The following is a 137,922-nucleotide window of genomic DNA, read 5'->3' as shown; positions in this document are numbered from 1 at the left end:
GTGATAAAGTGAGCTGTAAATTGCGATGAATCCAGCTGCCGCTGAACTTCAATACAAGGTAGCCAACTGATGAGCAGTCAGGCTTCAGTCTCCATTGCTACCTGTTCATGTTTCTATAGTAGAATCAATGTTGCATCACTTTAAAGTCTGGTTTTCATCCTTGATTTGTGTTGTTGGCTTTGTTTTCACACATAAATACTAAGAGAAAGATCATGCATGTCCTCATTAGGATAGGGATTTGTATTGGTAGCCTGTAGCCTGGCTGTACAGGCTGTAGCCTGTAGGTGAAATGGAAGAAGGTTGCCTGACTGGTTTGATGAATAACGTTTTCTTTGACATGACATGATGGGTACATGTGCATCGCTTAACTGAAAAATACCTGACACCTGGATGCACTATGGGAAAAGGTAAGTTGGTGAAAGTAATGTACTGTTTTGGCAAATGAAACACAGTTTCATGGAAACAGTATTCCCCGATGGTCTCTTTCAGTAGGATAATGTGCCGTGCTACAAAGTAAAAATGGTTGAGGAATGATTGAGTAATGCATATGTATATATATATATATATGTGTGTGTGTGTGCCGATGTGCCGGACAAACAAGTCTGATCTATTGAGTCCCCGTCTCACAACTTACAGGACTTGATCTGTTAACATATTGGTGCTATTTACAACAGCACATCTTCCGGTGTCTAGGGGAGTCCATGCAGGCCTGTTTTGGCAGAAAAGGGGAACCAACACAATACTAGGCAGGTGGTATTATGCCTGATCTGTGTAAACTTAAAGTAAAGCCAGTCATCCTGCTGTTTTGCATGAAATGTTTTTCAAGAAACTGACTTATTATTCTATTTTTCTACAATTGGACCAACATCAACATGGGTGATTTTAACATTCATGTAGATGCTAAAAATGACAGCCTCAACATCACATTTAATCTGTTATTAGACTCAATTGGCTTCTCTCAAAATGTAAAAGAACCCACCCACCACTTTAATCACACTCTAGATCTTGTTTTAACATATGGAATAGAAACTGAACATTTAACAGTGTTTCCTGAAAACCCTCTGCTGTCTGATCATTTCCTGATAACATTTACATTTACAATAATTGATTACACAGCAGTGGAGAGTAGACTTTATCAAAGTAGATGTCTTTCTGAAAGTGCTGTAACTAAGTTTAAGAATATAATCCACCCACTGTTATCATCTTCAATGCCCTGTACCAACATAGAGCAGAGCAGCTACCTGAACGCTACTCCAACAGAGGTTGATTATCTTGTTAAAAATTTTACCTCCTCACTACGTACGACTCTGGATACTGTAGCTCCTGTGAAAACTAAGGTCTCAAATCCGAAGTACCTGACTCCGTGGTATAATTCTCAAACACGTAGCCTAAAGCAGATAACTCGTAAGCTGGAGAGGAAATGGCGTGTCACAAATTTAGAGGATCATCATTTAGCCTGGAGAAATAGTTTGCTGCTTTATAAGAAAGCCCTCCGCAAAGCCAGAACATCTTACTATTCATCACTGATTGAATAAAATAAGAACAACCCCAGGTTTCTCTTCCAAGACTGTAGCCAGGCTGACAAAAGTCAGAGCTCTTTTGAGCCAACAATCCCTTTAACGTTAACTAGTAATGACTTCATGAACTTCTTCACAAATAAAATTCTTATCATTAGAGAAAAATTACCAATAATCATCCCACAGATGTAATATTATCTACAGCTACTTTTAGTACCATTGATGTTAAGTTAGACTCTTTTTCCAATTGATCTTTCTGAGTTAACTTCAATAATTAATTCCTCCAAACCATCAACGTGTCTTTTAGACCCCATTCCTACAAAACTGCTCAAAGAAGTCCTGCCATTAATGAATTCATCAATCTTAAATATGATCAACCTATCTCTAATAATCGGCTATGTACCACAGGCCTTCAAGGTGGCTGTAGTTAAACCTTTACTTAAAAAGCCATCTCTAGACCCAGCTGTCTTAGCTAATTCTAGGCCAATCTCCAACCTTCCTTTCATATCAAAAATCCTTGAAAGAGTAGTAGTCAAACAGCTAACAGATCATCTGCAGAGGAATGGCTTATTTGAAGAGTTTCAGTCAGGTTTCAGAGCTCATCACAGCACAGAAACAGCTTTAGTGAAGGTTACAAATGATCTTCTTATGGCCTCTGACAGTGGACTCATCTCTGTGCTTGTCCTGCTAGACCTCAGTGCTGCATTTGATACTGTTGACCATAATATCCTATTAGAGCGATTAGAACATGCTGTAGGTATTACAGGTACTGCACTGCAGTGGTTTGTATCATATCTATCTAATAGACTCCAATTTGTACATGTAAATGGAGAGTCCTCTTCACCCACTAAGGTCAATTATGGTGTTCCACAGGGTTCAGTGCTAGGACCAATTCTATTTACATTATACATGCTTCCCCTAGGCAGCATCATTAGAAGACATAGCATAAATTTTCACTGCTATGCAGATGACACGCAGCTCTATCTGTCCATGAAGCCAGGTAACACACACCGATTAGTTAAACTGCAGGAATGTCTTAAAGACATAAAGACCTGGATGGCCGCTAACTTTCTGCTTCTTAATTTAGATAAAACTGAGGTTATTGTACTCGGCCCTGAAAATCTTAGAAATATGGTATCTAACCAGATTCTTAATCTGGATGGCATTACCTTAGCCTCCAGTAACACTGTGAGGAACCTTGGAGTAATTTTTGACCGGGACATGTCCTTCAACGCACATATTAAACAAATATGTAAGACTGCTTTCTTCCATTTGCGCAACATCTCTAAAATTAGAAATATCCTGTCTCAGAGTGATGCTGAAAAACTAGTTCATGCATTTATTACTTCCAGGCTGGACTACTGTAATTCATTATTATCAGGATGTCCTAAAAACTCTCTGAAAAGTCTTCAGCTAATCCAAAATGCTGCAGCAAGAGTCCTGACAGGGACTAGAAAGAGAGAGCATATTTCTCCTGTTTTGGCTTCCCTTCATTGGCTTCCTGTTAAATCCAGAATTGAATTCAAAATCCTGCTCCTCACATACAAGGTCTTAAATAATCAGGTTCCATCTTATCTTAATGACCTTGTAGTACCATATCACCCTATTAGAGCACTTCGCTCTCGCTCTGCAGGCCTACTTGCTGTCCCTAGAGTATTTAAAAGTAGAATGGGAGGGAGAGCCTTCAGTTTTCAGGCCCCTCTTCTGTGGAACCAGCTTCCAGTTTGGATTCGGGAGACAGACACTATCTCTACTTTCAAGATTAGGCTTTAAACTTTCCTTTTTGCTAAAGCATATAGTTAGGGCTGGACCAGGTGACCCTGAATCCTCCCTTAGTTATGCTGCAGGCTGCCAGGGATTCCCATGATGCATTGAGTTTTTCCTTTCCAGTCACCTTTCTCACTCACTATGTGTTAATAGACCTCTCTGCACTGAATCATATCTGTTATTAACCTCTGTCTCTCTTCCACAGCATGTCTTTCATCCTGTTTTCCTTCTTTCACCCCAACCGGTCGCAGCAGATGGCCGCCCCTCCCTGAGTCTGGTTCTGCCGGAGGTTTCTTCCTGTTAAAAGGGAGTTTTTCCTTCCCACTGTCGCCAAAGTGCTTGCTCATAGGGGTCATATGATTGTTGGGTTTTTCTCTGTATTTATTATTGTGCGATCTATTGTACAATATAAAGCGCCTTGAGGCGACTTTTGTTGTGATTTGGCACTATATAAATAAAATTGAATTGAATTGAATAAATTGAATCAACTCTCTCTGTCAGAAAACCATGTTGTCTGAGCTGCTGACAACATTATACAGTGATTTGTGAAAGATCACCTTTGCATTATGACTATTCCTTTTTTAATGTTATTAACGTCCTGTTGCAAGCACAGATAACCTGCCCTCAAGGGAAATTATGCCTTTGATATTGATACATTATAACTCCCTAATCTGTGTGTTTGTGTCTGTGTGCGTGTGGGTGAACGCCCATGTATGCCCAGTCAAGATTTTGACTTTATCTTTCCTGCCGCCTGCTGTGATGTTGCCACATACTGACCAAATGAGGCAGGCAGACTCATTTCTTTACAGCCTGTCACAACACTGAGAGCCCCAGGGATCATACCTGATGTGGGAGCACAGAGAAGGAAGCAGGTAAGTAGTTTCATGAAAACTAGATTATATCTGTCAGATTTTGTTTTGCATGGTGGTTTCTAAGTGGAAAATGGCAATTACAGTCGCAGTTTGTGCACCTTATCACACTGCAATTACAGCCTTTTCTCTAAAGCCATTTCATAAATAACACTGTCCGGGAAATAAAGTCTGTTTGCAGAAGTGATGCTGGTGGGATAGCTTTCTGATCTGCTGTGGCTGTGTGAAAAACAAGGTGATTATTTTGGAGGAGAGTGGCATGAAAGTCAGTAAAATACCAATTTGAAGGTCACAACCTTTCGTTGATCTGAGCAGATGGACTGGTTTGTGATCTGAACCTTTCACTTGTTGGGTCAATGAGTGTGAGTGATGCTGTGCAGCACATCCAAACAAGGGGAATTCAAAGACATGAAAACTGTGTCACATGAAAACAAGGGGAACAAGTGAATTCCATTATGTCTTTAGACATTCCAACCTTATAGGAATTCTATGGACAGATGCTAACCCCTACAGACTGCAAGATTTTTTTAATCCACTTAGCAAAATGCAAGACATACGTATTGCATTAAAACCACTAAAATAATATTAAATAATGAATTTAATGAATTACCTCACAATAAAAGAAATAAACAGATGATGAATATGTATGGTTAATGTATTTAAACTCTGGCTGCCAACTTAAACTCTACATCTTATATGGCAACACTATCCTAAAGAAAGGGGGGGGGGGGGGGTGCATATTGACATAATACTTAAACCACTATAAGGCTTATTAAACAACTTAGATTTTTTAGGTCTATGTTTATTATTAAAATTCATGCATTTTAACAAATTAACCCCTCCATAAACATAAGCATAAAAATACACTGTGACTTCTTTTTAGCGTTCTTTGTAGAAAAACACAAACATTACAATAACCTGTTTACCTACGTATACCTATTTTTACATGCAGCCCCATGTCATTATGCTAACAGCTCTGATGTGGCTGCAGTTAGTATTATGCTCGTTATTAGCTAATCTTTAGCCAATGTTAACCAGAAAAAAATACATCATAAATGTGTAAATTTACTGAAAACATTCTGGTAGCGTACTGCCCAGACTGTCCCATATTTAGAAAAAGTTCTTTTGCTGATTGATGAAAAAATTCTGAAGTAACAACTTCTGTCATTGAATTGTGTATTACTTTACTACTCTGATGTAGTATGAATCACTATGGAGGAGACCTTTATCATTAGGAAAAGTTGTAAAACTAATAAAGAAGAGTTAATCCAAAAATGTATGCCCTCCTTCATATTTTCCAAACTCGTCCAGACGGCTGGATTGGAGTCTTCGCTGGGCCGATTCTGCCCTACGGACCTTCTGTTTGACACCCCTGCCTTACATCTAAATCACTAGTAGAAGAAGAGCATTATGGAAAACTTATTTCAAAATTAATTTTGAATAAAGTGTGTTTTTAGTTATACTAAAGTAAAGAGGACACAATGAGAAAATTTTAATAAATTATCATAAAAGTAGAAAAGTTAAAGTTTATCATCTGCCTGCAGCCTCTCTCTCATCAAGAGTTCATGCTGCTGTGTGTGCCTCAGTCTGCAGCTCTTTATACCGTCAGCTGTGCTCTTCAGGCCCGAAGCCTGTCTGATTCTGCTGTCAGACCAGCTGCTCGGCACAGCCAGAAACCTACCCAGTTCTCCATGTGTCCGTAATCTGCTCTGTTACGGCTCAATAATCCTGCAGTCTGCTAGCCACTACATGAATGGTAATAGGTGGTTAATGTGGCTATTGGTTAACTGATAACAGTTAAATAGCTAATGTTAACGTGTACACTGGCCAGGTAAACATTTATGATACCAGTTTAAAACTTAAATGTTGTTGAAACAGGAACTTTACTGACCTCTTTAAGTCCCTCCTAAAGTGTTGTTCAACTACTTAGTTACTTGTAAGTAACTGAGTAGCTATAGGTACCAGCCAGAAGCTGTGTACCTACTGTGTTTTTTGACAGCCAATCTAATGTATTAAACATCAGTCTTGAGTTTATAAGTTGTTTATCAAATTGGTGTGACTGATCTGACTGACAGGTTTGCTCTTACTTAAGATTATTTTTAGGTCTATGATGTGTTGGTGAATTTATTTTAGCCAAAAATAAGTGTAAGGTATATAGGTGCTGCTTTCTACAAAAGCAACTAGCAATATGTATGTGTGTGTGTGTGTGTGTGTGTGTGTGTGTGTGTGTGTGTGTGTGTGTATGTATGTATGTACGAAATTATTTTTAAATTTGAAAATTAATTTGTGTGTGAACTGGGCAAAACACAGTTAAAAAAAAAAAGAGTATTTCTGACTGGGTCACCTTATTTTTGACAGTGGAAAACTCAGCTGTGTGCAGGAATGGCAGAAAAAGAATGCAGGAGAGACAGATGTGATATTTTCAACAGAAAAAAAGTGAAACATGTACAGTGGCTTGCAAAAGTATTCGCCCCCCTTGAACTTTTCCACATTTTGTCACATTACAGCCACAAACATGAATCAATTTTATTGGAATTCCACTTGAAAGACCAATACAAAGTGGTGTACACGTGAGAAGTGGAACGAAAATCATACATGATTCCAAACATTTTTTACAAATAAATAACAGAAAAGTGGGGTGTGCCTAATTATTCAGCCCCCTTTGGTCTGAGTGCAGTCAGTTGCCCATAGACATTGCCTGATGAGTGCTAATGACTAAATAGAGTGCACCTGTGTGTAATCTAATGTCAGTACAAATACCGCTGCTCTGTGATGGCCTCAGAGGTTGTCTAAGAGAATATTGGGAGCAACAACACCATGAAGTCCAAAGAACACACCAGACAGGTCAGGGATAAAGTTATTGAGAAATTTAAAGCAGGCTTAGCCTACAAAAAGATTTCCCAAGCCTTGAACATCCCACGGAGCACTGTTCAAGCCATCATTCAGAAATGGAAGGAGTATGGCACAACTGTAAACCTACCAAGACAAGGCCGTCCATCTAAACTCACAGGCCGAACAAGGAGAGCGCTGATCAGAAATGCAGCCAAGAGGCCCATGGTGACTCTGGACGAGCTGCAGCTCAGGTGGGGAAATCTGTCCATAGGACAACTATTAGTCATGCACTGCACAAAGTTGGCCTTTTTGGAAAAGTGGCAAGAAGAAAGCCATTGTTAACAGAAAACCATAAGAAGTCCCTTTTGCAGTTTGCCACAAGCCATGTGGGGGACACAGCAAACATGTGGAAGAAGGTGCTCTGGTCAGATGAGACCAAAATGGAACTTTTTGGCCAAAATGCAAAATGCTATGTGTGGCGGAAAACTAACACTGCACATCACTCTGAACACACCATCCCCACTGTCAAATATGGTGGTGGCAGCATCAAGCTCTGGGGGTGCTTCTCTTCAGCAGGGACAGGGAAGCTGGTCAGAGTTGATGGGAAGATGGATGGAGCCAAATACAGGGCAATCTTGGAAGAAAACCTCTTGGAGTCTGCAAAAGACTTGAGACTGGGGTGGAGGTTCACCTTCCAGCAGGACAACGACCCTAAACATAAAGCCAGGGCAACAATGGAATGGTTTAAAACAGAACATATCCATGTGTTAGAATGGCCCAGGCAAAGTCCAGATCTAAACCAATCGAGAATCTGTGGCAAGATCTGAAAACTGCTGTTCACAAGCGCTGTCCATCTAATCTGACTGAGCTGGAGCTGTTTTGCGAAGAAGAATGGGCAAGGATTTCAGTCTGTAGATGTGCAAAGCTGGTAGAGACATACCCTAAAAGACTTGCAGCTGTAATTGTAGCAAAAGGTGGTTCTACAAAGTATTGACTCAAAGGGCTGAATAATTACGCACACCCCACTTTTCAGTTATTTATTTGTAAAAAATGTTTGCAATCATGTATGATTTTCATTCCACTTCTCACGTGTACACCACTTTGTATTGGTCTTTCACCTGGAATTCCAATAAAATTGATTCATGTTTGTGGCTGTAATGTGACAAAATGTGGAAAAGTTCAAGGGGGCCGAATACTTTTGCAAGCCACTGTAATTATAGGTCTAAGGTTAAAAAGTCTTATGATTTAATTCAATTATAGCTGTTCGGCTTATAATTGTGGAGCACCAAAGGGGCGAAATGAAATAAATAAATAATTACATAATTACTTACATTTGTCATTAATTTATCAAAATATGAAATAATTTAATAATAATTTAATAATAATATTTTAAGTTTTAAGTCCTGTAATATAATAATAATTTAATTCAGCACATCATGGCAGTCATTGATTCACTTCAAAATATACTGTCAACACATTAAAGTTGACTAAAACAACAAACTTTGAACATTAATATCAGTTGGATTGCTTTGCTCAGTAATAAATAAAACACTGAAATAAACCAAACATCAGAGTTTGGTAGTCTCTCACTAAATCAGTCTGTGATTTATTCCATATTTATGTTGGAAGTGAGAAATCTTAGTGCGTGTTTGTCTCTAATGCATGCTTTTGTTTATTTTTGAAGGGTTATTTTGTGCATTCGGGCTAAAGATTGTGCATTTATATACGCTAGATAACCTCATCTGCTGCCTTGCAGAGGATGGATAGCCATACTCTCCTGATTGCAATTCATGTAAGCAGACACTCTTTTCTTAATTCTTTTTTCTTCACTGTTTAGACACGACAATAAAGTCACATTCAAGGTTGCAGTAAATAGTAATGATCTGTTGAATTACAGCAATCAGGGCAACAAACTGAGGCCAATAAAACCTCAGAACTGCCCCTCTCCACTGATAGAGTCAGCCCAGTGGATCTCATTTCAGCCTATACAATTATATGCTGTGACAGCCTTGATAAAACTTTTAATTGCATCCCTCTGACAAATTGACTTTGGGCAAAAAGTCAGATGGTATCAGAGATTTTCACTGCAGTCTCCAGTAGATAATCCTTTGTAAATTTGATCTACAGACTCCAAATAGCAAGCAGCACACACAAAGGAGGAGATTTACCCTCCCATTTGCTTTAAGCTCATTACTTATACCTATCTATATGGTATTGAGAGCACTCCAGATACTGTAGCTGGTAAACATATTTCCCATTTGCTATTGCATGTTTTATGATATTTTGTAATTCAGTTCAATTTCAATTTTATTTATATAGCGCCAAATCACAACACCAGTTGCCTCAAGGCACTTTATATTGTAAGCTAGACCCTACAATAATACATACAGAGACAAACCCAACAATCATATGACCCCCTATGAGCAAGCACTTTGCCAACAGCGGGAAGGAAAAACCCCCTTTTAACAGGAAAAAACTTCCGGCAGAACCGGGCTCAGGGAAGGGCGGCCATCTGCTGTGGGAGAGAGCCAGAGATTAAAAACGAGTATGATTCAGTGCAGAGTCTATTAACACACAGTGAGTGAGAAAGATGATTGAAGAAGAAATACTCAGTGCATCATGGGAATCCCCCAGCAGCCTAAACCTATTGCAGCATAACTAAGGGAGGATTCAGGGTCACCTGATCCAGCCCTAACTATATGCTTTAGCGAAAAGGAAAGTTTGAGGCCTAATCTTAAAAGTGAATCCAAACTGGAAGGTGGTTCCATAGAAGAGGGGCCTGAAAATTGAAGTGCCTCCCATTCTACTTTTAAATACTCTTTTTAGTTTTTACTTGCATATCATTATGAAACCATAATTTTAAAATATCACCTAATGAATGAAAATTCAATTCATTAGAATTCATCTACAGTATGAACAGTACATAGTCTGTCGAAACAAAGGTACAAAGACACTGTAAAGAGCTTTACATAGTCAAAGCTAACAACACTAGTAAAGTAAAAATACACTGTAATAAAAGTGATGTAAACCAATGATTGTGTCTTGTGAAGTCACATAAAATAACTGAACTGAATGATCTAAAATGACAAAAGCTATAAATCTAAGAAGTATCTGAGTGAATGGTAGAGCAGTATATAAAATTACAGTTTATCCAATTAAAGGGAATGGCTCATATTGTTACTGGAAATGTCCTCCCACTATCCAGTTAAAAATAGAGTGATGTTCTCATTTAAAAGGTTCTGACAAGCTGCTGTGACAGTTTATGTCAAATTATGCTCTCAAATTACCAGCATTGAACAGAGCTGTTCAGTTAATCAGTGAGCTGACTGTCTGTTATTAAGCTGAATGTAAAATATAATGCAATGTTCCAGTGGTTCTGAAGATTACATTACTTTGCTATCTAAGATTAATTACTGTATGTTTAAAAGTTTATATTGTGACTGTGGCTAAAATTAAACCTTTACAGTTTGCACTAAGTTTGCAATAAACACTGACACCAAAGGATATAAAATATAGATATAGCCATGCAGTCACAGATTAGTTCCTGGACTCTACATTTGAAACCTCAACCTTGTGATTTTGATTGTTGATATTATTCCTTTTGTTATTTTGAGTCAGAAGAGACTGTTTTAAGACCAGCAAATAGTAAATCTAGTTAGTATATTAGATCCACAGCTACCTGTTAAAAAGTCTCCAATAACACTGAAAAAAATACTACACATTTACTTACCAGGTGTGGAGTATTTGGACATAAACAAAAGAAAAGCACTGTTATTAGAATCCCATTCATTTTGTAATTGAACCACTGTGATTCAAGCCTGCTTGTGGAAAGTTTTGCTTCACTAACACTCAAATTTAATTTCTTTTGCCTTTCACTACCTTTCAAAACATATTTTTGGGGAAAATATATGTATATATAAACAAAACATATAACCATCGTGACTGCTAACCAGCAAAAACAATTAAGTGACCTATAGGACATAGGGTTTATGTGTTTGTGACATAACTGGTGATCCTACTCCAAGGCAAGTATTTCTTGACTTGTAAAAACGAAGAAAAAGTATCTAAATATGTGCTACTTTGTAAACTGTTACACTCAACATAAGCTGACTTAGTTAAGAGGTACAGGTGTTCATTAATAGCCACATTTTAAGAACCACAGTAGTAAAGGTAAACACTTAGCAAAGGTCAGTGTAACGCATTTGTGTGTGTTATGCCTATCACTGTGCTGTGTTCTGGGATATAAATAAGAGGCAGGAGACAGCACTGGATCTTTGGGCTCTTTACTGTAAATTACTGCAACATCTGCAATATATAGAAACACACAACCATGAGCTGTGTGTGTTGTGTCAACAAAATACCGCAGCAATTTCTTTCACCTGCCGCTAGCGACCAAGCTAACTTAGCATGCTAGCGTTACAGCTGTATTCTCGGGCTAAAACTCATTAAAAACTTCAGTTAGCAAACTCAGCCCTCTACAAGACTCACACCGAACGAGTCAGATATTAAATAGACCGAAACGTGGCAGTTCAGTCATTCAAATTACAAATTCAAATTCAAATTACAACTTATGGCCTTAGAAGTTTTTTATTAGCAACGTGACAGTGACTTACCTCCGGCCATGCTGGAAGGAGATGTGACCGGGGCACACATGCAGCACGTCTTCAGCAAGTACAGTGAGAGGTGGCTACAGATGCCAAAGAGCTGGAAAAACTCAGATTTATCTAGTGAGCTATTGCTCTGGTCATCAAGGATAACATAAATTTTGACTCAGCACTCTCGTTGTCCCTTTGGAAAAACTCGCACCAGGCAGGTTTTAGCACAAGATTGTTCAAGGAGACCATCTCCACAGACAGTGGAGCACTTTGAGATTACCTCTGGTGTGGAGTTGTTCCACTGGTCTGTATCTGACATTGATGTAGGAGGCGACACTTCTGGTAGTGTAGTCTCCTGATGAAGAGCAGTGCAGTGCTTGTCACTCCCGCATTCATTGCATTGTGACATTCCCTGGCAACATGAGTAACTGAGCAGCACCTAGTCTGTGGCGTCTGTGGTCCTTTAATAACTTCATGCATTCCATGATTGATTGATTGATTGATTTTTATTGATTAGCATACAGAATACAAAATAAAGATTACCAAAAAGCAAAAAAATCATGAGACAAGGCTAATCAAAGGGTATTGGCTGAAGCATTTGCTTATTATGCCAACCCTTTTAACAAAAAATCTTTTGCATGCAGCTCCTGTACACAGGGCTCAAGCAAAGAATAAAAGAAAGCAAAGCAAAACAAACAAACAAAAAAATTTTTCCACCTTAGATAATTACATCAAAGCAAAACAATCAAGAGTTTCAGAATTACTATTTTTGCTCTTTTCATTCTTGATTAATATATTTTTCTAATATTCTATTTTTAAACATGTTTTTAAACAAGGAAAATGAACTACACCTTTTTAAATCATTGTCATAACTATTCCACAGGTTAACTCCTCTAACAGAAACACATCTTTGCTTTATGTTTGTCCTTATCTTGTTTGTTTTAAAGACATCTGTTCCCCTTAAGTCATATTGACTCTCTGACTTTAAACAGCTTCTGAATACTGCAGCAAAGCAAGTTATTTTGTGCTTTATACATTATCTGTGCCATTTTATATTCGACTAAATCATAAAATTTTAGGGTATTCAGATTAATAAACAAAATGTTAGTTGGTTCTATATAGTTTGATTGATTTATAATTCTTATAGCTCTTTTTTGTAACTTGAAAATAGGAAGAGTATTTGTTTTATATGCATTACCCCATATCTCCAGACAATAAGTCATATATGGAAGCAACAGAGAACAATAAAGTGTGTATAATGATTTTTTGTTCAGGACATGCTTTGTTTTGTAGAGAATAGCAATGGTTTTTGACATTTTTGTTGTCACATGATTTATATGAGACTTCCAGCTCAGCTTATCATCAATTAGCACTCCAAGAAATTTATTTTCGAACACTCTTTCAATTTCAATTCCATTAACCCTGATTTTAGATACATTTTTCATTTGTCTAGTGCCAAAAATAATCAGTTTTGTTTTCTTTATATTTAATGATAACTTATTTACATCAAACCAGTTTTTTAATATATTTAACTCCTTTTCCACTGTAGTCAGAAGCTGTTCTAGGTCTTTACCCGAGCAATACAGAGTGGTATCATCAGCAAACAATACACATTTTAACAGTTTGGAAACACTACATATGTCATTTATATATAATATGAATAATTTAGGGCCCAGCACAGAGCCCTGAGGAACACCACAAGTTACCTTCAACTGATTAGATTTTACATTATTGATTTCAACATATTGATATCTGTCATCCAGGTAACTTTTCATCCACTTATATGCTATCCCTCTTATGCCATATCTCTCTAGTTTATTCATTAATATAGAATGATCAATTGTATCAAACGCCTTTTTAAGTCTATAAAAACACCAACGGTATATTCCTTATTATCTATTGCATTAGATATCCCTTCTACAAGTTCCATCACTGCCATCGAAGTGGACCTTTTCACTCTAAAGCCATATTGGTTATCACTTAGGGAGATTATGCTTTCTATATATTTATCAAGTCTATTAACAAATAACTTTTCTAAAATTTTTGAGAACTGTGGGAGTAGTGATATTGGCCTGTAATTGGTAAACTGACATCTCTCTCCTCCTGTTTTTATGGATTGGAATAACTTTTGCTATTTTCATTTGTGAGGGAAACACACCAGTTCGAAAGGACAGATTACAAATGTATGCGAAAGGTTGCACTATATATTCTATAATACTCTTAACTAACATCATGTCAATACCAAAACAGTCAGTGGACTTTTTATTTTTGAATGTCTTCACAATGTTAATTATTTCTCTATGAGTTACAGCACCAATAAACATGGAGGACACATTCTGAGTAATATGTTTATTTAGGTCATTATTATTTCTTGACTCTGGAATGAGTAGTTTTGTTTTAAAGGCAATAAATTTTTCCAGAGGATGGGGTTTGTTGTGAAGTGGACAGTACTTAGCAAGATCATTTGCACCTCTCCCACCCATTTCTTCTCTATATCCAGAGTTTGAATTAGCTACTGTGGACACATTTGTCTTTCGAACAGCTATGGCAGTTCTCCCACCACCATGATTTACCATGGGTTTTTCATTGCGATTACAACAATGACTGAAAACGACTCAAAACAAAACTGGGATTGTTTCTAGCCTTGGCCTCACTATTGACAAAATTCACAAAAAAGGCAAATGAGGCAAAGCATACCCTATACGGTTCTTTATACCTTGAGCAGAGAGCCATTTCTCTTGTAGGTTCACCGGCAGCTTTTCAACAATGGGGTTAATGCCTCTCAGAGTATCCAAGTAACTAAGACCTGGTAAATAACCATCTTCCTTGGCTGCCAAAAGCTCCATCAGTAGGTCATTCAGTTCCCTTAGTTTTATGTTTTCTTTCAATGTGAGGCGAGGCAAGCCGTCCAGCTGCTTAAAGAGAGCACACTCTATCACTTCTGGGGTTGCATAACATTCTTGAAGTCTCGGCCATGACAACTGAAGTGCAGCTTTATGATATGAGTGATATGAGCAGCACGGATCCTTTTTACATGTTCCGATGATTCCCTACCAAGCCATTTTACTAGTACATCTAACTCTTCACTGGCTGTCAGCTCCAAGTCCTGAATGGCACTAAGGAAGGATGCTAAGCTAAGCTCTATAGGCCTCTGGCTGATCATCAAATTTAGTGAGAGTTTTTAGTGGTTTTTAGTGGTTTTAGTGGTTACCCTGTGTGCCAGATACTTTGCAAAGTCTAACATGCCTGTAGATGGAGTCTGTATGCTGATCCTTTGAGTAGGATCTGAATGCCTCTAGGGTAGACTGCATTCTGAAGATACCTTAAAAAAGTAGTGAGGACACAATGCGGTTAACTGAGGCAAGAATGGCTGCAGTCCTGCAATTGGCTCACTTAGCTTGAGTAACCTGGTTTTGTGGGTGAAGTGTGATATTCTACACTAGATTCTGGGGGTTCTTTTTTTGTTGACAGCGATGCTTTCCTAACATAGACAGGACTCAGTGTGTCTTGAGAATCTATGGCAGGTTTGAAACTGATCTGCGCTTGATCTTCATCTTCCTCGGTTGTTGTCTGATGAACAAGTGTGAGATGTCGCTCCTGTTACTGTGTATATCATCACATTCTATGGCTGCTGCTGCTTCTTAAACCTAAGCCTTAGCAACAGCAACGGCAGCTGCTTTTTCAAGCTCCAATGCTTCCAGATCTGCCTCAAGTGTAGCTTTTTCCAAATTGATAGCTCTGGCTTTTGAAGTGGCACTGGCTACTGAATGCTTCGAGGAAGGCATGTGCTTGGAGCTGAATACTGTCGTCCATTTCAGCGTCCATAACTGTGCTGGAGAATCCCTCTAAAAAAAATGGCTTTTCACTGTACTGTTCTCTCTATGTGTTGAACTCCCTGAGCGTGATAAGAAGGATTTATTTATTTTGAGACAAAAAAGATAAAATGAATAATTTTGTGGCTTTAAATTCACAGATATCATCCACACTATATGATTATGAGCAATGTTAATTTAAGCTTGAGTTCATCTCATCTCATCTCATCTCAGTTTTCATGTTTTCATTTCTTGACAATAGTACACCAGGTATCATTTTTATTTATGTGGTGCTATTCATAACAATCATCTCACGGAGCCTAAGATTAAGATTTCTTAAGATTTTTTTATTTATACATGTGTGTATATATATATTTATATATATTTAGGCTGTTAATATTAGTAATATTTTTACTGTGAGTGACTTATCTTCTGCTTGTCAAACACATTTCATTGCAATGCTGACCCTGTGCTAACTTGCATATGTCAAATAAAACTGACACTGAAACTGAACTGAACTGAGCCTTTAACTGTAGACCCTACATTATTAGAGAGAGAAGCTCAGTTATCAGACAGTCCTCTACAGCAGTGGTCCCCAACCTTTTTTTACGCCACCGACCGGTTTATGTCCAACAATATTTTCACGGACTGGCCTTTAAGGTGGCGTGGATAAATACAACAAAATAAAACCAGTACCAGTACCAAAAAAATAAGATTTATTCATAACACATGGGAAAAGACCCAGGGAAACCAAGTTAACGATAAAAACTGAAAAAAAAACAACCCTGAAAACGATACATTTCACACCCGAGCTTCAACTCTTGCAGCCCAGTACCAAATGACTTGGTCCGTGGCCCGTGGTTGGGGACAAACACTTGGTGATGATGGAATGAAGAATTCCTTTATGAAAGGAAAAGGGCCTCCAGCAGATCAATTGGTCAGGGAAGGGCAGCCACTTTTCTGGAAAAAAATTCTAAGGATGTTAATTAGAAAAAAAATTTCTTACCAGTGATGACTGCGGAGATGAAAATCTGATGGAATTTTACTTTGGAAAAGAAAGACTTTAAATACAGTTTTGGATTGGTGGGGCCAATGGAGAGAAGCTAATATGGGAGAAATATGATCTAGTTTCTCTCTAGCCAATAGTTTCATAGAATAACCTCATAATAGGGAATCACAATACTCCAGCCTTGAAGTAAGAAATGAATGGACTAAATTGTAAACATCAGTCTGAGACAGGATGTTCCCAATACTGAGAAGACTGAAAGAAGCAAGTCCTAGTTATTTATTTGATGCAAGTTAAAAGACATATTCTGATAGAAAGTTATTTTATACCAAAGTAGTATGAAATATCCGAAATAGTACCCCAAATTAACTTTTATTTTAATAGGGGTGTTTTTAGCTTTTATTTGATTTTTGATAATGTCAGACGACATGGTACTTACAAAGTGCCTTGTTAATTTATTTACTGGAGTGGGTTTTCTCAGTGCTACTTCTTGTGTTTGTTCTTCTGCTATGCAGTCTTTGCCAAATGACTGAATAAATTAAAAACAGCTGTTAAATAAAAAATTATTAAAATTACTGCAGTAGTTCTCAAAAGCATGAAATTTACTTTGTTACATAAAAAGTAGATTTATGCAGAGGCTAACACTTAGAGATGATATATACACCCGACACTGTATTTAATAGATGCTGATCATCTCAGCTACAAAGCCAAGCTACTGCAGTATTGCAGCCATGGGAAAAAACAATAGAGCCATCTCAGTGGCTGTACAGCTACCCTGAAACTGACTGATCAAATCCCATCAATGAGTTACTGCTACACACACACACACACACACACACACACACACAGACCATATAAACACCCTGTGGGCAGAAACAGTGACATTATCTCCTCTACCAACCACCCTACATCAGTACTGACCTCTACAGATTCCCTGGGGGAGAGTTCTGCCATAGTTGTCATTGATCTTCCAACACACACCATGCATTCGACTGCAGGTTAGGGGAGGGAATTTGTAATCAATACAGTGCAGTTTCTGTGGCACACTGAAATCAAAGGTAATAATGTCCTGGAAATCAACAGACCTTTTCAAACATCAAATGGTTGAAGTGGCAGCTTTCTTGAGAAGTTAATATGACATTTTGTGTTGTTCACACAAACTTTATTAATCTGGATGAGAGAGAGAGAGAGAACATTTTGTAAAAATATTATCACAATAATCAATAACATCAATAGATTAGAGATTAGAGATTAGATTAGATGAAACTTTATTAATCCCTCGGGTGGGTTCCTCCGGGAAATTCGGTTTCCAATTGTCACGATCGGGGGTAGCGCGCGAATTAAACACAGCAATTCGGCGTGCCCGTGTGGCGTGCTGGCTAGACCCAAACGCGGTGCAGGCTAGCGATGGGTTGGAGCAGGCACGCGGTTACTCTACTAACGATCGGCGCACAAAGCACTGCTTCGGAACCGACGTTACAGAGGGAGAGCGAACTGAGCCGGGATGAGTGGGAGAGTCAAGAGAGAAAACACTCACGGTTGCTGAAGCAGGCGGAGACTGACGTCGGCGAGGGTTCGGAGCTCCTGACATGAAGAGATCGATGTCTGAGCGGAGAACAGGTGGGTGGTGTCTCTCTTTTAAGCCCGACCCGGTGATCAGCTGATCACCGCCTGACACCAATAGCACAGCACCGACAGAAGTTACAGAATGTGAGCAGAAATATACCAAATATACACATATAAATACAGAGACACATATAAATACAGAGTATACAAAAGGGATAAATAGAATAAATAGGAATAAGAATACAAGGGAATTGCACATTTCAAGTATTGTGAGTCTATTGCACCGTTGGATATTAACAAGAAGTATTGCACAGTGAAAAGGCACTACAGCTTAGTTGTTCCCCCCTCTTTTGTCCTCCTGTTTCCCCTCCCTCTCCCCTCCAGAGAGGAGTTAAACAGTTTGATGGCATGTGGGACAGAGTTTTTAAGTCTGTTGGTTCTTGACTTTGGGAGAAGCAACCTGTCACTGAACAGACTCCTCTGGTTGTTTATGGCCGGGTGCAGAGGATGCCCAGCATTGTCCATAATGTCCAGCAGGTTATTTAGTGTCCTTTTCTCTGCCACTGTCACCAGTGTCCAGCTTCATGCCGACCACAGAGCCAGCCTTCCTGATCACTTTTCCCAGCCTGGATGAGTCCTTCTTTGCTGTGCTGCTCCTCCAGCACACCACAGCATAGAACAGTACTCCAGCAACCAGCAACCACCGACTGGTAAAACATCCTCAGGAGCTTCCTGCAGATGTTAAAAGACCTCAGCCTCCTGAGGAAATACAGTCTGCTCTGGCCTTTTTTATACAGGTGCTGAGTGTTGCATGACCAGTCCAGTTTTTGTTGTCCCAATAGCAATGTCCCATATTTTGATCAGCACCATGGAAGGAAAGACCAGCCAAAGGTTGGAAAAATGGATACATTTTTTAAGCTCAAACTGAAAATTTAAAACATTTTCTTCAACTAGGCTACCACAAGCCCACAACAGATTTAGCTTTGTTAAAGTAACTGTAATGTCTATAACAACAGAAGTCCGCTAACCACTGACTACACATGTCACTGTACAAAAACACGTACACTCATTTAGCAAATTCCTCATTTAACAGTCATTTCTAGTGGACCAGCTATATTATACACAGACATTAAAGTATGAGCTCATATAACACATACTGTTCAGAGGACTTACTTTCTTTTAATAATTTCTTTCAAGTGTGTTTTTACGAGAGTAGAATGGTTTTATAGCATATACATCCTTAATGACTTCAAAAACAAAAATTGGTCCACTAGTTTGAATTTATTTAGGATTTTCTCTAATCCACAAACATTATTACTATATTAGAATGTTTTAATTAATTATATCGTAGGTTGCCAACGTTCTGCTTTGCTTAAATTTGCACAAATTTGTGGCAGGTTCTGTGTAATAAGCAGGAATTTAATAACATGGTAACTGATTAAAAACAAGCATCAGGAAGTCTGGAATGAAATGGAAACACTTATGCAACATGCTAAACCACCTGTTTCAAAAATATTAATTTCTTAATATTTAAAATGAAATGCTAAAAATGTACTAAATGTGTTAAACATTTATCATAAAGGAAGTTTGAAAATAACTACATGGTTTTTTTTTATTATCATGGATCACAATATTAAATATAACAATTTATTATATAGGTCTATTTAAAATCGTTTTTGAAAACTTTAAACGAATAATGCATATAAATACATTAGATTTGCATGGGAGTGTAGAGGACCCTTTTTCACAGCATATATCTGGATGACCATGCATAATATGGTAAAAATATTTCAGGTAGGAAAAAAACACACTGAGGCGACTGTTGTGATTTGGCACCGTATAAATAAAATTGAATTGAATTGAATTATGAGGCTGCATAGCTGAAGACCAGTCAGATTGCCTATGATGACCCCAGCCAAAAGTGCCAACATTGCGGACTTGAGCACCAGAACTGGACCACGAGAAATCAGAGAATGTAGCCTGGTCTGATTCAATTCGTTTACATTATGTGGATGGCCATATACATGTGCACCATTTACCTGGCACCAGGATACCCTATAGGTAAAAGGCAACCCTCCAGAGACAGTGCAGTGCTTTTGGCAATGTTCCGCTGGGAAACCTTGGGTTCTGCCATCTGTATGTGAGTGTTACTTTGACAAGTGCCAACTACCTAAGCAATGTTGCAGACCATGTACAATGTATATCCTTTTATGGAAAGGGTGTTCCCTGATGACTGTGGTCTCTTTCAGTAAGATAATGTGCCATGCCACAAACATGGTTTGAGGAGGACAACAAATTTTAAGTATTGACTTGGCCTCCAAATTCTCCAGATCTCAATCCAATCAAGCATCTGTGGAATGTGCTGATCATGTCCCATCCATGGAGGCCCCAGTTTGGAACTAGAGGACTTAAATGACCTGCTGCTATCATCTTAGAGTCAAATGCTAGTGGAATCCATGCTTTCATGGGTCTGGGCTGTTCTTGCAGCAAAAAGGGAACAAATGCAAAATTAGGCAGATGGTTATTTTTGCCTTATTGGTGAATATACCTATAAGTTATATAGTTTTTATATACCTATATAGTTTTTGTGTTTTTCCTGAATTATGTACTTGAACTTGAAGTTGTAATTGTAATTGACACCAAATCTAAGCACCAACAAACTCTTAAATAGTTGCCAGTTGTTGGACCCAGGTCAGATTTACTACTTTTTCTTTTCAAATATTTATCTATTGCTATTATGCGCTGCGTCATCTCACAGGATGACTAGTATGCAATTTCTTCTTCGTCTTCTTCCATTTTACTGGCAACCCATTTAATTAGAGCAGGAAGTTGTACTGCCCTCTAATGGAAGAGAATGTAATTTTTCTGCCCGTTAGTTACGCCGATTGCTTAGAGCTGGGATAGAGAACTCCAGGCCTCGAGAGCCGGTGTCCTGCAGGTTTTAGATGTGTCCCTGATCCAACACAGCTGATTTAAATGGCTAAATTACCTCCTCAACATGTCTTGAAGTTCTCCAGAGGCCTGGTAATGAACTAATCATTTGATTCAGGTGTGTTGACCCAGGGTGAGATCTAAAACCTGCAGGACACCGGCTCTCGAGGCCTGCAGTTTCGTACCCCTGGCTTAGAGTACTAATCAGGTGGAACCAGATGATCTTCCACGTCACACCTGATCATTTCTCACGGCACACCTATGTGCCTCGGCACAGTGGGTGGGAAACACTGCTTTAAAGAATAAACTGCCATTCTTCCAAAAGGTTATTGCTCTTTAAGATCTGAGATCTAGCTGATAAAAAGTACTCATATTGCACTCCTTCACTGCACCTGAAGCAATATGCGCAGAAGATCCATGACTTAATACAAACAGTGGACACGCTAGACATGGAACTGGAGGACTGAGGAACAAGTTGCTACATTTGCCAAAAAGCGTAGTGGGTTTTATTTGTAAACTCAACATCTGATGTAACAAAGAAGTTAAATACAACAGTAAGGTGTCATTTTTAGGTATGGTGAGGGGACGATAGCAAATGGGGTCACAGCAGGTGTCTTAGTGGAGGATAGTCATCCTATCAGCCATTCCCTAGGTCCCATGAAAATGCAAAAGTTTAGAGAATGTTTCAAGAATAATATCTACCCCGCTTCATGTGTCATACAGTTACACATTCTCATCAACTGCTGGCTGAAGTGTTGTCATATATCAATCTATCATATTGTTTGTCAAGCCCTCGGTATTTCAGACTACCGACTCCAAGGAGTCTGAAAAATCCTGAGCTTTTGTGTCTGCAGTTCATCTGCCAGCTCAATTTGAACCAGTTAGGGCCTTTTGGTCATAGACAGACAGAACAACAGGTCACTCAGGAATGGTCACATGAAATAACACATACATGAAAGCAATTGAACTCAGGTTTTTACACCCACCAAAACTTACAACAGAAGTTTTTGCATATTAGTAATATAAGGATCAACATTTCCTTTTTCAAATCAGAAAAGACCATAAAACATCACTGAACTAGATTAATATTTTGGCTTGTTTAAAATACTCAAGTACTTTACTTAATTATTCACCCAAAATGGGATTTGTTACCCTACGTGTTGCATTACTTTTTTGTTACTCCATAAATTCACCTGAAACACATTGTCATGTAATGACCAATTAAATGGTCAACACAGTAAAAGTGGAAATTGAGACTATGCTACAATCCCGAGTGCTCATCATTCCCTTTGTTACCTGTTGTTCAGGGCAGATTTAAACAGAATAAAAATGTTGGGAAAAGAACAGAATATAATGTAATAGAAAAGAGTCATGCTTTGGTGCTAAGCCCCTCACACCTCGTTCAGTGTCAGGTCAGCTTTAGGGTTGCCCCCTAACTGTCATCCTTCGTCCAGATTCACAGCCAAAAACCTACTTTCTTGCATCGTCTCCCAGCTCCTTAACAGCTTTCCTCAGGTTTGCAACTATTGCTCCAGCACCACCAGTAGCTGGACAATTGTTTTGTCGACAAAACCCCTGACACCCAACTTCCTCAGGGTAAAGTACAAAATCCTTACAATAAGGGAGAAGGTGGAGATTTTTTCAATGTCCCTTTAGATTTAAACATATCTTAATTGTCCAATAGAAAATTATAATCTTTCTTAACATCTCTGCAGATTGAATAGCTGTGGCAATACATAATGCCACAGCTGTGTATTAGCTGCATAATGCAATAACTGTATGGATTAATTTTTCTTTAGCTTTGGATATACAGACTTGACTGCTCTTGGTAGATCACATTATGTCCTAAACATAATGCACTATGAAAGGTGGACAGTACGGTAGTATTGGCACTCCTCAGTATAAGGCCTCAGCTTGAACAGAGCACAGAGTGCTGAGAATAGCCAAAGGTTATTTAGATCTTATTATAATGAACAAGAGTGATCAGCTAGCACAGAAGCACAGTGACTCATAACATTTCTGGGATTTCTAATCAGCATTATTATAATGAAAACTTTTTAGGAACACTCCAAAGCGAAAGCCCCCAAGTGCAGACACACATCAGTATGGATGGCAGCATGCCAGAGCAGTGGACATGTCACTGGTGGAAGGATCTGTATCTCGTTTTTAACATGTGCCACTTAAACAGCTATCTTTAGTTTGCATGAACCCTAATTAATCTTTGATGAAATCAACGGCACACCAATTTATCAAGGTTAAGAAAAACAATTGTTATCTGGGGAGCTTCTTTGAACTGATACTAGAAGTGCAGTCTGAATCCCACCAGTACGTATTGTAATTTCCTGCCCTGCTAAAGAGACATGCTCATTTTTCATGTCTGTGACATGCTTTTTTGTAGGGTAAACTTTTCTATATCTCGGCAGCCATCATGTCTCGAATGAATGGGCAACTGATGGCTGAGCTATTATGACTGTAGAGCTAAGCACAATTGTTGATTTATTTTTAATGAGTTTTCCAATTATGCAAGCAATAATACTCATTAGAAGTTACCCTTGAGAGTCAGCTCTGGAGCAGGCCAGCACTGTGCAACTTCTGCTTTCAGCTGCAGGATAGTGAGACTCCTGGGCCACACTTTGAAATGGGGAGTCCTAACTCAAAAAAATTGATTGAGGTGCAGACGAAAGTACTTTATGTTCTACTATTAGCGTGGCAGCGTCTTCCTTTGTATTGAAAGAAAAGTTCAGTGTTGCTTCACACAACCAGTTCTTTTAACGTTTTAATGAAAAAATAGGACAGTTTGTGTGTTTGTGTCAGTCAAAGACAGTTCCAGACAGGAACATTAATCACTGACTGTGAACAGACAGAGATCAATGCGGAAGGGTTTGTGTCCAGCCCCTGCTGGGAACAGTTCTCCGTCAAGACTCCTGGGGTGACAGGCTATAAATCAGGATTTGTTTGCTGTTGGGGGAATCCCCAAAACATACAAACATACAAACTCTAATCATGGCTTGATTTTACTTTCACTGGTATACTCTATAGGCCATGGTTATCATTAACCTTTAACATCTATCCAGTCACCAGTAATTCATCTAAGGTTAAGGGTATCAGGGGGTTGGCTCAGGGGGTTGGGAAGCGCACCTGTAACCGGAAGGTCACCGGTTCGATCCCCGGCCTTTCTGTCCTGGTCGTTGTGTCCTTGGGCAAGACACTTTACCCTACCGCCTACTGGTGTTGGCCAGAGGGGCCGATGGCGTGATATGGTAGCCTCGCCTCTGTCAGTCTGCCCCAGGGCAGCTGTGGCTACAACCAGTGTATGAATGTGAGCGTGAATGAATAATGGCATTGTAAAGCGCTTTGGGTGCCTTGAAAAGCGCTATATAAATCCAATCCATTATTATTATTATTATTATTTTAAATACTCCAGGAACAACAAGTAGGCCTGCAGTGCGAGAGCGAAGTACTCTAATAGGGTATGGTACTATGTAATATGGTACTACAAGGTCATTAAGATAAGATGGGGCCTGATTATTTAAGACCTTGTAAGTGAGGAGCAGGATTTTGAATTCAATTCTGGATTTAACAGGAAGCCAATGAAGGAAGCCAAACAGGAGAAATATGTCTCTCTTTCTAGTCCCTGTCAGGACTCTTGCTGCAGCATTTTGGATTAGCTGAAGGCTTTTCAGAGAGTTTTTAGGACATCCTGATAATAATGAATTACAGTAGTCCAGCCTGGAAGCAGGGGCGATTTTAGCCCATTTTGGGGGGTGCTTCAGCACCCCCAAAATGAATCAAAGCACCCCCAAAGATTCCTTAGTTTTTTGACAATATTTGCTGTTTTTGTGACACACTACTAAAAATATAAAAAGCATACAGTACTTGGTTGAGACGTAACATTTCAACAACAAAAGTATAGATAAGCCCCTCCCAAAATGGTTTGTTCCAGCTCGCCTCCCCTACTCTGAGACGCAGCGGAGCGGAGGTGTAAGTGACTGGCTGAAAACAGGACATATTAGCTACATTTAACCTTCAGTTACTCTTTATATACTTAGGTTGGAGTCAGACCATGTTTCTTTTTAGCTGAAAAACATTCCACCCACGTAACCTGCAGTGTTGAAAACTTGTTTTCCGACCATGTTTGCTACCCTACAATCCATCCTACTCTGTAGTAAAATCAGCACATTTGACCGTCCTGTTGCTCCCTTTGAAATGTATATAGCCTATTTAAAATCTAAAACTTAAAATTGTCCGTAGCTTCTGTTGTTACCACTGTCCTGTTTTTGTAAATGGATACTAACTAGCTAACTGACTGCATGCCCATTAACCTTATAACTCCTGTTGTGTGGTGTGTGTGTGTGTGTGTTTGTGTACAGAGAGACAGCCAGGTTCATAATGGATATAAGTTTTTTGGAAGAGAAAAAAGGTGCAACATTCAGGTAAAAGTGTAAGATCAAATGATCCGTCAATAAAGGATAATGTTGGATCAGTGTTTCAATATTTATATCTTTTATTAGATGTTCATGTGGTTTGGTTATTTGCCTTTTGGTTGAAAGTACACTGAGAGAGGACTTTTCATTAGTGATCTTAATAGTATTTTTTTCATATTAATGTACTTTTTTCATCTAATTGAATCCAATCTATTTGTGTGTGATTGTCAGTCCAAAGAAGGAGAGAGGAAAGAGGGAACGTGAGGAGAAAGTACAAGGTCAGGAAGAAGCAGGTAAGGAAACAGACAGGGAACAGTGACAGGCAAAACAGAAACTGTTAAACTGACAAAGAGAAAAAACCTGATTTTACTCACACAATCAGGAAGTTGCGTTCTCCCTATATTAAAGCTGCTATACAGAATCTGCAAAACAAACTGGGTTGAAACATTTTTGACCCTCTTTAACAACATTCCAACATAACATTATCATTGATTGAGGAGATTAAAATTAATGATATATTTTTATGTGGTTCAGCCACAACTCTACTAAAACCTCAGCCAGTAATAGGTAGGCCAACTTATGAACCGTCCAGTTGTCTATATGACTGCCGCGGTACATGCACCACATTTGCGCACTATCAGAAAGTGCCAAACAGAGCCCTGGTGGAGTGAGGAGCTGTAAAGAGAAGCAGAGTGCTCTGTTTATATTCTAAAAATGTTTTAATAAACATAAACATTAAAAGTGAATCTCTGTCCAAAAAATGCACTCAGTTTACTTTTTACTCACTATGAGCATCATTCATTATTCTCCCCCAGTAATTAAGGTTAGGATATGTATTTTTTTTATTCCAATCCATTCTTCTTTTGCAGCATTTAAATAAACTTTATCAGATTTGATGATTTTGTTACAGACTTTTCAAAAAAGTGTTTTGTTTTTCTTTCACAGATGTGGGATTAAATTGTGTTAAAATGTACAAAACATTGATGTCATGTTTTGAGACGAGGACCCAGGCACAGAGAGACTTGATGAATTTAAGAATCTTATGATTTAATAAAGAAATTTGCAGACTTGCACAGAGATGGTAAAATTATGATGACTGATAATGGAGCGAAGACAACAGAGCGAGCGAGGACAGGAAGGAACAGGGGTTTAAATGCACCAAGGAGACAGTCATAGAGAACTCGGGAGAACTGGAGACATTTAAGGATGCAGGGACTGACAGAGACGGGGAAGAATAGAATAGAATAGAATAGAATAGAATAATCCTTTAATAGTCCCACAAGTGGAAATTTGGTTGTAACAGCAGCCAAAAAGACACATATACAAACAAACAGTACACAGGACACAGAACAGAAACATACACAATTTTTCCTACATATTTACATTAACCCTTGTATTATGTTGAAAAAAAATCACATTGATTATGTTGCGGGTCAAAATGACCCGCACTGTGTAAATCCACTCAGAATTGTCAAAAAATTGCAATAAAACAATAGCAACTTTATTTTCCATTAGAAAAACATTTAGAACACAGACATACAACACAGTTTGAATTACCATAACTCTTTTTAAGAACAATTTAGTAAAAGTTTTCCCTTCTTTACAAACACATTTCTTTTTAACTTGCCCGATTTTTTCAGTTTTTCAGTGTTCAACATTTTCAATTTTGTCCACATGATGGACAGAATGTAACTGTGTGCTTTCTGCAGATGTACTTTTTGCATTTCTCACAAACAGTGCTTGTTTTAATGTCTTCTCGTGAGGGACAGACCTGGCATCTTTTCCGTTTCTTTATACCTGGTTCCACTGAATCCACTGCAGATTAGTTGGATGGTGCACACTTGACCTTTTCAATGACAGCTGCTGCTGCTGGGGATCAAGCTGGTCTGACTCGCATCTGGATCTTGGGAGTGACAAGACTTTTTCCCAGTTCTTCCAATGTTGGTTGATTTCAGTCCACAGGACATAGGCATTGTAAGCAGACACATCCAAAATATTGTAGAAAATTACCAAGGGCCAACGAGCTGTCTTGCGCTGGCAGCTGTATGTCGCTGTGACTTTGTCAAGATTGTCTACTCCTCCTTTGGTGGAGTTGTAGTCTAGGATCATTTGTGGTTTTTTGTCATTTCTTGTGCTCAGAGATGCATCTGTGTGCATTGTGCTCATGACAAGAACATTCTTGTTTTTCTTTGGGCAGTATGAAACAACTGTTGCTTTCTCAGTGAAAACAAATAATGAGGAATGCAGAGATCTTCCTGCATCTTCAAAATTTCACTGGGAAGTTCTGGCTTATTTCTTCTGATTGTTCCCAACATAGTCAGCTTTCTCTTCTGAAGTTCCTCTCCAAGCCAGTAGGATGTAAAGAAATTGTCACAGGTGATGTTATGCCCTTGCAGCCCTTCACTCATCTGCAGCACCACACGCATCCCCTGATTCTTCTCAGATGCTCCTCCAGGTAGCTTTCCAGTGTATACTTGCATATTCCATGCATAGCTAGATTTTGCATCACAGGCTGCCCATATTTTGATGCCATACTTGGCCGGCTTGTTGGGCATATACTGTCGGAAAGGACAGCGACCCTGAATGGGACAAGGCGCTCATCAACAGTAACGTGGGGACCAGGGTTGTACAACAAAGGTAGAATTTCCACCCATTTATCCCATACATCTCTGATTGCAGCAAGTTTGTCTCTTTCACGTCGACCAGCTCTGGTTTCACGGTTATCAAATCTGATCACACGAGATATCTTGAGAAATGTCTCCAAAGACATTGTTGCTCGAAAGATTGGCCTTCCATTCTCTTCATTCCATAGACTTGCCGTTGCTTCTCCCTTGGACCTGTATACTCCAGCTAATATCAGAATTCCAATATAAGCATGCAAGTCAGTCTGATCCAGTGGCTTCCACTTCTCTTGAAATACACGTCTCCCTTCCAGGTTAGTCATGTCCAGTATGATCCTTTCTATTGGAGGGGATATGAAGAGTTGAAATGCTGATTGAATATCATCAACTCGTGTGATGGCAAATCTTGTAGGACCAGGAGTCATTTTGATGACATTAGAAGATGACAGCCTGAGGCTGTGGGCCTCCACACCCTCTAGCAGACCGTTACATGGGAAAACCTTTTGTATACAAGCGCGTTGATCCACACAGGTGTGCACACGGGTGTTCACTGTTCGTAGACATAAACTACACCTTTCTTAGCTGCTACTTCAAAGCACATTGTGCGCTGTCTGTCCTGCGTGCTGCACAACAACTTTCAATATTTAGTATTTACTGCTGTTCACACTCAGCTAGATTAACGTGATGGTGTTGTGTTTAGTATGTTGCTTTGTTTTTGTTTGGGTTTTTTGCTTGTCTTCTCTTTTTTCTCTCAACAGGTGATCCAGGAGATTTTTTTTTTTTTTTTCTCTTTGTCTTTATAAGTGCCCTTTCTCACTGTCCCTTTTCCCTTCTGTTTTTCTTTTCCTTCCTCTCTTTCTTTCTCCCTTTCCTATCCCCCAGTCATGTCTGTCCCATCTGTAACAACTGAAAATAAAATAAATAATAACAACAAAGTTTGATCAAATGGACCAATACGGCAATGCCATGATGATCCATTTGGCAAAATAAATCCATTTGGTATCCTTGTTGGTCTTCAGACAACAATTCTGACGGCTTAAGAACCAAATGGGACAGACAAAAAAAAAAAAGAAAAAAAAAAAAAAAGAAGATGACAGCCTGCCTTGACTTCGGTGTGGTGATAATGACCATTTTATATTACCATCTTTAGATGTCCATGTCTCCTCTGTGGATGATGATTGCTGCATTCCTTGGTTTTCATTTGATGTAGAGATGGCGGCACACTCCTCCTCAGAATCCTCCTCCTCATCTGAAAATTGGCAGTCTGGATCATCAATAACATTGTCCTCGGCCTCTGAAAGATCCTCAGTCTCTGAAACATCTTCTTCTTCATCACTATCCCAGTTCAAAAGCAGTGATAAAGCTTCTTCAGTCGTCAACCTCCTGGAGCTCATTTTTGGTGTGTTGAAATGACATGAGAACAGTGACAAGAATAGGGGAGAGAAAGTTTCTTGCATACACACCTGGGTCTGAATGTATATTCAGAAGCAGTCAAAACAAAGTACATCAAAGGGAAATGTTTATTTTGGATCTGAACAACTCTTTACTTACATAAAAGTGTGCGGGTCAAAATGACCCGCAACATCATCTTTGTATACAAACACTGCAGAGACATTCCAGGACACATCAAAGTGTCCATATTTTACACACCAGTTCATGACCCCAGATAAGGAAAAGTCATAAAGTTTCATGAAGAAAAAGAAAGGATGACCAGTACTTTGGTCAACACAAAAACTGGAATGGGTCAAATTGACCCAAGAAGGTTAAGGACAATGGTTACTATATACAGAGAGTACTGTACAGTTATTAAAGAAGAAGTCTCATCGTGACGTGTAAAGTTTATTTTGCCTGGCTGTGCAGCTCTCTGGGTGCTCAGCACCCCCAAAGCTCTGATCCTAGAATCGCCCCTGCCTGGAAGTAATAAATGCATGAACTAGTTTTTCAGCATCACTCTGAGACAGGATATTTCTAATTTTAGAGATGTTGCGCAAATGGAAGAAAGCAGTCTTACATATTTGTTTAATATGTGCGTTGAGGGACATGTCCTGGTCAAAAATGACTCCATGGTTCCTCACAGCATTACTGGAGGCCAAGGTAATGCCATCCAGAGTAAGAATCTGGTTAGATACCATATTTCTAAGATTTTCAGGGCCGAGTACAATAACCTCAGTTTTATCTGAATTAAGAAGCAGAAAGTTAGCGGCCATCCAGGTCTTTATGTGTCAAAGGAAAACCTGGAACGAGAGCAAGAAACACAAACTCAGTTTATTTCGTGTACACGGGCGAAGCTTACTGCGTGGCAAGACACAAGCAAGTCGCGCAGAGCCTCAGTCCGTTCTTTATTTTATAGCAGAGAATAGATTACACAGCATCTCTAGGTGGAGCATATGTAATAGAAAAACATCTCTAGATATGGTTATCGCATGAGTGGCCGTTATCCATAAGACAAGAGGAACTAGTATCTTTTGTCATATCAGCTTCAGGTTGGAACTGTCTCTGCCTGAGCGTGTGTGACTTTGTAACTTCTGTTCCTTAATCTGTACGTTGCAGGCACATCATGTTCTCACAAGAAATTATACTTAAGCAAAATAAAGGTTATCAAAGTAAGTAAATGTAAAAATCTTTTAACATTATGTCTTTAAGACATTCCTGCAGTTTAACTAATTGGTGTGTGTTACCTGGCTTCATGGATAGATAGAGCTGGGTGTCATCTGCATAGCAGTGAAAATTTATGCTATGTCTTCTAATGATGCTGCCTAGAGGAAGCATGTATAATGTAAACAGAATTGGTCCTAGCACCGAACCCTGTGGAACACCATAATTGACCTTAGTGTGTGAAAAGGACTCTTCATTTACATGTACAAATTGGAGTCTGACAGGGGATTTCTTTAAATCACCCTCCCGTTCTTTGTTCAGCTGAGACACCTGAGTTAGAAAACACAAACACTGCAGATTTTCTTTAACTCGCGAGGGCAGCCATGGAACGCAGGATCTGCGTCTCATCTCTGTCTGCGTTTTTTATTTATACAGTGTGTGTGTGTGTGTGTGTGTGTGTGTGTGTGTGTGTGTGTGTGTGTGTGTGTGTGTGTGTCTGTGTGTGTGTGGGTAACAACGTCACTCAGAGCAGCGGGTTTTTCCCTTCTCTACTCGTAAAAGAGCTGAGGTTTCACTTCTCTATATCTAAATGTTCTCTGAAGACAGGAAGCGGTTAGTAGCTGCACACAAGTTACTAGGTGAAAAGTCACGTAGACATGTGCTTAATGATAAATTATAGAATACATTTCATGGAGCTGATCACATATATGTTCAGTAATCTTTTAACAGAGTCTATTAGATAGATATGATACAAACCACTGCAGCGCAGTACCTGTAATACCTACAGCATGTTCTAATCGCTCTAATAGGATATTATGGTCAACAGTATCGAACGCTGCACTAAGGTCTAGCAGGACAAGCACAGAGATGAGTCCACTGTCAGAGGCCATAAGAAGATCATTTGTAACCTTCACTAAAGCCGTTTCTGTGCTGTGATGAGCTCTGAAACCTGACTGAAACTCTTCAAATAAGCCATTCCTCTGCAGATGATCTGTTAGCTGTTTGACAACTACTCTTTCAAAGATTTTTGATATGAAAGGAAGGTTGGAGATTGGCCTATAATTAGCTAAGACTGCTGGGTCTAGAGATGGCTTTTTAAGTAAAGGTTTAACTACAGCCAGCTTGAAGGCCTGTGGTACATAGCTGATTATTAGAGATAGGTTGATCATATTTAAGATTGATGAATTCATTAATGGCAGGACTTCTTTGAGCAGTTTTGTAGGAATGGGGTCTAAAAGACACGTTGATGGTTTGGAGGAAGTAATTATTGAAGTTAACTCAGAAAGATCAATTGGAGAAAAAGAGTCTAACTTAACATCAATGGTACTAAAAGTAGCTGTAGATAATATTACATCTGTGGGATGATTATTGGTAATTTTTTCTCTAATGATAAGAATTTTATTTGTGAAGAAGTTCATGAAGTCATTACTAGTTAACGTTAAAGGGATTGTTGGCTCAGTAGAGCTCTGACTTTTTGTCAGCCTGGCTACAGTGCGGAAGAGAAACCTGGGGTTGATCTTGTTTTCTTCAATCAGTGACGAATAGCAAGATGTTCTGGCTTTGCGGAGGGCTTTCTTATAAAGCAGCAAACTATTTCTCCAGGCTAAATGATGATCCTCTAAATTTGTGACACGCCATTTCCTCTCCAGCTTACGAGTTATCTGCTTTAGGCTACGTGTTTGAGAATTATACCACGGAGTCAGGTACTTCTGAATTGAGACCTTAGTTTTCACAGGAGCTACACTATCCAGCGTTATACGTAGTGAGGAGGTAAAATTATTAACAAGATAATCAACCTCTGTTGGGGTAGCGTTCAGATAGCTCCTCTGCTCTATGTTGGTACAGGGCATTGAAGATGATAACAGTGGGTGGATTATATTCTTAAACTTAGTTACAGCACTTTCAGAAAGACATCTACTTTGATAAAGTCTACTCCCCACTGCTGTGTAATCAATCATTGTAAATGTAAATGTTATCAGGAAATGATCAGACAGCAGAGGGTTTTCAGGAAACACTGTTAAATGTTCAGTTTCTATTCCATATGTTAAAACAAGATCTAGAGTGTGATTAAAGTGGTGGGTGGGTTCTTTTACATTTTGACAGAAGCCTATTGAGTCTAATAACAGATTAAATGCCATATTAAGGCTGTCATTTTTAGCATCTACATGGATGTTAAAATCACACACAATAATTATTTTATCTGAGCTGAGCACTAAATCAGATAAAAAGTCTGAGAAATCAGAGAGAAACTCTGTGTAAGGCCCAGGTGGACAATAGATGATAACAAGTAAGACTGGTTTCTGAGTTTTACAGCTGGGGTGGACAAGGTTAAGCATCAGGCTTTCAAATGAGTTAAAAGTCTGTCTTGGTCTTTCGTTAATTAACACCAACGCTAATACCAATGCTAACACCAACGCTCGGCGCGGCAACAACAACAACAACACAAAAAGGCGCTCTCTCACCTGGAAACACACAGTCGCAGAGAGAGCGTCACCTGTAACCATGGCAACAGAACATAACTATCAGAACAAACCCCGAACAGCCCTGGCCCGCTACATAGCCCCCACCTAAGGGGTCAGTCGTCCCCGACAACCCCATTACCCCCCACACAGTCCTGCAAATGTCCAGGTGTCTTCTTCTGGCGCACCGGCGGATCTCGACCGGCGGGGGAAAAGTCACTCGTATCAGAACATGGGGTGCCACCAGCATACCCTGCCCTGGCGTCTGCTGGAGCGAGCGGTCGGTACAGTGAGAGCCTGTCCTGGTGCAACACCACCATGCGCCCTGGGCCCAGCATGCGTATACGATACACCACTTCTGTTAGCCGCTCCACGACCTCCGCCGGCCCTTGCCAGTGACTGCAGAGTTTGGGGGACACTCCTCTCTTGCGAACCAGGCAGTACACCCAAACCTTGTCGCCAGGCACGAACCCCCCGCCCCCGGCACTTGGCGTCGTAGGCTCTTTTCTGTCGTACTCCGGCGCTGGCCTGGGCCTGGCGGGTGTAGTCATGAACCACCTGACCTGCAGCCGCTCCCTCAGCCTCCTGTAGTAGTCCATCTCTGGGCCACCGTCAATCTCCGGCTCGGGGGGGGGACCCGAACACCAGATCCACAGGTGTCCGGAGCTCCCGCCCAAATATCAAAGTGCATTGGCTGGACTCCTGAACTGCAGTCCGATACGACCAAAGGACCAGGGGCAGATGTCGGTCCCAATCCCGCTGGTGGCGGCTGGTGAGAATGGCAAGCTGGGTGGCCAGCGTGCGGTTAAAGCGCTCGACCAAGCCGTCGCTTTGCGGGTGGAGCGGTGTGGTTCTCGTCTTCTCCACCCCCAGCCGCCAACAGATCTCCCCGAAGACCTTCGATTCGAAGTTACGCCCCTGGTCACTGAGGAGCTCAGCCAGGACCCCAAAACGGGTGAACATCTCCTCCACCAGCCTCTCCACCATCGTCGTCGCACTCTGGTCCGGCACAGCGTAGGCCTCCGGCCACTTTGTGAAATAGTCCATAGCCACCAACACATTCCTGACTCCATAACGGGGAAAGGCCCTAGGACGTCCACTCCCACTTGCTCCATCGGGGCCCCCACCAGGGCCCCCACCAGGTACTGCTGAAGGGGGGCAGTGGAGCGTTGAGTTGGGCCCTTCTGTGCCGTGCAGGTGTCACAGCAATGCACGTGAAGTTCCACATCCCGTCGACAGCCAGGCCAGTAGAACCGTCCCCTGAGACGGCGGAGAGTTTTGGCATTCCCATAGTGGCCGGCCCCCACCGAGCCGTGGACAAGCTCAAGCACCTGCGACCGCAGCGACCGAGGCACCAACAGCTGCAGGAGATCTCTGCCCTGACCGGGGGCCCGCCATCTCCGGTACAGGAGGTGGTCGTGGGTCTCCAGGTTGTTGTACTGGGAGTAGTAGGCCTTCACTTCGGGCTCCTGTCCCGACACCCCCGTCCAGTCTGGGCGTTGTGCCGCCTCCAGCCAGGCCCCCACCTGAACCAACGTAGCTCCTGCTTCAGCTGCTGCGTTGTCAATGGGAGCCATCCCCCTCCGCTGGCTGTGGCCTGAGCAGTAGCCACCCCCAGCGCCTCCTGGACCCGCTCCTCCTGTCGCAGGCAGTAGCAGCACTCGACGGCCATGCAGGGCCATCTGGAGAGGGCATCAGCATTGCCATGCTGTCGACCCGCCCGATGCTGGATCTCGAAGTTGTAGCCCTGAAGGACCTCCAGCCAGCGGTCCACCTGACCTTCTGGGTGTTTGATGTTCAGGAGCCAAGTCAGAGATGCATGGTCAGTGTGCAGGAGAAACCGGCAGCCATACAGGTATGGCCGGAAGTGCCGCACCGCTAGCACTACGGCCAGTAGCTCCCGCCGGGTCACGCAGTAGTTCCAGTAGAGCAGTAGAGCATGGCTGAAGTATGCCACCACTCGTTCTCCGGCCTCGTCCTGCTGGGAAAGGACCGCCCCGGCTCCTACATTGCTAGCGTCAGTGTCCACAATGAAAGGTTGCCGGGCGTCGGGGTAGGCCAGGACTGGGGCTCTGCTGAGGGCCTCCTTCAGCTGTGCAAAAGCCGCAGCGCAGGCATCCCCCCAGCCAAATGGCTGGCCCTTGTCAGTCAGGCGGTGGAGGGGGCTGGCTATCATCGCGAACCCCTTGATGAACCAACGGTAGTAGGAAGCTAGGCCCAGGAAGCTCCGCAGTTCTTTGACGTTCGAGGGAGTCGGCCAGTCCTGGACCGCAGCCAACTTTTGCGGGGTCAGTGGCGATACCTTGAGCGCTGATCACATGGCCCAAGAACGTGGTCTCTCTCGCCAACAGCCGGCATTTCGCAGGGTTGAGCCACAGCCCAGCTCGTCAGATGGCACTGAAGACCTCGCTCAGGTGAGACAGTGCACTGTCGAAGTCGCCACCGTGCACCAACAGGTCATCCAGGTACACAACAAAGCGGCTACAAGGGATGTTCATGAGCACCCTCTCCATCAGCCTCTCAAACGTCGCTGGCGCATTGCAGAGCCCAAATGGCATGACTCTGAACTGCCACAGCCCCTGTCCAATGGTGAATGCAGTCTTAGGCCTTGCTTCGGGGGCTAGCTCCACCTGCCAGTAACCGCTGCGTAGGTCGAGGGAGCTGAACCAGCTGGAGCCGGTAACGTAATCGAGGGCCTCGTCGATCCGTGGAAGCGGGTACGAGTCCTTCTTGGTGACTGCATTGAGATGGCGAAAGTCCACGCAGAACCTCGGGCTGCCATCCTTCTTTCCCACCAGGACCACGGGTGCCGCCCATGGGCTGTTGGACGGCTCGATCACCCCAGCTGCAGCCATCTCATGGATCTTTTCCTCCGCCACCTGCCATTTTGAGAGGGGCAGCCGGTGTGGGTGCAGAGGTATGGATTGAGCAGAGCCGGTGTCGATGGTGTGCTGGACCAGCCCCGTCTGCCTGCAGTCTTTGTCACTGGCGGCAAAGATGTCCACATTCTCATCCAGGAGGCACCTCAACCGCTGGCGCTGGTCAATGTTGAGACCTACGCTGCTGCGCTGCCACAGGTCACCAACAGCCTCGGTTGTCTCGGTCGAGGGAGATTTGTCGGGCTGAGAGGCTGGGGCTGAGGTGAGTAGAGATGACCCGGAGCCACCGGCACCCGAAACCTGCTGAGCGGCAGCTGCCCGACACCTGTCTCGTCTGGCTTTGGTCTCCTACGCTCCCTGCTTTTGACCGCACTGGAGGGCAAGAGTCTGTGCCAAGAGTGATAGCCAGCTTTGCGGTGTCGACGCAGGCCCCCCAGCGGGTCAGCAGATCAAGGCCGATGATGCACTGGTCTTGAATGTCAGCAAGCCAGAAGTCGTGCACCAGCTCCAGATCCTTCACTCGGATCTGCAACGGTTTCTTCCCCCGCATATCAGTTCTCTCCCCCGTCACTGTCATCAGCTGGGTGTCGGTGGGCGACCAACCCTTCACCAGTGGCCCGGATGTTCCAGGGAGCACGCCAGGTCGTATTAGGGAAATGGTTGACCCCGTGTCCACCAGGGCCCGGCATGGCTGGTTCTCAACACAGCAGCTCAGGTAGAGTCCCTTGAGGTGCCCAACTCGGCCCACCACCATGCATCGTCCTTGGAGGGGGACAGGAAGCTGGAGCGGTGGTCCCCTCGCTACACCGCTCCCACCCCTGAGGCTGCGTAGTTCTGGCCTTTGGGGCAGGTGCTGGGCAGTCACGCGCCACGTGGCCAGGCTCATCGCACCGGTAGCAGCGGTTGGTCAATCGACGAGGACGCCTCTGGGGCACTGAGGGCTGCAGCTGGCATCTCTCCGCGACCTCCCCCTCCCCATCGCAGTCTGTGGCTCTGATTTGGGGGTAGCTTGGGGGGGGCACCTGCTGGTTAGGTCGCGAGGTGAGCACCACCTCAGCCCTTTCAGCCTCAAGGAGCGCCTCACGGAGAGTTTGAGGCATGGCCAGGCGGACGTGTTGGCGTAGTCGCTCTGGAAAAAGTCCTCGCAGAAAAGCATGCAGGCTAAGCTCCTCACGGGCTGCTGCTGGGAACTCCGGGTAGCCACGATGAGCATACAGCAACAGGTCCGCTGCAAAGGTGCCCAGGCTCTCCCCCGGCCAACGGCTCCGGTTGGTCAGTTGCTCTCTGCTCTGATCAGTGGAGTGCCGCTGCCCGAATCGCCTCTCGAGTGCCGCGGTGAGGGCCTGGAGCTCATGCTGCTCTGCCGGGGCTAGGTCAAGGAGTATCTGCAGTGCATCTCCCTCCAATGCTAGCGCTAGGTGTGTAGCAGCCTCCTCGTTGCTCCAGCCACTATGCCTTGCGGCCAGCCGGACTTGTGAGAGGTAGGGCTCTAGCGGGGTTAGCCCGTTGTATTTCGGTACCTTAGCTGGCGTTGTAGGCATAACTGCTCGCGGTTGGGGGCTCGGTGTGTCGGTCAACAGAGGCAGCCCATGAAGCATTGCCCTAGCGTCTGTCGCGACGGGCCGTCGCCGCGGTGCGCTCGCGCCGTCGGGACCCATCGGAGGACTTACATGGCCACTCGCTTCCTCTCTTCAATCGCCAGCTTCCCAAGCAGCGAAAGCTCTCCTCGACAGCTTGCTCCAGCCTCCGAATGTCTCTCTCCATTACGGCGAGGGTGAGCAATCCCACTTCTGACACCAATGTGGCGGGCTCAGACAAAGAGGAGACAGAGGTTTCGTTTGGTCTTGCTTCCCGCGAGCTAGCCAGGGAGCACAGCCGTTTATTAGTATTCACCCCAAGAGCACACACACAGCTAACACCAACGCTCAGCGCGGCAACAACAACAACAACACAAAAAGGCGCTCTCACACCCGGAAACACACAGTCGCAGAGAGAGCGTCACCTGTAACCATGGCAACAGAACATAACTGTCAGAACAAACCCCGAACAGCCCTGGCCCGCTACAATAAATTTGTCCATATTTCTAGAAATGAGAGCTGCTCCATCCAAAGTGGGATGGATGCCGTCTCTCCTAACAAGACAAGGTTTCCTCCAGAAGGTTTGCCAATTATCTATGAAGCCCACATCATTTCTGGGACACCACTCAGACAGCCAGCAATTTAAGGAGAACATGCGGCTAAACATGTCACTCCTGGTCTGATTGGGGAGGGGACCAGAGAAAACTACAGAGTCCGACATTGTTTTGGCAAAGTTACACACCGATTCAATATTGATTTTAGTGACCTCCGATTGGCGTAACCGGGTGTCATTACTGCTGACGTGAATTATGATTTTACTGTATTTATGTTTACCCTTAGCCAGCAGTTTTAAATTTCCCTCAATGTTGCCTGCTCTGGCCCCTGGAAGACAATTGATTATGGTTGCCGGTGTCTCTAGCTTCACATGTCTGAGAACAGAATTACCAATTACCAGAGTTTGACCCCCGGCGGTGTGTGTGCCGAGTGGGGAAAAACGGTTAGACACATGAAGAGGTTGGTGGTGTACCTGGGGCTTCTGTTTAGGACTATGCCTCCTCCTCACCGTCACCCAGCCGCCCTCTTTCCCCAGCTGCTTGGGGTCTGCCGGGAACAGCTAGCGGGCCCACGCTATCTTCGGCTGCACCAGCTACAGGGGCCTGGCTAGCTATGGGTGAATGAAGGGTGCGGCCGAGTCTCCAATTCAGTAATCCTGGCCTCCAGAACTGCAAATATGCTACATTTGTTACAGGTATCATTACTGCTAAAGGAGGCCGAGGAGTAGCTAAACATCTGACACAATGAGCAGGAAAGTGCAGGAGGGACAGGTGAAGTAGCCATGGTGCTAACGAGTCGGCTACAAGCTAAGCTAAGCTAGCAAAACAGTACAGAGACAGTGAGTGAATACTTTGGCTATAAATTAGGTAGTGAGTACACAGAAAGTGTGCTTCGAATGAAGCACGTGAAGATTATACTATGAAAAAAGAATGTATTTAAAAGTTTTTAATTAAATTGCTAAGCAGATAAGCTACTCAGAAACACCACTGTGTTTGAGCAGGAACAGGAAGTGATACTCTACCGCAGAGCGAGCGAACTTGGCAACTTGAAGTTGCCAAGTTCACTAAAATGTCCTAATGGCCAACTTTGTATGTCCTTTGGTGGGACATTGTCTTTTTCAGTGCAGCTGCACAGTAAAACTAAAAAACACAGATATTAATTAACAGTTTGTGAAAACATGTTTTTTTTTCTTTAACTGACTCCATGAGATCACTGTCGAGAATCCATCTGTTGTTATATAAGTAGATTGATGCAGATCACAGTTACACACAAGACACAGATGTAGCTGCAATGTGATTAAAGCTGACAGAAAATATTTTTGACCTGAGGCTACACTTTCGACCTACCTCGTTTGATTAATTCTTTTGACTCTAGTGGAGGAGAGATGACTGTCATCAGGATCATACTGATGAAGAGGGGAGCTACTATTTTCAGCTGTATCTTATTGAATCTGTTGGATGAACACACATGGAAGGCCTGCAAAGGATGCGGTCTAGGGAGAAATGCAAATACGCAGATGTACAGGAAGAAACATAGTGTGAGATGAACATGTACATGTCGGCTCATGCACAATCAGACTAATAACACAGCAGAAACACACTGAGCTTTAATTTCCATGTAATTGGATATAGGCCTCTCCTGCAGATTAAGTTTACAATAATTAGTCTTTTCATGTGGAGGGAACACAGCCAGTGTCACTACATTGCATTATTAAGCCTCATTGTTTACCCATGTTAATAAGCCTAAGGACAAGCACAATAAACACCCCAATATATTCTCCATTATCTCTCTCACTCTCTGTCACACACACACACACACACGCACACGCACACGCACACACACACAAAGGCTAGGTGTTATTAGGAAAAATCTGCAGTTTCCTCTCACAGCACAGATATGTGGTATGTGTGGAGGGATTAAAATGGCTGTTGTCAAAGAATTAAAAGGTCGACAATAGCAGCTGGTTTTCTTCAGGTCAGAGCTGTTTTCTGTCATTGAAAGTGTTAAGATAAGCTTGTGGCTATTACAACCCAGGACTGCATCTAGCCTGTCTGACCACCTTATCTCCTTCTGCTATAATAACCCAGCTACACCATCAGGCTGGACATGGATAAGGGTGTCAGTGTACAAGCGTGTGTGTATGTGTGTGTTAGGATTTAACCGAGACATGTGGCTCTTTTTTTTCTACTACTAACAAATGTGATTTCAACCATGTCAACCTTGTTTGTAGGGGCAGTTTAACATGCAGAATTTAACATGATATGACCTGTGATTTAGATTCATAGATGCCCGTTAGGTTAGTTTGATGCCAGCAATATGTCTGTGAAGGTTCTCAGTCATCCAGGTCATCGTAAGGAGCTTGTAAAGAAAAGTGTCTGGACTTCTTTAGGTTTCTTGAAGACGTTTCACCTCTCATTCAAGAAACTTCTTCAGTTCTAAGAGCAATTGATGAAGAGTCCCAGTTTTTTAATCCCTATTGGAAGTGTCCCTTATTCAAAACATTTAAATAATTATTTAACAGCATATTTAATTAATTCATTTTGTCATTCCTGGCCCTCCACAGTATGTCTTTGAAAGACAAGAGTTTTTATCCATACTGTTTAAACACAGTCTTGGAGAATTAGATGGTGCCAGAGGAATGGAGAGGATACTGGTACCAATTTCTAAGAAAAAAGGTAATGTACACAACTATAGTAACTACAGAGGGATACATTTAATGAGCCATACCATGGGGATATGGAGAAGAGTTGATGAAGCTAGGTTAAGAGAGGTGATGATCAGTGAGCAGCAGCATGGCTTCATGCAGCAAAAGAGCACTACAGATGCGATGTTTGCTTCAAGAGTGTTGATGGTGAAGTATAGAAAAAGTCTAAATGAGTTGCATTGCATCTTTATGGACCTAGAGAATGCATATGCTGATGAGCTAAAGAAATATGGTACTGCATGAGGAAATCACGAGTGGTGTAGAATAATACTGATAACAGTAACAATGACAGTAATATAAATTATGAGTTTAAAAAATTGTTTTGAAAAACAGGGACAAAGTTATAAGTTATGACTGGATAACTTTTTTTTAATTTTGTCTCTACACTGTCACAGTGGATTTTAAATCAAACAATCAAGTTCAGAATTTTAGCTTTATTTCAAGGCTTTAACAAAACTATTGCTTTATAGCCATTTTTTATACATAACTCGTATGTATACAGGTGCTGGTCGTATAATTAGAATATCATCAAAAAATTGATTTATTTCACTAATTCCATTCAAAAAGTGAAAGTTGTATAATGTATACATTCATTCCACACAGACAAGTGTGGAATGAATGTGTTTTATTTCTTTTAATTATAACTGACAACTAATGAAAACCCCACATTCAGTATCTCAGAAAATTAGAATATTACTTAAGACCAATACAAAGAAAGGATTTTCAGAAATCTTAGCCAACTGAAAAGTATGAGCATGTACAGCACTCAATACTTAGTTGGGGCTCCTTTTGCCTGAATTACGGCAGCAATGCGGCGTGGCATGGATTCGATCAGTCTGTGGCACTGCTCAGGTGTTATGAGAGCCCAGGTTGCTCTCATAGTGGCCTTTGTCGGGAGTGCTGGAATATTATGCTGCTATTTTTTATAATCAGTATTATCATTCCATTAATTATTCATAGTGATATTGCATTCAAATGTTCAAATATACTGGTATTATATCAGTCTTTATTACAGGGGCAGTTATAACCACTTTAAACTGTTGAGTTGAATTTATAATCTTAAATGTTTGTATGCAGATGGCATGGTGAAAGAAAAGGCCCCACGTAGAGTAACTCAGTGCCAAAATGAGACAGGAAACACTTCTGCAAGGCATGCTTCTGCAGAAGTGAAACCGAAAGCAGAGTCTGAGTGTAAGCCAAGAGCAGGGTGTTTTATTGTGCATTAATATCTCTGATTAAGCTTTAAGTAGTTGTATTAGATTGAAACATTTGTTTTATATATTTTATATATCAGTCAAGATTATTGCACACATACACACACACATAGTTTCAGTACATGCTGGCCTTCTGTCTGGTGGAAAGGTTACGAGGTTTAGCCGATGAAGTGAAGGGTGAAACAAAGGGCAGCAGAAGCTGACACATACATACACACATATTAGATAGACTCATTTATATAGGTAAGAGTTTAATTATGTTTTGCTTGCGACTGCAAAGTTGGGGTGCGTACGTGTTAGTCTGTTCCAGGAAGTACACCAGATGTCCCAGAGATAAGCGACAGCGAAGACGAGCTGAGGGGAAGCACCGAGCCGAAGACAATGTTCTTTGTTAAAAACTGTGTTCAAAGTCAACAGAACATTTGTGGTTTTGGAGTGACGTATGCTGTATTGAGACTGCCAACCCTATAAAGCCTTTGTCTGACTATTGTAAAGTAGTTCAACACTGCACAGTGGTTGGACTCACACATGTGTAATTCATTAAAATGTCGTCTAATTGCACCCGGCTGGATCTGTGGTTATTTTTGGATTCCTCCTCAATATCTGAACCTTAACACCTTCAGCTCTTCTGCATTGTTGGGTCTGGCATATCGCATCTTCCTTTTCACAATACCCCACAGATTTTCTATGGGGTTAAGGTCAGGTGAGTTTGCTAGCCAATTAAGAACAGGGATACCATGGTCCTTAAACCAGGTACTGGTAGCTTTGGCACTGTGTGCAGGTGCCAAGTCCTGTTGGAAAATGAAATCTGCTCTAAAACGTCCTGGTATACAGCTGTGTTGACCTTAGACCTCAGAAACAGTGGAGCAACACCAGTAGATGACATGGCACCCCAAACCATCATTGACTGTGGATACTTTACACTGGACCTCATGCAATGTGGATTCTCTTTCTCCAGACTCTACAACCCTAATTTCCAAAGGAAATGCAGAATTTACTTTCATCAGAGAACACAACTTTGGACCACTCAGCAGCAGTCCAGTCCTTTGTCTTTAGCCCAGGCGAGAAGCTTCTGACGCTGTCTGTTGTTCAAGAATGGTTTGACACAAGGAATGCGACAGCCAATGTTCCCTCTAATTTTTCACGTGTCTGAGCGAACACACAAACTCCCTGAGCGATCCCTTGGACCACTGTGAGCGACATCAGACGTGTGCACTGTGGTCGCGCCGATATCTAATCCATCCAAGTTACATGGTTTATTAAAATAATCAAATTACAGCATTTACATTTATGTTAGACTACTTTTAATTAACTGCTTTAGCCCACTTACAATGAAAATGTAAAAAATCCTGTTCATGACCTGTGTAGTATGTTAACACTATTGGAAGTAAAAATAACTTGAACTCCAATTTTGAAAACACAACTTTCTTTCTTTTTAAAAAAAGCTCTGACTTGTATTATGAGCCTGTGGTCTGGGAGAGAGTAAATAATGACCAATGCTGGGCAATTAATTATATAGTTACAAAAAAGTAACTCAGTTTGGCAAACAACAAAGATTTTTGCAGCTATTTTTTTTAAATGCAGCCAAGGCATTTTTAAATAAACATTTCAAACTATTTACAGAACAATCAGCTGTTCTACATCAAATCTGATGCCACACAAATTATTTGTGCCACTCCAAAAAATAATTTCTGTCCACTATGAGATAAAGGAGAACAACAGCCTGATACCTGCAGGCCTGACAACAGGAGATGTATCACTCCTGTAACACCTGTAACATTCAGTACTCGCCTCATTGTTCTGACACACAACAAAACTACACTACACACTAACTACACACTAACTACACAAGATTTGCACTAAACGTGGCAAATCTCTCACATATCAAAGCACCGCCGTCACTCCTAAAACTTCCCCCCGTTTCTTAACAACTAGATGCCACGTTGCCATATCATTTTTTGATTGGTCGACATGGTACTTTTTTGGACGAATAGGAAAGGGAGAGGGGGGTGGAGTTTGTTTTTGCTCACAGGCGGAGAGCGCTTTCGAGCCTTTTTTCTTATAAAACGCCGTTTTTACCGTTTCTTCCCGCAGTAAATATAAACAACGATAGTATTCAGGAAGAAAACCAAACATTGCAGATATTTTTTTATCACAACTCTGGTTTTACGTGGCCTATCAACACAATTTAAAAACTGGTATAAAGTCCACACATTTTCTGTCAATTGTTCCGTCTGTCCTGCTCACATCTCCAATGGTTCTACACGTTGTCATTAACGTGGCTTCACTCCACATCAGCCACGCCGCTTTGCCAGCTAAAAAACCGGTGTCAGCACATAAGGACGCTGTCATAGCCTGTCAACGACGTTGATTAGCTGCGTATATACGAATGTGAATCGCATTATTGGCTGGACTTTGGGATAAGGTGGCGTCGTTCTAATACAATATGGGAGCAGCCAGTCACTCACTGACTAACACTGCAAAACAGAATTGTTAAAGTATTAATTTTAATTTCAATTCAGGTTAATTTTTTTTGTGCGCATCACAGATTTTCTGTGCGCAGAGACCGTGCCAGCAGTGCGCAATTGCGCACGTGCGCAGCTTAGAGGGAACATTGGCGACAGCTGAAACCCATGTCTTGCATACTTCTGTGCGTAGGGGTTCTTGAAGCACTGACTCCAGCTGCAGTCCACTCTTTGTGAATCGCCTCCACATTTTTGAATGGGTTTTTGAAAGGGTGATCTTTTATTTGGTAGTTGTTATCTAGAACAGATATTTAATATCTTTGATATTTTTAATAGCCAAGTCAGTCACCTGATCTCAGCCCAACAGACCATGCTGTTCACTTATTAGACACAAATCGGAAAGCTGAAATAAAGCACTTAATAAATAATGTACTTTAATTGTGTATTGATTTTGCCTCTGTTGATGTACAGAGGTAAAATGACAAAAATTGTATTTGAAAACAACAAACAAACTTATGGTCCCAACTTTATCAATTGGTTGGGTTTAAAATGTATGAATGGTTTCCCCTGATGAATAGCAATATCATAATTCACAGAACAGGTTTTGGGCTTGGCCCTTTGGATTTTATGACCCCAACAGCATTTTCTGTAGCACAACTGAGGCCATGTCCACACTAATACGTTTTCGTTTGAAAACGAATCTTTTTCTCTCCGTTTTGGCCTTCCATCCACACTGAGAAGGCGTTTTCGGTCAAGGAAAACGCAGCATTTTCAAAAAACGCTCTCCAAATCAGATACATTTGAACACGCCGTTTTCGCGTCGCAATGTGGACAGCAAACCCAGAGCCTTTTTGAAAACAATGACACATTTTAGTCATGTGATATAGTCATGTGACCAGTTAAACTAAGATAGCAGAGGGCATTATACAGCAGTTGTTTTGTTTGTTCTCAATTTTGACAGCCTATTAAAGATTAATATCAGTCTGTACATGCTCCAGATAGCTTTTCTTCAAATTCTTTAATTCTCACTCGCTTTTGCAACTTTGTACTTTTGTGTTAATCGCAGCAACAACTCCACCTCATTGTTAGTCCATTTAAAAAACTCAGTGCTTTTCCTCAACATTTTGCCGCGACGTTTCAAAGAGCCGGAAAGTAAATAAACGGCAGACAGAAATTAGGCAGGTCGAATCATCTTGCATTTCATGCATGCGCAGTACTGGATCGTAAGCGTTTTCGGCTGTTTCAATGTAGACGCACAATTCTGTGAAAACAACTGAAAACAATAGTGTGGACGCGGAGCGTTTTCAGATGAAAACGCCGTTTTCAAATTTATCCGGGCTAGTGTAGACGTAACCTGAGGGGATAAGAAGCACTGGTAAGAGTGTGAACAACTGCAAAAGAGGGTTATTTTAACAGGCTATTGAAGGCTGCGGCCTCCAGGAGTACTAGTTGGGCTGTAACTTTTAGTTTTGCAAATGAGAGTAAGAGGACAACATATGCGAGCATGTGTCTGTGTTTTGCTGTAGTGTTTGTGCAAAGTTTTCCTCTGCTTGAGTTTCCATTAGAAGTCCCGTGTAATCGGTTTGCAGCTGGCGTTGCTCATAACTGCAGAACATGGGGCTTATAAAGTGGAAGCTGCAAAAACAGATGTCCTCATGAATTAGTGAGGCACCCATGAAAAATTAACAGACGACCTAGGACATAAAGCCAGGGGGCTTATGCTCATTTAATTCTCCCTTCAACATGCAATATGCTGCCTCCAGTCATTGTTTTCACTCTGTCCATGTCCAGCTGCAGCAGGCCTGTTTTTAGATGTGATAAATTAATAGTGACGGAAACATGTCTGTCAAGTAAAAAACAACATAGACTCTGGAATAACAGCCTCTATCAAGCTCACTGCTGAAAAGTGGTTTTGCTAGTACATATGGTATACACTGCAGTATCGCCTCATGCAATACATTAAACCTTGACACTGCCGACTCTGTCTCAGGCAGTTTGGGACACTTGCTCAGGAAGCTCTGGGTGGTTGGTTGGCTCAGGACTCCCTGATTCAGTGGGCTTGGGAGGCACTGGCTGCTGCACAGGACCCACTGGATCTCAGGGCTACAAGTGACCTAATGGCTGTTGTGTCAGGCAGCACAGGCAAAATCGGGGGTTAGGTAAGGCTCAGTGGCCAGAACTAGCTCACCAAAGGGGCCTATCGGGGCCTATTGGTTACTTTGAAAAATGGAAAAAATTTGCGAATTTTAGACTTTACTGGCTTTTTGTCACTTTACAACCTTCTTGGTAATGAAGATCTAAAAGATGAATGTATCAAGAATTAAATGATAGAAACTGCTTTCTTATTGTTGCAGTAAATAACATTATGTTAGCATATAAAATTAGTAAATAACATTGTGTTTCACTATTTAAAATATTAAAATTCAGTCCAAGTAATGAATTACAAGTACTTTTGGTGTACTTTGGGTTTTACAGATTTACTTCTAAAAGTTTAAGCCCAAAGAGCCATGCTAATATTTTTTTTAAATTACTAAAACAGCATTTATTCATAATGGAGAACAAAAGAAAAGCAACTACAGTGTTTTTTGTCTTTAATAGGCTATGGACAAAATGTTTACTGGCCATGGAGTATTGGGCCATGGATTGACAATTACAGTCAGGAAAAAAATTATGTGAGCCCCAGCTCACATAATCCCCAATAAATTAATTCACATTTTAATGAATGAAATAAGCACGATTTCTGGCTCTCAGGGGTATTTTATACAGGTATCAAGCTGACATTGGAAGCCTCCTAAACTCGTTACCTGTATAAAAGACCGCTGTCCATAGAAGTAATCAATCTATCCAGATGCCAAACTCTGGATAGATTTATAGACTCTATTAATCCCACAAAATGATCAAAAAGAAAAAATTAATTAGAAGTATATTAGAAGAATAGATAAAGAACACAGTGGCTGTAACAATCTACCACTCAAGGAGCTGCTCAAGGCCTCCACAGTCTCATGCAGGGGTTGAGAGGTGTTGTTCATAACGGACATCCTTAAGATCCTCCTCTACCCACCCTCTTTATCAGTAAATTAAGCCGTTTCCATCCCGCACCAGCAGACAACTGCATAAAAGATTGCAGAAGTCATCACCATGTCAAAAAAGGTCCTCTGTAATGTCCTGCACACCCCCAAAGACCTCAGCATGCCCAGCAGATGAAGATGACTTTGGCCCTTCTTCTACAGAGCATGAATGTTTTCTGACCAGTCCAGTTTACTGTTAAGGTAAATAACCAGGAATTTGTACCTGTCCACGACTTTGGATGTTCACCTGTGTGATGGGTATTCATTTTATCCAGATGTCAACCACCATCTCCCACTTCTTACTGTTGTTGACGTGCAGGGGGTTGACTTCACACCAGAAGAGGAAGTCAGTGATGATTTTCCTATACCTGAAATCTTTCCCCTCAGATACAAGTCCAACAATGGCTGTATAATCAGAGAACTTCTGGAGGTGATAGTGAGGTTGAATCGGGAGTCTGATGTTTGTAAAGAGGAGGGTAAAGAAGAACGGAGAGAGCTCCTGTTTACACAATCAGACTTCTGGCTTTCCAACACACTTTTAGTCTGGCTCCAGGAATTCTCTCTAATTCGGTGGTGCTACTGGTTAAAAAGCTCTAGATTGAAGTCAACCTACCATGTCACCATTAGGGTGTTCGATGTACTCTAAGTGAGTTTGTGTTTTTCAACAAAAAACTGAACAAAGCACTTATTAAAGGTTAAAGGTTTGACAAACACTGATTAAACTTGATCCCCACCAAGCTTACGGAGTCTGCCACTCCCATCCTTCACTTAAAGGATTAAAGCTATTGACAAGAATCAGGCTTTATTCATGGTTCTTTGTAACATTGAATGTAACATTTTTTAATTTTAATTGCTTTTAAGGGACACTTTAGCTTGGTCTTTGATTCTCCAATGTGATAATTTACCAGTATAATAATCAGTTTAAGTGTTGAATTTGGTGCTTATTCTTTTATTGGATTAAGTTTTGCTTCTATACTACTTCCTTTTCTTTTTTGCTATTTGTTAAAAACAAACAAATGAAAATTGAAATGGAGTCTTTTGTCCCTAAAAAAAGATTTTCAAAGTTTTCAAATAAAGCCTTTTTTCACACTCTTGTTACATTTCAGTTATTTATTGTAGTAATATAAGTAAGTAATTACTTAAGCGAAACAAGAATAAACACAATAACCTTCTACTTAATCTCCTAATGCAGTTGGCTTTTATCATCTATCCAGTTTAGTGTAATTAGATGCACTTTCTGATTATAACACAGCAAACAACTTGCTTTCAATAAACAATGTATTCAAAAGTCTAAAACAACACAGCAGAATATACAAAGCATATACTTTGTTAGTTTTTCTGTGGTTGTTGTGTGTCCTTGGCAAATGCCCATTCAGAGGATTAACATCTGTGCTGGCATTTTCATATAAAAGCAGGTATTATAATAAACGAAAGAAACACAAATACCTTCTGTGAATGCATTTATGTGCAATTTCTAAAAAAAAAAAAAAAAAATCAAAATCATTTTTGAAAAGTAGGCACCTTAATTTCACTGTAGTTATTTACCATCATTTTTAGGGCTATAACAAAAACAAGATGTCCACATAATTTTTTTCCCATTGAGTCAGATGTGATCAGAGCCGATATTTTCCATGTTTCTGTTGAAACAAGGGAGGTAGGTAGGTCAGCTCTGTGTGATACCTCATGCTCGCTTTTGGTGTAATGACACACTTAAAAAACCCCAACAGATTTTCAGAATTTGCTTTTCCAGGACTGTATGCCTGGCTGCCAGCTGGCTGGAAGTATAATTTCAGTTTGACAGAGGAGACAAACTGACACTCTGAGTGAAAGAAAACAATGTTGTAGATTTTCTAGGGACAAAGACAAACTGATGTTAGCAAGTGACTCCCTGCTGTGCAAACTGCTGAATACATTTTAGTTAGAATGTATTTACAGTGTTATTTACAAATGAATCTATTACTGTGGGACGGTCCCGGCAGTTCGCTTCTCCCATCATTCAAATGCTTTTTTTTCTTTTGTGTGTGCTTTCTTTTTTTTCTCTTTTGTTTATTGTGTGCTTTCAGTTTAGGAAAATAGTTTAGTTAAATTTACCACCAAAACAAGTTTTGCCTTATCTCTGTTTGTTTATTATGATTAGCATTTCAGTTTAGGAAAATAGTTTAGTTAAATTTACCACCAAAACAAGTGAGAACAAATCAAATAAAAAGCTGAACAGAAACCGAAACCTCAGGTTCCTCTGAGGTCCTTGTAATGATAAAAGAAAAAATTTACTAAAAGAGTTCCTGCGTCACTCTGGCTACTGTGGTGTATTTAACCAGGATCATCTGACTCATATCCAGTCCAAGGCCTCCCATCCCAAATTGGTGTGATTGCGCCTGAGGGTGGTGAACAAGGATGAAGATGGACTTGCACCATAAACCAAATGAAAAAATGTAATTAGCTAAACAGCTGGAAGGGACCAGTCTTTTTTATCTTGAATGATAGGATGTGGAGAGTGTGCACGCACGACAGTCTGAGATCATTTGTTAATCATCAGTTAAGCTGAAGGTGATGGCGCCTTCATTTCCACCACTGCTTATTGCTGCACAGAGATGGCTGCAGACTGTATATTTAAATTACCACTGATTTGTCATGCTCTATAACATAGTGTTTTCCCAAGCGATTCAGCATCTGAAAGTGAACAGATTTAACATACATAATACTTTGTTAATTTGATTTTTGTGTCACATGTTAAAACACATGTATAGATTGGTTCCGATCCGATCTCATGCCTGTGAACGCGTAACATACCGATGATTTGTCACAGTGGCCTGTATGTTACGGGTTGGGATGAGAACATGTTGTTAGATTACATTGCAGCGGACACCTACAAACTATGCGTGAACAGAAGAGTTACATGCATCAAAAAATAAAGAGTTTTTTGTGCAGTAAGTTAGTAAATTCATTTACGAATTCATTTTGTAATCTCTTCATTTATTTTGACATTACTATAGTCATTTATTATTTAAGAATGAAATATAAAAAAATCTCAATAAAAACCTAATTTCAAAAAACATTTTTGAATTTCAAATTTTAAAAAAGTATTTTCAATATCTTTTCTAAAATACACTTCAACAAAAAAAATAAGTAAATGGATTCAAAAATCAAAGATTTATCAAATCCATTTCCTTACTGCATTCCTTTTTCTTGTTAGCTCACAGATTAGCTATAATATTATCAAATTTATTAGCTTTGAGATTAACCGTTAGCTATCCCATGTAGCATTTCTATGACTGCATGCAGTCCCGCTTTTTTAAGATCTAGCTAGCTACCATTTTTGGGGTTAGAGTATTGGTAAAACTGCCCATAGGTTTGAATGTGAGTGTGGAGTAAATGATGAAATATTCAAATTTTATCTTGAGGAACATTGTTCTGAAAATGTTCCTGTTTTTTTTTTCTTTTGTGTTTTTTACACAGCATCCCAGTTTTTTTTTATTTGACTTCTGACCTCAAAGCATTCTGTCCTTTAACAATAAGGCTATTTAGAAACAATGGCAGCTGCATATCCTATACCTTTTGAGAGTACATTTAAAATACAAGTGTTTTTAAGAATTTTTGTGGTATTTCCAATGAACATGTTGGCAGTGTTGAATGGTTCACAGAGCACTTAATGCCCTTTTGGAAAACCCATTTAGCAGAAGTATCGTACTGCCTGTGTGAACGTTCAGGTTGGCAAACTCTGCAGCTGCTGGTCATCAGCATCCTGCTCTTCCTCCTCCATCATCAGTGATTGCGGAAACCTGTCAGCCAGTTGAAGAGATCACTGGAATGTTATCAGAGTGTCAGTCCATTAATGCCCATTGTTTGGTCTTTGTAGGCTGGAACACTAGCAGAGGCTAATGCCTGTTGATAGTCTAATTAACAACGTGGGGTTAATGTGTCTGAATGTATACTAATGATGTTACAGGCCACTTCTTCCTCACACTAAATACCTACACCACTGAAAGCAATTCAGCCAAAAACTGAGTCTCTGAAGTGAAGGAAATCAAAGTGAAGTCATTGCAGTTCAAACAGTTATTACACCATAAGTCAGAAGTTCACAGGCAGTAAGAGAATATGTGGGCGTGCTTGACACAACTGTCATCACAGACATTACTGTTTCTAACAAAGCACTGGAAAATCTCTAAAGGTCAAACTGCCTTCATTTCACTGCAGAGTCCAACATTAATAGTTGGTGAAAAGATGATCAGTGTGTCAAATAAAAAGCTGAGATGACATAATTTAATCATGATTCAAGATTATCTGAAAGCTGCATGGGAGTACTAACATGAGAGTATTGATGTAAAGTGTTTTGTGTTTTGTTACACAGTTTAAATTATTTGAAAATTGTATTTTGAAACACAGATGCAGGTGAGTGCAAAGGTTGTTGTTTCTGGGCGGGATTCATCACGTGTTCCCGTCCTTGACTGTGCACACCTGTCTTGAAGTGCCACCTGTTCTTGATCACCTGGTTGACGAAGACATTACTTAAGGCAGTGGCTGAAGCTCAATCTTCAGTGAAGTGTTGGACTGAAGCAGTTAGTAAAAGGATGGCATCATCTCTGTTGTGTCTGTGTTGACGACCTGACCCTGTTTCTTTGTGCACAGGTTTTTGGAATCCTGTGTGGTGAGTCTGATCCCGAGTTGGTGATTGTGAGCACTGTACATACTGGACACGTTGGACTCCCTTTCCCTTGGTGCACCACACTCTTCTGTTGCAGAGGCAGTTCCTTTCTCTTTTCCCACCTCTGCTGCCAGCGCACCTGGACTCACCTGTTGGTAATCAATATAAAGCACCTTGAGGCACCTGCTGTAGTGATCTTGGGCTACGTCCACACGTACCCGGGTATTTTTGAAAACGCAGATTTTTCTATGTGTTTGCACCTTTCCTCCACACGTAAACGGCGTTTTCGGTCACTGAAAATGGAGATTTCTAAAAACGCCTGCCAGGGTGGATATTTTCGAAAACTCCGTTTTTGCATTTAGGTGTGGACGAGAAAAACGGAGAAAACGCAGCGTCAAAGTTGTGCGCCTTTTTTGACGTCACACTGTGCGCCACGTTATTGTTTCGGTGAAATGAATTTCTACAATACTGTTACTCTCTTGTACTCTCTGCAGTGTTTAAATGCTTACATATACACTCACAGTTACTGTCCCTCCACACATACGACTCGGTTCTGCTTCTATGCCCCATCTTTGTTTACTATTTCCCACCGAGGCTTCTAGACTTCTGATTGGCCAACATTTCTACACGGTTAGGAATATATCGCCACCTGTTGCTTTGGCATGTTCCTAGCAGCGTTTTCCTTCATTTCTGTGTTTACGTGTGGATGGGATTATTTTTTTAAACGAAAACGGAAAATCTCCATTTTCAAAAATACCCGTTTTATTTATAGCCTTACACTATAAATAAAACTAGTTGAAAATAAATACACTTAAATGTTTGTGTTAATAGTCCGTAAATGCTTTCAACTTGCCAGGAACTGCAGATGAAAATTACCCTGTATGGCTAAATCTGTATAATGAATGATGTGCTTTGTGCCTTTTTAAATAAACATTGTTCATTGTGTATTCCTTGTACCCTTCATGTACCTTAATAGTATTGAAGTTTTATAAAACCTGGATTTATGGGGAAAGTACTGAGTTAAAGGCAGATGTACCTAATAAAGTGTCTGTTAAGGGTATTTATATATATTTTTATTACTCTAAAGTGTATGTCTATCAAGGACAAATTCACATCTCAGGATTCGACTGCATTGCAAGATTTCAGTGCCTAACTTGAATAAAGTATCTCTGTATGCACTGAGCAGCAAAGTAAGTGATTTGGAATGACGGCAACTCAGCCATGAACAGGTATGCCACGTAAAATCACAGGAGGTCAGCAGATGCTGGGACACATAGTGTGCAGAGTGAATGGCTAGAATTCAATCTTATTTATATAGTGTGAAGTGTGTGTGTTTAATCTTACTTCTTGGGGCTTAAAACACCAGCACTAACACGTCACACAGAGAAATGCCAATTCTGCAAGAGGGAATGTTTGGTATCTAACATGAGGAGAATGATGCAGTGCAGCTTGCGTTTTCTGCCTGAACTAGCTCACAGCGTTCAGTCCATGTCTTAAGGTAAGTATGAGCAGGAATGTGTATATGGACACATACAGAGGAACTAAGTGATTAACAAAATGCAAGGATAATATGATATCACATGCTAAACTTAGAGGAACTCTCCGAAAACACTATAGAAATTAGAAATGACGTGACACTAAATGGCCAGTTATTCTGGATTGCATATATGTTGTTCATTGTGTCCTTCCTACATTCTAAGCTGCACATTCGCTGCACTATACACTTTATAAGACATGACAGCACACCACAGGAGTTCAGGAACACACCCATCTTGACTCCCCATGCAAACACAAAGCCTCTGCAAATTTTGTGTTACAGCAGCCATAAAATGATATGTCACTGCAATAATCATGACCACAGCCACAGTTATGTTGCCCCAATGCTGCAGTCATGATCACAGCTACAGCATGTTTTAATCTGTCTCAGTCATCCGAGTAACAAGCTTCACTTGGTAGAGTAGCTACATATAGAATAACAATGCTGTGAAAAAGTGTTCGCCCCCGTCCAGGTTTATAGTTTTTTACATATTTGTCACCGTTTGTTTCACATCATCAAGCAAATTTTAATATTAGACAAAGATAACCCAAGTGAATACAAAATGAATAGCATTTTTTTTATTGTATTATACCAGCATTCTACATATGATCTAATATTACACATTGTATAAATAACAGCATTGATGTGGCACTTATGCACCCCCATACCATCAGAGATGTAGGCTTAAGTTACTACTGAGAGCAAGCTGGATGGTCCCTCTCCTTTTTAGTCAGAGGATATGCCTGAGGGTCAATCAGTATTGACTTTCAGCCCTGTTTCTCCAGCACAGAGATTTCCTCTGTTTCCCAGAATCTGCGGATGATTATATACTGCAGATGATGAGCTATTTAACATCTTGGCAATTTTATGTGCAGGAACACTGTTCTGAAAAAGTTACGCAATTTTAAAATGCAGGAATTAGCAGAATTGTGAACCTGTAGCCATTTTTATTGTTGAGAGACTCAGCCTCCCTAAGAATCTTTTTTTTTTATACACAATCATGTTAACCTGACCTGAAAAATGTTTTTCCAGCCATTTCTTTTAAATATCACCTCGTTTTCCAGCTTTTTGTTGCCCCATACAAATTTTTTTTCAGACATGTTACTGCGATTCATAACACTTGACAAATAAGCACTAATTAAGTTTTTTGCCTGAATTAACACAGCTTTCTTTGTGATTTTAATTATTACTTGCCCAACTTAACAAATGCTGTGCTTTGATAAAGAAAAAACATATTCTGGTGATACCTGATTAGCTGAGTGATTAGGCGATGTTTCTGCAAGACATTATTTCACCCCTACAGTATATACAACTAGCAAACATGGCAATATTACACAGTGGTATAAGATAACATGAAAGGCCAAAAAAACTCCAGCTTATAAACTAACGTTTCACAAAATTGGCCTAAGGATAACTTCAAGTGTTGACTATAAAACTGGCTAATTGCATACTGGCCACATCAGAGAGGAGTTTCCATCGCTGCACAGAGAGACATTTAATTGTCAAAGCTGAGTTGCAGAAGTGCAGATCACCCACAAAAAGTTCAACAAGGACACATTACAAGGTGTAAAAAGAGCTTAAAAACTTCATATAGAACAAGACTGAATCTCCTGTGTTATTTTCTTATTTTCTTAAATGTATCTTAAGCTTATAGCAGGGACATGAGATGGCTTCAGAAAAATTTGCTTTGTCTACTAAAAGTGAACACACTGCATTTTCTTTGTAAAAAGAAGACGTTACAATGCTCACACAAACTGGTTTATGTAGTATCAGTAAATGTGCAAATTAATCAAAGATTCTAAAGAACTATCTGGGTTTTTTTAATTGTTATTATTATTATATCATATTGTTATCTATCCATCTTTTTCCGCTTATCTGGGGCCGGGTCACGGGTGCAGCAGTCTAAGCAGAGAAGCCCAGACCTCCCTCTCCCCTGTCACCTCCTCCATCTTGTTATTTACAGTTATTTATTCACCTTTCAGTCACTTTAATCTTAAAACTGTGTAATTTTAAAACTGTATATATTGTATATTCTGTCTGGAGACCAAGACCGGTCTCGAGACATCCGACTCTACTCTCTGTTGCATCCATCGGAGTGTGAATGTGTATGAGTGTTAGACAGTAAGCACTCAGAGTAGAAAAGTGCTATATAAGAACCAGTCCATTTACCATCCACCCCAGGGGCCCTACCACCAAGGAGTTTGTTTGACTACCTCAGTGACCTCACCCCCGGAGACAGACAAGTTCTCCCCCTGGTCTCCAGACTGCTTCCTCCATGGAAGCCGTGCCAGTGGGATTAAGAGGTCCTCGAAATATTCCTTCCGCCACTCGACAGTCAAAGTCAGCAGGCTCCACCTGCGCTTTACACAGTGCAAGTCTCACTGTCGTTGCCCACATAAGTGTTGAAGTCTCCCAGTAGGACACTGTGGTCCTACTGGGAGGGTGGAGCACCTTCGAGCAAGCTGCCCAGGGATTTCAAGAAGGCTGGGTACTCTGAACGGTGTTTGGCGCATAAGCACAGATGAAAGTCAGGACCCATTCCCTGACCTGAAGGTGCAGGAACCAAACCGTCACATCCACCGGGCGAAACCCCAGTGTACATGCAGCAAGCTGAGGGGATACTACGATACCCACCCCAGCCAACCGTCTCTCACCTAGGGCAACTCCAGACTGTGACAGTCCAGCCCCTCTCCAGGAGACTGGTACCATAGCCCAAGCCGTGCATTGAGGTGAGCCCGACTATATCTAGCCGGTACCTTTTAACCTTATGGGCCCATTTCCCTTTTTCGGGCTGTGCCCAGCCACCAGATGCTTGCCCTCAGGCGCATATACATGTGTTTAATCAAACAGATCTTGGATGAAATACTGAATTCACATTGGAAATCAATTATGTTTAAATATTTCTTCTTTAATACACCAGCATATGGATATAAATTAGGCCTAGGATATACTTATTGCGTATACAATTTTGCAAAAACCTAAAAAGAACTGAGGGTTTAACCACATAACATGCAGCTTCATAAAAGCACTGACACGCCTGATGTGCTCTTCCCCTATTCACTGTTCTCTGTCTTACTCCTCTCCTGCACCCTCTTAGTCTGTTGCACGTCCTTTTTTTTATATCTTTATCTTGTCTATGTTTTTCTACAACTACTTTTAAGTATTTGCTTTACAGGAATTACTTTTGATTTGTCATTTGTTTTGTTTAAATTTAAAGTTTAGTATAAAATATGAGGCTGTAGCTCAGGAGGTAAAGCAGCTCCTCTACTAATCAGAAGGTTGGTGGTTCAGTCCCTGTCTGCTCCTCTCTATAGCCCAAATATCCTTGGACAACCTAGTAGTGTTCCTCTCTGATGCATCCATCAGAGTGTGAATGTCAGGGAAGGCCCATTTAGTTTACGGGCTTTCTGAGTGCTCAGGTAGAGTAGAATAGCACTATGTAAGAACCAGTCCGTTTACAATAAACTAGCTTACTAATATCCATGCCACAGTGTCAGTTCAGGTTTTATTTTCTGAATTGAACCAAGTGTTTTGCCCACACCTACACAAATTCAACATGTAATGGTATCTTAGTACCACAGAAAATGAGAAACTAATGAACTCTGCAGTTTTTGTTTTGGTGTAAGTCATTTTACTCATCAAACTTGAAACTTCAGTTTTAGTCCTGCACAAAACTTTCACCTTTGAATGCTGGAATAATTTCACTTTAAGTTGATGGACTCAGATCAATAGCCATTAAAAACAGAAATGTATTTCTGTACAAATTGACATTCAAGAACACAAATAGATTCAATGTTGTATTTCACAAATGCTCACGAGACTGTTGGCAAAAAAATAACAAAAACAAATCATTTTGTAAGATCACATCATGCATTATGATGAATGACTGTGTAAGAAAATAAGCAGACTTGTGTTATTTTATTATATAGATATGCTTTTATTAGAAATAAGACACATTCATTTTGTGCTCTGAAAACTGTACATTAACAAAAAGGCGACCCCAGTAAAATAAAAACAGGAGTGAGGGGAGATGGGAGGAGAGTGTGTGTGTGTGTGTGTGTGTGTGTGCCAGGGTGGGGCGCAAATCAGAGGTCGGAGGAAGCAGGAGCTCAGAGGTCGGCAGTCAGGGTTTTTTCAACAAATACAGATCTGAGGGAGTGACTGGCGGTGATATCAAAACACACACTGTTACACTGTGATACAGAACACTCGTATAGTCCAATACCCTGAAAGGACAGGGGGAGGGAATGGAAGGACTGGTATCAGAATAATCATGTTCATATTTATAATAATGATGACAACTACCCCCAAGCACAGTAAGAAAGATATTTATAGGCTAAAATCCATTCTGTAGAACTCTGTTGAAATAATTACAATGCTGTACATCAGGACTCCAAATGAGCCTTGTGCTTTCTCTGTGTGCAACCACCAACCTTTATATTACTCTACCTTGTACGTGTCATTATCTGTAATCATCATAACATATATATCGATAGATCTATGGGTTTATTCATCTTCCATTTTTTCAGTGCGCACACACACACACATATTCACACACAGTAATACCTTTTTTCCCTTAGCATCATGTTTGCATTAACTGTATCAAGCCTGCTTGTACATCGAGAAACTGACCCAACCAACTTGTGTTTGCTGTACTCCTGTTGTCCCTCTTTTAGGCGGCATTGAGGTTGAAGAGCGAACAGAGCGCAAAGCCCGCCGGCATGCCCTCCACCATCTCTGAGGTGTCCGTCGATGAGAAGGCAACTTTCCATTTTGGCTCAACGTGATGTTTTTGATTTCTTTTTCTCACTCCCCCCCCGTTTTTTTTCCTTGTCGCTGCAGGGCCAGCCTTGGCCTACTATCGTGAGGGGTGGGATAAGGCGTTAGAGACTGGAGTGAATTGTTGGGGAGCAGGGAGCGGCACTGAGGGGCACATATGGGTGTATGTTTGGCAGTCTGCCTCCTCAAACGCCATGTGAATTTTTTCTTCCCAAGGCTTATGTCGAAAAAGAGAGAAATTCAGAGGCATGTTGAGCTGCATACAACATCAGAATTTGGTCAGGAATAAAGAGAGCAGAACAGCAATGCAACAATACTCTCAACAGTGAAAATAAAGAGACATAATCATGATTATTACATTGTAACCATTTAATACAGGGGTAAACATCGCGTGATTACCTTTGCTATGCTGTTTATTACATGACTTAATGATGCACATATAGCAGCTTCATCTGCTACTTTGGCAATCTGTCTCCAGCGTAAGCCTGCAGATCATATACAGGAAGGTGACCAGTAATTGGTGGCTTCAAAAACATCAAATGAAACAGAGAACGAGACACCGTGATCTCATTCTCTCTTTAATTCGTTAACTTGATTTTCTGTCATTGTGACTCTTTTCCTTGCCCTCCTTTCCCCCTCACGGTCTCGGCTACATCCAGCCTTTGAATAGAAGTACACAGCAGGGCAGTGTGTGTGTCGTGTGTCTGCTTGGTTGTCTGAGAGCTCTGGAGCAAAAGTGGAACTGTGTGCTGTGAGCCAGAATCTGGGTCACACCTCTGTCTGCAGGTCCATGATCTCCTGGCCCACAAGAGGAATGGTTGCACTTGTCTTCTCCCACTCTACTGTCTGCAGCTCAAGAGGGGAGGCCGCCACTGTCTCCAGGTCCTTCCGCACCCAGGACGGGGGTGAGTTGGTCTTACGAATGCCTTCCCACGCCCTCTTGCTCGGGGTCTGCTGTTTGTCCTGAGGGGAAACGAACATAAGAAAAAAGTTGGTTTGTCTCATCTCTTAGAATCGCTGATGTACTTTAGCTATTTTGGGGGCTCTACTTCACCTTTTTCAGTCAATTTATTATACCCTTACAGAATCAGTCTAGCATTTCAAATTGTTAACATCCAACCGGTCACCAGAAATCCATCTAGGGTTACTGGCAGAGTTGTGTTAATATGAAGTTATATGAAAAAAACAACAACATAAAAAAAAGTCATGCCAAAATGAATGTATGAGACTTCACTTGAGATGTTGCATCTTCTATCTCCTTAAACTATGCCAACAGTATTTAATAGATTGATAAGCAAAACCCAACCCTAACCCTTACTTAAAGATCCCCAATGATCCCCAGTGAAGCTGAGATTAGCATTAGGACACTTTGTAGTACGGTTCTGTAGAAGATTTTGTCTACCCCTTTCTAAATGTAAAAATACTGGCGGCAGCTAGTGGTATCGTACAGCCTCCTCAACTAGGTAATTTCAATTCACAAGGTTTCCAGGAAATTCGGCCTTTGAGCTTGACCTAGGTCGAGGTCACTGAGATTCAAACTTGTCTGAGATTTTGAGTGGACACACCTTTGGTATCAATTTGAAACTCTATATTGCCTCATTCTCGAGTTTTCGCATTCACAAACTTGTGTGTCCAAACTACCTGCCCACCCACCCACCAGGGTGACGACAACACCCAATGTGCATTTGTAGGTAACACCTTCAAACTCACAATTTTGTAAACTGAACATCATAAATCGTAATAATTGTTATTTAAAGTGTACAACAAAGTTCTCAAATTTTACATGCAGATGGGTGACAAAGAAAAAAACAATATCAAGTCTCGTTAGGCCACTATACAGTGATAAAAACCACATGCTAGCACTGATTCTTTACTTCTGACCTCTACTTGAAGTGTGGAACACAAGTTCTTTAAAGCATATACTCTCATTTGGTGTTTGGATGACAATAATGGAAAGTGCTGTTTAACCTGGGTTGGGATATTTATTTTCTTTGTTAGTCAAGGCTTTGTGCTTCAACCGTTGTGAGTGCTCATATAAAACACAGTAATTGAAGCATTGTTTGGCTCGTCTTCCACTCAAATTGAACTGATCGATGTCAACCTACTTCAGTCAGATCATGGAGAGATATAAAGAAAAAAAATATCACTGGATTCAAGTAAGGCAAGACAGCAAAGCTGTTGTAAATCAATAAGTTATTACTATATTAATAGCAGCCTATCATATTGTGCTGCCATTTGTTCTAATGTGACGGATGGACACTGGAGCCATTCCGTAATCTGTGTTTGATTTACTGAAATTCAGCATCATATAGACTTGGCAGCAAATCAGGAACAAACAGAATATTTAGCCTATATATTTTCTGCATTACTTATTTACGTACAGTCTGCACTGCACTGCTTTGTTTGTTAAAGTACAACGTATACTTCATCGAGTTTGCATGTATTCTCTCTGAGAATCAACTAATAAAAGGAATCAATGAAGAAACATCACTGCTTGCTTGCAAAGCCATGAGCAAATATTATATGCATAAGTTGCCATAGTCATTTATCCGGTATAAAAGAGATTTATGACATGAAAACTCTTACGTGTCATAGTGTGCTACTCTGGTAACTTAAGGTCAGAGTATATGATTCACATCAATGGCATGCTATTCAAACCATTCAGTAGGTTTACTGAATGGTTTGAATAATGAAACACCGTTCAGTGAGTTATTCTGGAAGAGACCCCTCCCACCAGGACAGAAAGAAATGTTTCATCATATGATAAACGAGACCACTTAGGACAAGTGCACCCAAATCCACCCCACAGCATAACAGACCTAACAGATGCATTCTTGTAGGTGTTGACGCTTCAAATTGTTCTTATAATTTGCCACACACCTATAGTTTATTAGTTGGAAATAATTCTGAGAGAGTCATTTGTAAACAAACTGTAGATGCCATAGTCCTCATGTGCGCTTTCACTCTCAAAGGGGTCAGTCCATACAGAACACAAACAGAATCTTTCAATTCTGTTTATGTGGGAAGTTATGAGACAGAATTACCTCTCTGCTTGATTACAGTGGCAAACCTGCCCCTCATAGTTTCACTCTTTATGCAAAGCTAAGCTAATCACCTCTCAGCTCCAGCATCAATGTGAGACATCGCCACATGAGAGTTCTTATCCAAACTTCATTAGCAAAAGCAAATATATTATTCGCCTACTTCCCAAAACAATAGCTATACTTATACCTCTAATGAAAACTCCCACAGAATGGATGTAGATTGCTGATTCAATCTATACTGAGTAGATGCAAAATGTCTAATTACAGTTGTGGTCAAAAGTTATTATGGTCACGAATAATCATGGTAAATTAGGACTTTCAATGATTTCTCTGAACTGTTCTTTTTCAGCGTGGAATGACTATATAGCACACATTTTTAATGACTTTACAAAAACAAAAATTTGATGTATCAAAAGCATAAATATAGGTCAAATATATACGTAAACACCCACTAATATTTCATTAAACGTCCATTAGCAAGTTCCACCTCGACCAGATGATTTGGTAGCCATCAACTAGTTTTTGGCATAATTCTGATATTTCTTGGAAGAACTGGTAGAGTTATTTAAATCAGGGGTGTCAAACTCATTTTACATTGCGGGCCACACTTTGACCTTAAGTGGCCAGACCAGTCAAACTCCCCATTCTGTCAATGTAAAGAAGTTACATATTTAACAATTGTTCTATATGGCAAAGAAAAAGCTGCTGTGACAAAGAAAGAAATCTAAATTATGAGAAATAAATGTGCAAAATTATGGAAAAAATTTCTGGTAGCTCACTGCCCAGACTGTCCAGCTTTTTTGTTTGTTTTAACTGTTTTAACTTAGTTGTAAAAAACCTGAATGACCATAAGGGAGGTTTTCATCAGTAGGAAAAACTGTAAAACTGTGAAAATACAGTTAAAAGTCCAAAATTTCTGTTTGTGCTTGTTTGTGGTGAGCAGCAGATCAAACAAGTTAAGAATTATAAATTCATTCAGGCCTGTGAGACTATGGAGAACACACATGAGGTCTAAGGCCTGGACAAGTTTGAAACCTTTTGACCTCCACACTGCAAAATGGCTGAAAATAAAAATGGGCTTCACTTTTATAAATTCTGTACTCAGCTTTGCAGTCTTGTTTTGTCTCTGGAACGTCTGCACCCCGTCCTTCTTTCACATAATGGTATGATCCTAGTCTGTCTTTGCATGTGATTGGCCGCATGGTGCACGGCCCTCCCCTGTCTTGTATGGATCTCAGCAGGGCTGAAGATTGGACTTTCACATAACGATGAGCCACTAATAACTGATATATTATATTGCAGACTGGATCCCCAGCCAGATATGGCTCCAGGCCATAGGTTTGACACCCCTAATTTAATTTGGATGGCTTTACTGAACCTGGCTTTTAAGCCTAGTCCGCAAATTTTCAATAAGGTTCATGTTTTGAAGTTTTGGGAAGGCCATTAGCCAAGCTTAAGGTTAGCCTGCTTTAAAATGGAGAATGGGAGGTAGTCGTCCTTCTTCATTATTCAATTCAATATGCAATGTACCAGTACCACTGTAAGCTTTATGCTACCATCACCATGCTTGACAGTTCGTACAGTCGTCTGATCAAATTTACTCTTCCAAACATTAAGACCATCAAAAAGGCAGTCGCTACCCTCATGCTTGGTCAGGGCCATGGGACATTCATGCAATTCCTTGTTGTGATGGCTGGGTCAACTTTATTATCAGTTAAAGAATTGAAGCCCATTTAACTAAAATTCAACATGTTGTGAATAAAATCTGATGTGTCGCTATCTGCTGCAGCAACAAGTGGCATTGTTGTCTAAATGTGTCAACTCGTTATCCATGAAAAGGGGGCATTTATTATCAACCATACATGCAACAATTAGGGATGCTCCTAGCACCATATTTCCAAGCTTAACAGAAGTTTGCAAGTAACATTACACCCAGAGTGTGGCCTTATGAAAGGAGCAAGCTGAAGCCGACCTTTCTTGTCTTATGTTCTCATGCCTGTGGGTGCACAATATTTAAGATAAGCTAAAGTACCAAAGTACTTTAAACAAATCATCTGTCCCACTTAAATGTTTCACATCTTTGCATTAGTATGGAGGGAGGCGGGGGTTGCCTGCAGATCCTGCACCACCATTCTACATATTTTTGTTCTTATTTTCAGAATCTATATCTAAGCTACATTTACTACCAGAAATTTGATGTGGTACATATATTTCAGTTTCATGGCATCAATTTCAATTTTATAATTCTATTTCTGTCACAAATATTTACATATTAAACTGACTGCTTGGAAAGAGATGCTGCATCTAAAAAAACATACATACTAAAATTCAGTATTTTGTTCGCATGGACATCTACGACTTTTATGAGCACAACTGGTATACTTAAAAACAGGAACATGTCTCTTCCTTAGCGGCTGCCATCTTGGCCAAGGAGCAAAAACAGAGAAAACACCAAAGAATTTTCAGCTAGTAGAAGGAGGATTCATTCAAACGCTGCTATCTAGGTAGCTTGGTGCAACATTTGGTGTTATAATTTCATGTTATTGTTGTTAAATTGTCTATGCAGTCAGAGACTCAACAATTTGCAAATTCCACAGGTAACAAGACAATCAGTGTCAAATCCTGTGTCAATTTTTGTTAAGTGAACTAATTGCCGCGCTCATTAGTTTAAACTTATGCACAACACAATTAAGCACCTAGTTTACACAGTGTACGACATAGATATTTATCTCGGAAGTATCTGAATTGGGCAATATTATGTGTATCTGGTTCAGTTTGTAGTTGGAGATTATATGGCCATACACAAATAATGCCTATGCATAAGTTAACATTGTAACAGGGGTGTGCAGTGAATTTCCCAAGGGTCCATCCACATGAGAAACCAATAATCTGAATTCAGTACAGCACATTAATCATTTGACCTCTTTTTAAACTTATTGGAGTGGCCCTCCCAATTTCTCATGTGGCTCCTTTGGGAAAATTAGTAGCACACCCCTGCAATAGAAAAAAATGACAATTTTGAAAATGGCTGCACTTACAAATCAACAAGCAAGTATGGTAATTTTTGTTAATTATAGAAGGAAAGGGGAACAATAGATATTAGGGAGGGAAGGGGCAGAACAGAATAAATTTAAACTCTTTACACTCATGTTGGTCTTGTCGCTGCTGGCAGAGGACACACTCCATCTTTTGGTAGCTTTGGCGTCAACAGGTGGAGATTCTCTATCCTTGTCTGCACTGTGAATCTTCCTGTTCAGGTCCTGAAACATGTCCTGGTGGCGTTTCCGGGTGTGCATTATTTTCTACACAGGGACATTGCACGTTATGTACAAAGTAAACAGCACAGGCGACCATCACTCCTACTTTTAAAATAAATGTATGCAAAAATGTTGTGCTTTGAAGTCTAAACAGCTCTGTAGGAATCAAAGAGACTAAAAATTACCTCAAAGTCAAGCTCTGCATAGCGTGATTTTCGTCTCTGGAGGGAGATGAGACAAAGAGATTAAAGATGTGTCTTGATATTGTGTGTTTTTCGAGTAGCAAGTGTTTCTCAGGAGTTTTACTGCGTATGTGAACACGAGGTAGTTAGTAAAGGGCGTCTTTGGGACTCAGAGAAGAGCAGTGAGTCATGAGGGAGGAAATGAGGTTTGCTGCTGGTCATTTTGATCCTGCTGGCACAAGTTTGCAGTAAACAGATTGTGACCGAATGACCTTTCGTTCCTCAGTCACAGAGTGGTAAAGGAAGACCTGACCTTCAGGCTGCCTGGTTGCCGTGGCAGCTGCCGTCTCGCACCAAATTATAGAAGTGTGTTTTACCCCCAAGTGAAAAGACACCAGCAAGCAGATGCCTGACTGCTCTGTGGTGATCTTATCCCGCCACTTCTGTCTGCAGTAGGAGCTCTATGAAAACTAACCTTTTCAAAGATGCCGCCATCACAAGGGTCACAAAATGCTGAGATACTTCTTCTGATGTGAATTGGAGATTATAATGGCACTGACAGATATGTGGGACGGTGCATCTCTGTGGAGACCTAATTAATGTTGTTTTTTATTAGTCCACCAAGACAAGAAGAATCAATGCTGGCCATCTGTTTGCAAGCAAATTTACACAAAAACTACACAGCCCAATTTCATTGAAGCTGAAGTGGTGAAGCTCACGGAAAAGGACAACAATTTTCTGTTGGATTGTGAGATGCAGCTGAAGGACTACACAAACCAGTGTCCCTCTTCTGTTTGTTGGCAACACATTTTACTGAAAAGCTGGAATCCAGAGAGCCTTCTGACCTCCTTTTTTAGGTGGATCAGGATCCCTTTGTTTAAATTTTGGGAGAACGTACTGTCTGAGTTTTAGCTTTGTCTCAGAAAGATTAAGCAAAAACTACCAGCCTGAAACTTGGACTACAGACAACAACGTATACAAACAAAGCCAAGTTTTGCTGCAGCAAAGTTTTTCTTTAAATTCAAAATCTTTCCTTTTTGCCCCTACACGATCCTCCTAACTCGATCATAGCTTTTTTAAAATTTCCTCAACTGATGCTGTAGTGGTCATACATCACCACACGTGGCACGCACCATGCCACGTAATTGATTCCAGAAAGCAAATACAAAAAATGTCACTGGTTTCCTAATTTTTCTATATGAATGGCTGCAGCCCATGGAAAATAACACAGTAGTGTAGCAGTCAGAATGTTTGGCGTCATTCGCTAATAGCAAAAAGCTACAGCTACTTTAGAGTTTGATAGCCCTTTAGTGAGAAAGTTATAATAAATCGATGTGATAAAAATGAAAGTGACATTCACCACAGTGATGCAACCCTAAATTCTCAAACAGGCAGTAAAAGAACACTGAGACTTGAGAATTATAATATCACACATGATAAATTCTGCATGATGTCCATTTCCACATCACTAAACCCATCAAAGCAACAACGAAGTCATGTATCCACCACCCTGCTGTTTGAGAAGCACTCTCAATAATTCATTCCAAATGTGTTTTTATGTTTTTTTCTCTAGAGCTGTTTACAAAAAGTCCCCATGTCCTGGGGCTGTTTCACATTACAACCCTTCCAGAAAAGAAAGGGATTTTTGTGTATGAGCTACAGTACTCGAAGGCCTTGCAGAGATGTATTGACAGAAACCTAGCAGTGGTAGACAAAATGGCAAATGCTTCACTTGAAAAGAAGAGAGTGGCTTGTCTCACTGTTGTTATTCTGATGGGAATAAACAGAATTCTGCTTTTACTGAGAAAATAGCAAAATTGTTTGATTGTTAAATTCATATTATTGAAACTATCAATAGAAAATCATATAGCAGATTAGAAAACTCACTCAAATATGTGAGCATTCACCAAATAATCATAATAAAATGCCAGTCTCTGATACAGCCTACATCTGGTTGTTCATTTGAGAATTTATGATAAGCACAAAGCACAACTCAACATGCATGTATTATGTTAAATATGAAGTATGAGGCTGATAATGCAATACAGTAAGAGGTTTTTCCGTCTTACCTCCAGCGAGCTCATGGACAGTGTGGAGACAGTCTCACTCTTGGACACCACTCCAGAATTTCCAGACTCTCCTCCGTCACACATGTTGTTGGTCACCTTGGAGTCTCTGGGCACGTTCTGCAGGTTGTGCGCAGGTGAGTCTCTGTCAGAGCATGACACACTGACCTGGTCAGCAGGCAGGCTCTTCAGCCCAAAGCCAGGCACTGGCTCTCCACTGGCAGGGTTAGCCAGGTGGATGAGCCTGGTCTGAGGCAGCTGCTCAATGCTGATGTTATACTTGGCTGCCTGCTCCTCTTTCCCCTTGGACGGTTTCAGGGTGCCCGTGTTGTTTGTCGGTAGAATGACATACCCTGGGCCTTTGCCAGCCCCCTCAGAGCTGCTGCCTTCACCGTTCCCTCGAGGCAGATCTCCATCCAGCTGCTTGAAGAGTTCGCCGTCGCAGATGTAGATGGATTTGGCACCCGGCAGCTCGGTACTGATTCCTTTTGTGGCGCCTTTCTCCCTCCGCATCGTCAAAGTGTGGCTCGTATAGTCGGCCACATTCTGGAGGTGAACCTTGGCCATGCTGGCCGGCATGGTGTTAAAATTAGAACCTTTTTGAAGAGTGAGGGTTCCAGAGGAGGCCTTCTCTTCCCCCTGGAGGGATGAGCGCTTCATGGTGCCTAAAGAGACCAGAAAGAGAGAAAAGCTGTGTGAGATGCAATTTCTCCACCTGGGAATCCAGGGAAGAAACAGCAGCGGAATGTGTGTAAGTAATAAACGCATTACTTTTGCACTGTGTAAAACAAGGAGATTTTATAAATCAATTATTAAATCACTGAAATTATAAGATTCTTCCCTCTACGTCCTACAACCAATACAATCCTGGATGAGTCTCTTATTTTACTGCTGCACTGCATTTCAGAGCAACACACCTTGCTCTGGTTGAGCACCTGAACCTGATCTCTAACTGCTGCAGGCTGTGATCACAGTGGGTCACCAGAGCAAAGAGAAAAAACAAAACAAACAAAAAAAAACTCCAGTGCTGACAGATTCTCTCTGGGGAAGCAGAAAATTATATCCCGGCCAGCCCCCCAGCTGGTAGGAAAAATACAAGATGGAAGGACAAGGTTAGCAACTAATAAACTTCCAAACTAAGAGTGATGGGATTTTTTTGATTGTGGATGACACTAAAGACAAAAGAAAGAATACTGCTACAGTGACTTGTAAATGGACTGGTTCTTACATAGAGCTTTTAAACTCCATGAGCACTCAAGGCGCTTTACACAGCCATTCAAACAACTTTTTTCTATGCTCTTCTATCTAACATTTGCACATATTCATACTCCGATGGATGCATCGGAGAGCAACTTGGGGTTAGTATCTTGCCCAAGGACATTTGGCGTGCAGACTGGAGCAGAAGGGGATCGAGTATTGTTGATGACTTGTCAAAAATACCTGTGTTGTCTGTCCACATAAAGTCCTGGCCTATGAATTCAGTTTTGCCAGTATTACTACACTGAATAACTGCTAAACACATCCAGAAATCCTGGAGCGAGAGAACTGGAGTGAAGAAAGTCAAACAAAGCCACACAGTATAGTATTTTTTCTCCATGTGAGGACATACAAGTTATTTGCAGTTCTTTCAATATGCTCTTGTCTTCTAAAAGGTATTGCTTTACTGCACAAAAAACCTCCAGACCTCTGTGTCCATTTCAGGTGTAAAGTCCTGGAATTTCTTCACTAGATTTTCATTGGAAAATGCTTCCTGCAGCAAAATGTTGTAACCAGTTTTGACATGAGTAATGTAACATTCAGCTGGGTACGGCATGACCTTGTGGCCCAAGCTTTTCACAATAACAGCTCTTGGCATATGGCAGCAAACATATCCCGCACCACGTCGAGGTTGCTGAACAACATCAGACAACACTCCGTACTAAACATCCACTGATCATTTTCTGCTGTTCCTGCTCCCTCTTGACAAACAATAAACATCTCTCATCTCTCTCTGCTCTTTTCTGTCTTCCCTTGCTTGAGCCTGTCTGCTTCTGAATAGCTTTTCTCTTCCAGACACTTTTCTTGATATCCTGTCTCAAGAGGTAATCAGATTTTCACTCCCAGTGGATTTTAGAGCATCAACCAGTATCTGATGCAGCACTGTTGGGAGGGACTTAATTACACAGCATCAGTGTAGGAGAGGCTCAGACAGCCATATTTATCTGCATATAACTGCTCAGCACACATTCATCCCACTCCCGTCAGCCTGGGACGAACTGAGTTATGCAGCAGTGATGTGCTGTATCTCTTGTCAAAACAGCTCCTTGGCGTAGGGAGGCTGCTGTGATGTTGACTGTACGGCACAAGCGCAAAAATAAGAGGGAACACGGATCACATCTGTTCCAACAACAACAAGGAATTTGACGCAGTCAAAATACAGAGAAGGAGGCACAAAGAGACATCTGTAGCATCTGAGAAGCAGTCCCCAAAGTCAAATCAAATGCAAACACACAAACTCAAACACGCTCAACCTGGAGCTTACCTGATCTGCAAGCCATATCCACATCTTTCTCAAAGTCAGTCTGAGGACAGAAAACAATAAATATTAGATTAAGTGTGGAGACGTGGGAAAAATATCATATGGGGGGGTGGGGGGGTGGGGGTTAAGCCTTTATTTGGCGACTGCAGTGAAGACAGGAAACAGGGAAAAGACACCAGGGAAATGGTCCAGCCTGCATCAATCAATGGAATACCTGCTCAGGGCACATGCACACTAACTTTTAGCTATCAAGTCAATGTGATGGTATATTTTTAAAGCAAAGGCAGATAAACATTGAGAAAATAAAGACTAATGAACAAAACTTAGATTAATTAATAATCAGTTTTATTATAATTTTTTTTATCTGGATACAAGCTGAAGACAAAGAACTTTGGGTTTTGTAGAATTTCTTCTTGTAAGTCACTCTGACCTCTTCCTAAATTGTTTTGTTCTAATCATGATTCTAACACGATGCCATTTCCGAAAAAATGCTTTGACTTCATTATTTTTAACATTTTTCTATTAGGTTAGTTATCCTGGGGGGTTTTTTATAAATATTTTCAGGAGTAGAATTTAAGAAAAAATATATATGTATATTTTCCATAAAATTAAACGTATGCTTTAGTTCTCTCGTGCTCTGAGATTAGAAGATCAGAATTTGGAGGACATAGGTCTTGAACCTTTTCAAGCTGCTTAGAAGTCAAAATTTCAACAATGGAGCAAAAAGTGCGTACCCCTTTTTGGGCTTTATTATTCCATAGAGTTGGTTCCTTTAAATATTATCTCACATCATATCAGATTTCTCCAAATTTTAGCTCTTCATACCATTAGCTGAGCATGGCCATTCTGAAATGATCCTCCTGAATCTCCATTGGTGTCTTCTTGTCGGTCCACCACACGACACTTCACTGCCTCCTGAACCTGAGGCAAAACATCAGAGCATAAATCACGATCTTAATACAGATAGAGTAATAGGACATACAGTCCTGTGCAAAAGTTTTAGGGAGGTGTGAAAAAAAATGCTGTAAACAAAGAATGCTTTCAGAAATATAAATGATTGTTTATTGGCTCCAAATGTATTCTGCAGCAGGACGACGACCCCAAATATACAGCCAAAGTCATTAACAACTATCTTTAGCGTAAAGAAGAACAAGAAGTACTGGAAGTGATGGTACGGCACACACAGCCCTGATCTCAACATCATCGAGTGTGTCTGGGATTACATGAAGAAACAGAAGGATGTGAGGAAGCCTACATCCACAGAAGATCTGTGGTTAGTTCTCCAAGATGTTTGGAACAACCACGAGCTGAGTTCCTTCAAAAACTGTGTGCAAGTGTGCCTAGAAGAAGTCATCCCAAATATCAATTTGATTTAGATTTCTCTCTTGTTCACTCACTGCATTTTGTTGATTGATGAAAACTAATGATAAACACTTCCATTTTTGAAAGCATTCTTTGTTTACACCATTTTTTCTCACCTGCCTAAAACTTTTGTCTTTTAAACATATACAGTACTGTGCAGAGGCTTTTATGAATAAACATGACAGGCTAGAGCGGATCTGACTCCACATTGGCTTATGTGGGGTCAGTTTAGGATTCCCAGATAATAAAGTATACATCATACAGTTTGTCACATTTCAGCTATCAAACACTCTTTGATAAAATCCCCATGAGGGATGCCTTACAGGTTTTGCAATTTTGTGGGAAATGACAATATAACTTCCCTGCTTTTATTATGAAAGGGATAATTTTTTACACATTTCATATGTACATTTGTATAAAAGCGAATGACGCTTTACTCTAAATGAGTCGGAACCAACATTTTTGAGTTCATGTCTTGTTAAATAATCTAAATTCATCTTTCGGAGCTAGCATGGTCACATCTCTTAAATGCTCACTATCCAATGACAAAATTTAAGTCAATGAGACTCAAGTAGACCCTAGTGGACTTGAAGAGTATTATCACGCCTGACTGAGGTGCCATTCAGAATTGTATAATACGGTATCTTGCTGTAGATCAACATACTATTAAAATAATACATCACCCCCAGTGGTAGTAGTCAGCAAAGAATCTCAGCTGGAAGTGCTAGACAGAACGCACAGCTACAAACAAAACAATAGGGTAGAGTTCCTATAATATACCTCTCTGCGAAGGATGCAGTGAACCATGACAATGACAAAGCCTTCCAGTGAATCAAACACAGCAAAAAGGATCTGGAAGAGCGCAGAACGTCGGTCGGTGATGGCCAGGACAGCTGACATCCACGTGAGAGCCAAGAGTGGCAATACCACACAGGAGCTCCACAGTGACGCCCTACAGAATGGGAGGGGAACTATAGTCAAGAACAGTACAACCCAAACTTTGTGACGGCAGGACCACAGTGATTCCTAGCCATTGCATTCTAAGATAGTTAGAACTATTAGCTGATTTTACAGTCAATGCCTATAAAACACACACACACACACACACAAAAAAAAAAAAAAGGTTAAACTGATTTCTTTTGCTCAACTGGACCTGTTCACCCTGTTAGCATAGCGTTAGCCTACAACTCTAAACATGCACTAATACAGAACACCAAACAAATAATTATGTTACCAATGCAAACAAAAACATACATCCATTATATGCTGATATATATGTTTTTTAACTCACATATATTACATGCATGTATGTTTAAGATGATTCAGTCAAACCATAAAGGATCTAATGCCACAGGAAAGAGAGGGAGGGAGGTGAGCAGTGGGGAAAAACAAGTGTAATGAGGCTGAAAAAGAATGCAGACAAACAACAGAGGCAGAGCAGAGGAGGACAGACACAGAAAGAGAGAGAGAGTCTGAAGAAGTGTCATCCCCTGACTCCTTCCATTTTTCTAATGTAAATACTGATAATAAACTAGCACAATAACTACTGGGAACGACTGTACCCACAGTGAATGTGGTGAAACAGTCTTTCATTCAGATCCCCCAAATGATAATCAGCAGGTTAACTTTTTATTACAAACTATCCCAGAGGTGGAAAAAAAAGCACTGAAGACTAAGTCAGACTAAACTAAACGTCTGCTCCAAGTTGCAATTCACACCCACTTTCTCTTTGCTCTCTTTTTTAATTCGTTTTAAGCTGTTGTCAACAATGCTTCATATATTGTAGGTCTTTCAGATTCAATTGATATCCAGAGACTGAGCTTACAGTGAACATTACTGAATATGAAAAATAAAAAAATCTTTTCAACTTGTTCTGGTATTGATTATTGATTAATATTGTACAATGTGTGTGAGACTTATTTTAAATAGACGTATTAACATGGATTAAAAAAATAAAGACCTGATTTCGCTGCAGTTAATACCACTAGCTAATCTCTTCCATAGCCACCTGGTAGATCTGGTTAGGGTGTAATATTTACACCTTTGGCATACCAAATGTCCTATACCAGAAAAACTAGAGCAAAATGAGTTATTTGAAAGATTAAATCTTCTAGCTTGCGAAACTATGTTTTGTTAGCATGTGGCTGAAATGCAACTCAGTAGGTTTTTTTTCTGACAGATTTTTACTTTTACACCCTACATTTTAAACAAATATCTACACTTTCCACTCCTTACAGTTTCAAAACAGTATTCTGTTAAATCCAGAATTGAATTCAAAATCCTGCTCCTCACATACAAGGTCTTAAATAATCAGGCCCCATCTTATCTTAATGACCTTGTAGTACCATATCACCCTATTAGAGCACTTCGCTCTTGCACTGCAGGCCTACTTGTTGTTCCTAGAGTATTTAAAAGTAGAATGGGAGGCAGAGCCTTCAGTTTTCAGGCCCCTCTTCTGTGGAACCAACTTCCAGTTTGGATTCGGGAGACAGACACTATCTCTACTTTCAAGATTAGGCTTAAAACTTTCCTTTTGCTAAAGCATATAGTTAGGGCTGGACCAGGTGACCCTGAATCCTCCCTTAGTTATGCTGCAATAGACGAGGCTGCCGGGGATTCCCATGATGCATTGAGTTTTTCCTTCCAGTCACCTTTCTCACTCACTATGTGCTAATAGACCTCTCTGCATCGAATCATATCTGTTATTAATCTCTGTCTCTCTTCCACAGCATGTCTTTATCCTGTTTTCCTTCTTTCACCCCAACCGGTCGCAGCAGATGGCCGCCCCTCCTGAGCCTGGTTCTGCCGGAGGTTTCTTCCTGTTAAAAGGGAGTTTTTCCTTCCCACTGTCGCCAAAGTGCTTGCTCATAGGGGTCATATGATTGTTGGGTTTTTCTCTGTATTTATTATTGTGCTATCTACTGTACAATATAAAGCGCTTTTGAGGCGACTTTTGTTGTGATTTGGCGCTATATAAATAAAATTGAATTGAATTGAATTGAATATTGTACGGTCAACGTTACAATGTAAAGCACCTTGAGGCAACTGTTGTTGTGATTTGGTGCTGTATAAATAAAATTGAATAGACTTGTTACTTTTGCTTTAACGCATTTGAGGCGAGCTAATGTTTCACATTACTGCAGGCCTTCACACATCAAACAAATTATTAAAGGCAGTCCTGTTCGCGTCTTAATCACCAGGGTACGACGCATAAAAAGAGATGAAAGAGGCAAAACTGTGTGCCATAGTGAGGGGTTAAAGTTGGGAGGTTCGCCTTCCTTTTTACCACAACACCGGCTAGCAAGCTACATCAGCATCTAGCTAGCCAAGATGAGCAAGCATAAAGGCAGAAAAATGTTGTGGCAGGTAACTCCAAATTCAACGTTTCTATTAGCTAAACAAACATCAGATAAAAAACAAGCTGTTTGTGTGCAGTTTATCTCACAGTGTGTTGCTAGTTAAAGGTCCAGCTGCTGTATTTCACAGGGAGAGAAAAGAAAGAGAGCTAAGAGGTTAGATGTAAAAGTAGAGACTGCTCAGTGGCATTTGACAAACTAGAAATTTAAAGTTTACATGTAAGTCCTTGTGTTTTTAAATCAAATACTGGGCCTGTACATGTGACAATATGTTTTTTCACATTGTGAAACATGCTGCAAAACAAGTGTCACTCTTTCATTTAAAGGTTGCATGAAAGTCCTCTGCAGGTTAGTGCAGGATAAACAGCTTAGTTTGCTGTACTGTGATGGGTTTAGAACAGCTGATCATAGCCTGTACATTAAGAGTCATGATTCTTCCCCATGCTGAGCCATTTCAACATCCCCCACATGCTGAATCCCACTTTAACCTCTTCCCTACTCATTTCCTGTTTAATGTAAGCAACAGAAAACAGAACAATTTTTATTTCCCTTCTTTTTCTCTGCTCATGTTCTGCTTATCTGATTCAAGATGAGAATATTTATTAGAATTTTAATTCTAATAAATATTCAGGCTAATATAACGTTTGTATTCCCATCTACTTATATTATTTTATTATTACATTAACATAGCACAAGGTTCAGTTAACTTTGCTAAGAGCTAGTGGAAACATCCTCCAAAGAGCTACTTTTTACTTTCTTACTTTGAGTACACTTCAGAGCTGGAACGTTTTCACTTTTACTAGAGTAAGAAATTGAATCAGGTTTTACTTAAGTTTTTTTTTTTTTTTTTTTAACACTGGTATCTGTACTTCTACTTAAGTACACAATGTCTGTACGTTTGTCACCTCTGACCTCTACCCTTAAATGGTTTGCCAGTGACCAACAAAATAACATGCAAGGCAGATGCACACTTCCTCCAACTCATGACTAATCAATTCATTTTTACACAATCACTACAAATCATGAACAAGAGTGGAATTAAGTCTCTGGTAATTTTCATTATTTACCACATATCTAAATTCTCACTAGCCACACAGTGGGTTTATTTAAAATGTTGAGTATGATCATTTTATCTCAGGATAAAATATTCCCTATTTGTCAAATGTGTTTTTGGTCAGCCATTCATATTTTCTAAACTTAATATTTTGCAAAATGAAATCTGGCATCCATATTTAGAATGTAGAAAACAAAAACAAAGTACAATGATAGGAAACCCATAAATAACTGAAAAAGCATAGCTAATTTCCACCTCTGGTAATAAACTGGGCTTTGCTAAAAGCATATCGCACATTTGTTTTGTCCCACTGTGCGGAGACTTTTCCACCCTGCGAGCATCACTGTACCACATCAGTGTCTGCACAAAGGCGCTTTACACTTTAAAAGAGTTCTTCTTCCCCACTGTCACCAAGTGCTTGCTCAGAGCAAATACATAATATTTTAAATATTACTAATGATGTGATTTTGCATTCTATAAAAATAACTATGCTATTGTGTTAATATATTTATAGAATATAAACTATCAGCTTAAGACCTAATGCTTACTTTTTTCTCTACAACAATCCAGTGATAATTTACACACAGAAGTTATGAGACGTTTGGTGACCAAGTGACTGTCATTTGTAGTATCCTAAAAGCAAACACTGTTTGACTCAATGGCAGCTTTACACAATGCTGGTAATAATAATAATAATAACCAGCTCAAGGAGGTAGTCACATGGAATAATTTTCAGTTAGCATGGGATTTTTTGGTCAAATGTTAATGGACAAATCACTGTACCTGTGATTACAGCCCAGGCCTGAGTTTAAGTAAAGCATCTCAAAATCAGCACAGAGGCAAAAATACACATTTGGGCTCTATAAGAACTTTCCGATCAAGAAAATGAAGTACTGCATTTAATCACCTGCCCTCCAAATTGACAACCCAAGCCCAACAGAAGTGGTTAGGAGTAGAATAAAGCAAAACCAGTCAAGAACTGCTCAGCATAGAAGCTGGAGTACGCACTGTGTTTTTAAGACTACAGGAAATGCAAATGGAGCTGGTTGAGGAAGTAAAAATGTCCTCCTTAGCTTTGTTTAAGGTTCAGGAGGACGACTTTGTTTCAAAATCAGAATAGGCAGGTCTGTGCAAATGTATGGTAATAGTTCAGTGCTAATCCCACCAGAGTACTGAACATATGCTATTAACTAATATAATGTCTCTGTCCCAATATCTAGCTGTTCAAACCTTCTCTGGGCAGCAAACCAATTAGAACAAAGTTTGCTTAAAACTGAGGAGCAAATCCAGCTTGTTTCTGACAAAAGGGTGGCCCAAAGGTCCAGTATAACATAGATGAGGATTGTGTTGATCTATAAATGTAGCAGTGTCCAAGAAATGTAGAATATAGAGCTGTAAATGTGCAGAATGGGTTTACCTTAAGCCTGTGGTTATTGGTCGTATTTCTGGATTTTAGAAAAGTGTAACAGACATACCGCAAAAAGAAGACGACAACTACCTTCCCTTTTTCTAATCAGATTCTATCAGCACAGTCTCTAAAAGCAGAAAACTATTGCCCAAGCAATAGTTACATAATGGTCAACCTAAGAACTTACAGATGAAAGCAAGGCACATCCGCCCACCCACACAGGCAGACAATAAATATAAGTATATGCTAATACCTCTTCAATATCTGCTTCTTTATCTCCTATTAGACAAACACACACACGCGCTTTCTCATTCTCATTCAATTGATCACATGTGCATAACTATTTACATGGGTACAGCTAACACAAGTTTGCTAACACAAGTTTGTAAGAGCACATAACCCTCAAGAACAAAATCCTCCCTGCTAGTGCACGAGGGAGAAAAAAATGACAGAAGGATAAAGGACAGAGAACCAATCAAGTGAGGGAGAAGAAGGAAGGTAGAGGAGAGAACACAGGTAAGAGGAGTTAAGGAAAAATAATTAGCAGGACTAACATGGCGTTACTGGTAGCTGTGGTGGAAACGTCAGCCGAAGAGATAACTCCGCACTTGGCACATTTGAGCGTCATATTGTACAGTGGCACTGTCATCTGACTGCAAAGTCAAATTAACACGCTGTAACATACACAAACAGATACAGATGCACTTGCACACAGACTCGCACAGATGCACGTGAGCACACATACAGCCACGCACGCACAGTGAGTCACAGTGTTCTCGCACAGTCTCTCTCTCAGGGCTATGGTACAGTTGCTGGATGGTTTTGGGTTTACCCGTGTTTGGCTGAGGGGCAGGGGAGGTGGGGCAAAGATTGATCAATTATTGAGCATTTCCTATTAAATGTAATGTTTGATTTTCCTCACAAATAACCAGTCGGTGGCCTGAAGGAGCTGGCGCTCACTAGCACGCTCTTATTGTAATCCATAAAGCTTCAGTCAAATGCCCGATCCTGAACAGGACTGACATCACTGCTGCTCAGACCATGATCACGTGCTGGTTTTGTGCTTGGTTTTGAGTAAACGCCAAGCTTGTATGCAAAGATACTCTCTCTCTCTCACACACACGCACAGACACACTCAAACGCACCTGGCTCCATACAATCCCTGAGTCAAGATTACATGTCATCAATGCATTCAGTATGTAACAATGTATTAAGTCAACAAGAAGCTGTCTCTGTTCTCATGGCCACTCAGCCAAAATCAGAGCTACAAAGTTAATGCAAGCCAAAGTCATGTCTATTTCACATTTTTACATAGTGACATTTTCTTCAAAGTCTTTTATCTGAGACTCTCTGAAAATATCTCTAATGTTGTTCTCACTCAGCAATTTGTTGAGATATCAGCATATCCTAACTTTAAGTATCATGTAAGCTTACTTATATTTGGCACGAATGCCATGGTAATTTGGGGCATTTAATGATTTCTTTGAGATGTTTTTTTTTCCTGGGTGGAATGATTTGTACAGCATAGATCTTTAATACTTGAAAAAGACAGAATTGGATGCACAAATATATACATACACCCCCACTAGTATCTGATTAAATGTTCTTTAACAAGTTGGACCTTGTATTTAGAAATACCAAATCCAGTTCTAAGATTTCAAGTCTTACACATGTATGTTGACCATTTCCATCAAGTTGGAGGAAACCTGTTCAGGGCTAGGCTTAAAAACACATCACTTTGCACACACGGATTTCTCATAACAGAATGCATGAAACAGCGTTGATGTAAAATGTTATCTTTTAGTTACTGAAAGTACTAACCTAAATGGTTTGGTGGTGAATGTTAAGAGGTTTTGATGTTCGCCAAAGTCTTTGTCTGTCTGCAGGTTTTGTCAAAAACAAAACTCTTGTTTTTGACTCAAATGTTTGGCCTCTTGACTGTCAGTGTCAAGTAAAGAAATGATTGTGTATACAGGGCTCTGAAACCAATACCAAATGTTTACCATTGATTTTCTGGATCATTGAAGCACTGCCTGTCTTACATTTCCATTACAGCAAGTAGATATTTCTCAGTGGGATTCCACATTGTTTGTGCCAGAGTTATTCTCAAAAGTATCAAATGGACCCAGTGGTGGTCAAACGTGATGTTTGGGTGGATTTCTGTTTTAATTAGTTCACTTAAAGCTAGGGATGGGAATCGAGAACTGGTCCTTGTTCCCAGTAGTCAAATGCCTGCCTATTGATCCCGCTTATCATTTCTTTGGCTGATTTCAGTTTAGGTGTCAGAGGAGGAAAATAGCGACGCAGTCTAGAGCATGGATATGGACATTTATTTTTATTGCACAAAAGGACAAAATGGTAAAGTGGAAAACTGCATCCAACTGCATTATGCTGCTAACACAACTTCAGTTGCCTTGATGCATGCTCAATCATCCAGGTAAGGAATTCCCCAAAAAGTTGACTCTATTCATCTGGATGTAGCATTTTAAGCGGGAGAAACGTTTCATCAGTGACTTCTTCAGTCAGTTCTTTGAAAGCATCTGCACAGACAGCATGCTAACGCTAAGCTAGCCAAGAACCCCAACAGCCTAACATCAACAGGTAACAAGCAGCCAGACTGCAGCCTCCTTTTCTACCTGTTCATGTTTCTAATCATAAAATCTGAATCACTGGTGACCGCTTTTTTATGCTGGTTGTCATCTTTGCTTTGTGCGGTCAGCTTTGTATTCTACTATGAGAAAGAGCTTAGAGATGCGTGTCCTTATTAGGGATTTGTGTTAGTGCGTGGGGTTGTAGCCTCAGATTTATATTGTTAAACGGTGATTATGAGACCATGTGTTTCAGCTATTTAGTAACATGAAAGCAATGCAACGCATAGTATAACGAATTATTTTTTCATGAGAATAATTAAGTCACGTACTGCATTACTTTGAGGAACGTGTTCTGTGTAACGTTGAGTAACGACAACAGCACTGGTCACAATAAAGAAGAGAAATGGCAAACATGCACAAACTTTTGACCCGAAGCATGCAATTAATTTACATGAATGAAGTTTTTTTTTTGCTTAGCAATGGTGCTGACTCTCATAAGTGAATCAATCTGTGATATCGATAATGGAATCGGACTGACTAAAATCTTATCGATTCCCATCCCTACTTAAAGATTTTGACTCTCTACATGTATTTCTACAATTATGCACTCAAAAAGTAAGCAAACAAATAAACAAAACAAATTTAGTTAATTTGCAGGTGTGATCACCACGAAAATACATCGCTTTACTTTCCTCCCAAAATTCTTCTGTTTACAGCTCTCCCACCGCTGCTGTTGTTAGACAAAGACTGACTACAATGCTTGCAATATTGACAAGTAATAACAAACTAATCTGTTGCCATATGGCCTTCTGCTAAACAACAATTAGAGCGGAGGAGCTGAGGGAATCGATTTTTGTAGCCTATGGATGCCAGGATTAAAAATCACATAATGGAAGAAATTCAATTTCAAGTTAAAGGGCAATACAGGCACTAAATGTACACTGCAGGCAGTGATATTAAAAAGCAATCAACACTTTGTGAAATACACCATTTCCCTGGTCTTAAGGATTGAGAGGCAAAAGGTGGCCATTTGGCAGGTGAGGTGACATGCATTAAGCTCAGTAAATAAATAATGTGCAGCTCACAGACAAATATTACATTAATCAGGTAGAAGGTAATCCTTTGGTCAAACATAAACCTTTGTCTATAGACTTTATAAGATTTCAGGGCAAATGGTAGGCTCTCAAAGCTAAATGTTTGATTAACCCTGTATTACAACCTGTAAATATACAGGCCTGATGACTGAAACCATTTAGTGTTCGTTAAGGAGGAAAGGAGTTCTAGCACTCATTTGATTTGGCCTCTCTTGTCTGTTGTAATTTTCTAATTGAATTACCCTTTAATTTTCAGGGGAAAGTGGCGAGGCCTATCTGACGTTCAGGCTGACCTGTTTGGTGGGGACCCTGCTGTGCAATTAATCATTCTACATATTTAATTAACTTCATTAAACATGTTTTGGATTGGATACTTGAGAAGAGTCATGTGATGGAAATGAGATTAGAACATTAGACATCCTTCTTTACTATTTTGTTCTACTCTACCAAGCAAAGAACTACAAATTTCAGAGTCACAGAATGAAAAGTTCACAAAGTAAATCATCTGGCAATGTATGATTTGACATGTACACTGGACACAGCCTTGAATAAAGCAGTTCCTATAGACTTTATGCTAAAATATTCAACCACTTTTATAGCCTGGTAATAAACAGGTAAAAAAGACTTTCTTTCTTGATCTCTGTAAACACTTTGGCCCCGAGTTCATTGTCTTAGTCATATTTGTATAATACAAAATAAAAAATGATGGAAAAAGGAGGTTTAGCCATGCTATTGCTCATTAGCTAACAACCTGTCACTCACAAGTGATTAGCCAATGAACAAGCAATTTCAGTCAGGCCTGCAACTTCTCATAATATCAAGTTTCTTTCATACCAAGATGGCAAAATTACAAATGTTTATCTTGAAACTCTAAAATGCAAGTTCAGAAACCGACACACAAGGTCACACTAGCTACATCCATCTTTTCTCCAAAAATTAAAATAGATAGAAAAAAAAATTATTTATGAATAAATGATGTGATTTTTGATTGTCCTATCCAGTTCTGGTCAATATAGCTATCCTTAAAAAAACAAGACATAAAACCAATTTTTTATTGAGATGGTGCCCATACAATTAGTGCCACCTCTTGTCATGTAAGTATTTGGGATATATGAAGAATGTTATTGTGGTTCAAGATAGTCACGGTAAGTCACAAATATAATAGAATAGTACTTCAATTTCAACAGGTTAGGGTTTTCTCAAACTGAACACTTAATTTTGTCAACATCTGCAAAACTGTTACAGCACTAAACACCACGACACGCCTACTGTCAACGCCCGTGGTTCTCATCTCTGATGACCTACAACCACTGAGGGAGAGAAGCGTAACACTGCCGTATTTATTGTGCACATCATGTAGCCATACTTGCCTGACTGTATTTATGCACTCAAAACAGTAAAGTGCAAGTATGGAAACACACAATATGAGCCACGTCTTGGAGCATGCTGATGAAAGCTCAATAAAAGCAAGCAAGACTAAAATTAGAATGACTCATTCCAAGGTCAAAAACGTCTGTGCTATCAAGTTTAATTAAACATGAAATAATAACAGAAATTTCTTCTACTTGTGTGATTTTGTTAGGCCACAACTAAATAGCTTAGCAAAATAGCCTGAGCGATCACTCTGAACAGATGTTGTCAGATATTCATTTTTGACATTTATATTCACAATTAAGTTCTAATAAATTCAAGGCACAATCTCACCAGTTCATGCTGTCAGTCAGGCTATGCGTTCCGCCATCAGTTACGGAATACAAAAACAGAGATAAAATCCTGACAGCCATTTTAACCTGGTACACGCACACATTCTCATACTATTCACGCATACAGAAAAGATTAATATTACCGCTATGGATTTAGCACGAGTTATTGGAAAAAAGACAATTTCTATAAAAAGCATTACAGAATCTGTGAGACTCGAAGGCACTGTGTTATTCTATCCAGCTAATGGGAGGCAGGATCAATTGGAAAATCAATAGTGAGGTGAATAGGCAGGAAATAATAGTAAGCCAATCAGAGGAGCTTGCTAGAGGATTCTGCAGGTTTGGCAATTGATAGGGCTGGTAAACCATACACTACAGAGAGGGTGGAATGGCCAGTTATTTTTTTTTACCCAATCACTGATGACAAGGGAGGGGGCTTCTGAGACTGATGTGTCCCTGATTGGAGAGCCCTGAGTGAGAGAGAGGGGATTCTGTGCAAACTCAAACATGACATTTCAGACAGAATAAAAACAAGTACAGTTGAACAGAGAGATCATTAAAGAAAGCAAACATTTTTTTCAGAGAGAGAAAGAAAATAACATCTGAATGCACCAACATGGCCAATGGGGACAGAACAGCCTGCGAGGTAAAGGGCAGCAGGGTACATGTGTGCTCTGTGCTCTGACCAATTTTTAGAAGCCACACCATCAGTCTACTGACATTAGCCATCACTCCCTACCTAGGCAAATATAATTTTTAAGTATTCACATCTTTTAAAGAAACTAAATTGTAACATTTACATACATAACAAGATTTTTCAAAGCAAGTTTCCTGGGTTGTGGCTCTGATGCATTAAGAAAGAGTCTAGCATCCTGAAAAGCATGCTTGTTTGGTTTAGACTGGATATAAAAGAAAGACATATTCTCTTTGTCAGAGAAACGTTGCAAATGCTAAAGTACGTTAAACCTATGTTCCTGTATGTAGCTTCAGGCTTCACTATCCAGCAGGTAGTGTCAAAGGTAAAGGAAGGTGTATTGCCCCCCAGATTCCCAGAATTCCCTGCCTTATGTTGGTAGTCCACAAATCTAAGGTTTCTCAACAAATGCTAAAGTATATTTCCCAAAATGCTGCCCTGTGTCTTTATAAACAATATCAACCGCATTTATCTGCTTATTCTACTAATTCTAATAATAATAATATTAATAAAAAAATACTATAACTACTTCAAGTTATTGTAAATTTGAAACACATTTATGGTTTATTACTACTAGGTTTCATTTCTTTTGCTTTGGCCAAGGGGTTTATCAGTAATGATAACAATATATACATAAAGTATGAATGAAACACGTCTCACTGTATTTTTCCATAACCAAAATGTAAAATGAGATCAGTTTTCCATGAACTTTTCTGGCAGCTGGAAAACTCCCATGAATTGTTGGAAACTGCCACTGAGTTTGAATTTCTGGCAATTGAGAAGCTTGGCATTTCACTTCATCCCTGTAAATAAAAAGCTATATCAATGCTAATCATGATAGCAGGGTGCAACCACTGCTCCAAGTTCTACCTTTCGTCAAAGGACGTGACTCTATTTCAAGTTTCCAAAAGTTGAATCTGTTCATCTGGACGTAGCGTTTTGTGGGAGAAACGTTTCGTCACTCATCCAAGTGACTTCTTCAGTCTCAGCTGACTGCAGGTTATTTCAAGTTATTCTATTAAGTTCTAAGGAGATAAAATTCAATATTATGATTTCCATGTATTGTTTTATTGGGTTCATTCAATGACTTGAATTGTCTTCACTGTTCACATTTCTATGCTTTCCAAAACTTTGATTAAAATGCCATTATCACAAACAGAAATTGTGGCCAGGTCTAGAAATACAACCCCAGTCGTAATAAGCCAGCTTTCCCTTTACAGTGAGGTCTCGCTGCTTAAAGGCCCTGCTTCCCTTTACCAGAAACAACCAAACGGGTGAAAAAAAGACATGGATGGGTTTATAGAACTTCACATTAAGAGCAACACCTGCAAAGAAAGAGCAGCTGGAGGAAAATGTGACACATTTGAAACTTAAAAGGAAAGCAATGAAATGAGACATTATCTTGCTCAGTCTGTGCAGGACCAATAACCAGACAGCCTCCACACTGTATTTGTCTTCTGTCTGCAGTCTCACGTGACTCACACTTGTGTGAAAACAAACAGTATATTTTCTTTTGCTTGTACATTTAACATGAATTCAGCCAGATTTCTGAATCTTCTTTTACTTCATTTTCTTTGGATTAAAAATGTTGTTCTTGCACCGGTCTCAGCCACTACCTAGAGCAATGAGGCTGGTTATAGGTCACTGTGTAAAAAGGATGTGTGGTATAAGGCATACCCCGCCCTCTCCTTTAGTTTCATATCAGTAATTCCGTCTTTGGACACCAGTTTGTTAAAAACGAGAATCCCAATAACCATGTTAACCTGCCGAAGAGAAGAGGTACAAGATTAAAGCACAGCAAAGACACTTTCATTACTTTCACTGCATGCAGCACTGCTCTGGTGATGGCAGTAATGGAAAGCAATGGTGGTGATGTTCATCATAATGAGACGATGGCAGCAGCATGCATGTAAATTAGTCACATCGCACATTAGCTGTACTTACTGTAGGCTTAGCATTGCAAATACTAAATGGTACCAGGCCAAATATTAGTGTCACAAAATGAAGAATGAATGTTAAAAGAAAACTAACACAGACATTATTTTTAATGGAAATGGTACGCTAAAAAAAAATACATAAAATGTGAGTTCTGCAAAATCAAAGGTGGTGGTTTTTTAATTCATACAGTCTTACTGCCTTGAACATTCGCCCTCTATAAAACTCTCTGGTAAAACCCGCTCCAATAGTATTCCAGCGTGTCTGCATATTGCAGAAGTAGCTCTTTATTATAGAAGCAGCTTGTGGAAAATAAGGACACCCAAACAAGCTGTTCACTTGTGGTGAGAAGAGGCAAATTGGGAAGTGAATCACCGAAACTGTAGCTAATAGATTTGATTAACAAAACAAGGACGGTGTCAGTGCAGTGTGCTTTCTGCCGAAGTTTGTCTGTGATTTAATTCTGGTTTGGGCCAAACACTACATGGGGGTTAATATAGGTCAGTACAACAACAGCTGTGAGAAGCTGGAAGTTTAACATCTTATACGAATTCTACATATATACAGTGGCTTGCAAAAGTATTCGGCCCCCTTGAACTTTTCCACATTTTGTCACATTACAGCCACAAACATGAATCAATTTGATTGGAATTCCACGTGAAAGACCAATACAAAGTGGTGTACACGTGAGAAGTGGAACGAAAATCATACATGATTCCAAACATTTTTTACAAATAAACAGTGTTGGGTAAGTTACTTTAAATTAGTAACTTAGTTACATTACTAGTTACTTCTATCAAAAGTAACTCAGTTACTTCAAGTTACTGGTTACTTTCAAAGTAACTAGTTACTAGGGAAAGTAACTTCGGTTTTACTCAGAATTCTCTTGTTAATGTGTTGCTTCCATAACTGGATACCCAGCAAGATTGCCAGTCTTCTAGCTTGCTTACTTGCCACAAGTGCACTGTGCCACCTACCAATAGAAAGGAAAAAATAATGTGCACATTTCCACGAGAGAAATCCCACGCCTGGACCGTCGTTGACCGCTGCTGATTCTAGCCTGCTTTTTACATCCAACACAAAAACTGCAGTCGTGGTGCTTTCGATTGTACTCAGAACTCAGAAATTCTGCCTTCTGAATAGGAAGATGTAGGTAACACCAGACTGCAGATGAGCTGCATACAGAGCTGGACTGGGACAAAAAAATCGTCCCGGGATTTTGACTAGAGACCGCCCACCATTATTGGAAAAATCATAAAGCCTTTGAATGAAAATAAACACTGTTGTGACAGTGATGTACACTGTTCTGATGGTATATATGTATCAATCTATCAATTGTTTGTTGTAAGACTCAGATAATTATTTTTTTAAAACCGAAACATTTTAAATGAGAATAAGAAAGAAAAGTATTTCTTTGTGCCCCCCTTTCCCTGTTAATGCCCTACCTGGCCCCCCAGGCAAAGCTTTGCTAGACCCGCCCCTGCACAGTTACCAGCTGTCAGCTACATACAAAAGCATCCTGGTGTTATTGGTCTCTCAGAAACAGTTCATAACTTCCCTTCAACTCATTCATGTCACCTAAAAGGTAAACCTGTTTCTCCATCACCTGTTCAGCTCTGATGATCCAGTAAGGACATCTCCTGGTTTCATCTTCATGTTTCCCTCTCACCAGATAACCAAACCGATATCATGACCAGCAGCTTTACAGCTGTGGCTCCAGCAAACATCAGCTGATACTAGAAAGTAATATTAAATAAATTCTAACAACAGCTGATCAAGCTTAAACGTGCTGCTGTTGTTTAACGCGACATCCACTGGTTTCCTCTTTGTGCCGCAAAGTGGGCGATAAACAAACAAGAGAGAAAAGCTGATCAGCTGATCATTGATCACTTTCATGATTGAAGTAGAAACAGGAGAGGGAGGGGGAGAGAATGAGAGAAGAAGAGGTAGCTGTGCAGCGTAAACACAGAATAACTCCAGCTTTGTGTCTTTTTCATTGTAGCTGAAGTCCGGGACAAACTGTTTTCACCTTTCAAACTTTTTTCACCTCAATACAAAACGCATAATATTTTCTCTGAATTCGAGACGATTCTGAGACGGTTGGCAACTCTAATAATTAACCGTATGAACAAAATAAAGTTCAACATCATTAACATCATAGCACCCACCATGCTAGCTAGTACGCAGTGCGAAAAAGTCAGCACAAGGAAAATAAACTCCACCTAAACTTGGTTTATATCTGACCCAGATAGACTGCAGGTCATAACTTCTTACCTGAAGTTCAGTTCACCTGACACCGGCGGCCGCTTCGGGTCTCTCCTCCTCTTCCCTCCCTTTTCCTTCATCCACCTGCTGGCTTCCACCACTTGCTAATGTTACTGAATCTGTGGAAGCTCCGTGATAGCCACCACACGAAGTAACGAATAACGAGCCTATCTAAATCCCAGTAACGAGTAACGCGTTCCTGATTTTGGCATAATAACTAGTTACCGTGCTCGTTACCACAATAATAACGTAATTACTGTAACGCGTTACTTAATAACGCGTTAGTCCCAACACTGCAAATAAATAACTGCAAAGTGGGGTGTGCGTAATTATTCAGCCCCCTTTGGTCTGAGTGCAGTCAGTTGCCCATAGACATTGCCTGATGAGTGCTAATGACTAAATAGAGTGCACCTGTGTGTAATGTAATGTCAGTACAAATACCGCTGCTCTGTGACGGCCTCAGAGGTTGTCTAAGAGAATATTGGGAGCAACAACACCATGAAGTCCAAAGAACACACCAGACAGCTCAAGGATAAAGTTATTGAGAAATTTAAAGCAGGCTTAGGCTACAAAAAGATTTCCCAAGCCTTGAACATCCCACGGAGCACTGTTCAAGCCATCATTCAGAAATGGAAGGAGTATGGCACAACTGTAAACCTACCAAGACAAGGCCGTCCACCTAAACTCACAGGCCGAACAAGGAGACCGCTGATCAGAAATGCAGCCAAAAGGCCCATGGTGACTCTGGACGAACTGCAGAGATCTACAGCTCAGGTGGGGAATCTGTCCATAGGACAACTATTAGTCATGCACTGCACAAAGTTGGCCTTTATGGAAGAGTGGCAAGAAGAAAGCCATTGTTAACAGAAAACCATAAGAAGTCCCGTTTGCAGTTTGCCACAAGCCATGTGGGGACACAGCAAACATGTGGAAGAAGGTGCTCTGGTCAGATGAGACCAAATGGAACTTTTGGCCAAAATGCAAAACGCTATGTGTGGCGGAAAACTAACACTGCACATCACTCTGAACACACCATCCCCACTGTCAAATATGGTGGAGGCAGCATCATGCTCTGGGGTGCTTCTCTTCAGCAGGGACAGGGAAGCTGGTCAGAGTTGATGGGAAGATGGATGGAGACAAATACAGGGCAATCATGGAAGAAAACCTCTTGGAGTCTCCAAAAGACTTGAGACTGGGCCGGAGGTTCGCCTTCCAGCAGGACAACGACCCTAAACATAAAGCCAGGGCAACAATGGAATGGTTTAAAACAAAACATATCCATGTGTTAGAATGGCCCAGGCAAAGTCCAGATCTAAATCCAATCCAGAATCTGTGGCAAGATCTGAAAACTGCTGTTCAGAAACGCTGTCCATCTAATCTGACTGAGCTGGAGCTGTTTTGCAAAGAAGAATGGGCAAGGATTTCAGTCTGTAGATGTGCAAAGCTGGTAGAGACATACCCTAAAAGACTGGCAGCTGGAATCGCAGCAAAAGGTGGTTCTACAAAGTATTGACTCAGGGGGCTGAATAATTACGCACAGCCCACTTTTCAGTTATTTATTTGTAAAAAATGTTTGGGATCATATCTGATTTTCGTTCCACTTCTCACGTGTACACCACTTTGTATTGGTCTTTCACCTGGAATTCCAATAAAATTGATTCATGTTTGTGGCTGTAATGTGACAAAATGTGGAAAAGTTCAAGGGGGCCGAATACTTTTGCAAGCCACTGTACCTGATATAACATATGAATATGATTATTAAAACTGCTATTTCTGATGCTGGTACAACTTGGCTTAATTATTTAACTTATTCAATGAACACGTGGAATGAGCAAAAACATTTCTATCACCCAGATTTTACTGGAATTACCTGTATATTATTATTGTTCTAATGATAAATTTGTATGTGCTGTAAACTAGAAAAAGGCCATTAAGTTACGTGGCAATATTTAGAAAACCATGAATGAAGTAAAGGTAATGATAAAGGGAAAAGGTGGAGAAGAATCCACTGTGAATATTGACAAAGAAAAATGATGAGAGGAATTGAGGAGGTAAATGAGGAAGTAGGAAAGAAAACAAGGAACAGACAGCAGGAAGCATAAATAACATGAGGTAAAAATATAGAAAGCAGGAAAGGCAAGAAGCAAATGAGGCATAGACAAGGAAACAGAATAAAATTAATAGGAAAATTAATAAACATCAGAGATTATTATGGCAAATAAACAGCCTAGAAAAAAGAAGCGATAGAAAAGAGACAAATCAATACAAGGAAAAAAAAATCCACGAGGATTAAAGGTGGAAAACAAGGGATAAAGGGATGAAAAGAAAAAAAGGGATAAAAACTTCATGGAAATATGACAAATGTTGACGGAGTAAAGAAGGAAGTAAGATAAGAATGGAAGGTAGCAAAAGACAACAAAGAAGACAGGAACTGATTAAGAGCAGGAAAGTGACATGGATGACACAGAGGAGAAAAGAAAGACTAAGGAGAAAATAAAGACGTGGGGCAGGAAAAGATGAAAAGGAAGCACATTGACAGGGAAATGGAAAAAAAAAGGAGGGAAGGAAAAAAGGTAAAAAATAATAGGGAAGAGCAGGAAAAGGAGGAGGAAGTAAGCATGATAAGAGGAGACAGAAAAAATGAAAGATCAGGGAAAGGGAATATCCAATTGTGCAATGTTTTCAATGTTTTATTTTATGTTACACTGAGATTCCAGCACTAGTCATTGTCCAAAGGTCTAAATGGTGATGTATAGTAATGCTTAAACACAATAATAATATTATAATATTATTGTCCTGGGTCCATATTTCAATTTTAATGCTGAGTTTCTTTTAATCCTGCATTTTTATCATCTGGTACAGCACCAGTACCAAGACTGTTAGAATGATTAAAATGTATAGCAACTACTATAATGACTACTAGGTTTAATAAATCATTAAGCAGATACATGCATGAAATTGGCACATGATGGGAGCTATAGCTACAGGTTAAACTAATGCACTGAATACAAACACAGACTAAAAAGGAGAAATACCAAGACTACGGCTGCAGCGGGTCCCACAAATGCATAGAGAAGACCTCCTTCCAGAGACAGCCAGCAGCTACAAGAAAGAAGCAGGAAAACATGGAGGTTGAGGGAGGGAATTAATGTGGGAGAGATTTGAAGAGAAAGTGCAGGAACATGAAGGGTTTGAATGTGGTGAAAAAGAAGTGAACGATTGATGAGACAGGAGAAAAGAGAGAGGTCAATTACACAGCAAACAAACCTTCAGCCATGTGTAATACTCTGCCATTAATAGTTAAAGAAGAGGTAGCATACAGTGACAGATCTATAGGACAACTTGCTTACTAGCTTGGTGTTCCATAACCCTTTGCCTTGGTGAATCCCACTGAGATCGCCACTACTAGAGCAGGGAGACCTGGGAGGAAATAAAAATGGACTTTAACATAGAGATTGTGTGGTAGATGACTACACACAAAAGGAAGTGAAGAAAAGAGTGAACAGGTAATGAAAGGTAAAACAGCAGGAAGGAAGGCACAAAGTAGGCAAGAAAAGGACGGTAACCTGGAAAAGTAGGGGAAAAAAAGATATAAGAGGAACTGACGCAAACAAAGAGGGAAAAAGGGAAAGGGGATAAAAAAAGACAAGAAAAGAGCAGGAAGCAAAAAAGGAGGAAAAATGGGACGAATAAGGTGAATAAGCACAAGAAGAAAGAAGGTAAATAAAATTGGTGAGAGAGAAAGCCCACCCCAGCCGAGACACAAGAAACGCTTGCGTATGATGCGATTCCTGAGGCGGCCTGTCACTGCCATGTAGGACTGCCATGCCTCTGTCAGAACCCAGCAGAATGAAGACAGGAAGAAGAAATGAAGCAACGCAGCAATCAGGGTGCATAAGATCTGAAACAACAGGCGAAGACAGGAAACAAGTATGAAGAAACTTTATTCATTAATACATACTCTGGCAAAGAACATGACTGCAGCCATGTCAGTGATTCTCAGTCATATGGCTGCATACAGTAGAATGTCATTTAAAACCCGTCTTTTCATTACACTACCTTTAATTGGCCCAACTGGCTACTACCATTCACTAGGGAAGAGTTTGGCTAGGGAAGAGTTTGGCTCACCTTATTCCGTGTCTGCGTCTGTCCAATGAGAATAAGAGCATTGGACGAGATGATGGAGAGGCAGAAGTTAATGAGGATGACTGAACGCTCAGACCGGATGTACCTGCAGGAGGATGAAAGAGACACCTATGACTGAAACTAGCAGTCAGACCTACGGAAAAGATCGGGGCATCAACTCCAAGGCTTTCTCGAGATTCTGTGGTGTTTTCGTACCACAGCACCAAATACTAATTCAGGATGTTCTGTAGTGCCAGTTTATTAACATCTTTGAACTATGAGAGGAAACACATGCAGACAGAGAGAGAGTATACAAACTTCACACAGAAAAAACACAGCTGACTAGCAGGACTTGAACCCAGATACTCTCAATGTGACACAACAGTGCTAGCCCTAAATCTGTCAAGCAGAAATCTGTTACAGTGTTTCTGTATTGTTCCAACAACAGAACATATCTTTAAGAGGGATGCAAAGATTCTAGACATATAGTGATCTTCAAAATAACAATCTGGTACCAAGTGCAAAGACTTTTTTTTGTATATTCTGTTTTTAGTTGTCTGTTCCCTTTTTTTTCCTGGGGGACACGAGTAAGTAATAATAATTCTGAAATATATATCAGGTATTAATACATATCTGTCACTGACATATACATGATGCTTTATTTGCTCATATACTGATAACAGTCAATAAGGCCTATATCAGCCGATACCAATATCGAGGTAATATGTCAGTGCATCTCTAACTCTTATGTAAAAGGTGATTCTTAATGCTGACTTTTATCACCAAGTTTGAAGCAAACTGTAAAACTCTCCTCAGTGTATGACTGAAGGTCTATTTGACAGAGTTTGTTCAAATTATCTTTAATTGTTATTTAATTTGATTATCATTTTTAGCGTGAATGCATGAAAAGTTCGTCATACTATATTAGGACATTTCAACAGTGTAAAACCAGTCTGACAGTCACCACTTTCGTTGGTGAATAAAGTCATGTTTACAATTAGGCCCAATATCAGTCAACATGAGCACTGTATTTATGTATACACACATATATATACATACATATATATACATATACAGATAGATAGATATACAGATAGATAGATAGACAGATAGATAGATAGACAGATAGATAGATAGATAGATGGACAGATGGATAGATAGATATTTTTTTATATTTTGGGTTAAATTCATTTTACAATTTACATCAATTTTCCAGAATACACTGAACATACTTTTTGTGCAAAATTCACTGAGGTAAACCTGTCTTGTCATTACACTACCTGTAATTGGCCCAACTAGCCACTACCATTCACTAGGGAGGAGTTTGGCAAGTAACTGATGGTAATCAGCATGCAAAATAGGTTGCAAAGAGGTATACAGTGCTTCACTGAAAACTGGTGCTTTAGTTGCTAACAGAGTTGCCATGGTTACCTGTACTTTGCTTGGAAGACTCTGACTTGTCTGCAAACATTCACAAACTACTCATCGAGCAGTAGCGAAAAGAAAGAGAGCAAAAAGTGTGATGCAAACCGAAAATAGTTTTGTTTTTTGTTTTTTTCCAGCTGTAGTCAAAACAATCATAGAGAGTTTTTTGGTGCAGCAGCCTCTGGTTTCACTTACATACAGTCAGTCTCCAGCAAAAAAATGACCAGCTATTTGGGGAATACACTTTTTCCCTAGAGGACTCTAAAAAGTCCGGATAAAGTGCGGATAAAAAAACCCCAAAACAAAACAAAACTAGAATTAGGTGTTATATCACATTTCAGCTGCTTAGCCAATTAGTCCTCTAGTAAAAGAAAAACATCGTATATATTTTGTGACTTCAAAAAAGTTTGCTGTGGTACATGATAGCAAAGCTCACGTTTTTTCAGTTTCTAAACCTCAAAAGGGGAAAACTAGAATTCTTTGTTGTTCTATAAATCCACCAACTGGTTCAGGTACAGTTTACATCCATTTCTCTCCAGACTCATATAGATCAAGTGGAGACTCAAGGATTTGATAGGATGGCACCATTACTCTCACCATTCAGTATCCAAACAAATGTGAAATAGAGGCTCGGTTTTAATGAGATGCTCTCTTTAGGCCTGGGTATCGTCACTGATTTCTATAACTGATTATATTCTGATTCACAAGGTCCTGATTCAATACGATCCCCGATTTCGCTTCGATTCAATTTAATTCAATTTTGACTCCGACAGTCAGAAATATTATAATTATGATCATTTATCAGTACATATCCATATTTTTATATCCATATTTAGTATAAAAACAAAACTGACATTTGTGAGACTTCATCAGAGGTTTAAACATCGCAGCAGATGCTTTTGTGTCAAAGTAACTGAGGATGAAACAGAAAAATATGAAGGAAATTTTCTTGGCCTGGCTTTTTACAGCAGATAACCGCCTTAAAAATATTCTGCAGTAGATCAAAAACTGAAAAAAAAAAAAAAAAAATTAAACAACATATGAACATGCTGCTGAGGTGAAGCAAAGCAAAGTGCAAGAGGTTTTAATTACACAGCTAAGTGTTTTGCAGTTTGGCATAATTTGTAAAGGTTTAAATTTCTTCGATATTGAACAGCAGAAATTAGGTTTCCTTGCAGGAAGACAAGAAAAAAAAACTGCGGCCGACAACACTGTACACAACGGTAGTCTGGTGCTTAGTAAGCGATTAATGCAGAAAATAGAGATTCTTGATGGTAAACTGGTCTTGAAGTATACTGAGAGAAAGAGCTGTGAAAGAAGAGTGATTTTATTATGGTGGGAGCAAAACTGCCAAAGTAAGAGGGCATTTTTTACTATGCTTTTCAGATGTTAAGCATAGTTTTGGTCTTCTTTTGTTGCTGATTCAGTGAATTTTGGTTCGAGATTGACGAAAAACCTGCAGCTTCAGAATCTGTGAGATGATGGCATGTCCGCGTACGTGCTGTTGTATCGCATTTTGTGTTTATACGTTTGAGCAGAATCCATTTACCTGCTATTTTGGCTTTTTGGTGGTTGCTGAAATAGTTTTGTGAGCTTTACGCTGAGATTCTGGTGTTTCTGACAATCAGGATTTAATGTATGGATTATTCAAACTAAAATCAATTTGAATCAGAAAAAAGCCACCCCTAGCTCTCACGACTCATCAAGTGATGCTACTGACCGCATGTGGCATGCAGTCTGATGACGTCACATTTTAGGACCTGCTCGGATTACTTTGAACCCCGGGCGAGCAGGTACTAAAAAATACCTGGTATCAGGTGCTATGACCTAATGGAAAACTCTGAAAATTGTGACGACCCAAGTAGTTACTATTGGAAAAGGTACTTTAGGTACAGCTTTGGAAACTAGAAGATGTTACATTCTCAATCTACACTGTAACATTAGATTTTGGCTCTACTGCTTATTTAAGAGCTTTTAATAATTTTGTATGCTTTTTAATAAAATTAAACACAATCTTTGAAAGTCTTAAAACCAGCAGAAAGCATGCTTTTAGTAGCACTGTCCTTTTGTCCTTGATAGATTTAAGTCAGATGGTTCATAACCTCCCACCTGATGAGCTGCTAGTCTGTTGTTAACACATTAATCACAGCCCTGTGCTAATATTTTTAATGCAAGCTGTAATATCTCACCTCCAGACAGACACATAGATGATGATGAGTAGCAGCAATGTCAGTGAAGACACTCCACAGCCTACAATCAGTGTCACAGACGGGAGTTGTGTCTTATCCATGTTCTGCAAATGAAAGGAAGGAGGACAAAAAAGAAAAATGTGAAATACAATCAAGATCTATTCCACTTTATTTGATAAAGTGAAAAGTGAATAATGAAAAAGCCCGTTGCTGCAAACAAAGTCAGAGGGACTCATCAGTGGGGTCTTGCAGATCTGTTGTGTGCACAGAATTTGACAAGAGCTGACAGCAGAAAAGAAAAATCCATGTTGGCTTGATTTGTTGAGTTTTCAACTCCTAACTGGGTCATCCATGGTTGTAATGCAGTGGAGTCCATTTTCCTGTTGTTAGGTAAACGTGTAAGCAAATGCATTAAAGAAGCACTATCTATATTAAATTTATATGTAATATGGATGGATTTAGTTTTTATTATGTGAAACTCTAGCTAATAAAGCAGGTGGCCCAGCACACAAAAAAACATTGAGCTAGAACTGTGCGATATGACGAAATATATTGGATGACGAAATTAAAACATCTATCGTTTCATATTATATGTTATCATTTGTTTGGTGGTGTCACAAAATCCACTGTTTATGGCAATATTTTTTCATCATTTCAGAGAATACCAGCATGGCCAGTGAAGATGAGGCAGAACCAGGTAGCTCGAAACAGAAGGACCAGTCAAAACAAATTGAGGACCTTATTCCTAAATGAGGGGCTACCTCTGTAGCATGGACCTGGTTTGGTTATGAAAAGTCTGACATGGACACGGAGAAAACTTTACTACGCAAACAGATCCCCACCACAGACTCCAACACAACAAACCTCTTCTACCATCTGCGCAAGAAATGAAAGAGTATGGAGATAGTTTAAGGATGAGGAGCAAAAAAGAGCCATCAGGTGCTCAAAATAAACCTTAGACTCAAACGTTCGAACCGGCTTTTCCCTGCACCACGCCGTGTAATAAATACTCATATATAGTTTCATGCATCGGTCAAAACACTCGACTCCAGGTACACGAGGCCCAGCTGAAAACACTTCACACAAGTCGAGTTGCATGAGATTCACAGAATTTACAGAAAATGAACTATTTTGTGATATATATTGTTATCTGGATGAGATTTTGGTCATATCGCACCGCCCTACTTTGAGCCTAGTGTAATGGCTGCACAGGATAAGATTAGTAGAGGTGTAGAGTAGGTAGTTAGTAGAGGTGTAAAGGTTAGCAGGATGTCACACACACACACACACACACACACACACACACACACACACACACACACGTAGAGATTCTGAAAGAATGCTCCTGCTTTTTTGCTGCTTTCAGTTTGACAGTAAGGTGACTTCAAGGTGATTTAGGAAGAAACCACAATACTTCCAATCAGCAGAAATGCACACACACCACCCACACACACAGACATGGACAATTTATGCATACAAAGTCAATTTCCATATTGAACAGGCAAATTAAAATAAAGGAAAATGAAGAAGTGACACCTTCACTGTTTTTTCATTCCCAAAACCTTATCCACCACTGTCTTGGTCACCATAGCAACCATGTAACCATGTACCATCTGCAGCAGCTGTTTAGAAATAACTAGGTTTAGAACTATGTGTCTAAACCTTTAGTGTTCTTATTTCATATCACGCATGTTTTAATACAAGAACAATAATTACATATACCTTTCAACTGAATTTAGCAAATGTATGATCCACATTTCACTTTCATTCATTTTTATATATACACTTTAACCAATGACAAGGGCTAAAGAGCTATGTGAAAACATCTTCAGAGCTAACAAACAAACAATTCATCACAGAAAATGAAAACCAACAAAAATGGCTATGGCGAGTCAGAGTCAACCAAACATCTATCAGAAACAGTTATTTTATTTTCTTAAAGTAAAACCTTGTAAAAGAAGCATCGTCTCCACCAGAGGTAAGTTGTCTCACAAGTTATGTCTGTGTGAGGCATGTCAGACAATCTGTCGTTGACTCTGCTTTCACTGCTCTGAGTTCAATTATGATCTGTGCTTTGTATGGAAACACAGCTAGCATCAGCAAGTAAATGAGGTTCAGTGACAATGCCTGGTCTAATAAAACAAGCAAGTTGACCAGGTTCAGGCTTAGCAGCAGATCTATGAGATCTATGGATGCAGTTTTCCACTTTACTATTTATCTTGTCCTATCCATGCTCTAGACTGCGCCGCTATTTTCCTCCTCTGACACGTGAACCGAAATCAGTTGATTCTACTGCAGGTGCAAGAACTGATAAGCAGGACTGATAGGCAGGCAGATTAACAATTCCAAGGAATTGGACTACCGGTTCTCTATTCCCATCCCTAGTTATAAACCAAAATGCTTTGGCCTGATCAAAGCACATCTCGCCATAAGGTTAGCTCATTACAGTAATATCTATAGCGGGGGTGAGGGAACTCCAGGCCTCAAGGGCCGGTGTCCTGCAGGTTTTAGATGTGCCCTTGATCCAACACAGCTGATTTAAATGGCTAAATTACATCCTCAACATGTTTTGAAGTTCTCCAGAGGCCTGGTAATGAACTAATCATTTGGTTCAGGTGTGTTGACCCAGGGTGATCTAAGGCTACGTTCACACTGCAGGCAAAAGCGCATCAAATCCGATTTTTTTGACCCTATGCGACTCATATCCGATCATGGTATGACAGTGTTAACGGCACAAATCCAATATTTTCAAATCCGATCTGGGTGTGTGGTACTGAATCCGATACATATCCGATGTTTTAGAAAGCGACTGCTGTTTGAATGGTCATGTCGCATTAAATCCGTCTTTTACGTCACTGACACAAGACAGACGCCAATTATCAGCGCAGGAGAAGACATCGCAAACGCTTCCTCGCCATCCAGTGTAGATGTCAGTTAAACTGTTGGGAAGACAACGTTGGAGAAACGTGAACATTTTATTTGTACTGTATAATCTGCAGATTCTGACAGAAATCTGCAACTATCCTTTGAAGCACCGATCCTCTAAAACAGCAATAAGGATAATTATTAGGTTATTTACATTATTATGTAAATAACAAAATAACTTAAAGCAAAAATTGGGAGACGTAAAGTCTGAAGTCTTTATATTAAGGCCATCAGTCAAACAATATTGTTTGCTCTGGGTCTAAACAGAGCACGTTGTGTGTGACATTTTCATTTTGCGCATGCGGGTCGCTTTGATCGTTCACAGTAGAGCGCGTTAGCTGTCGCATTTTATTTGTAGTGTGAACAAGCAGACAAAAAAATCTGATTTGATCAAAAAATCGGAATTGAGCATTAAGACCTGCAGTGTGAATGTAGCCTAAAACCTGCAGGATACCGGCCCTTGAGGCCTGGAGTTCCCTCACCCCTGATCTAGGGCAAGATTCACAATAATCTATCTGAAATTGTAAATATTTCAATAAATATCTCTAAAAATGTGAAACGAATGGTTGCAACATAGTAACTCTAAAAGAATCATAAAGTCAGTAGGTAGCATGACTACTTGTACGAAATGTTATACCAGTTCATCTAATATGTTCACAGTATTTCAATGAAGTTAAGTCGTTAACATTTTTGACTTACTACAGGCTGAGTGCTCAGATGCATCTGAGGGATTATGAAGATCACATCATAAAACTTTAGTACATGTGAAAATATTTTGCTCTCATGCCTTCACCACCAGATTAGCGTCATTCATTTCTACAAAAAGCTATCAGCAGCATGGCAGCACAAAGCAACCATCAGCAATCAATGATTTCCAGATGCATAACCCAGCAACTCAGTGTGTCATGATTTTCCTTGGAGTGTATTTCATCTACTGCTAATACCACAGCAGAATAGACAGTTCTCAACATGTGAGCTGGTTCTCAGGATACAACAAGACAGAACTAGTTCCACAGTGTTGTGGTTTACATATTCGCTTGGCAAGTGAAAGTTTTGTGGTTTGATTGCAGCTTAGAGACCCTAAGCCTTTTATGGTTTTGTCAGTAAGTGCATCCGACGTAACTCCACTCCGATAAATAAGAGGAGCTACCATCAGTCGCAATCCCTTGCGACAAGGGAGGAGCTGAAAATTTTTTTTTAGAACTGGCTCCACAGAGGCACCAGCCCTAGCACAATGTTGAAAAGCTATTTCTGATACGAAAAAACCAAGATGACATGAAATTTGAAGATTAGGGTATCACTAAAAAGTGTAGGATTCTCATTTCAGGAAACATAAATGTCAATCTAACAGGACTGCGTTGTTGAGAGAGATCAAACTGGACCAAAGCAATGGGGAGACACATATAGATTACCATCATTAAAGCCAAGAAGTTCAGTTAAAAACAAAAGGCATTTTAATGAAATTTCCCACTGAAATATGCCTATATTTAGTCGGTATAAACCAAAAGAGACATTTACAGCAAAGAGTCAATACACACCGACGTTATTATGATTGCACTAAAATTCCAAATTTGATTCAACAGAAATGAAGCAAAACACTTGTACACCCATTTCGTCATGGTAGGCGGCCTCTTCAGTGAATATGCAAGACACTGCGTTTTAATAACAGATACAAAGTTATTTACTGGAGTAATCATCCAAACCTAATGTGGCTGGATCAGTAGCTGGAACAGCTCATCACTAATGCTGTGTTGTGTTCGGGTGAAGAAGATTAAGGTGAGATGAGGGTGCAGTAGTAGCAGTGAAAAAAGGCTTTGCAGTTGCTCACAGATGGAGGATGGCTGGACCTGAGGGGACCAGGACGCGAGGGGTTTCCGACCCCCTCACATTTACCCCCACCCCTCTAGCAGAAGATAATTGGCTGAGTTTATAGCCTGTCTTGTCTCCAGGTTTGATGTGTGTGCCGGGGCCAAGTTAATTAAATCCCTCTGATTAATCTGCACTGCAGTGAGTTCCTTCTCTAAAAGGAAAGTGGGAGAAAAAAAGATTACAAGTGCAGTGAAACAGAAAGGCGTCTGCTGAGACAGACAAACTTTTCGTTCCTCCTCAGCTAACGACAGAACTCGCACAGGGTCCAGATGAGAGCATTCCTGTCCACAAGAAAATGACCAGACCACATATTTCCACATGAGCAGAGACATCCACCATCGCTGAGGAGGGCGAAATGTCATTTCTCTCAGCTAAAGTTACGGTCACTGAGAGTAGTTTCACTTTGGTTAATTGATAATAAACAGCTGCCTCTCATGCACACTAACAAGTGAGGCTTAAAAACATAATCATTTAATATGAATAAGAAATACAAAAAGTTTAAATAAATCATTGAATAAATGTAATCTGATATTTTAGCTGTTGAGTTTTTCAGATTTAGTTTCATTTTAAATGAGGAGGTCAGAGAAGAACCCACAGAAGTGCATTTGCCTCAGTTAAACTGAGCGTTTATGAGAAAGAGACTGGGCAAAATGGCATTGTCTGATTGAAATCACTTTAAACACGCCACTGTTTGCATAAATGTGAAACATTTAAATGTGACAAGTATGCAAAAAGCTAACAAATCAGATAAATGCTTTTTCACTGCACTGCACACACACTACTTTATCTTCATGCTGGAAATAGATAATAAACCTGCACATACTTGGCTAGGAAACCAATCACAAAAAAGTTGGCTTAGTCAAAAAATGAAAACACATAAGGCTTCTCTTTCACAGATCATCAGATCATCTGCTTTCCTTTTATTTATTTTTATGTTTTCATATGACCACAAGACATCTTGATGTGCAAATCAGAGTACAGCTATGACTCCCATAACTTTAGTTCCACTTGACAGATAAAACATCAACAGATGCTGCCTCTCTAACAGCCTGCAGCCTTGCAGACCTCAGACTATCTACCTATTTGTTACTCCTACAACGGGCTAATTGGTGTGAGGCTTGTCACTGTGACTAGAGGCCCCTGACAGCACATTCGAAGTGAAGAAAAGACTTACGCAGGCTTATAGCATCCAGTTGATACCAGCACAAGCACATTCATTCATCCTCTCTCCCTACACTGCACACGGGTCTACCAATGGTAGCACACTGGGTTCAGAGGGCTTTGCCTTTGACTGCAGTGCATTTTTTCCCTGTTTTTCCTTCTGAAAGTCTGCAGTGAAGCTGGACTGAGCAAAACGGACACGAGAGGTGGCAGCTAGAGAGTAAATGATGTAGTAAGCAGAAGGAGAGAGGCAGAACTACAATGTGATGCAACATCAGAGAATGAAAAATGGTGGGATGACTGAGGGGTAAAGAAAAAAGAGATGGAAGTATGGGAGGAGCGAGGGGGGGACAGAGGAAAAAAAGAGGTTGGGGTATTTGTCATGCTGAGGCTGTAGAAGGCTAGCTGCAGACAGAGGCTGGGCCATTTAGAAGCTGCTATTTGTTGCAGTGGGAATAATTAGAATGGTGGCCGTGGCTGTCTCGCAAAATAATAGAACATAGGGAAAAAGGGAAAAGAAGGGCATGAGGAATGAGAAAAGCTGAAATTTTTGGAAAAAGCACAAGTGGGAATTTAGCTTTCCTTAGGAGACACAATGCTTTCTGGAAACAACAGAATTCAAATTGCTTGTCATCTGCACAGGTGGAGGCAGGCTGCAGGGAGGCTGCAGCACATTGAGGATACACCAATATTAGTTTACTGATAATTATTAGCTTAATTCATTATGTCACACATGTGAACAGAGCAAAACTAAAGGCCAAATTAGCATTAGACGGCAACAGGGGAATAAAACACTAATAGGAGAAGAAAGCTCTTTAAGTGATCTACTTTATATTTGCTGATTAATGAACACAGACAAAGCCAAAAATGACCAACATGGTCCATAATACCAAGAGCAGTACAAATGATCAAATCGCGAACAGTGTAAGTCACCTACTACCAACACAACCACAAGATGTTCCTTGTATTGTGACAAACATGATACGAACATAAGGCTTTATCCTCTCTCAGGAAACAGTATAGCAGTTCTGACCCTCCTGTAGTACAACTGGAAGCGTGGAACACCCCAGCTGACATACGGTGAGAGACAACCACATACTCTCAATTGACCTAACAAGCATGTCAGAACCCACAGGAAATACAGAAAGCACACAAACTCCCTACAGGAACCCAGCTACACTGAAAAAATGGGAATTGGCAGGCTTTTGAATTTGCACAAATGAATTTAGTTAATGCTACACAAGCCTTTCATGTTTCTCTTATTTACATGATTTAATAAAGTACCATTTACTTGATTATAAACAATACTGAGACTACTCATTTTTCTTACATTGATTTAAAGTGACTAAATTAGAATACTAAAACCATTGTAATCATGTTTGACCACAACCGGAAATGATGCAATATATTCAAAGACAACAACTAAATATGATTGGATAATAAGACCTAGAGTCTTATCCAATAAGACAACAACATAATTTAAGGAGAGCGCAATTGACCGCCAGATTCTGGGAGACTGTTTAGCCACATGCAACCTTTGGCACTGAGTCAGGCATACTGAGAAGGTAAGTAATTTAAATACATTTGTTTTAGTTGGGTACGTTTTCACAGAATTGTTGTAGTGCATGCTATATGAAAAGTAATCTGTAATGCATCTACATGTTGTTTTTACAGTGCTAGCTAAGATTAGTATTAGCTTTGTGGCTAAAGCTGAAAAATAGTAACAAATTGCACATAGTCGGGAGAAAGCAGCTGTTGTCGGTCAGATATGGAATTTATGTATGTGACAGAGAGCACTGGCGTTTTTGATGGCTTAGCAAGTTAAAAAGTCACTGAGAGAGCGCAATAGTGTTTGTGTTACTCGTGCTAGTTATGGCTACAGTGGCTAATTAGTCTGGCTGTAACCGTCAGAGTTTAAGAAGCTGGGAGCGCCACAGTGCCATACCTTAATTCTTGCTGCTGATACGCACTCAAGTTATAATAAGGATCCTGCCACCTTAGAACTGGGTTTAAGAACCTGTGGCCATAAATGCCAAATCATTTTTCCATTTAGTCATTGTTTTAGGTGAAGTGTCACTTACTTGACTATTCTATTGGTCAAGCCCAAATAATACAGCAGATATCTACAAGGAGACAAGTTTGTTCAACAGAGTATGTCTTATTAAGTGATGTATTGTGAATTTTCCAACATTGTCCTAACAAAAGTTAGGACCCTTTTTTCCCCCTTTTTTTCTACTTTGTGTAGAACATATGTGAGCTGCTTCTCAAAACATTATGTATAAATGAGGGAAAGATTGGTACTTTAAAGAAACCATTAATGCTCTTCTGGACTGGAATACCTTTTTTCAATTAAAATAAATTTTTTTTGTGATGGTGGAATTTTTACCTTTATTATCACAGAAGTCAAAACATCAGATGATGATAGCTTACCATCTAAACTCCCCATCTCTTGGCAAGTCTGAATTAGAGGTCTCAGCTGTATCGGCCTTTCTAGTGGATTTGCTTAAAGAGGAGATAGCTTAAGTCATTAGGTACATATTCCCTGACATTCTAGAGGTCAACCTTGCACAGTGTGTGACATTAAAGGGCATAACGTGGGCAATCGTGGGCTCAAGAGTTGGGAGTTCGCCTTTGTAATCGGAAGGTTACCAGTTCGAGCCCTGGTTCCGACAGTCTCGGCCGTTGTGTCCTTGGGCAAGACACTTCACCCGTTGCCTACTGGTGGTGGTCAGAGGGCCGGTGGCGCCAGTGTCCGCAGCCTCGCCTCTGTCAGTGCGCCCAGGGTGGCTGTGGGTACAACGTAGCTTGCCATCACCAGTGTGTGAATGTGCGTGTGAATGGGTGGATGACTGGATATGTAAAGCGCTTTGGGGTCCTTAGGGACTAGAAAAGCGCTATATAAATACAGGCCATTTACCATTTTATAACTTATAGAAAGGGAATGGTACTGTCCCACAGGGCAGCAGGTGGATTGCCAGAATACTGAAAAACCATATCTGCATTGTACCACAGCATATTCTACATTGTCAGAGAGCTTGGTGGCTGGTACAGAGAGCACGACAGAGCTTTTGAGCTCAGCCCAGTATCCACAAGAATATTCACTCTCATTTCACTCTGTGAACTCCTTGATACTTATCCATTGGTTGACTATAAGATTGGATCAGTCCACACTGTGACTTTAAAAAGGCATATAGAAATAAAAGGTGTTCAGATAAGTGTAATAGGTTCAGTCGCATGTATTTCATTAGATAAATTCTTCTTTTCTTTATGTCTGATCTTTATAACTTTGACTATTGGGTATGGATAGCTGTATGAAAACTAAACTGAAATGATTCTTTCTGAATGTCTGATATGTAATTCTTTTTTGCCTACAGAGTCCTGTGGTCCTAAAGACCGTCTTGGCTGACGGAACCTGTCGAAGGCTCACTCTCTAATGGAGCGCCTGAATCAACTGAGGATCTCATCGTTGAAGTCAAGAGACAGTGTGGTCTTCAGGGCAGTTTCAGACTTCAGTTTATGGATTCCTTGTTTGGGAATGAGTTTCTTAACCTTACCTCAGTTTCAGAAGTAGCAGACAAAGGGACTCTTAAAGCTATTGACATGTCAAAGCCCACCACATGGACATAAAAAGAGTAACAGAGATGGTGAAACTGAAGATGGAAAAGACTTTTCATACAGAAGACATGAAGTTGTTCGTGATGCACCAATGGTGGAGGCTTTCATGGCAAGATGGCCTGCTCTATTTGACTTCCATGAGGTAAGGTTTGCCTCATACAGGGTGTTCTTGTGGTATTAGCCTAAAATGGTTAAGGCACAGTTGTTATTTGACAGCCCATTTCTTCAGCATGAGTGATTGCAGCCTTCTTCCAGGTATTAAACCTTTGAAGCTCATTCCTCTGTGCTCATGTTTTCAGATCAACGCTGAGTTTAAGAGAATTGCCACCATCCCCCTCAAACAAAGTTCCTGGCTCAGCTGGATCTCCACTTGGGCAACCTGGTGAAGTTGGTCAACAGAAGAGGAGAGCTCGGACTAATACTGGAAAGAATTGTGGCACAAAAGGATAATGTAAGTGATAAAGCCTCAACACTCACTTAATATGATCCTCTTTGGATGAAACTTTATAATTGTGGAAGATTTCAGATGTTTTCCCATGATAAATTCTCTCATTTTGTATTTTTACATCTGCTTGTTTTTTAACCTTCACTTTGTCAACTTATTAATTGCCAGTAAACTTATTATTAATTTGTGTGCCTTTACTTTAAAAACATTCATGTAAAGTACACTATTAAAACTTAAATGAAGGACAGGGGCTGAATGAAGATGCTAATTACATACATTTCATTTCAGTGTGAAGATGTTGATGCTGGACGTGAGTGTGTCAAGGGGTGTGTATCTACATGGGTGAAGACCCTGACATGCTTATCCGGGAGTATGTGGTATGTACTTTTTTTTTTTTTTTTGGGACTTTCCACAGTGTATCATATTACTTACTTGGCATGAAATGACTAACATGGCTTCTTTTTACAGGGCATGGAAGAACGTGCCATCAATGAGACTGCTGAAGACACCACTGTTCGAATTTATCTTCTTAAAGAGCAAGCTTCAGCAGAAGAACAAGAGTTGTTCTTGCAGGCATCAGGGTGGCGAAGAATTTGGATAATGTAGCATTTGCTGTGATAATGCTATTTGGACTCATGTATGCATTAAACCTGCCTACCCTGCTGACCTCCGCTACAACTTTGACATTTTCCAGAAGGTTTTTATGGAACTGGATGGAGCTAAACTCTCTAAAGTTCTTGCTTTCAAAAACCATCTGTTTCATTGAGAAGTCAAAGACTGCACTTCTGCAATTCTTTGCAGTTTTCATTTTGTGTTCAGTAACGTTATACTGCTTATGTTTTTATTGCTTTCCCCTCATGTGACTGCAATGCAGGAAGATTTTTCCTTTGGTATCATGTTGTAAGAAATTTTTACTGACGATTTTTAGCAATATGATCTGAGTCAACCTTAATGTCCTGCTTACATGTTTAAAAGGAAGATTAAGATTCATATAGGTGTTTGGTATTAGTTATGTAACAATGTCATTTAAGGCTCAACTTAGTTGAAATCTTGTACAGGTAAATACTTGTACAGAAGCTGAAACTGTTGTCAAATAATACACAAGTTATATTTGTGTAAATCTGTTTATTCATAAAAGCGTGTTGCTTTTTTCAGGTAGTTTTAATTTAGTTTAAATTTTCAATTGTGTAATTAATACAAATGTTATATGTAAGAGATGACAGGATCATCTATAAGCACTTTCTTTTATTTGCTGCTAAGTTCAGTTTTTGTGAAATATTTCAAATGTTTTAAATTTTTCTTTTAGTTTTGCAGGCTATCTTTAAAAATGTGTTAACAATTTTTTTATTGATGTGATTTTGGACTTGTTCATGGCAGCTTGCTGCTTTCACTGCTGTTACACTTTAATAAAGGTGAATTGTTCAGCAGCACTCAGTCTTTGCCTTTTTTTCAATAATGATCAGTTAATATTTCAATTGAAAAAATAAGTAGGATTTAAAGCCATAATTTGTGTTGCAGGAACATAATTGCAATGTGTTTACATTACACAATATCATTGCGTGCCACTGGCAATCAAAAATAAGTTGGTGTTAAACATTAAAATATATTGACATTATGTAATACATTGATATTATGGTAACAGATTAATATTAGTACATCAAACATGATTTTTAAAGTAATCTGATGTAAATAAAATACTTTGATTTGACAAGCATTAATTACTTGAGGGAAAGTGGAAAATTAAGTCAGTCATACTTATTCATATTGTGTGGGACCGATGTACACAATAAAATCAAGTAAATTGAAAGAACTTTTTTTTTCAGTGTAGTAGGTATAAACCAAGAACTTTCCAGCTATGAGGCAACGGTGCTAACTCTGTCACCATTGCGCCTCCCTTCAACTTTACAAATGGGACATCTGCAGATACAGGGACTGAAGAGAAGAATGGAAAAAGTTGAAAAAAGAACCCACAATTATAGGTGAACGCATCACTGACGAGCTATTTAACCTGTCTTTGGTAGGCTTTAAAAAAAGACACACCAGCAGCAACCCAGGGGAAACACTATGCACTAGGGTTGGGCGATTGGACAAATATATCGACTATCGACAATAGCCTATCGTTTAAGAAACTTGCCTCTCTTTACCCATGTTCAACTACTAGAGCCATGTCATATGTGAAATGGAGTTAAGTTCGACAATGAGTACGAACAACAAGAATGACTACCAGTCCACAGCCATCATAATTCAAAATATAAATGAAGGACTAAAGAAATGACCTCAGATCTTCAGTGTCATTATTATTCTTCAGTCCTATAATTTCTGCCTGCTGATGCCACTAAGGGGAAAAATAAAACAACAAAATGATTAATTGTCTACGCCTCGCTGATTTGAAAAGAAATATTTTTGGGTAAAGGACTGTCTATTGGCTAAAAGGAGAGCTCTTGGCCCAGTTTCTAATTATAGCTGTAATTGTTTAGTAACTAATAGTTAATTATTTGAAAAAATATTACCAGATTAATCATAAAAATCTCCAGCTGAATATTTACGCATAATGTTGAATTAAAAGATGAATTTCATAGGGTTTTAATTACCTCTCCTATCCACCGTTGAAAACATTTACACAGGGTGTGCTATTTTTACGTACGCAAACACAGAGAGATTGTTTTATCTATAAAAAGTTAAAAAGGCATAACTATCTCACTCAATTTAACAAATTTTCTCACATTTTTATATATATTCTGAAAGTCTAAGACCCAAAGATAGCACATTTCTAATGACAAAGTAGCAAATTCTCAAATTTGCCACGTTGGACAGTGAATATTTGGCATGTTGATCAACTAAATGTTTTAAATTATTAACTGATTTTTAAACTATTTGGTCTTTTTTCAGGACTACATTAATAAAATGGAAGCTCATTTTTACAATGTGTTTAATTCCGATAAATACATATTTAAAAGCTATTTTTTACATGTCTCCACAGACACACTTGGATGTCAAGAAACCAATCGACTCTTAAGGCCTTTTTGTTGTTCTACTGTTTCTTCCTAAGCAAGACGGTTTGCTCCATATTCGCACTGTGCCCAGCGTGTCAGCTTGTAACTTATCAAGGTGTGACCTCCTGCTTCTTCCTCCTCTCCTCCCTCAGCCAAGGTCCTGTCCAGATAACTGAACGGCTCATCTGGAGGTGGAGAGGAGGGAATAGATTGTTCTCATTTTTGATCCCTGTACTGATCAAGTTACAATATTACATGAATCATCAAGCCTACAAAATAAGAAAAGCAATTTCATTATATTATATTAAAAATCTAGCAGTGTCAAACATTTCTACTGAACACAAAGGATTCAACTGATTTAAAAGACATTATCAAAAACGTGTGATTTAATTGGATGTTCCAGTGTGAAAATTCTACCTGGTCAACAACACCGTACATCTCTATCATTACTGGACTGGCTGTTATCCATCAGAAAAATGGAGTCAATGTCTAAGTACCAAAAACTGGATTTCTTCCATTGGATACATGACCCTCGCATCAAAAGACCTCGCATCAAGGGTCAGTCCTTGTAAAAGAAAAGATTTCCCTTTTCATAACAGCTCTATAGAGGATAGGTTTTAATTACTCATCCATTCATCCATATAGATACCAGTAAGATAAGATACCAGTAAGGCGTAAAGTCACCAGGACTCTCCTGCTTATTCTCGCCTTTGAATCTACACATCTCAAGCAGTGCTTAATTATTAGTCTGTTAGTTAGTTAGCAAGTATCCATGCCCAATCATGCCCAATGGGCACCACTACTTTTTCAAAATATTACTTTTTCTCTTTCACACATGAACCAAGTCCCAAACCAAGGTACCTACCAACATGACTTTTGTTTACTATTACTATTACTATTACTTATTCATATTACAATTTTAAATATGAATAAGCTATGCTAAACTAACCACAACCACACTCCATCAGCACCTTTCATCACAGCTCTTCCCAGTTCAATCCTGAATTAACTTATATGTGGTATAGCCAGGCTGTTTTTTTCAGCTCTTCCACTCCGCTTAGCCTCTGTCTTTAAGTCGTTCAGGCAGAATGATGGGCAGCCTGCTGCCTCCTGTATCTTTAAGAAAGCCTCTGTGCCCATGTTGTTACCAGGGCAACTAGTGAACAAACTGCTTCTGAGGCAATTTCCAGTCTAATAATAACTAATCGCTCTAAATGAAATATTGCCACAGAGACACGGCCCTGTGCCCACAGAAACTGGGCCACGTTTGAGTCACTGGGATTCGGCTGTGATTTCTGCAGACACATAGCTGACTGCTGAGTCCAGCTGCAGCCACAATGGAAGGGCATTGTGTTCTGTGCCCCGCTTTACCTCCAAGTCTGGGTAAAATGTGTCCTACTGCTTGTTGTTGTAGTACAGATTATGGAATTGCCATGCAGCACCTTCTCCACTGGGCCCGTGATAACCACGGAGACACAACTGACAGGCTATTATGGGAAATATGCTAATGTGAACACCTATTGTTGGCGTTTACCTAAAATAAGAAAATTAAGGAGGGGTGTGGAATTTGAGGGGCATGCAATTATGATCATCAGCTCTAACATGATTTGAAATCCTACTCATGGTGTCATGTGTGTGAATATCTGAGAGCAGAGACCACAGGTTAGCACGGTGCTGCTCCTCCTCTTGGAACAGATAAACAGCCACATAAGTAACATAAGTAAAGACACCCCCTAAATAAAATCCTTTTTTTGGCAAGCCTTTAATAACCTTTTGCAGCATGGCTTTGGCATGTCGAGACATAGAAAAGGAAGGAGGGGGAAAGAGGGAGGATCTGTTGATATGTAATGACAATGACGCCCTTTAGAGAGAGAGAGACAAAAAAAGAAACAGCTGATGCATTCTCAAAGAACCCCACAAAAACACACTCCGTCTCCGATACCTTTATGGAAGTCATGGGAGGACTTACCATTTCGGGATTTAGCCGTGCTAAAATGGCGAAGGTGGACAGTCTGTCACAAGAGCATTTGGTTCTGAATGAGTCGACAAGCACGGTTTTGCAGCCCCTGGCAGACCAGGATCCCAGCAGAGAGGAGCTGCACGAGAGAAACACGCGCGCGCACACACACACACACACACACACACACACACACACACACAGACACACACACAAGCACAAAGAGAAAAGCGATGCGGTGAATATAAGAGAGCCCCGGCAAAAGACAGAAAGCAAAGAAAAAAGAAAAAACAGCGGTTCAAATCCCACCGCGTTATCCCGGCTCTATAATCCACTTTACATCTCTGCCGCTGCAGCAGGCACGCGCACACAGCGGACTGAAGGCGGTGATGAGGCGCTACGAGGCGGCGTGCTGCAGCTCTCAGCCCGGACACATTACAGAAACACACTGCCAACACTCACATCTGAACCACTCGGGATCATTATCATTAATATTATCGTCGTCATCATCATTATTATTATTATTAATATTAATAGTGAAGCGTTGTTTCAACTGAGCTAAATATTAGCCATTATTAAGATACTGAGCAACATTTACTATGCACAATGTATATACAGTAGAGTTCTTTATTACATTTTTTTTATCATAATGTTAAAATTCACATGTATGCCTCATATAAAAAAAGAGGCAACGCTACAAATTATGCAATTTCTGATGGGAAACTGGTGCATGCTGGGAAAGCAGCGCTGCAAACATGGAAACCTGGCCTGTTGATCAAGATCACTGTTAATTAATACAGCGATCACTGCCCTATTACGGTGGATCAGTGGAAAGTTTGGAAACAACTGTAATTATTTTAATACCTAATGTGAAATACGTTTGTATTAAGTTATATTGCGGCTCATTCCTGTCTACAGTGAATGCCTGCTGCGTTATTTTTTTTTTCTTTTTTCTGGCCCTATTGTTTAACTATAATCCAATTTGAAAGCCTGTTATTAAAAAGTACACCAGTGCATGAGCAGAAAGCAGTGCCATTATCATCGAAATCTGGCCCAGTGATCAATGCCACTGCATCTTTTCTCCCAGTAACATTAATGAGTCACAGCTGCTCACAGTTGACAGCGGATCAAAGCAGAAAGAAAAAAAAGAGAGAAAACTGACCATTACATGTATATCAGTTACACCTGCTTATTTCTTGCCATGGCTGTTCAGAATGCCTGCTGTGGGAAAGGTCCAGTAAAAGTAGGGAGGAAGTATTTTAATGTGGAATAGCTGATATAGAGTAGACGTGGGCACACCAATGTAATTTGTTTACACTAGCAGGGCTCTAGAGTGCGACCAATTTGGTCACAAATGCGACCAAATTTTTCAGTGGTGCGACTACAAAAAAAAATATTTTCGGGTAACAAAAAAAAAAAAAAAAAAAATCTCTGCAACTCTCCCTGTGGTCAACAACAGACACACATTAGGGTTAGTTAAGGTATGCCCCTATTGTGGACTAAACCAATCAGAGATAGTCAGGGGCGGGACCTCTCTGATTGGCCGTGATCCAGTTGAAAGTGCAGGTGGAAGAGAGAGGTGAGTAGCTTGAATAAAGCGATATCAATTCATTAACGGATTCCACACAAAGACGTAAACACAGAGTAACCCAAGACATCAGAATCAGCTTTGTCTTTCTCGGCTTTCTCACCCCCCGGCCCGAACACGGACACGCTGTCGGAGCTTAGCGATTCTGATGCGTCGGGTTGGCGCTGTGTTTCCGTCTTTTTTGCGCTGATTCTGAGCTGCAGGTTTTGTCTCTCCAACCAAAATTCGCTGAGCCAGCAGCAAAAGAAGCAGCAAACTACGCTTCACATTTGATCAATGTCGTCATGAATTCCCTCTGACTTTTGCTGTTTTGCTTCCACCACGATAAAAATCACACTTCATACACAGCTCTCTCTCTCTCTCTGTACTTCAAGAACAGTTTCCCGTCTCAAATCTCTGTTTTCTGCATCATTCATTCGCTTATTACCCACCAGTCTACCGTTGTTTACAGCGCTGTCGGCCGCTGTCTTTTTCTTTTCTTTTTCTTTTTTCACTTAAATGACCTCGGACAAGAAAGCCTAATTTCTGCTGTTCAATACTGAAGAAATTTAAACTTCTTAAAATTATGCAAAATTGCAGAATATTGCAGAATATTTTTAAGGTTATCTGCTATAAAACGCCACACCAGGAAAATCTCCTTCATGTTTTTCTGTGTTTTATTCTCAGTTACTTTGACAGAAAGGTACCTACTGTGATGTTCACAATTCTGATGAAGTCTCATGTGTATCAGTGCTGATAAATGATCAGAATTATAATATTTCTGACTGTCTGAGGCTAAATTGAATCGAATCAGGACTTTGAGAACCGGAATCGAATGGATTATAGAAATCAGTGATGATACCCAGCCCTAGTGAGCAGCCTAGACCTGACAGAAGTGGATGTAGCTGTGGGTAATAAGAAAAGATGAAAAGAACTATTGATAACTTTTGTGTTAAGTTAAAGACTGATCCGTCTGTAATTCATAGCCAGCTCTGACACAGTGCCATCAATCTTTGAATGCTGAAAAAACAGCAGTGTATCCAGAAAACACATTATATGCTGCAATAAATGCACTGCCCAAGTGTCCCCTCTCCCCACTGCCTTTCAGCAGCAGGCAGCAGCAAACAGGTCGTCAGAGGAGCCAAGATGATGATTAAGTTTAACATTTTCTACAATATTGACAAAGCAATTTAAGCACAAGTTTGTTAGTTAATAATTTAGAAATGAATATTGTCTGTATGGACTTCACCCCAAAGAAAGTGCACATGTAAAACTGGGGCACCTGAATTCATTCTAGATCTGACAGGATCGGAGACAGCAAACACTGAGGAGGTGCTCAGCCCAGCCCCGACATGTGGTAGGCCACAAAGGAGGAGAGTGCCACCGGCTTACCTCAGTGACTATCAGGTCGGCTACAAAGTCGATTGTAAGCATCACAGTTTCAATGCGCCGATGACACTTGCATTGCTCAATAACTTTTTGATGTCATTACAGCAACAGATTGCCGGGTTAGTGCACTCTCTGTCAGGTGATAGTGACGGGGACGTCACACTTTAAGCAGGGGTGGATGTAACCCAGTGTTACTTTGGTTATCTGATATTCATCCATCCATCCATTCGCTTCCACTTATCCTTTCCAGGGTCGCGGGGGGCGCTGGAGCCTATCCCAGCTGTCATAGGGCGAGAGGCAGGGTACACCCTGGACAGGTCGCCAGTCTGTCGCAGGGCCAACACACAAGGACAGACAACCATTCACGCTCATATTCACTCACACATTCACACCTAGTGACAATTTGGATTATCCAATTAACCTATCCCCTCAAACTGCATGTCTTTGGACGGTGGGAGGAAGCCGGAGTACCCAGAGGGAACCCACGCAAACACGGGGAGAACATGCAAACTCCACACAGAAAGACCCCGGCCTGATGGTGGAATTGAACTCAGGACCTTCTTGCTGTGCGGCAACAGTGCTAACCACCGTGCTGCCCTATCTGATATTCAGTATATATGTATATATCTATATTGGGTGTTCAGCTACAAAATGTTATTCAATGATTTTGAGTTTTTTATTATTGCTGTTGGTTTGCGGCTGCTTTACGACAGTCGACTGTGGTAGTACATCCTAGCGGGAGGGGCTATGAGCTCACATGGCTTGTAGCTGTGCCAGAGAGCAAGCTTGGGTGAGCTAGCGGGGAATACCTTCATCTGCAGTAGCCTTAAAAAGACTTGTCCGTTCTCCTGCCAGGTAAAAATCTGTTTTGTATGTATATTATACTGTTCCATGTGTTATCATGTGTTTGCTAGTGATGGGTAGATGAGGCCTCGTGAAGCGTTTCAGCACATTCCCCAAACTGTATCGATACGGTGTTGACACAGTGTTGCTGTTTTGCTCCATACTGACACCTGCTGGACCTTAAATATCACTGCAGGGAACTTACTTGAGACTCACAACAGACACTGATTCAATGACATAGTCATACGTGTATACACTGTAAGGTATTGTACTTTCCATGGAATCATTTTATATGTTTTACATTGCAAATATTGTAGAAATCTTTAAAATATATTGTGAATGACATAAAGTAAAAATTAAAATGAAAGTATTGTGAATATAATATTACCCATTTAAATGTAATTGATTCAGAGTTTATTATAAATTTCTATTCAGAAAAATAAGTTTATCCAATGTTTTTGCATTCAGTCTATTGGGGGGTTTTCACACCATTTCCCCAGCTTTGGAAAACTCACAGGCACAGATGAAGCTGGGGTACACAAAAACTGTAAAGTCAGGTGGAAAAGGTTCAGATAAGATGTCTTCCTCATCCCCAGTACCTTAAAGGATCCTCTAATCTTGGAATTTTCTCTCCGACACTCTCCACAATACTAAGGGGTTGGCAGTCCTTTATAATAAACTTCAGGACTGCCTGGTCCAGAACAGTCTTCCTAGATGCTTGATTTCAAAATAATAAAACACATATTAATTTAAAAAAAAAAAATTGTTGATAAAGCTGTTCAGTGTCAATATAAGCCGACCTGTGTTCATTCTGTGTGTTTGTCTCCTCGTTTTCATGTTTGGCTCTGTAATGCCTAAACACTGAGGAGGTGCTTTTGTTTGTAAGAAAGCTCCGCAGAACAGATGCGACATTTATCCTGCATAAAATGAAATAAATAATTTACACTGCAAGTCACATTGCTGTTTTTCCTATTCTGATAGATTACACTGAAACAAAGACAGACAAACTATTTGCAGTTAAAAGATCAAAATGATCCCACACAGCAGAAACATTTCCATTTTGTTATGGAAAGATGTGTATTTTTATTTATCTTTGCGAGAGTCAATTTGTGGGGGTTTTTTGGTGGCGACTCGTTCCGTTGACAGATGCGGATGCGGTACCTTTTAAACACAGCTTGGCGCGTTGGTAATGAGCGATACAGCAGCTGTATCGATCACGTGACTTTTTCTTAAAGCGACGCACGCACCGATACAGGCATCGCTAGGTGAGCTTGATACATGCGCCGGTGCGTCAGTGTTGCTGGACCCATCACTAGTGTTTGCTATGATGTGATGTGTAGTAATGGTTATTAAGGTGCTAATCGGGGATAAGCTAGCAAGCTCGACAATTAGGCGCCATGCTAAGTGGACGTTGGTAGCCAAGTTCGTATGTCACTGTGGGGTTACGAGCTCACATGGCTTGTAGCTGTGCCAGAGAGCAAGCTTGGGTGAGCTAGCGGGGAATACCTTCATCTGCAGTAGCCTTAAAAAGACTATTGTCCGTTCTCCTGCCAGACGCCTCGCTGCTGTGCTGCCTTACTGTTGTGCTGTCTCGCGGGTGCCATTAAAGGATCGGCGGCTGCCATTCATTCATCCATCCGGACCTCGAGTATTTGGACCGAAGTACTCACACACACACCCGCACTCAGTGCCATACACTCTTTATTTTGCTGGCCAGCTAACACAATTGTTTTGGGGTTTTTTATTATTCGCAAAGACTATCCAAAGACATTTTGGTTATTGTCAAATAGACACTCTCTGATTACGGACTGAGGAGGTTGTAGTGTTACAACCCCAGGACTGAGAAAAAAGACTCTTTACACAATATATTCACTTGTCACCTGGTTAGAAGTGGCCATTGATGAAAATATTTTTTTTTCTCTTGTCTTTGTTTGCATTGTATCCCAGGGAAGTTTTAAGTTGTTCAGGTTGAAACATTTGCACTTAGAGTCGGTTAAGTTTCCTTTGATGTATCAGTGTCAAGCTGATGTTTAAGAGGGTATGTTAAGGACGTATGTGCTCCAGTCCATCAATCCTTTAAAGTGCTGGACACCGATGGTAAATTGCCATCAGACCCTAAATAAATTGTCCTCTGCTGTTATCCATATTGCTTCACTCATTCTTTGATGAGTAGACGTATTGGTTACACTCACAGTACAAAATACCATTTCACCACCAGCAATGCGAGCGTGTTCAGAAAAGTACAAGCAACCAGTCAGAGAGCAGTCTTAGATTGCCTGCTTGTAGAAGTTGAAAGATCTATGTATGTGGTGGGCAATATGCCTACAGTGAAAAAGCAGAACTTTAATCCTGGGGAGCAATGAAGAAAGGTTTAGAAGCTAAACTATAAAAGCCACTGGAATTCATTCAGTGTAGACTGTATTCACATTAAGATATATGGAGGATCATTGGTGAAAAAAATCTATTTTCTTACTAAAATAAAATGAACTGTAATTATGTGGACTATTTCAGTGGTTGGTGTAAGTGTTGGGCATAAATTTATTCTAATTGTGAACTTAAAATATATCAGTTATTTTTTTAGCAGCTTGCTTGTGGGTTGCTCTGCCATCCTTATTAATCCTGTAATGGTCCTTGGGTAGCTTAGCAGTATGGTTTGGGTCAGCATCTATTCACAATTTGAAGCACCAAGTCTGGGAGTCACATTAGCAGTAAAAGTTAGGGATTTTTTATCCAACAGCAACCATAAAATGGCCATGGCATAATGTTACCTGCACCTTGTTTGACAGGATATATGGTATGGTTCGGATCATGAGCTGTTCCTCTCCTCCATATTTTTCTCCTTCTATCATTCTGTTACAAATAAATCTTGGTTTAATATATAAGAGATTTGTTCTTCAGAGCTCTTTTAAATGTTTTCAGGTGAAGTCTAATATGGCCTTCCCGTTCTTTAGTGTAATCAGTGGTTTGCCCCTCTGTATTTACATTCATGAAAGGATGAAAGTATCTCAACTATGTACTTTGATGACAAGCTTACCTCTTCGAAAGTGGACTTGACTTGGTTAAATGTTGTGGGAGGGGTTATTTAAACTTGGAAAGAATTCTGTGATCATCCACTTTAGTTTTCTTGTGTCTGGGCCTTTTAGTGTTGCTGAGTTGGCCAGTTAATTCCATCTTTTAAGATTGTATGAGATTATTGATTTGTTCATATCTAAAGTTTCTTGCTATTTCCTTGATAGATTTATTTTGTCATCCTGTTGGTGGCCTCCTTCACTTGCATCAACATGTCTTTGGGTCTCATGTTGAGAATTCTAGTGAGCAGATAGTTCGGCAGTTGGAATCAATTCCAGATCTTTTATCTGCTTAACTTGTCATAAAATATGAACCAAGCAGGCTTCACTGGGCCATGAGCATGCTTGTCAGGCTCAATTACTTTTGAGCCTCTGAAAATGGCAGACTCTGTCAAGTCTGCACTTCAGTGACATCTTGACTGTTTGATTTTAAACTCTATTCTTTGGTAAACAACAACAACAACAAAAAAAAACTAGTGTAATTCTCCAGGAATGTATAAACCTAACTGTATGTACAATTAATCCAAGTGAGCCAAAACGTCAGGCTTCAGACTGCTGCAAACACTGTTTCTAACGGTTATACTATTGGTTCTGTATGATGTCACAGGGAGGGATAGGGCAACACGTTCTCACTCGTGTTAGATAGGGAGGCACACAAGCTCCACCCACTTGTTTTTCATTTTGAACATGTCAGTAGTGTAAAAGGCTGATGCTTTGCTGGTGAAATCAAAGCAGTCTGACACACTCTAGCTTCATGGTTTCATAATTTGACATCTCTGGTCATTAGATAGCAAAACTCCATTTGACCAGGCTCCTGACAAAGCCCAGCCTTATGTTACTCTGCTTCAGTGCACACAGAAATTTAGCAACAGTCAAACTGATGAAAAAGCAGCTGAATGTTAAGAATGATCAACAGCAGTAACAGGTGACAGTCTGGAGGTCTCCTCGTACAAAACTTGCATCCACTTGACTCAAACTTGTGCTCCGGCCATCGAATCCAAATTAATTTGTCAGACACTGAAAATAGTGAGCACCTGAATGTCAGTCATCAAATTGCCTGTTTATTTACGTAATTATTTGAAAGATGTTGGGGAAATTTATAGACAAATTCATTTCTCATTTAACCCAATCAGATACTGGATAACAAATGAACAAGATATTTGTGTAAATGCTGTAGATGTATGATACACAAGGGCCTCATAATCTTAGACTGGACATGTGTCAGTAAAGGCTTTCTTTATGGAATTGTGTGTAACATTCTGACAGCTGCTACTTCTTGATGGTTAAAACATGACCTTGAGGAAATATTTTTCCAAATCTTGCAAACTTTGAAATTTCCTTCATTAAGTGCAGTTTAACCCTCACAGTACTCTGCGTGTGTTCCAGTTCATGATACAAAGTGCATGGTTGAATTAGCCCCCTAGGGGAACAGAAGGAAAGCATTTGTTCTTAGTCCCCAAATATCCCTGACAGTACCAGTCAGCTTCTGTATTTTCCTCAACAAAACTACAGCTGTCAATTGGCAGAAAATAAATTGAAACCAATATCAATACTTATTGATCGTTTAAGTTATATTTCTTTTTTACCTTTTAACATTCCATGTAGCATTTCTATAAAGAAAGGCCAAAATCCCTCCTGAGAACCTGGTGACCAACTACAAGAAACATCTTACTGCTGCACTTGCCAACTAAGTCATGTTTTCCTTGAGGATTAAATACTAATTTCACTCAAATACATACAAATCGATTTAGAACGTATATGTAATGTGTTGTTTTTTTTTTTTTGTTTTACTTTTAGTTGATATTCTCTCCCCAATAAAATAAAAGTACCATAAATATTAGAAACTGTTCATTTCTTTGTATTTAAATTTAAAATTTAAAGTGAATGTCCACATATGTGGATGTCATTTTTCTTAGAAACAAAAATCTGGTAAAGAAGAAAAAAAAAAATCAGGTAATTCTTTGGGACCCAATGAATGTAAAAACAATCAGCCCAAATAGCAAAGAGAAATTAAAAATGCACGCCATGAAAGAGTTCAGGGCTTGGGAGGTTAAAGCTGGATTTAAAAAAACAAAAACAAAAAAAAGTGTCTTAAGTTACAGTTATTAGAGCACAAGTAGCACCATCTTGTGCGTGTACAGAATATGACGTCACTGGGTTGGTTGGTGGCAACTAAATGGCAAACAAGGAAGTTGAAAAAAGGAGTTTGTGGAGATCATTTTGGTGTTGCAGCAATAAGTTTTTATGTTAAAAACTGAGGAAAGATTGTTCAGTTTCACTTTTTTTCTCTCAAGCAAAAAGTGGTTCTTCAGTGTTGCCTAGCTCCACTGAAAGGGGAAAAGCCACTAGTTAGCAATAATGTTACTGTTTGCAGAGAACTTTATAAATGGGGACCGTGTGGAAGAGAGTGTTTGAGTCAGGTTCATTGGTGGTTCACCAGGATGACAAGCTGACTGTCACTGTCCCCTGTGTTTGTTTGCTTTTCTTGTCAGATCCAGGTACAGACTGAGAGGCACAATAAGCTGGCACAGCATGTGTCCACAAAATGTGATCAGGACTACTTTCAATGTGTGACTTAACACCCAGTTATATAATAAATGTATTTTTTCCTGAGAAGATGCTGATGGATGTTGATTGTGCTTAGGTAAATTGTGGCTGTAATGTGATAACCTGCTAATTTGTTGCATTGCTTAGGAAAAGATGGTCTTAATCTCAGTATAACTGGGAGTTAAATTAGTCCTAAATAATGCTGATCTCATCTTTTGGACACATGTTCTGCCAAATGATTGCGTAGTTGAAAGGTTGCCATAGATATAAGTTGCTTATCCCTCACACTGAAACTGGGTTTTTGTCACTTGGTGGTAGCTCTCCCTTTCCTTGTGAAACAGAATTCTCAAAACCATGGCTTCTGTTGTGTTTACAAGCTTATGTAGATTGAATCTGAATGTATTGTGCTTCTATGGTTGCTATTACTCCTTTAGGCCAGAGGTGCCGCTGTGAAACAGGCAAATGAGGAGATTAGAGAAGAAGTGGAAGAGTGCGATGTAATCACTTTAACATTAAAGTGTGCCTAACAACGAGCCATCGTTTCCAGTGTTATATACAAACACCTTCCTCATTCAGTAATAATGAAAACAAACATACAATTGTGAGACAAACCAAGTGTTATCATCATCATCATATTTTCACTCTTTGTCATGTACCCCCACGTCCATTCAGCTGCATTCAGTAGAACTAAAATAACCCTTACACTAGGCCTAATTATTGCAACCCTTAAATACTTGCAACAGTTAGGTCTGGTGTTCAGGCACCTACTTCAGGGCATAAATAAAGTAATACTATTTGTCATGTAGACATTTTTAAAATGTAGCTATTTGCTGAACTGTCCAGAACCAAATTTTGCTCCTCCACAGATCATCCCAGTAAAAACACACTATATTTTCTTAATGCTGGCATTCACCTTACTATCCATGTGGCCAGTTCTTGGCAGAGGACACTGTTCCATGCAGGGCTGCTGGACCAGCACCTAAATTATCCAATTAGACAGTGGGGGCAAAACTGTCCGCAGGCCATGGTGTGGCTCACAGAAAGCCTTAATCACATCATCTGCACAAAGAAACTGCACTCATTCCTAATATATTGGATTTCTGTTAGAGGTGATGTGCTAATGTCAGCACTGAGTCACCTCCTGAGGCTAACACACAAACAAACAAATACACACACACGCACGCGCACACACACACACACACACACACACACACACTCTCATTTGTCCTTTCACTTTAATGGAATTTATTCAGCATACCTATTTGCCATACAATAACAGACACACTAAGCCACAAATGTCTGCGAGAGAGTTGATTTCTGGTTAAATATTTATTGTACAGTTGACTCATTAAAGGAAGACAAATCTGCGATTGTCACAGATACCAGATCTCAGTCCATACTAGATTCGATTCCATTCTATGCAAAATTAAGCTGTTCTGGAGGCTAATGTTGGAGCCACACAAGATAGTCCATGAAGGTGGATTAATGAGGGTTTCCAAAGCTGTGTACAACCTGGAAACAATTCGCTTGTCATGGATCACTTTGAAGGTGCCAGCTGGTCACTTGCAGACATTCCTGGCTCCAGTTCAGCCAGGTGACCTTCTAATGTATCTACTAGCTAGTCATATGTGAGTTAATGGTGTTCTTCACTCTCACTGGTAATGTCTTCAGTCATTTGCTGGAAAGTTTATCACAGGTCCTGCAAGCTCCAACCTAACTGGCTCTGCGAGAAAAAGTAATTGCCTCCCTTGGTACAATGGCATTGATTTACTACATTAAATTAAATTTACCTGTGATTTACTACATTGTTTTGGAGAGCTGAGTTCAGTTTCATTGACAGTTATGAGAAATGCTTGACTATAGTTCTTGTTGCTAACAAGAACTATCAACAACCAGTTGATAGGTAAAAGGGCAGTTACTTTTTCACACTGCATCAGACAGCTTCAAATAGCTTTTTTCCCTTGATGAATAAAATAATTAAAAATTATGTTTTGTACATACTCAGGTTATATTTGTCTAATATTAAAATTTGTTTGATGATTTGAAACACATATGTGTGACAACTACGGAACACAATAAGAAATGAGGAAGGTAGGGTTTTTTTCACAGCAGTGGATACATTAGCTTAAACCTCTGAGGACTAAGCTGTAACTGTTCCCTATTATTTTCTTTGTTCCCTGATTGCCAAGACAATAGAGATTGTCAGCCACCAGGAACAAATTAGACTTTTTGGTTGCAATGCCAATCAAACTCTCACTACAATTGCAGTGGGACTGGAAATAACTAAAACCAACTAAAGCTAAGCGCAAACTACAGGCAGTTATAGCACACAACTGTGCTATACTCGGGGCATACTCGCTGTGACCGGAGGAACAAACGGTTGTTAACTTGCTGTATTTATATCAGTACCAAAGGTAACACTAACACTTCAAATAGGTTGTCCAGCAGAGCATTGGACAGTCACATAAGCAAGGGGAGTTTTCCTCACTTCCAGGAGGTCATTGGTGATTGGATTAGGGCTAACAATGTAGCAGCATCAACTCTCCTTTTCATGAGTGGCATAACCAGGGTACACCCCAACTTTCTCAGGTAGATCTGGTGGTGTTTCCAATGTTCTGATCATTTCCAGGCTGGGACATTCCACATCCACATGATGAATGCAGCAATGGAGTCCTTCTTCAAAATAACTGACAGAGTGTCCTTACTCCTATTGATACTGCATAATACTTTAACTGAGGAGCCATGGCAAAAATTTGAAAATTAAATAGTTCCATTTATTAAAAGTGAATAGGCAAAACTGGGTACTTTTGACTGGACTACCAGTCAGAAACAGAAAACAATAATGTGACATTATTAAGAATAACAAGGTTTTAAAAACTGAATAATAGGAAAAAAAAACATTTGCGAAATATAACAAAAAATACACATCTGGGATCTGCACAGACAGCAGTGTTATTGCTAATTTTTATACCTGTACAGCCACGTTGATACAATGTGCATTTACATTTCTTGGGAGCTGCACATCAGATAGCAGTGCAGATTACAACACAGATCTTCAAAATGGTTTAGGTTACAACACACCTATGGCTCAGATTTAACACAAAAGCATAAATCCACTGTTAGACCACAGAGAGTTAAGCCTATATAACTCTTTCGAGATAAGTCTCTAGCTTTGTATAAACTATAACACCACCACCACCAGCTTTGCAATTCACTGTAGGCTTAAAGTCTGTGTGCACATGCTCACTTCCACCATTGTCATTAACCTGAACTCACACTTGTCGGGTGGATACAAACAGAAATGAAACCTAATCTATGTCTTCAGGCTACTTCTTACTGCTATGTTCACATAACAACTGGATCTGGTGTTAGTAACATTTGTGGTTGTACCTTGTGGTGTCTTAAGTGGCCAATTAATGGAAGTTTAAGAAGTAAATGATCTAATCTATACAGACCATATACATGCCATACACAGTAATCCAATTAGGGTTCTGGAGGGCAACAATTTGAAGATGAGCTGGCTGGCATGCTCAGAACACGCTTGATTAGCATGTCCTGAATATAAACACAACAGTGTGTTCCCTGTAATGCAGTCTCTTTCTATTCAGAGACACATGTAAACAAATATGCCCCCAACCCCTATCCACTAATCTTCACCTTCCCTTCCATAATTGTATTACAGTAATTGATGAAAACTCCAGCCCAACATCTCTGATGAATTGAGGCAGCTGCTCAACATCAGCATCAACTCTGTAAATTAACTGAGACGGTAAGGTTGATTTGTATGGTCAAAAGCAAGGTTAGTGTTTATTGGCTAGAGTCTTGTAAACAATGTTTAGCCAACACACTAAAAGCTCTTTCCTCTGATTTAAAAAGAGAACAGACTACTAGACATGTTTTTTTTTTTTTTTTCAACCTATTACCCTCTCAGGCAAAACTTCTGTGAAAACACACTGAAAGTCTGTTGACTTGTCAAAACAAAAGTTGAGATTTGGTGGGAAATTGAAAGCTGGAAATCTGCCTTCACAGGTCATTGTAAAGATATCTTGAAAAAGATGTCTCCTCTAAATCTGGTTAACAGTGAAAAGACACTTTCCTCACTCAACACCTCTGCAAACTTCTTAAACAAGCCATTTCAAACCCACAACATTCAGATGTGGGATAAAGTTCTGACTGTCAAGAAACAAGCTTACACATAACCCTACGAAAGACAATTTCCTTGTAGACAAATGCCCCCCCCCACACACACACACACACACACACACACCCCCACACACACACACACACACACACACACACACACTCTCCCAAGCAGGACAGGTCTTCCCAGTCCCCAGGCTAGGCTCCCCATGCTAATCAAGCCTATCTCTGATATGAATGAGAGAGAGACAACTGAACCATACTTGGAAAATACCAGAAGAGCATATGGGAGAAGAACGCAGCCCATACCGACAATGCTCAGTGGCTAGTGGATCTAAGAGCAGACCGCAGCAACCTCCCTCAACAGGGTCCAGTAACCATCACAGTGGCAGACATTCAAGAAAGGGTCGCCAGTATGAAGACTTGGAAAACATCAGCCGTAATATGATTCACGCCTACTAGCTAAAGAAGCTCACTGCACTCCATGTGTGCCTGGCAGCACAAATGAACCAGCTGCTAATAGATGAAACATACATGCTAAACATGCCAACTTCTAGGGATCCCCAAGGAACCCAAGAACAGATGAGTCCCTTCTAACTACCAGCCAATAATCTTCCTCAGCACAACATGGAATCTCCTGTCAGGCATCATAGTGACTAAGATGAACAGACACACAACACCAGAGGAGCAAAATACGAGCTACTGGTAGACAGAGGAGTCGTAAAACCAGATTGACCAACCTGTGCACTGCCTGGATTGACTAAAAGAAAGCCTATGACTCATGCAATGCCTAGAACTATAAAAGATCAATGGGACCCTAAGAGCCTTTATCAAGAACTCAATGGGGATGTGGCAAAAAACACTAAAGGCCAACTTTGGCCAGTTACAAAAGTCACTATCAAGTGACTTTTACCAAAAAGATGCTGTGTTCCCATTGCTTTTCTATAATGGCCTGAAGCCCCTCAGTGAGATCACTGACAAGACTGGCTATAGATACCAACTGCGGAATAGAGCAATCATCAGTCACCTTCACTGATCCATTAGGATCTACAGCTATGACATTGGAATGTCACTGGGACTGGAGAAGTGTAGTGGTATGGTAACAAAGAGAGGGAAGGTAGTCAGAACTGAGGGGATTGAACTAGCAGGCGGGCCATAGTAGAGTATGAGTATGGCTTGGAAGTGCTGAGATCAAAATGGGATATGCTCGTTAGATTGGTGGAGAATGCCCGAGCTAAGATCCTGTGGGGCTTTCAGATACAGACAGACAAACTTGTATCTTCCTCAATGCTTTTTTTTGTATGCTTCTGAGGTCCAACAACCTTTTAACTCTTATCCTTCCCCTGGAAAATAACACTATAATAATAAGCATGGCAATATTGCAATATGAGAATAAGTAATGCCTTTTCATTTTTTAATTAAATGCTCTTCCATGTCTTGAAAGTCAAAGAACAAAGAAAATAATAATTTTAATTGAAAAAGAAGATGCTCAGTTTTTTTTTTTTTTTTTTTTTTAAGTCCACCTGCCCCACTCCACTTTATAGAAAAGTTATACAAACAGGAGAATACAGTGAACAGTGTGAATCACTGGCAGAGTGTCTGAGCTGCAATTCAGGGCAATATTAAACTGATGCCAATTAATATTTAGTTCAAGTATTTATAGCACATCAGGAGAAAGTACAGGGTGGGCCATTTATATGGATACACCGTAATAAAATGGGAATGGTTGGTGATATTAAAGTCCTGTTTGTGGCACATTAGTATATGTGAGGGGGCAAACTCCTCAAGATGGGTGCTGACCATGGTGGCCATTTAGAAGTCGGCCATGTTGGATACAACTTTTGTTTTTTCAATAGGAAGAGGGCCATGTGACACATCAAACTTATTGGTAATGTCACAAGAAAAACAATGGTGCTCTTGGTTTCAACGTAACTTTATTCTTTCATGAGTTATTTACAAGTTTCTCTTTGTTCACAGCCATTGACATGTCGAAGAGGTTAACACGTGAGGAGCGGATCGAAATTGTGTTGATATCTGGTGAACGCAGTCATTGCAGCAGATTTCAATGCAAGACACCCTATGAGACCACCCATCTCCAATGCTACAGTTAGCAAACTGCTTGCTAAGTTTCGTGAAACTGGTTCTGTGTTGGATTTGCCAAAATGTGGACGCAAGAAAACTGTCACTAATGAAGAAACATCAGTGGCTGTCCTAGCTTCATTCAGCAAGAGCCCACAGCGTAGCACTCGCTACATGTCACTGGAGAGTGGCATTAGTTGAACATCCCTTCGGCGGATATTAGCTACTCACAAATGGCACCCTTACAAACTCCAGCTACTGCAGCATCTCAACGAGGATGACCCAGATCGGCGCACAGAATTTGCAGAATGGGCAAAACAAAATTGGAACAGGACCTTCAGTTCACGCGAGAAGATTTTGTTCAGTGATGAGGCAAACTTTTATGTGAATGGTGAAGTTAAACAAAACCACCGCTATTGATCTGACACTAACCCACATTGGATGGATCCCTCCAAGACTGTTGGAAAAACAAAAGTGATGGTTTGGTGTGGTATATGGGGTACAACGATAGTGGGTCCATTCTTCATCAATGGAAACCTCAAGGCCACTGGATATTTGAAATTGCTACATGATGATGTGTTTCCTCTTTATGCACTGAAGCTGGCATGTTCCCTGAGTTTTTCCAGCAAGATGGTGCACCACCACATTATGGGTGCCAGGTCCGAGCATTCCTAGATGAACAGTTTCCTGGAAAGTGGATTGGTCGTCGTGGGCTAGTTGAATGGCCCCCAAGGTCTCCCGATCTGACTCCCTTAGACTTTTATCTTTGGGGTCATCTGAAGGCAATTGTCTATGGTGTGAAGATACGAGATGTGCAGCACCTGAAACTACGGATACTGGATGCCTGTGCTGCCATTTCTCCTGCGGTGTTGCTATCAGTGTGTGAAGAGTGGGAGAAGAGGGTTGCATTGACAATCCAACACAATGGGCAGCACATTGAACACATTTTATAAGTGGTCAGAAACTTGTAAATAACTCATGAAAGAATAAAGTTAAGTTGAAACCAAGAGCACCATTGTTTTTCTTGTGACATTACCAATAAGTTTGATGTGTCAAATTTTTCCTATTGAAAAAACAAAAGTTGTATCCAACATGGCCGACTTCTAAATGGCCACCATGGTCAGCACCCATCTTGAGGAGTTTGCCCCCTCACATATACTAATGTGCCACAAACAGGACTTTAATATCACCAACCATTCCCATTTTATTACGGTGTATCCATATAAATGGCCCACCCTGTATACTGTAAACAAACTCGTATTAATGCCAGCATGTGTGAGACAGGCAGACAGACTGCTGATCTTCTTGTTATTGATTCCAGGAGATTGAAGCGTGATGCAAGTGAAGGCCCAGGCAGCTTCAACGCTCTTATCAACATGACAAGGACGTCTCCTCATATTCCAATTTCTCTCCCAAATATTAAGTCATTAATCATAGCTCCTGTCCAAGATGGATTTTAATTTCGCATAGAACATCTCTTCCCCAACCCCGCACCCAAACACCACAAGATTGGATTCTTTTGTCCTTTCTGTGTTCCTGCTTTTGTCTCTGTCGTCACTTAAGCTTGCTGAATATGGCGATATCTACGAGGTGATTATGATCAGTTTGGTCAAAATAAAACTTATGTAGATGTTGGTTTTGAGTAGATATTAGACAGATAAAAATGTACCACTATTTATCACATTAAAGCTTGCATTCATAACATAAGAATTTGGTCTAAACAAATTTAGTCTCAGGGCTTTGTGAAAACTGGGAACAGAAACTCTGCACAGGAGGCACTGACTTTCGTGCATAAAAATACAATTATTTAGAGAAAGAAGCAGGGTTATTTTAATAAGAAAAGTTCTTTCCATGAACTGAAAATTTCTGATAAAAATGCAAAATGAGCAAAAACTGCCTGTCTTTTTTTGGCAGGGGAAATAATCAATTTAAGAAGCTGTTCAGAAAGTTATTGCAAAATACCATCATATTAACATGTATCCTTTCCTTTAAAATCGGTTTGGGAATAAGACTGGGCAAAATCATTTGCGTATGCTTTCGTGTTTATTTTGCCCCAGGTTTCTACACACCAAAACAAAATTCTTTTTATCCCTTGACTGAGGCTATGAATGTTCTGCTCTCTGTCTCTGTAACACAAGTTTATGCACCCATCTAAATGCAAATGTCCAAACCTGCATTGCAATAAGGCTGCAAAATGTTCGCCTCTTTCCTCCTCCCTGTCCGTCTTTCAGTGCTCACATAGTTTCTTTGTATTTTCCAGTCTTGAACAAATAGGGCACTTAAGACAAGGAGCAAATGAGTACTGCTTTGAATCTGCCCGCAGAGGCTGTAAAACCGAACTGTTCAATATGTATCTTTTATTCTTTCTCTTTCCTCCACACTCTCTACTCTCTCAGTAGACTCTGAGCTGCTCACTATGTTGATAACTGTGCGTGGGTTGCAAGAGGGAGGAAAGCAGTGAGCGACACTTTTAATTTTCCACACACTACATCAGTGTTGTAGCAGTGATAGCACTGGGTTAACGTTGTCCCAGACAAGAGCAACCAGGCTGTCCAGCATACTCAACACCTTCCACTGGGGAGCAGCTCACTGACTTTGTCAAGATTAAAAACACTGTGCCTAGCCAAAGAACTTCAGAGGGAGCATGGCGTCTCTAATGACTCGACTTAGGTGCCATGTATTACTATGCATGTGGGTCTGATTTTAATACATGGCATAGCTTGTAATTGGGTGATGCAGTTTGTTTTCTTTTTAATCATTTTTTAATAATAATATGCAATCAATGCACCACGTTCACGTTCTGGGCTCTAAATCATTCACCAAAGCCTACGTTTCCCAGATATGGACTAAAAGTTGGAGTATGTCTTTTTTCAGTAGAGATTTTCAGAAATATAGTAAAATTTATGATAACTCGTCACTGTTAGCTGTGGTAAAATGCGTTTGTGTGTTAAAGAAATGGAAACAGAGGGTCCGTGTGGTTATTGAAAAGACCTGAGCAACAACAGAATGACATTTAAAAAAAAGATCTTAGTAAATAGTGACACAATTGTTAATTTTGGTCATTATTTTCCCAGAGTACCTCCCTTGGGTGAGGGCAATTGTGCTGGATGGATGGATATTTACATATGTGCATGCATACTAACTTCCCAGTTATTTTTTTATTAATATACTGGATTACAGACTGTAATCCAGTATATTAATTGTCTTGCATGGAGCAAGCTCCAGACATTCTAAAATAATTTTGCAATAATTAGCTTCTTTAGCTTCAGATTATTTAAAGCTTCACCATAAAAGATATTCACATATATAGGTGTATACAAACAATAACCAGCCACAGTGTTAAGTACACCTGTTCTTCTTTACACAAGTATCTCAGAGCATGGACTCAGTGCATTTAGGCCTATAGATCTGTGGGAGTTCAAACCAAGAAAGGAAAGGTGATTCAGGTGACACTGAATATGGTATGTTTGTTGGTGCCAGAGGGCTGGTCTGATTATTTCAGAGACTGCTTATCTACTGGGATAGTATCCAATGAGTGTTAGTTTCTGCTGGAAAATGGCTTTTTGATGTCAGAGATCAAATCAGAAGGGACAGACTACTTTGAGCTGAAAGGTAGGCAATAATAATCACTCATTACAACAAAGATATGCATAAGAGCATCTCTGATGCATGTAAAACCCTGAAGCAGATGAGCAACACCAGATGCCACGAAGCAAACTGAGGCTACAAAGCTCAAATCGTCTCAAGGTTTCTTGAACACAACAGTGAGTTCACTGTTCTCAAATAGCCTCCACAGTAACGAGATCATAGAGCATCTTTGGTTGTGGTGGAAAGCATCATGGATGTGCAGCTGAAAAATCCTCAGCAACTGCCTAATGCTCTAATTTCAATATGGCCCCAAATCTCTCAGGAATTAAATTGCATGACGTCTGGAATGTCCTACACCCTGCTGAATCCATGCCACAAAGAATTAATTAATATTAATTTAATAATAAGTCTGTATGTGCTGTCAAATGACATATCAGAAATATCATGGGCCTTACCTGTCACTCTCATCCCAGGATATACAGGTGTGGTTGGTGGTGCCCTACATTAATGGAGAACAGAGAAACCACATGGTTATGAAAGAGGATCAGTCGCAGCAGCTGTATAACTGTAAAAAGTTTATTTTTTACTCACATTATAAAGGTGAGAGAACTCAACCACAAATGGAACAGTGAGGGAAGCAGGGGTGGGCTTGATGGTCACTGACAAAACCTTGGAATTGAGGACTGTGCTGTTTCTACAAGAAGAGAAAAGGCAGTACTGTCACCTTTAACTGTCAATCTATACTGCAGTGGAAATGCACCCAAAATTTCAAGATACTCAGATGTAGATGAAAGCACGCCAATGTTTTGTCTGAAGTCTCTAATATATGAAATGGATTCTTCTATAAAAATATTTCATTATAAAAGTGGTTAACTGACAACTAATTTAATATATACCATAAATAAAACAAAACAAACCCCTGGAAATTAAAGCTAATACAACTGGGAGATGCTACACATGAATGCATGTAATTCATCTAATTCATCCCAAAGTGGGTGTGACAGAGGGCAGAGGATTCCTCGGAATGTCTGGACAAACAAAATATAAATAGATGTATGGAGGAAACATAGCTATACAAACACAGAAGTGCATTTCAACATTGAAAATTGAAAAAACTCATTTAGCATAGACAAACGGATGAATTACTGTCTGGAAGATCACTGGTCTTACTGACTCCAGTTCTTTGATTTTATCGAACATCAAATGACACTTGACTTTAAGCTAGCTAAAATGATGTCCCTGATTCTGATTAAGTTCACAGTCCTGATATCTTTAAGGTCACTTGGGGAATATACTGCCAATAATGGCACCCACAGATGACAAAGTCAAACTGAAGGCTGTTGTTCAAATGAAATTTGGAAGGAAATATTGACATTGTCCTTAGTTTAGCAAATATTATGTAGCTGCCACAAAAAGCTAAGGCACTTAGAGTTCATTTAAATACTGATAGTTTGTGTTCAGTTGTATTTTTTATGAGATCCAGACCACATGAGCAATGATTTCTTAATCAGCAGGGTGATAAGTAACACATTTCTGCTTAGGTCGTCTTACAGCCAGTTGCCAGAATCTTTGTGATCCAGTAATCCTTCCTTTCCAGTAACTGAAGCACATTGTCTTTCAGTATCTTATAACATTTGAGACATTTTATTTTAAATTCTGTGTCCCTGCTTAGTATGCATTGCTATTTCTGTTTTTCCATAGCTACTATCAATCACGTGGAATCAGACAATCAGAAAAGAGTGAATAGCTACTGGTAGAACTGACATCGAAAGCTTCCAGTTGGCCAATCGTGTTCAACAGCCCGTGCTGTGTTTCCTGATTATTCACATCATCACTGTATCCACAACACACAATCACCCTCTCACTATTTGAAAACACAATCACTCATCTTAAACTTTTGTGTCACCTAGTCTCTCGCTTCAAACTCCTCTCATTTTCTTTTAGAGAGGCATCAAAAACAGAAAAGGAGTAGAGACAAAGATAAAATTGGGGGAAAAAGAAGAGTGAAGAAGAGCAGAAATATAGATCTCAGATGGTGAGGGTCTGCTTGATTTTTCTCTTATTTTATCAATGCATGTGTTTTTAGCATATTATCATAATACATTACTCCTTCTCAACGTTACTGCAGGCTATTTCTATTAAAACATATGTAAATCATCATGCTAGCAGCTACTGCAACTTCCCCCCCAAGATATGCCTTTACCTGCAAAAATAAGGCATACATGGGGCCACCCACTGCGAGAATAGTACTCCTACATTTATTCCTTGCATTCATTTAGCTAGAAGTGCTCACTGTTGCAGCTGATGCTAAAAGGCCTGGCAGCACAGTTTTGCTGCATTGAAATATGGTTAAACGTCTTGAGTGGTGTTGTTAAATGGTGTGTGTGATCTGCGTCGCTATAATACTAAAGCAGTTGGATTAATTCAGAATACCTTTCTACACTTTTGATAACTTAAGCTTTACTGGCCATCGCTGACCACAGGAATTCTTGATAGGGAGTTCTAGCAACATATCCTAGACTGCACACCGGCTCCAAAAATGACAAAAACAAACAAATTTTAAAAAACCCTCCACACCATGCACTGAATTAGTCCTGATTAGTTTGAAACACAAAAACTATCTCCTTGATGTTTTTAAGAAAATATTTCAATTTTATCATTTAAAAAGTTCAATTACTAAACTATAAGAATTGTCTCAACCATCTACTGTATTTACTAGCAGGTGACATGCCAATCAATGGTTGCTGGAGATCATGTTTCTTTAGGGACCGTTTATGATCTGTCAATACTAGTTCTTAAAATGTGCTGTCTGAAAACACTGGTCGGCAAGAGCGCTCATTTTAAAACAGCCACGCTGGAATAAGAAGCCAGCCTGAGGTGAAAATATGGCAATGTTTAAAACAAAATCGAATTGTGCATATTTTTCCAACAGTCTCTCCTGAGGTACAATGAGAGTGCTGCACAATACAAATACAAATAGTTGAGTAACAAATAAAAAAAAATTAAAAAATTGGCTCCTGTCTCACTTCCAAACAGCTGGCTAACTGCAGCAATGAAGAACCAGGTGCAACTGACTCCCTTTTGATTACTACTACTTAGAGCTGGGCGATATAAGATTTTTTCATATCACGATATGTTTTTTTCATTTCAGGCGATAACGATATATATCACGATATAAGCCAAATAACTATTTGTAAGATTTAAATGTGCCGTTGCTCACAAGTAAAATGTGAAATAATCAGCAGCTTGTTTTGATTTAAATATTTATTTCCCATAATAAGTTCAACAGGGTAAATGTACTTAAGGAACATGAGACTTCAGTTTCAGATAAATAAAGGCAAATATTGCAAACTACACAAAAGGCAGCCGCTAAAGCGTTTAAGTTTCAAAACAGAAAAAACAAAACAGACTAAATTGTCAATTCCACTTAGAAACAAAATTTTAATTCTAAAAATAAATCTTAGTTTGTTTTACAGAAGAACAGACAAAATTGACTAACTTTTGTCAATATCAAATAAACTGAGAACTAAAAGGAAATTCTCAATCTCTCCTTGTTGTATAGCTTAGCTTTTCAAACAGTTTTAACAGTTACTTTAGTCTGACAAAAGCCGAATGACGAATTAGCGCTTTCAGTCAGAGATTGAGCATGCACCGCTTTATTGTATTTCCAGACTTGCTTTCGGCACAATTTACAGTGCGCGCTACTCTGTTTTTGTCAGACTTGAAATAGCCGAAATACCTTCACACTACGGAACTTCTGTGGCCCTTCTGTTCGACAAGCTCTCCGGAATTGGAACCATCATCCATCATCAAGGTTCTTTGGTAACCTTCGCTCACGCTCTCGGTTGATTTTTCTCTAGTCGGCACACTCATTTCCTCCATTACCTGGGCAGCCCGGCTGGCTGCTTCCCAAACAAATACACATGTACGCCTTGGCACTTGTGCTGTACGTAACAAGTTACGTGACGTGACGCTGCGGCTGTGATTGGTTCGGCTCTGCGCTACTTAATTTGGATTGGCTGTTCTTTTTTTTCTTTTAAGAGGACAAGAGAGATGAGGCCTATCGCAATAGTTAAATTTTTCTATCGAGAAAAAGTTATTTCGCAATACATATCGTTATCGTTTTATCGCCCAGCTCTACTACTACTACAACACCAACAACAACACCGACACGGTTAACACAGACAACCCATAAACACAGGAAGAAAAAGGCTGTTTAACCATCCAGTATCACATAAAAGTGACATTGAAGGGGGACAAAAGCCACATACATGTTTCTCTGCAACAACGTCTTCCAAAATGTAACTGAAGCTACTAGGAGAGTTTATCTTATAACTTTTGAAGATTGGACTAACTCTATTAAGGATAGTACTGACTTCAGACAAATGTTTAATTCCACTTGATTCTGTTGTTACCTTACCTCTCAGTGTATGACCCAGATTCACCTGAGATAAATTAACCATTTATCTTCCATACTGTTGCAGTGTTTATGTGGGTAACCTGTGACAAGTATGTTTCACTGAAACAGCTATGTGTTTGCATCACAGTATAAAAGAAAATAAAGGTGCAATTAATGCAATGAGTGTCTTTCTGCCTCTTACATACCAGAGTTCAGTAAACTGAATCAAACTCTGCAGAGCCAGTTTTAGCTGGAATATTCCAGGATTTGATTTGTGCCTTAACAGTTAGAAACTGAGAAAAATTATCATACACAAACTGTGGCGTGTCCCCCAACCAGACTGGCCACCCCGAAGCTAAAACAATAAAATTCAATCAAATATGAAATGTACGATTATGTTTTCACAGTGAAGCTCAGATATCCGAGTGGAAGTGAATGCAACATCGGCTTCTGTACTATCAGCATCACGTTAGCAAAGGAAGGAAAGCCAAGCACAAAAGACGGCACCAGAAAACAATTTTTCGGCGAAAGAAAATGAGGAGAGAATAAATGTCCCGGTAAGTAATATTACTTATGCATATGCTGAACAAAACCATTACATAAAACCAAAAACTCCAGGAATAAAAAAAAAGTCAGATGAAACAAAAACAGGAAATCTGAGATGAATTAGTGTCTTCAGATTTTATGAGAACTTCTGTGCCACAACTAATGGCAAACCCACTTAACACCCCTAGAAACACTAGTAGTATACCTAAAAATTTGGATACAAAGTCCAGTGCATGTCTTCAAGTGACTTCACTGACAGATTCATTTAAATCAAATGTAAGTGTTCCCTAAAGAAAAAAGAAAATCCCACAGTAATGCGCATGGAGACCCATTCTGACCCTAGGCTATATAAGCATTTTTCATTAACTGATAATTATTATTTATTAATAATTATTATTTTCTGCCTTCATGATAACTACAAAATGCATATGCTGAACAAAACCATTACATAAAACCAAAAACTCCAGGAATAAAAAAAGTCAGATGAAACAAAAAAAGGAAATCTGAGATGAATTAGTGTCTTCAGATTTTATGAGAACTTCTGTGCCACAACTAATGGCAAAGTATCCTCTATCACAAAGTCATATCTACACTGACACATGGAAAATCTTTTTTTTTTTTGTGAAACCCAGTAACCCTGGTTCTTTGGTTCCAATTATAAAACATTCTGTTGCATTCATGCAAACCCCATTATCAAATTCCCTTGGCTCACTGTCTGAAATCCACCTCCCCAAATTCCCCTTCCTTCAGAAGCAGCCTTGAGCAGTCTTACCTCTGCAGATTGAGAATGCTGCCCAGGTTTCTATACAGAGCAATGCCAGTTACGAATGTCGAAGCATCGTCTGGATCTGCATTAGGAAAGAAACAGAGGTACAGCCAAGGATTAACATGGGATTTGGCATATGGGAGGAACTCTAAGAACAAACTTAGGGACCTCCAAGGGCGTAGCAGTAAACAATCAGGAAAAACATGCCTTGGAAATAAATCAAATGATCACTTGTTCTACAAATCCAGCAGATTTTTTCTGTACAGGCTGCTATCAGCTGACCAGTGCTTTTCAGTATTCTTTGTAGATTTAGCAAGCTGAATTCAATAGGAGATAGTATGTGTCACACAGATGTTTCCAAAGCAATATAATGGTAGTATAAAAGTTAAATGTCTTGATGCATGCTCAATCATCCAGATATGGAAATCCCAAAAAGTTGATTCTGTTCATCTGGACATAGCACTTAAAATGTGCAGGGATCCAGCACGTCCTGTTAGTGAGCAATTCAATCTCTTAGGCAGGTTAATCCATATGACTGTCAAGTGGGTTAATTTTTAAGACATATAAAAGGTCAAATTCGGTGAGAGAATCAATTCTGTATCATCATCTTTACTTTTAGTTTAAATCGATGTCTGCTCCCCTTGAAGTAGCCTAACATAAATGTTACATTTTGCTCAGTACAGTCCAACTGTAAACTGCACCACACTACTGCAAACCAACCAATTTAGCCTATAATAAACTGTCTATCACATCTTTTCATACAACCTTTGAATGACACAAAAGTATAGTATACTTATTATAGTATACTTATAGTATAGCATACTAAGTATACTTAGTATACTTCACTTGTACATTTAGTGGACACATTTTGTGATGAACCGTATAAAAATTGTTTGCATGTCTTTTAATTTATTGAGCTGTTTAGAAAGTTGCTACTGAATGACCCGTCACTTTAAAAAGATAATTTATGTTCAGCCCTGTATCTCCAGCAAGACACCAAAGTACCCTGAATGCAATTTTACTTCTTCACCTTGAGCGCATCACAGGGTTAAGCAGGAAAAAGGATTTGTTGAGGTTGTAAGTGAGCTGTTTGTTATCATTATGCTCTTATTATTGAGCAAGTATCTCAATGCCATCACTGAAAGACACGCCAGGCTGCAGCACATGAAGATTTACCCATTCAGACAGACAGTAATGTGGATTAACCTGCCTAACAGATTTAATGCTCACTAACTGGAGGTGCTGGATCCCTGTTCTGGATTGTTCCACCCCACTTTAGTCCATGGCTACAGACATGCAGGCAAGTGGAGTCCAATGAGACAGGCTGAATGTCTCAGTCTCTGCTAGCACAATGGCTTTCTCTACAGAATGCAGGTCAGCCACGCTGCCTCCACTCCTCCAGCCCCCAGAGCACTTACAGTGGGGCTGGCCTACATGACTACTCAGCTATGAACTCTGTCTCTCACACTGTTAGACACACACCCACAGATACATGCAAACACAACTGTGCACACAGAACAACAATCATGCACATGCTCAGACAGATATGTAAAGTTAAAACCAAAGCTAATTTTCTGTTAAAAACTGCAACACACACACACACACACACACACACACACACACACACACACTATAAGCGCAAATGCAAAATATTGTCCATGGTCTTTGTATATTTTTGTTTGACACCAAACTGATTCCTTGAATCGCAGGCGACTATAGCAACGTTAGCGATACTGTCATCACTCTGGGAAAAACAATAACATTTTTTAAAATAAATTTCACTTGGAGAACTAAAAAAAAACTCTCACATGGTTTGAAAGTTTCTGTGCTGCTACACAAGTGCTTCTCAAACTCTTGCAAACCTTTTTTAGGACCTTTTTGTACCCCCCACCCCCTATTTTATTGCATAAAATGCTGATTTCAACATTACTTACAGCAATTATTGTGATTTCATTCTTTCAATATCTGCACCTGAAACTAAACTGGAAAGTGTGTCTTCCAAATGTAACTCTCTTGAACTGGCTGCTTGGCGTGTAGGGTTGTTCACAGCTCAGGTTGCCAGGCTTATAGTCTTTGAGTTTGAATCCTTCCTTTGCAGTAATTTTACATTTCAGTTTCACTGGATTTCATTCAATGTTTGGTTAAACTTAGGAAAAGATCAGTGTTTATAATGAACATTTAAACCCCAGTTTGGAATCCTCAGATGAATCAATAGATTAAATTTCATGGCTTTTTTTACATTTTTAAACAAGTCTATACTGTGTTAGGAGTCACATCAACCTCATTAATCTCAAAAAGAGTTGACAAATGTAACAAAGAAGAGGAAAATTTAATAATTTAGTGTCTTTCTGGTGTTGGGACACTATGCTCCAGAGCTTTGGTGTGCCTTCGAATTGTCCCTTGTGCGCCTTCAAGTTTCTGGAACTTTACTGGACGCAAGAACACAAATCTTTGAAAAGTCTAATAGAAGATCAAAGGAGTTTGCAAAGAAAAGCATCTGGACTTCTTTAAGTTGCTTGAAGACGTAGCCAACACAGATGAGAGGTGAAAACGTCTTCAAGCAACTTAAAGAAGTCCAGACGCTTTTCTTTGCAAACTCCTTTGACTACGATGACCTGGATGACTGAGAACCTTCACAGACACCTAATAGAAGATCGTTTGGTTATGTGTTGATTGTAGAGAGTTTTTTGTTTATCTAAAAGCTCTCTAAATTGTCAGGATGAGTTAAAATTCTGGCAAATGTGGAGTTGGCAAAGTATGGTTTGATGACTCATCATCATCAAACTGATGCTGATTAGACAACACAGTATCACAACATGCCCATTTTATTCTTTGCCTTTCCAAAACTTGAAATAGACATGCATGCAGAAGTTGCAGTAAGTTGCAGCACCAGCAGAGGGACACATTTTTTTTCAAGCCAACATGAAAATAATCAGGGGAAAGCGTTTAAATAGATATTATTAACACATTTACATGTAAATACAAATTAGCCACCTAGCTTAAATGCTTCTGGCACAGACGCACTGTCACAACCCGGCTCATAGGAAGTGACAAACAAATGGGAGACCACACACAGGCTTCTAAAGGCTGTAAAACATATTTAATGAAAATAAGGTAAAGTAACTTAAACACAATGTAAAGGACATAACAGCCATAACTAAAACTTCCAAATGAACAAGACGGGAACCAGAGACAGAGCCAGTCAGAGCAAGAGAGACCCAGCTGGTTCAGTCAAAGTGTCTTTTATATGCACTGGGACTGGCCTACTCAGGTGTGCTGCATCTGTAATTGGGTCAGCTCCACCTACCTGCAGGAAACAGGTAACAGAAAAAACAAAACACAA

General features: G+C 40.0%; 1 protein-coding gene and 1 long non-coding RNA gene across 3 annotated transcripts; both read right to left on the bottom strand.

The window, feature by feature from the left end:
- Positions 1 to 16,187: 16,187 nt before the first annotated feature.
- On the bottom strand, positions 16,188 to 18,038 carry LOC120442836. Its single transcript, XR_005614967.1, has 4 exons — positions 17,936 to 18,038; positions 17,484 to 17,568; positions 17,320 to 17,390; positions 16,188 to 16,352 (listed from the first exon to the last, which is right to left on the bottom strand). It is a non-coding gene; the product is annotated as an uncharacterized LOC120442836 (long non-coding RNA).
- A 39,654-nt stretch (positions 18,039 to 57,692) lies between these two features.
- On the bottom strand, positions 57,693 to 134,662 carry LOC116336142 (adhesion G protein-coupled receptor B1-like). Of its 2 annotated transcripts, XM_031759930.2 has the most exons (18): positions 134,586 to 134,662; positions 129,460 to 129,562; positions 129,324 to 129,367; positions 109,660 to 109,786; positions 94,683 to 94,786; positions 91,072 to 91,174; positions 90,694 to 90,844; positions 90,294 to 90,363; positions 89,979 to 90,045; positions 84,421 to 84,506; positions 77,216 to 77,314; positions 71,624 to 71,795; positions 70,307 to 70,402; positions 69,485 to 69,524; positions 66,967 to 67,628; positions 64,901 to 64,936; positions 64,602 to 64,760; positions 57,693 to 59,377 (listed from the first exon to the last, which is right to left on the bottom strand). In XM_031759930.2, exons 4-18 carry the CDS (start codon positions 109,660 to 109,662, stop codon positions 59,183 to 59,185), a joined length of 2,043 nt encoding a protein of 680 aa, XP_031615790.1. In that variant the 5' UTR covers positions 109,663 to 109,786; positions 129,324 to 129,367; positions 129,460 to 129,562; positions 134,586 to 134,662; the 3' UTR covers positions 57,693 to 59,182. The 2 variants fall into 2 exon arrangements, with proteins under 2 accessions (XP_031615790.1, XP_039476101.1); XM_039620167.1 differs by lacking the exons at positions 129,324 to 129,367; positions 129,460 to 129,562; positions 134,586 to 134,662 and adding an exon at positions 109,957 to 110,059.
- Positions 134,663 to 137,922: the final 3,260 nt, after the last annotated feature.

The sequence above is a fragment of the Oreochromis aureus genome, linkage group 11 (genome assembly GCF_013358895.1).
Source record: "Oreochromis aureus strain Israel breed Guangdong linkage group 11, ZZ_aureus, whole genome shotgun sequence".
Lineage (NCBI taxonomy): Eukaryota > Metazoa > Chordata > Actinopteri > Cichliformes > Cichlidae > Oreochromis > Oreochromis aureus.
Note: the sequence above shows the minus strand (reverse complement) of the source record. Positions and strands in the feature narration are given on the sequence as shown.

Excerpts from the sequence above, each read along its gene's own strand:
- LOC116336142 (XM_031759930.2), bottom strand. Across the intron at positions 90,845-91,071 it reads AGACGCAGACACGGAATAAG|ATCTTATGCACCCTGATTGC; the intron begins GTGAGCCAAACT and ends CTGTTGTTTCAG. Across the intron at positions 84,507-89,978 it reads CCGCTGCAGCCGTAGTCTTG|GTTAACATGGTTATTGGGAT; the intron begins GTATTTCTCCTT and ends TCTCTTCGGCAG.